At 45.5% G+C, this 144,179-nt stretch overlaps 1 protein-coding gene across 1 annotated transcript; it reads right to left on the reverse strand.

Annotated features, from left to right (window-relative positions):
* Window positions 1-1,387: 1,387 nt before the first annotated feature.
* GTF3C5 (general transcription factor IIIC subunit 5) lies at window positions 1,388-86,787 on the reverse strand. Its single transcript, XM_085613900.1, has 11 exons — window positions 86,507-86,787; window positions 75,828-76,062; window positions 55,009-55,207; window positions 37,868-38,063; window positions 29,403-29,507; window positions 27,022-27,136; window positions 20,563-20,649; window positions 4,761-4,855; window positions 4,367-4,449; window positions 3,952-4,094; window positions 1,388-3,366 (listed from the first exon to the last, which is right to left on the reverse strand). The coding sequence occupies exons 1-11, from the start codon at window positions 86,675-86,677 to the stop codon at window positions 3,200-3,202; spliced, it is 1,596 nt and encodes a 531-aa protein (XP_085470026.1). The 5' UTR covers window positions 86,678-86,787; the 3' UTR covers window positions 1,388-3,199.
* Window positions 86,788-144,179: the final 57,392 nt, after the last annotated feature.

Below are 144,179 nucleotides of genomic sequence, written 5' to 3' on the forward strand. Positions count from 1 at the left end.
CGAGCTGCTTGGATATTCTTCCCCTCTGCCTCCACCAGTGGTCTCCAAGCCACCGTTGATGGTGACAGCAGAACAGACTACGTGTGATCAACAACATGGGGAGCAGAAGCCGACCGTGCTGCCAAGGCGCAGGGCTCCTGGCATTCTGGGCAGGCCCTCTGCATAGTGATGCCCTGTTCAACAATGCTGACACTGTTTAAGAGAACAAAGAGCAACACACGCTGATTGGCCAAAGTCAAGTTTATTCCTACTCTGAACTGCGACTTCATAAATTGATCAATTTCATGATGGTACGAATCCAGGGGGCAAGATCGCGCATCAGTTTATGTTGAGGTAGATCTAACTATACATAAAGATTACAATGTTATTTGTAGGTGCATGTTTTTAATAAATCGATCCAAAATGCATAAACATTGACTGGGCTTCTTACGATCAACTTCTAATAAAACTGCGTTCACCCACAGCACTGAATCAAGCCACCGGTGGGCTTCCTATCCTCATACCGCTGCAGGATCGACATCATAAATTCAACTATACCAATGGGTGCCATCTCCGTAAGCACCCCAAAAAAGATGAGCACACCCAAGAGACATCAAACAATCTTGGCTCCTGACATCTCCTCCAAATGATTCACACTCAGACCTGTTCTGCTCTGTAGGGTTCACAGGTCCAAAGGGCCTCTTGCCTTGAGGATAGCCCCAGCCAGACGGATGTCGTTTGGGGATCTACCTGCAGAGGTCCTTAAGGGGGAGGCAGACAACTTCGAGTTGAACCCATGATCTGATCTATGACTCATCAGCTTCCTGGAGAGTGATAAGTAGATCTGGAAAGCTTTCTGGGTTAAGTTTGGGGCCAGGCAGTAAACCAACAATATTTGAACGCTGAGTACCACTGATTGGTTATGCACTTCTGCAGAAAATTTGAACGGATTGGCGTGAAACTGTGCAAAAGGTTCTGGTACTTACAATGGGGTTAATGTACTTTTAGATTGTCAAATACGTATCATGTTGTTCTAGATACTGTGTAAAAAGTGCTTAGAGTGTAAATTCTGTTGGTGCTAAAGAATTTTATATTTTGTTTGACGTTTATTACATTTACAGCAATAGTACTACCCTGCTGAATATTTGTTCAACACACAATTTGATCTTTCGTAAATGTTCTATTGACCGAGAGCTACTGGGGAGGAGGGTTGTTAGTTTCCAGGATGAGTGAGAGGGTTTCTTAGGACACTGCGGCAGAGAATTAAAAGTAGAGTTTCAATACTACTAGAACCAGGAAGCTCTGGGCCATGTGTGCTCTGCTCTTGCGAAGCATTTGACATAAACATTTACCTCACACACTATCCGAGCAACACAAATAAACAAGAACTATAAATAAGAGAACAATGTTTCTCATTAAAAAATACTTTATTGCATTTCTATTGAAAATGTCATAAAAAAATTAACAAAAGCAGTTTGTATCTTTATCACTTGTTGCACCGGAATGGTTTACACCCAGGAAGCAGCGCTTAGTGGTGATATGAAGCATCCAATGCGGGTTACTGTGGCTGGCCACGTCCAACCCTTGTCTGCCAATGGAAACAGGTCACCTGGACTCCCTCGACCTTAATCTAAAACATTCTTTGTCATCAGTCAGTAATCGGCAGCTCTACCTGTGACCTCACACTCTGATCTGGCTCATGGAGCAATGCCAGTGGCATCCATTCATAAAGAACGAAAGGGCGTTTGTTGACATGGCAAATGAATATGGCCACACATGAAAGAGCTATTTTTCCTGGCTCCAGAATCTTTCTAACCTAAAACCTATGACAACTCTTTGACAGTACTGCTAAGTGTGGAGAGACAAAGCCCATCACACACTGAATGTGGGGAAGTGTACCTGAAAAATAAAAAAGATTTTTCAAACTCAAGGAGAAAACCAGGTAGCAGTCCAAAAGCATGGACTCTGGAAATTCTATGGCAGATGGGATCCCTCTGTACTAATTGCACATCCTGGGCCACTTCTTTTAAGATATTTACTAAAAACAGTCTTGATGTAGACACCCAAGGAGCAGCAGTGCCTAAGGGAGATGTAGATATTAAGAGCAGCCAGTGAAACGGGCATCTAGTTGTCCACATTGGTCACAACGAGGCAATCTAATCTCTCACATTAAGTCTACGCAAAAACCTACACGCACTGCTTGCGTCATGACAAGTCACTATCAGACCACTGCCGCTGTTGCCTCACGTGATTTCAAAACAGGTAAACATAGCAGACAGCTACAGCTTACGCGATGGGAATTCAATGAAAGTCAAGCGGGATAGATTTACCTACTCTGCCTCTCGCGCTGTTTGAAGGCCGAGGCCCTGGTACTTCTGGCCTCAGGCCCCAGACTGCCACGTGAGCATGCGGCTCAGGGTACATCTATGAATCTCACTAGATCTTTCGTGAAAAGAACTTCTGGCTGCACTAACAGGTCAGCATTCTTGTGTCAACATGGCAGAAGTGTTGGACATTTCAACCAATCTTGAATGTGACATCCAATAGGCAACATTTTTCTTAAAGAGAACTTAACTAGTGGGAGTCAGGTCAGGGATGCACAAAGCGAATTCAGAGGATTTCGGGTAAGCATGCATCTAGATGTGTGTTTTGGACACACCTTTCAGTGATAGTCATAGAACACGCTGTCTGTAACGATCTGCACACGACACATGGAAGCACCCCAACAGTTGTGACAATTTCTAAAAATACCACAACACAGGGCAAAGAATCTTCTATTTTTTCCAGAAATATCTGAAAATGCACTCGCACAAGAGAATAAGTGTGATCTAGTTGACCCAGAATTCTTTCGTTTTTCTAGCACTTCTTGTGATAGGAACTCAAGAGGCCAGACATGCTCTTGGCTCTAGGAAGTGACCAAGAGGAAAGAACAAAAAGAGCTAAGACTAAGCAGGGGACATGCTGACCAGGAGACCAAAAGCGGTCTTAAATCAGCACAAACATTCACGAGGCCAAGGATGTGCGAACGGATTTCTTGCTGGATTGCTGAATGTATAGCCCGAGCCCTGTGCTCATTGCCCTGGGGCTGCCATCTGATCGTTTTCCGTCAGGCGCCATGGTTCTTGGGCTACTGCTGAGTAACTGTGGGCAGCAGCCGGAATGCCCCGTCGGCTGGCAGTCTGTTAAGGGGTTGCCGCAACCATGCCTGCTGTAGCACCCTTCACACATAGTCCAGGATCTCTGTTTCCATTTCATTGTCGCTGCCATCGGAGGGCTGGAATACAGCTTCTTCTTCCTCTTCGTCTTCACCGTCCTCATCCCCTGACTCGTATGCTTGCGGCTCCTTGCTGGCAGTGCCAGCAGGCTCAGGGGTGCTGGAAAACAGGGCTAGCCAAGAGAGAAGCAGGGTTAGAAAATGCACCAGAGGAAACCATTCCACAAAGGCAATCTCTAGAGGCATCTCAGAGTCTCAGCCTAGCACCAAACTTCTCACTGTGCCACCAGACTCTTTCTGAAGAACCCGGCCTGTTCTGCCAATCCAAGAAACCTGCCTCAGCCCAACCGCCCCTTGACACAACACATATGTAGCCCAGTACCATCGGATGATTATTACCAGCGCCCATGCCAATGCCAATGCCTTCATTCGGAATCTATGGGAGGAAGCCAATCTCTCCAGCCATCGGTGCAGCTTAGACTCAATGCTGTCAGAAGAGTCTAACGACGAATCTAACATCTCATCCTCGTACCAGCTTCCCCTGCAATAGTTTTTCTGTCTAGCTTGCCTGCATCCGCTACCCTCTGCTGCCTTCAGTTTGTGCCTCCTCTGCTGGTTTGTTTGCCTTCTTTTTCTGCTCTTTTTTTTTAGCCTTTTCAGCTGGTTTTCTGCTCACTTCTGACTTTTCTTTTGCCTCTTTCTCCTCATTTTATACTTTTATTTTGCCTCTTTCTGCTAGTTTCTGACGCTGTGCTTACCTGGCCGCTTGGATCGTATAATCTGTCTGATCATGGAGGACATGTTGTCTCTCAGCTCGTCACTGGTCTTCGGGAGACACCAGCCGTCGCGCTCGGAGCATTCGGCCTCCACGCCGTCGTTGCGATGGATGATATGCTTCAGGCTGCAAAAGGGTGAAAAAATCAGAAGCGCGCAGCAGCACTGGCACAAAGCAGTGTGGCTGGTACAGGTGGGCACAGGCTAAGAAGGTGAGGATGAGAACAGAAGTTAGTAATGAGGTCACATCCTATATTCATTTCTACCACCATGAAAAGTTCTAGATGCACACATCCAACAATCAGACTCAATTGAACAAAGCAGAGTATCTGCTGGAGGACAGAGAGAAAGAGGCTATGAGAGGGCTGTGGAGGCAGAGTGAAGAATTCCGCCTGTTACCTGTCCACGTCCAGGTCACAGAGTTGATAAAACATCTGTCGGTAAGGAGGCAACATTCCCTCTCTGAAGATGAATGAGGAATCCTAGACAGAGAGAGGGATGAACACCCATCACTTCACATAATATTTGAGCGAAAGTCCTGCAAGTTCCCGTCGCGAGAGGCATGCTGGGGCAATAGGTCAGATTTACAGTATTTAATGTATTGCTCTGTGTGACACTTCACAGTCTCCTCTTCACAAACACCATGTGGGTTTTAAGTGTGTGTGTGTGTGTGTGTGTGTGTCTCAGCATGCTTTCAAGCCAAGAGGCAGCATTCCGTGCTAAAGTGCATGTCCACCAGAGCCAGGCCCAGAAACATAAAGAGGTGCTCAATGCTTGGAATACATGTACTTACTTTTGGCTTCAGCTTGCTGGCTGGTGATTTCTTATCCGCAGAGGTGGACGTGCCAGGCCCATGCTTCAAGTCCTGCATACTTATCGACTGTGCAGCTGCAAGGGGCAGAGAGAAGATTTACAACCTACCAGTGCTGCATATAACAAACTTCTTTGGCTAGATCTAGGAATGTATACATATTGTGAGGCTGAACATTATATGAAGCAGAAGCACCCGGCAATATCAGGCAACTTCAGACATTCAGAGTGTGTCAGCTTTCAGAACTCAGACTAAGCAGCATCTGGAAGCTGCCCCTCAGACCCTGGGTTACCCTACACTGTACCCCTTAAACCACCAACCCAAGTCAGAACAACCCCGGGCCAAGACAATAGGTCTTGCCTTCTCTTTATAGTGAAAGTCTTCCGTGTGCTAACCACAAAAATGTGTTTAAAGATCAAGGGCTCATATGCACGAAGCAATTTACCATTTCTTAACGGACCGAATCGCAATTTCTGGCCGTTAAGAAATGCTAAATAGGCTTTCCTTATGTACAATAGGGGAAACGCAGTTGCAAAATTGGATTTCTACCAAGTAGAAATCGAACTGTGCGATTCCCAAAATAGGAAATTGAAAATAGGGATTAACTGTTCGCGATTTCCTAACCTCATGTACACAGCATTTCCTAAATACGAAATGGGCATTTAGTAAACGCTAATACCATTGGATTCAATGTGATGGTAACCGGGTGCAATTTGTAAAAATGCACATTAAAAGTATTTTTTACCAGTGCCACAGAGCGCCCACTTGCCTAGAAGGAATTTGAGCACTCTACACGAGCAACATTATTTTTTACCCTTTAAGAATGATTTTGACCAAGGCCCATAGATATAAATACTTTTGCATTTCCTAACTTGCGATTTCCTATTAAGAAATTACAAATTTGGAAATGCAAAACCATTTTTACCTTTTGGCCTTAGGCCCGTACGAACAAATGATTTTGCATTTCCTAAATTGCGATTTCCTAATGGTGATTGCAACTCTCTTGGAATCCCTATTACGAAATTGCTATTTTTGTACATTCCATTTTGCATTTCCTAAATAACGATTTCCTAGGTTTCGCTATTTAGGAAATGCAAAATGGAAGTTTCGTACATATGGGCCATAGCTGTGTACACTAGCTATCTATACAGAGCACTACTGTTAAAGAGCAGGCGCGTGCATGCACAGGCAGAGCATGTGCTTGCAGCTTGGTCCTAACGGGCCAACAGGCATTTTATAAAAGTCCAACTAAAAGACATAGTTTCTAAAGCAGTCACTGCATATTTAAAGCCCCCTTCCTTCAAACGTCTGCTCCCAAAGCCCACTGCCCTGCCTCTTACTCCCTCCAGTTGAAGCTGGTACACGGGCACAGACTGCACGTTCAGGGGAGGCCTGGTTGTGTGGGTTTCTACCCATCTGCTGCTACCACTTGTTCGATCAAACGCCAGGAGCCCAAAGAGCTAATTTTGATGCCCCAGGATGTCTCATCCCTCTCACGCTCTGCTCTCTGGGTAACTTCATATGATTTGGAGCATGAGATTAAAAAACCATGAGGGGCAGCATTAGGCAAAACAAGACTCGACAGGCGCGGGAATCCTGGTCTATTTAAATACGTATCAGCAGGGTTGGATTGGGATTCAAAATTGGTCCGGGCACGCTAAAAAAAGTGGCCCACGTTTGCATATTGCCTTTCCTCAAAACGCTGCTTCAGCAACATTTTATTAAAAAAAGGGGGGGGGGGGGGATACAAAAAAATGCACAGATTAGTTTACACTGGTGACTGAAAACACGTGAGGCCTCTTCTGCTCAGTCCCCCTGCCCCTCTAGGCAGGCATACATTAATGGGCCGGCCCTGCGAGAGAAAGAAAGTGACACTTCTGCCTGTTGCTAAACGTGAGGTAATGAGCGCCCATCTGCATCCAGAACGGCCACTCCCACTGGGCCGTTGGCTGTATCCGAACAACAGTGACACCGCCCAAATCTGAAACCCAGACTGCTCCAGAAAGCAGCCCACAGTTGCAACTCAGCACCGGCCCCTTGGGCATTGCCCGAGTGCCCGCGCTACCAATTCGATGCTGCGTATCAGAATACATGCATGCTGGAAACTTTCCAGTAGCTGTGAATCTGAGAAGCGTTTAAAGACGCCTTTGTACATGCACACTACACCCACAGCTGGGGTATGCACTCTGTACCTTCCCATCCAAAGCCAGATTGCAGTCAGCCTACACAAGGAACAATGCATTCTACTATCAGAGGCATAAATCACACATGACAACGGAACACCATGCAGAAAGAAAAATGGAGTAAAAAGCAGCTGGGTGGATCAAGCAAGAGAACACAAGATTAAAGTACATTTTCGGCCTACAGTGAAGAGGACAACATTTATGGTGTTGGTTGACGTAGCAGTAAATGATACACGCCAGGTACATTTGATAAGAAATAATTCTAACATCCTGGACAATGACAATCCAAAGAGTGAAAGGAGACAGAAAACATTTTAGAAAGATGCAATAGCACGATGGTCAGCCTCTATTTTTAAACTAGACATCCGCAATAAGGCAGGATCCCTGAACCTTGCAATGGTTTCAACAAGTGCTCAGACATGGCCAAGCACTGATATGCAGCACTTTATGCAGGATTATGAAGGCAACATGAACAGGTGCAATGGCAAGAAGGTGCAGGCACTTGCAAAAGTGAAGCGAGGATAAGGGTACACAGAACAGGGCCGGAGTGTGGCAGTATGTGGATGCAGGGAACTTTGGGTTTATTAAGCACGCGTTGGCCAAAGCTGGGGCAGGGAACAAGGCCTACAAGTTCCTCAGTGTTGCCACAGGTTTAAAAGACCATCATCTGTCCATCTTCACCCCTTTGGACTTCAAGCAAGGGTCTGACACTTCTGTAAATAACATCACTTTTGCCCAAGATATGGAACTTCATTCATAGTTAAGTTGCAACTTCCAAGGTGTGGTGGTCCACGTATGACAACCTACTGGCCAAAGTGTGCTGCTCTCCAGCTAGGGAGAGCGCGTCTCAGAAGAAAGAGAGTGGAAAGGGCAGTGGCTTACCAGCTAGAGAGAGTGTGTCTCATTGGTAGGATAGTGGAAAAGATTATGCTCTCCAGCTAGGAAGAGACGATTTCAGTGGAAGGAGAGTACAAAAACAAAAAAAAGCGCTCCTCCCCAGTTAAAAAGTGCGCAACTCGGGAGAAGAAGAGTGGGGAAAACTGCAGCTCTGCAGCGAGGAAGAGCGCACCTCAGTAGAAGGAGAGTGGAAAAGGCTGTGGCAGCCCAGCTAGAGAGAGGGTGCCTGTGGGAGGAGAGTGGAAAAGGCTGTGCTCCCCAGCTAGGGAGAGCGGATTTCAGCGGAAGGAGAGTAGAAAACAATCTCTGCCCCCAGTTGAGGAGCGCGTCTCAGTGGTAACAGAGTGGATAAGACTGTGGCTCCCAGCTGGAAATAACAGGCCTCAGCAAGAGTGGAAAAGGCTGCTGCTCTCCAGCTAGGGAGAGAGCGTCTCCGTGGAAGCAGAATGGAAAAGACTGTGGCTCCCCAGTTATGGAGAGAGCGTCTCAGAAGAAGTGAAAAAGACTGCAGCTCCCCAGCTAAGGACAGTGAGTCTCAGGAGGAGCAGAATGGAAAAAACAGCTGCTCCACAGCTATGGAGAGCGAATATCAGTGGAAGCGGAATGGAAAAGACTGTGACCTACCACCTGGAAAGAGCACGCCTCAGTATGGGAGAGGAAAAGACTGCGGCTCCCCAGCTACAGAGAGTGCGTCTCGGTGCTAGGAGAGTCGAAAAGACTGCGGCTCCCCAGCTACAGAGAGTGCGTCTCGGTGCTAAGAGAGTGGAAAAGACTGCGGCTCCCCAGCTACAGAGAGTGTGTCACGGTGCTAGGAGAGTCGAAAAGACTGCGGCTCCCCAGCTACAGAGAGTGCGTCTCGGTGCTAGGAGAGTCGAAAAGACTGCGGCTCCCCAGCTACAGAGAGTGCGTCTCGGTGCTAGGAGAGTCGAAAAGACTGCGGCTCCCCAGCTACAGAGAGTGCGTCTCGGTGCTAAGAGAGTGGAAAAGACTGCGGCTCCCCAGCTACAGAGAGTGTGTCACGGTGCTAAGAGAGTCGAAAAGACTGCGGCTCCCAGCTACAGAGAGTGCGTCTCGGTGCTAGGAGAGTCGAAAAGACTGCGGCTCCCCAGCTACAGAGAGTGCGTCTCGGTGCTAGGAGAGTCGAAAAGACTGCGGCTCCCCAGCTACAGAGAGTGCGTCTCGGTGCTAAGAGAGTGGAAAAGACTGCGGCTCCCCAGCTACAGAGAGTGTGTCACGGTGCTAAGAGAGTCGAAAAGACTGCGGCTCCCAGCTACAGAGAGTGCGTCTCGGTGCTAGGAGAGTCGAAAAGACTGCGGCTCCCCAGCTACAGAGAGTGCGTCTCGGTGCTAGGAGAGTCGAAAAGACTGCGGCTCCCCAGCTACAGAGAGTGCGTCTCGGTGCTAGGAGAGTCGAAAAGACTGCGGCTCCCCAGCTACAGAGAGTGCGTCTCGGTGCTAAGAGAGTGGAAAAGACTGCGGCTCCCCAGCTACAGAGAGTGCGTCACGGTGCTAAGAGAGTCGAAAAGACTGCGGCTCCCAGCTACAGAGAGTGCGTCTCGGTGCTAGGAGAGTCGAAAAGACTGCGGCTCCCAGCTACAGAGAGTGCGTCTCGGTGCTAAGAGAGTGGAAAAGACTGCGGCTCCCCAGCTACAGAGAGTGCATCTCGGTGCTAGGAGAGTCGAAAAGACTGCGTCTCCCCAGTTACAGAGAGTGCATCTCGGTGCTAGGAGAGTCGAAAAGACTGCGGTTCCCCAGCTATAGAGAGTGCATCTCGGTGCTAGGAGAGTCGAAAAGACTGCGTCTCCCCAGCTACAGAGAGTGCATCTCGGTGCTAGGAGAGTCGAAAAGACTGCGGCTCCCCAGCTACAGAGAGTGCATCTCGGTGCCAAGAGAGTCGAAAAGACTGCAGCTCCCCAGCTACAGAGAGTGCGTCTCGGTGCTAGGAAAGTGGAACAGACTGCGGTTCCTGAGCTAGGGATAGAGATTCCTAGGGGTAGGAGAGTGGAAAAGACTGCAGCTCCCCAGCTAGGGATAGAGATTCCTAGGGGTAGGAGAGTGGAAAAGACTGCAGCTCCTCAGCTAGGGATAGAGATTCCTAGGGGTAGGAGAGTGGAAAAGACTGCAGCTCCTCAGCTAGGGATAGAGATTCTTAGGGGTAGGAGAGTGGAAAAGACTGCAGCTCCCCAGCTAGGGATAGAGATTCCTAAGGGTAGGAGAGTGGAAAAGACTGCAGCTCCCCAGCTAGGGATAGAGATTCCTAGGGGTAGGAGAGTGGAAAAGACTGCAGCTCCCCAGCTAGGGAAAGCGGGTCTCTATGGTAGGAGAGCGGGAAAGACTGCGGCAGCCCAGCTAGGAACTGCCAGCAACAGCGGAGTCCTATCATTTTTTTAAAGAACACTATCAAACCATGGGGTGATATAGCATAGCACAAATGATCAAATGTAATGACACAAGCAAAAAAAAATGTCAAAAAAATACTCCACAAACTCTGAAACGCAAGAGGTTTAAATACCAAAACAGGATTTTTGGAGCACATGGGGCTATTGGTCAAGTAGGCACATTTCCCTGTGGAAAGTATCCAACAAGCAGGGATCGGCAGGAACTCAGTGGCTCATCAGACAATGGGCACAGATGAACCGGATGTCTCAAAGCGAGTGTCCTAAGAAATCCTTCAATGTGGTGTTCTATGTGTACTTGCATAGCAGGCGGCTGCCAGCAGCATTGGCTTGCACAGTGGTGGGTTGTCAGGGATGTATGCTCCAGAAAGACACAACTGCTAGTTGCTACGGGAAGATGTTCTTCAGGTTTTGAGCTCTGGTCCTCAACTAGCTTCTGTCCATGTTACTCCGCGACAGAGGAGGCGCAGATTCATTTGCAGGACGACCATGAATGGTAATGTTAGATTTTTGGGTGGAAGAGACGTATTCATAAATAAGACAGTTTGAAGAGGTAACCCATGCAAATTTAAAAAAAAAAAACAAGGGTGCCGGAGGATCTGTTCTTAAGAAATAGTAGTTATTCAGCTTTGCTTGATCTCCGTTTTCTGTGCACTTTCTCCTGCTTGTGTCTAGTTTTTCACTGCTATCACCATCCTTTCCCCCCCGTTTGTCTGAGTGCTTTCTCCTGCTTCTGCCTCGTTTTTTTATTGCTTTCTCCTTCCTTACCCCCGTTTTTAGGGCTCGCGTGCATTGCAGCGCTAAGCGCTGCTCGCTCGGCGAGAGATTTTGTGGATGAGGGGTTTTCAGAAAGGGACTCGAAGCCCCGTCCCTCATTTCCATTGGCTGGCGTCACCGTTTATGCTAAACGGTGGCCTGCCATTGGAAATGAGGGTTTTTGGTAGATGCCATTTCGCCTCCGATCCGGACTGGGCCGCCTGCTTTGCTGCTGTCGCAAAGCACTTTCTTATCTTTATGGGGCCATGTGTTTCTAATTAGAAACACATGGCCCCATAAAGACAAGAGATCTCCATGCTCCGGCTGCAGCGCGGTCCTCTTTCACTTTCGGGACCGCGCTTGTTATCTTACTGCAATTGTAGTTGGCAAACGCACACACCAACAATGTTTTTGTCACTGAATCTTTCTTTCAAACAACGCTTAAGTTAAAATCTGGAGGAGGAGGTGCGCCAAGATAGCACCAGAGTGAGGCCGACTCTCAGAGCTTTGCTATCCACTTGCTGTTCGGGGCAGAAGCCGACCTTTTCCGGGACACTCAACACTGGGAAATGTTCCTGAGCTACGCACTACCCATCCCACTTCTGTGCCTCTGGGGGACCAGAGAGGCACGGGACACCGCTTTGGAGCAGCTGGCTGGTGCTTTGATTCCAACATGGCTAAAGCTGCAGGGTGTGGACTCTTAAGGCCTGGGAGTGCGTCCTGCTGACCATTGCTCCTTGTCGCTTCCTGTCCTGTTAATAACGCCCCCCCACCCACTAGCAGCCTGGGCCCCAGTCACTACTCGCCCGCAGCAGTGCTTACATGCTGTTGCGGCCGGGTGACTGAGCGGTGAGTGGCGGTGGGGCACATGACGAGGGTCTGTCCTTAGTGGACCTTTTGCAGCTCGTTCGTTAGCTCAGGAGCCCTGTCCTACTACCCCATGCCTCTTCCTTTGATTAGGGCCTGGGGGCTGAATTGCCATGTACTGGGGGCCGCCCTGAACAGGGAAAGAGTGGGGAATGACAGTCTTGAAATAAGTTGGTAGGCCTCTACGCACCAGAGGCGCTGCAACACGGGAGCCCTCTGGGACGCTGCCCCCCCGCCCCCACCACCATTCAGGTAAGTGATGCCTCCCGAGTGGGGGAGCAGGGCCATCCGGATTTACCCATCCTCCATTCGCAGCATGGGTTATACCCCAGGGGCACTCCTCACTGCTGCTGGGCACCTTGTAATCCTGCTTCCCTTTGGGCCCGCAGTAGTTTTCGTGCCACGTTGTTGCTTTCTCACCCTACTTGCCGCCCCAACTCCGAGAAGTGGGTGCATAGATGCGGACCTGCCAGGATTAAGTGGGGACTGTGAGCAGCTCATCTGACATTCGTGCACAGGGGCTTTCACCAGCGCAGCACGAGGCATGGACCCTCTTTCATCCCAGGTGTTGCTCTTGGCCCCCACTGCTGGCACGCTCTCCTGCTGGACACGACCCTCTTGGTTCCTGAGTGCTGACATCATGGTCTAATACAGGGGTTGGTGCCCTGCATCACGTGTCTCTGCTGGTGCCGGGGCCTGCCAGCTGCACCACCATGACTACCCAACGCAACGTGAAAGATTTGTTTAACAAAACGCAAATAAAAAAGTCAGAGCAGGTTCAGGCGCACTCTTTAACCCTGCCGCGATCTGAGGACTCTGCGATGAGCGGTTCGCAGTGTAATGAAGCCCCCGTCACGAGGGTATTTCTGGAGCAACTGTTCAGGATCTTACGGGATGACTTCCCCACTCTAAAACAGGCCACAGAGACAAAGCTGAAGGATATAGAGACAGAGGTGCAGGACCTCAGACGAAACCTAGGCGATCTGGACAAGATCTGCAGAGAAGGCAGCAACCTTCAGAGAAATCGCAGTAGAACGTGGGCGGGAGAACAGGGGCTCACAGGACAGGCCCCACGAGACACCCTTCTCAATGTAAAGGCAGCTGCATGGGTTCTTTGTCTGTGCACAGTTGGGCAAAACATGCAGGCGAAAGTTTTAATGCAGCGTAACTCAGCCCTTTATCTTTGCGGGGTCGACATAAAGAGTACCGCATACTTAAAACTGTTTCGAGTTTTGTTATGTATAATTCCCGTGAAGTAAAAGTTTTCCCTTTGGACTTTCTCACATCAATAATAGAGGCACTACTCAGGTGTCATGTCAAAGAGGGATATAGCTTAAGAAAATGTCTACCGAAGCCAAACCAGTGGCCATATGGAGTACAGAACTCCCTAACAGTATACACAATAAAAGCCAATGAGTGAGTGGAAATCGGTCTTTCCGATAGAGTGTCGCAAGGGTGATCCAATACACAGCAATGCAATTAAACACAGGGCATACATATAGGAAATTTAGTTAGTCAATACATGTTTTATTAAAACAAATTACAAAAAAAAGGAGAAGCGCGCATCATATATACAATATTCGAATTTTGATCCATCGCAGCGACCTCCATCTCAGTTGGGCAGGTGTACTGTGTCCCCTGAGGTATGTAACGTGAATATGACTCTCTATCACGTTTACACTAATTAAGGATACTGGGCGATTTCCAATAAACCTTGTTTGAAAACGGCACTTTTTGATTACATATAGGACATCTACAAAAGCCCTGATGTCTATTTGGTTTCAGAGACTCTTATATATGATACCTGGCCAATCATCTAACTAGCGTTACATTGCCAATTAGTTTTTCCATCCTTATCGAGTACTTGGTACCGATTCCAACATGGCGCGATTTTTAGACGTACGTTCAGTACGCCTCTCCGCTATCGGGAAGATTTGTTGTCAGACTAACTAAAACTTGTGTATATAGTGGAACCTGTAACTAAATCAGTTCTGGACCTGGCCCCAATATATTATATATACTCCACTCACTGCGTGTATCAGTGAAATTAATTGTTTTGCTTTAATTTAATATTTCATCAAGTGCGAGCACTCGCCTACTTTAACAGTCGCACGGGGGGCCGAGATGGAGGACTCAACATCTTGATTAACGATAATAACACTCCAAGATGGCGCCCGTGTAGACCTAACAGAGTCATTCTATTCAAACATGGATGGTCCCATATAGATGACGCAGATGGAGCCGGAGCCGTGTACTTAAGGCACTCAAACCACGGCTTATGCGTTTACCCGCGAAAAACGAGGGGGCGAGACGAAGGCCGGATTTTGTAGAGCTATACAGGCAAGTGATGGGTAGTTCGATATGAATAAATATTTTTTTGACCCTTGATGAGATTAGACCAGGGCATCGACGGGCGCTTAGCAGTGTAGTATGTTTGTCAATTAGGTTTTTTACCGCAGTGTTGACCGTTGGGGATATGTGGATTTTGTTAGGCACCTCCCATGTTTTCATTTTTGTCTACACGACGTGCTAAAAATACGGACAGTTTGTATTTAAAAAAAAACAAAAAAAAACCTTTATGATAATTAGGAATTTACAAATTAGGGCACTATCTCCAACTTGAACCTACCAGTCTTGGGGATACTTACCGCTAACAGTACGATACTCAATAATGTAGTGGGGCACAACATACACCAATGTGTTGTTTGTATTATCTCTGGCTTCAATAATCGGGGGCATTGTTTCCCTCTATAGCCTACCAATATTAAACAGATGAAAGCCTATGCTGGCGAATTGTTTAACAAGCGGAGATAGAGTACCAACCACCATCTCCCATCTTCTTTCACTACCGCTTATCAATAAACGTGGTGCTGAGAGGTAAGCTAATGCTATCTTCCTAATATACGTGAGACTAACTCAATAATGTCTCATCCAAAACAAGGCTTATCTAGATGTTTTCTCATTTTAGATTGTAAAGCTTACAGTGTCTTCGTCGTAGTTACTCTATAAGAGGGTGAACTAATACGACCCGTCTACGATGTGAGTTATAAAAAAAATTAAAGTGAGTATGTACTACTTTTAACTGCCTAGGGTACATTTTAGTTAATTTAGTTAGTTTTGTGTTACTTAGTGTGGCTTGTTTCTTCTGCCATTGTACAGACACATCCACACCAATTCCTGTATTTCCCGTGAATAAGCTGAATTATTATGTGGATACGACGAGTGGTCAACTAACCATTACAGACTACAGACATCCCCCTTTATTCTCAATCTTGAGGTACATATTTGTATATGTTGATTTATGTCTATTTAGTCTTTATATATTTATTCAGGTCAGATTTATTAGCTTGAACCTTCAACACGCTGGCTGCTTGTTTAAAATAAAATACTAAACTACGCCTGATATTTAGATTCCACACTAGGCTTATTGATGGCCACTTTAATATATATGGTCTTCTTCAGTCCCCCCTTTTTTATTCTTTATTCTTTATTCTTTCTCAATAAGTTGGAAATGTGTCTTTCCTGGTCTGATCCTCCCACAGCAATGAGTAACATCATGAATGAATTTGTTGCCAAAAAGGGAATTTTGATACAAAGAAATGTTTTTTTTAAATCTGTAGACTTGAGGTCTTCAAAATGTTCGCTTATAATTTTTGAGTATAGATGCTGTTTTTATTTGATCATTTCTGTCATTTGACTATGTACTGTATGCATTTTTATTGTTAGGTATTGTTAGAAGTACGATTTACGGAAGGAAGGACCTCAATTACCTGTCCTGAAGAAGGTGGCTCTATAAACTTGTCCACCGAAACGCGTCGACGCTTGAAATTCGAGTTGTATTTGTCCGGGGACCAATTTCCAAACATTTGGGTTTAGTGAGCTTAGTGGTACTGGTCCTAAGGGAACACAAACCAACACTAGTGAAGCACAATTGGGGTGCTTTTATTACAAAATGTGTCCTTCCACCTAATTTGTGTGATTTAGATTTGTGAGGTATATTGCTGTTTTTTATAAAAATCTGTGTATATATTTTTATGAAGAAATTGGTTTTTATAAATAGAACTTTTTATGTATTGATTTATTTTGTCTGTATCTATGATGCGCGCTTCTCCTTTTTTTTGTAATTTGTTTTAATAAAACATGTATTGACTAACTAAATTTCCTATATGTATGCCCTGTGTTTAATTGCATTGCTGTGTATTGGATCACCCTTGCGACACTCTATCGGAAAGACCGATTTCCACTCACTCATTGGCTTTTATTGTGTATACTGTTAGGGAGTTCTGTACTCCATATGGCCACTGGTTTGGCTTCGGTAGACATTTTCTTAAGCTATATCCCTCTTTGACATGACACCTGAGTAGTGCCTCTATTATTGATGTGAGAAAGTCCAAAGGGAAAACTTTTACTTCATAGTATATTTTGGTGCTCTGTTCCTTTGGACGTAATTGAGCCCCTCTCCTTGTTTTTACGATGTATAATTCCCACCCATCCCTCTCTCACAGAGGTGCGGTTCCCATATCTGTGCGCTCTCACACACGGTGCGCCCTCCTCCCCCTCGTACTCCCAGCCTGTGCCCCCACCCCTCGGAGCCCTATTTGGACAGTCCGCTGTTGTCTCTGCACCAGACAATGGGGCTATGGGGGTGAGCAGTGTTTCGCTTCCTAGCACTGTGTAGCAGCTAGTGCCTAGGCACACCCAGAGGTCATTGCACTCTTCGAGCCCTCCGCTAGAAGAGGTAAAGCACTGCGAAGGGCTCTTGCGCAGGAGGGGAAGAGAGATTATAGAATGCAATAGAAAAATGCAAGGCCAAAGGACGCCCACATTCACAGCTGATACGAGAGACCTGGGGTCCGTGTGGATGCCTCAGACAGATGTACAGCTGCGCAGAGGGTGGCTGTGAGGTATCCAAAGGTTTCCCACAGGAGAGTGACAGCTCAGGCTGCCTTTCTCCTCATGGAAGCCGGGGCCTCTCAGACCTATCTCTGTAATATCTCCATACAAGGCCCGCTGCAGAGGCGCGTGAGTTAACACACTCTGGGGGGCGCTGCTGCAAGCTGGGCGGCGTGAAATACAGGACACTGCTCTCCCAGCCCCAGAAAAGTGCTGGGACTGTCCCAATAAACCCCCATCCGAGAAGTGCTAGTACTGCCCCTTCACAGCCCTTGGAGCAGTACTGACACTGCCCTGTCAGAAAGCGGCGCAGTCTTGTTGAGAATAGAAGTGCAGGCGCTATCCCAGTAACTCTCGCTACCCTACAAGTGGTGCTGGTGCCGATAATGTGTCGGTGTCCGTCCCACCTCGAACATTGTTACAGCCTCCTTGTGACTCCCGGCCTCGCTGACCTGAGCTGTCACACTGTTTACCTTGGGCAAATGGTGCGTGCTGCTCTTCGGATCCGGTAACTCTCACCACGGTGTGAACACTGCTCTGGCGGCAGCACTGGGCGACGTGAGTGACGAGAGGTCTGGCGCCGGGGTGTATCCTGTAGGAACAGGCAGTAGTGCCACTATCACTGCTGTGTATACCAAGTGTTGTGTCTGTGCTGCTCTTTTGTGTGCACATAGTGGGGGTTGGTGTCTCTGTGCTGCTATTCTGTATGCACCTAGTGTGTGTGTCTGTGCTGGTGCTGTTCTGTGTGCACCAAGTGCGTGTGTGTTTGTGCTGCTGTTCTGTGTGCACTTAGTGTGAGTTGATGTGTCTGTGCTGCTATTCTGGGTGTATCTAGTGTTGGTTTGTTTGTCAGTGCTGTTTCTTGTCGTGCGTGTGTGTGTGTGTGTGTGTGTGTTGCTTGTTCTGTGTGTACCCAGTATGTGTGTGTGCTGCTTCTTGTTCTGTGTGTGTATCTGTAGGGCGTGATTAACCTGCTGAATGTGATGCGAGTAGGTATGTTTGCCTGTGAAGCGTGCACTCCGTGACCGCATTATATCTAGGTTCTTTTATAGCTCGAGAGATCTGCAGTGAAAGGGTTATGAGGTGTTCATAATCTACAACATAAACCCCAGTGAGGGTAACAAGAAGACTGAAGACAAAGGTCCAGATGACCTTATCAAGGTAGAAGCGACATCATGTCCTCTGACAGGGTTCGAGATGTGTCCTGGGGTCAATGCAATGGAGGTCCAGAATTAGGCTCTGAAATTACGTCCATAACACGTGGGAAAATTAGAGGAAGCGCCAAAGCGAGGGTTACAATCCATAAAACTGGAGGATGCAAAAGCAGAAGAATCACGTGCTTAAATATGGGGTTTAAGTAGAGTAATAAGCAGGAAAACTGGAATAATGCAACAGGTACAAAAGGGTAGGACCAATTTATGTGGCAGGGTTGAGTTAATTATGTGGTAAGAAAAACCACATTAGGTGTGAAATGAGGCACATTTTGAAACATTAATATTTTACTAACTTGTCATTCTTACACACGTAAACCCTGTGTGGTCAGAAGTTATCATTTTTTGCCATGGATTAGAAAGACATTATCATCCTTATGCAGGCTGGCCAAGCACCTATAATCTCTCTGGTAGCAGTTTAGAAACCTATAATCTTTGTCAAAGTTGCCTATTATCACATAACCTATTTTAGTAGCTGTACCCGGTCCTGTACTATATTGGACGTGTGTATGAGACTAGAAAGCCTGGGTAGAACAAGCATTTGCTATGCAATAGGTCTCGCATTTATGCGAGTTTAAGTTATTGGCATTGTAAATGACAATGCGTTTTATTTATGTTTCAAAAACTAAAACAAATAAAAGGCATCGTCATTTACAATGCCAATAGCTCAAACTCAAGTAAATGCAAGACCTGTTGCATTTCAAGTGCTTGTTACTGAGTGCTTTCTCCTGCTTTTGCCTCGTTTTTTATTGCTTTTTCCTTCCTTACCAGTTTTTCTGAGTGCTTTCTCCTGCTTCTGCCTTATTTTTTACTGCTTTCTCCTTCCTTCCCCCCGTTTTTCTGAGTACTTTCTCTTGCTTGTGTCTAGTTTGTCCCTGCTTTCTCCTTCCTTTCCCCAGTTTTCTGAGTACTTTCTCCTGCTTTTGCCTCGTTTTTTACTGCTTTCTCATTCCTTCCCCCCATTTTTCTGAGTACTTTCTCCTGCTTGTGTCTAGTTTTTCACTGCTTTCTCCTTCTTTTACCCAGTTTTTAGGTCTCGCCTGGCGTGGGCTGCGCACATGCGCAGTCTCGCTGGCGAGATTTAATGTTTTGTGGTATTTTCTGTAAAGGGCTTTAAGCCCCGCCCCTCTTTTCCATTGGCTGGCGTCACCGTTTATGCTAGCCATTGGTGGCCAGCCATTGGAAAAGAGCTGTTCATGACGTTTTCGTTTGGCTTTTTGAGCCGTCCCATTTGGACGGGCTCGTTTGCCTTCCGTGCGTCGCAAAAGGTTTCTTATCTTTATGGGGCCATGTGTTTCAAACACATGGCCCCATAAAGACAAAAAAGCTTTCACAACGGACGAAAGTGAAAGCGGACCGAGCTTGCTGTTTTTGTTGATACGCTTGAGTTTCCGCTGAGAGGTGGGGGGTTAGTTTTCCTTCCCGGGTGTTTGTCACATGCGTTCTTCCTCTCCCTCCCAAAAGGGTAAGCGATCCCTGTCCTATTATGTAATATGTAGTGGAGGTGGGGTGGCTTCTGGGGGAGCTTTAGAACACACCTTCCCCTCGGGAAGGGGGCGGTCTGGGCTCTAGAGTTGCTTCCAGAATTGTTGAGATTCTCAAGTCACTGGTCTTCCTCAGGTGGAAGAGTTAATCGGTTTGTAGATAAACATGGTATATTTACAAATTCACTTTTATGTAGCATGCTCTGCCCGCCTCTTGGCACGCAAAATGTAGGCGTTTGGCAGGCGGGTGTTTTTACAACACCAATGTCATGTTGAGTATGTACTAGTGCATTTGGAAACATCCGAGGCATAAGCTTCCGTTCACGTTATGTCATCTGTGTTCCGGAATCGTAGCACTGTTGCAGCCCCTTTTCGCCCGCAAACCAGTTCCTTACACCGTGGGGAGGGGGCGCCTTTGGTAAAACAGATGAATAACCCTGGAAGTGTCCTCCAGGCAGTTCTGGCAGGGGAGTGGCAGAAACGTGACGGGAGACCACAGGGCCAGAGCGTGGAAGCTGGATAGGGAACCCCACCCCCCTTCCCAGCCTGTGTGGGACGGGCTGTTAATAGCTGGGAGGACCTCCAGCCAAGAATAGCACTCGAGTGCTTTTATGAATGGAAGGTGCCTCCCTGCGCGCCTCGGGCGGGGGCTGCAGCTGCACCTAACCCCTGGCCCAGGTAGAGCGGTTTATGCTGTGGCACTGGCACCGTGCCGGCCGGCCTGCCCCTCCCGAAAAAAGGGACCCACCTTCGCTTTACTGGCCACAACCATCCAGACTTCACTAAAGAAACACCCGGCCGGTACCGAGGCGGGGCTGTGGCGGGAGGCGCCCTCTGCATGCTCCACCTCCTTCAGTGTACCGCGTGCTCCTCCCGACACCTCCTGCGGTCCTGCTCTCGGCTGCCCCTGGGACAGCGTAAACCCATAGGGAGGAGGGAGTGTTTACCTCTGCGCTGGCCCCCCACCATGTGTCCCCCGGGGGAGTGGGGGGTCCCTGCGCGCTCATCGTTCACACTCTAGGGTCTCGAAATTTCTGAAGTATGGGGGACGTGTCACAAAGGGCATTCCCCCACCTCATCACAATACACATTAATTACCTTGCTTTTTGGCACTTAAAGTGACCGGGAAGCTGTAGTTGTAAGTGCTTCGCTTGGCTTTTACTGGCATCTCGTTTGGTGTGTACCCTGGAGGGCAGAAAACAGAATGCTTCACTAACTGGAAAAGAAATGTGGGAAAGTCAAATAAAAACAAATGAAACCACGGGCATTTTGTGAATCACAAATAGCACAACTGGAGAAAAGGTTCACTGCATAGAGAATCTGCCGACCATTGGATCACTGCGCTGGATCAGGTCTTCCAATGGAGAGCATGGGAAAAAAGAGTCTCAAATGGTTACTGCAAAGTATGTCTCTACAAAAAGTATTATCAAGCAGCTAAACCCACTATATCAAACAATTACCCCCAAATAAAGCGAAGAATGGAGACGATAACCAAATAAACTCAGTCTTACTGAAGGAGGGGACCACATTTGCTGTAATTTGCAATTTACACCAATTTAAATTTTTATACAGAGAGATTCGATTATGCTTGGTTTAGAATGTGTGCTTTCATCGAGCTGTAACTCGGCAAGTTCATGTCACCCACTTAGGTTTACATGAGAATTAGTGAAAGTCATAATACCGAATAGGCCCATTTTATTACAGAAGACTAAACCAAGAATGCCTCAGAACTCAATTTTGTATGTTATGGTTTACTCGTTTACGGTTAATTTTTGTGATGTTGTTTTACCTTTTTTTTTTTAAATGTTGTTTATTTATATTGAATTCAACCAACTCTCCATGTTGTTCAATCGCAGCCATTTTGTACTTTATATATGCTTACACTGTGCTCTCACGTCTCTGATGTACACTGTACTCGTCGTCTGACGTATACTGCCTCTTCTTTGTATTGGCACGCGCGAGGTGTATTCACAAATACCTAGTAGTTCAATGTCTGAAAAGTGTACATTATCAGTAAAATTTCTCTCAACCCTTCACTCGAGAAGGGCCTACATCTGCGGAGTCTCACACTGAGCTCTGTTTTAGGTCGCGTGTATCTCTCGATGTCTACGCGCCAGAATGCGTAAGAAGTGTTGCATTGTGGGAGGGTTCAGCATTCTGAGCTCATGTACTCACAGGAGGCGAGGTTCGGCCTCACTGACTGCTGGATTTTTTTCCTTCGTATGTTTTAGACTTCAAGGAGGCCTGAGGGAATTGCCTTTCGTTCACTGTAATGAGATTGAACGCCCTTAGTTTAGCATGGAAGATTTAACAAATAATGCTTTAGTGCTCAATCAATTTTGTTTCTTATTTTACAAATACAAATGACAAGCAAAACGTTTTATGGGCATCATTACTCCATCTTTGCACTGAAAACTGGTTAAAATGTTTTTAATGATGAAATACAGTTAAAAACTATTTAATGTAGCATTGATAAATATATAAATTGAGTTGCGTTTTTCTTTTTAAACGAAAGTGTTTTATAAAATTCAGAAAGATACCTAAGATTACCTGCATATGTCATGGTAGTAATAATGGGGATGACTTGTTTTTAGGTCTAGCCTAGACAGCGCTTGCGCTGTCTCTTTGAGACATGCTGTATTCAGGATATGTGCATTAAGCTCCACCCACTTTCCGCCCATTAATTGGCTCCTGTCCCTGTCCTTTGTAAATGGTGGCTTTTCATTGGTCAATAGGCTTAGAAGTGCCTCCTTAGTACCGCCTTGTCTCTTCTTGTAACCTCCCATGAGGACATTCCCTGTTACAGGTGTTGTTACTCCCTAGATCTTAATTACAGCCTCAAGGGGCTATTTTCTTAAAAGACTTCATGCAGGACACACACTTGGTCCTAAGCTAGGCTGGCAGTGATTACTTCAAGCACGAAAACATCTCATATTTATATGAAACAGTCTATAAATTTCCCTTTATCAGCTCGACACAGAGTACAACCTAATACAGAATTAATATAATAATTATTTTGTCACATTTCAAAGCTACTAATTTTATATATGGACAGCTATTTGAATGTACTAGTGGTACTGTTTTGGAAGAAATGCATTATGGGTAGGATGGATTTACCATATCTTCTGCAGGGTGCAGTACCATATGTGGCCAAAAGTGGGCCCATGGGACCTCTTTTGGCCACATATGGTACTGCACCCTGCAACATATCTAGGTAAAAAAATTACCATTTATAATGCCAATAACTCCAACTTTGCAGGGTGCAGTACTATATGTGGCCAAAAGAAGTCCCATGGGACCATTTTTGGCCACATATGGTACTGCACCCTGCAATATGTCTAGATAAAAAAAATGGAATTTATAATGCCAATAACTCCACCTCTGACAAATGCAAGACCAATTGGATTTCCAATGCAATAGGTCTCGCAATTGTTTAAGTTAGAACTGTTGGTGTTGAAAACGACAATGTTTTTTACTTTTGCTTTTTTATACCATTAACAATAGTGCTATGCAGATATAATAATGCCACTGCAAATAAAAACAAAACTATAACAATTCTTTTGCCACATTTTAAAGCTACTAATTTTATATATGGACATAGCTAGTTGAATGTACTTGTGGTACTGTCTTGCATGCAATGCATTATGGGCAGGGTGGATTTACCATATGTTCTGCAGGGTGCCGTACCATATGTGGCCAAAAGAGGAACGCTGGGACCTCTTTTGACCACATATGGTACTACACCCCGTAACACGGCTAGGTAAAAAACACTGGCATTTATAACGCCGAGTTTGCAGGGTGCAGCTCTATATGTGGTCAGGCCAAAAGAGGTCCCTTTTGGACACATATGGTACTGCACCCTGCAACATAGCCAGGCAAAACAAGCATTTGCAATGCAATAGGTGTCGCATTTACGCGAGTTTGAGCTATTGGCATTGTAAATGACAATGCCTTTTATTTATGTTTTGGTTTTTAAAACATAAATAAAAGGCACTGTCATTTACAATACTAATAGCTTAAACTCGTGTAAATGCGAGACCTATTGCATTGCAAATGCTTGTTAAATGTAGTGTTTCATACAACAGATTATACCATTTCTGTCTACCCTTGTGGAATATCCATCAGGTGGGACAGGAAATGTTAAGCTATTTATTTTGATCGCGAGTTCATGGCCTATTACACTGCTGAAACTTCCTGTGTCACAGATCAGACTGTTCTGCTTTATACATTTAGAAATCTTTATACACTAAACTTTAAAAATGAATCTACATTCCTAGTGGGAAAGGTTCATTATCAGGAGAATAGCTTTTAAAGACTGGACTTCACCTGAAATATTCCAGAGCTTGTTTTATAATTAAGCTTATTTTATCATTTATAGTTTGGAAATAGTGCTTTGTACTTGGGTCAGGTTTAATATTCTTGGATTGTGAACTGCATTATAAAGCTTCTCTGCTTGGCACAGCGCTTTTGGGTGTAATCTCAGCAGTGCGCCCAGAAAACAGAGATCCAAGATTTTCTTCGAAGGTTTGAGGGGCTGTTCTAGTCCTGTTGAACAAGTTACTTACCTTCGGTAATGCTTTATCTGGTAGACACTATCTAGCTGGAGATTTCTTACCTTAGATGTATCCCCAGGTCTCAGACTGGATCTAGAAATGTTTTGTGAGCAGTACCCCTGTGCGTCGGGTAGGTTGTGTCATTCAGCTCTGCATGGCGTCAACGGTGCCTGAAGTAACATGCATGGTGTCTATATAGGTGCCACCCCAGCACGCTAATATCGGTTTCTTTTGGCGACTTTAAACGCCAGGAGCGCTAAGCCACAAAGAACACGGACCACTGTTGTGGAAAACTAAGGCCCTGAAAGAGGAAAGCTATGTCCCTAGAAATCCATTTGCAGAGTGGGGAGGATGGGTGGGTCAGGAAAGAATCTGTGGCTAGATAGAGTCTCGAACAGATAAAGCATTACCGAAGGTAAATAACTTGTTCATCTGATAAAGACTTCTAGCCACAGATTTCTTACATTAAAATAAATACCCAAGCAATACCTTCCTGGAAGCGGGTCTGTGAACATGATTTAAACCAGAAAGTCCTGCAGGAAAGAACGGGCAAAATATCCATCCCGACGGACCAGACTGTACAAGCAATAGTGTTTGGTGAATATGAACAGCGAGGCCCACGCTGCTACCTGGCAGGTGTCCAGGAACGGAACTCAGCATGCTAATGCAGTGGTCGCAGCCTTTGCTGTGGTGAAATGAGCACCCAAACCTTCTAGGGGTTGCTTTTTGGCTAATGTGTAGCAGATTTTAATGCAGACCACGATTCTGCATGGCCTTCCCTTTCTTGGCCCCGACATACCCCACCAAGAGTTGATCGTCCACCTGGAACGATTTTGTGTGGTCAAGGTAGGACAACCACACTCTTTTCTTAGGTCCAGCCAGTGGACTATCTCCTCTTCTTTAGAGGGATGAGGCAGAACGTAAAAGGAAGACAAAGTGATGGACTGGCCTACATGGAAGCAAGTGACTACCTTCAGCAAGAAGGATGCTGGAGTCTGAAAGGCCAGTTTGTCGGGGAAAAGGGGGATGAAGGGAGGTTGAGAGGATGGTGCCTGTCGCTTACTGACCCTACAAGCAGATGGAATTGCCACCAGAAAGACAGTCTTGATGTTGAGAAGCCAAAGAGGACAAGAATGAAGTGGTTCAAAAAGAGTGGACATTAAGAAGGTAAGAACCAAATTACGGTCCCATTGAGGCATAGGAAACGGAGCTCAGGGAAACGTGTTGTTGACCTTTAAGGAGCCTATTTGCAATAGGGGAGTTGAAAGAAGGCTGATCTGGCAGCTGCAGAAAAGCGGAGATGGCAGCCCTGCAAGGTCCCCAATGCAGAGCCCTGCTGAGCTAGGGTAAGAGTAAATAAAGAACCTGCGACAGGGGAGCAGATAAGGGATCAATCTGTTTCTCGGCACACCATGCCACAAATGTATTCCAATGACCGGCGTATACAATCTTGGTGGAGGGACTCCGGGCTACCAAGATAGCATTGCAGATTTCAGACCAGACGGAAGGTCAAAAGCAGCCAACTGTCGCTGCTCAATCTCAACGCATGAAGGAAGAGCATTGACAGGTTCGGGGGGGGGGAGACCCCTTCCTTGCTGCTGCGACAGAATATACTCCAGAAGAGGCAGCCTGATCAGAAGACCAATGGCCATGGTCCACAGCTCAGGATACCATTCTCTCAGAGTCCAGTCTGGAGCCAAAAGGATTACTTGAGCCCGGTTGTTTCTGATCCTCTTGAGAACTGTGCAGGAATGGTATGGGTAGAAAGGCGTACAGGAGTCTTGAGCTCCACTTGAGACGAAAAGCGCCTCTGAGCAAGAGCCGCTTTAGAAACTCCAGGGCGCAAAACTGTTGACATTGCGAGTTTTCGGCAATGGCCTAGTCACAAGATTCTTTAGGAGTGGTCCACTGTGGTCCTAAACAAGAGCTTTAGGGGAAAGCTCGAAACATGTCGACAAAGTACTAGGGACACCATACTCATTTTAGTCAGGTCTTTCCCTAGTATTAGACCCCTGATTTTAAAACATACCGACTATGAGCAGGAATAAAATATTAGCTCACTAGCTAGGAATTTTTAACCTATTTATCCCACTCCACATCACTGCACCACACATATTTTCCAAAAACTAAGTGCTCCTACGCAGTTCGCAAGTCGCAGCACGCCTCAATCCGCAGCGGATTGAGAGGATCCCATTGATGAAGCATGTCACCTAGGGCTAACCCTGGTGGGTGAGGGGACTTTAGAAAATAATTTTTCTTTCTGCAAAGAGGGGTTTTCACACATGTTCAGTGGAATCCCTGTTCTTCCGATGGTTAGGTTTCTAATTCCGGTATTCCGGATGTTGTGGAACTGCATTCAGAATGGAGGGTGAACCTAACCTTAAACTCTACCTTCCTCGCGTTTTTTTGATTGTCTGCCAGTGACATTTACAGATGACAGGCGCTGCAGAGCTTGAATCCAGGCTTCCCCGTGGACATCCTTGCCAAACCAGAAGCCAAGACTCAAACATTTTTTGACAAAAAATCGAAAAAAGGTCAGTCAAAAAGTGATAGGCACTGCACACATTACTTCCGGAGGGGATGACGCCATACGGTGCTGAAGGATACCCCCTACAGGGCGCAGGGTTACTGCTCACAAAAAAATTACGGATCCATCTTGATGCCTCTGGATATTTCTAAGGTAAGGAATCTGCGGCTAGAAGTTTCTATCAGATGTTTTCTTTGCATGCTGACACCTGTGGGCATGCTCTTTGCAAAAGCAAATCTACAATGCCAAAGGTGCAAAGAGACAATCGGGGCTGGGTGTACAACTCACAGCGGAAATGATGCAGATTGAGGGCTCTGAAAAGCCCAAGCTGGTCTGGAGTATAGGCTTAGCTTTTCCAAATACACAGGTTTCCTCCTTCTGGACCCCAAATATCACTTTGGAAATATCAGCTGAATATTTGCATGAGCTGGGCATGACAATACCTAAGCTAGTCTGCAATGGAACTTTGAAGTTTACCGTATTTCATTCCGCAGCGTATCCGGAAGTCCAGGACCTGGTAAATCTTCGAGGAGGGGTCCTTTCTGGGGTCGTGCCCAAAGCGCACCCATAAACTCCTCCAGGGGCCGGTTAACTGGAGAGAAGAAGAAAGTGTCTTGAGTTACAGGGCAGCCAAGTCAGTGGGCGAACAGCCCTTAGCTAGGAGATAAAAGAGAAGTGAGGTGCAATGGGGTGTTCATTTCTTCCTCCATTGAGCAACGATCAATGAGAAAACCAGGTACAAATTGAAGGGCTTCATTGCTCAGTCTACAGTGAGGCTGTACCACAACATGAGCTGCACAGCTCCACAACTCTGAATGCAATGCAGACACAGCGTTTCATGCTAAAGGGGATCTTTTAATTGGGCATAGGCAATGCCGGTTATTTACGTAGCCCCAAAACACAGAATATGTGGCAGCAAGTGCTATAAAATAAAGTATATACTCTGCAGAACACCCTTGTATTTTGTTCCACTGCTTACCCTTTCTATCCTGATCAAATACTATATTACTGTGAAAATACTTTATAAACCAATGATCTTCAATCCTTTTAAAATTGGCCCTCCAACCCCGTGAAAAAATATTTAATCAGGCCTCCAAGAACGATAAACATTTTTCCTCTCAATAATTCTATAAAATCCACAATTCTGAATATATTTAACAATTCAAACATTGCAATTATGTATAGCTATCGCTTTCAAAGATGCAATCAAATACATACTACTGGCAGTCCAGTCTTCCTCCCTAAAAGTGTAGAAGCATCTTCAGCGTACGGGACTTTGGGGCACATGCATCAAGAAATGCTTTTGTGAGTCCTTAATTGCGATTATTAAGGAATCGCAATTAGGTACTCTCAAAAGACTATGAATGTAGAAATCGCCATTAAAATAGCGATTTCTAAACATTCCTTCATTGCGACTCGCAAATTGCGAGCCGCAATTAAGGAATGGCTTCTCATTCATTCCGATGGGCCTACAGGCCTATATGAATGAATAGGAAATTGCATGCGCAATTTGCGAGTACCAATATGTACTCGCAAATTGCCCATGCAATTTCAAGGGTGCAAAGGTGTCAAAAGGACACCCTGTTGCATTTTGCGATTCCTTAAATGCAATCGCAATTTAGGAACTCGCAAAAAATTGCGAATTATTAAATCGCGCTCCCCAAACACTTTCATGCATCGCAAAATGCCATTTTGCGATCACAAACACCCTATTTTTGCGAATCGCACCGTTTGCGATAACAAAAACCTTTGATGCATGTACCTGTTTGAGTGTTATTTCACCCCTTCCCCCCCACACTTTGACACCTACAGGACTTAAGTGGCCCACTGTGGAGTGCCTCACCGCCACTCTATTTCCTTTTTACTAAAAACACAGCGTTACTCATCCACACTCACTTTTTTACAGTCATGTACTTTATTAGTTAATGAAATAAGTGTGATGGTTTCTTCGCGCTCGGAGAAGCGCTGAGATGGAAAGTCAAAGAGCTCAATCATAGGTACCAAGGACTGCCTTTCCTCGCTCCATCAAAAAAGCAACTGAAGAAGCAATGGAAGGTGCAATCTAACACAAGCTCCTTCTTATAATGCCAACTACCTGATTTGGAGCCCTTCTAGGACTTTAGAAAAAACCTAGGTGACTCTAGACAGCAGCACGACTTGGCGACGCACTCGCCATATAATAAGGGGTCTTGCACAGAAAAACAAGCAATCACACCTCAACACCTATCAAGCAGACACTCACCGGATAACGTGGGTCCTGTATAAGCGCTCACCCCGCATCATCTATCTAGGCCTGCCTATCATTAACTCATCGTATACCAGAGTCTTGCACAGTAGCGCAAGCACTCACCCCGCACCACTTACCCAGCAGGCACTCACCTTTAATCACCTACCTAGCCTTAAGTAGCAGGTATGTGCAGTGTAATATGAGGTCCTGCATAGCAGCACAAGCATTCACCCCACACTGCATACCTAGCTTTTTCCAGCAAGCACTTGCCTTATAATATGGAGTCCTGCACAGCAGCACAACCACTCATCTTCCATCACTTACCTAGCCTTACGTAGCAGGTGCCCGCTGTATAATATAGGGTCCTGTATAGAGCACAAGCACTCACCCCGCATAACCTACAGAGTCCTACCTAGTAAAGACTCTATATAATATGGGTTCCCACACAAGCACTCACCCGCATCACCTTCTTAAGTCTACCTAGCAGACACTTGCCCTATAGCATGGGGTTATACACAGTAGCACAAGCACTTACTCTGCATCACCCACCTGGACGGAGCATCAACCACAAGCACGCGGTCTCATCCTACATGAGCACGTCTTGGGGCCGGGGACTTGCATATTCACTCACCATGTAATAGGCCACGCACGGCAGCATTAGCTTCAGCTTCTCGGGGTTGATTCCGATATAGGACTTCAGTGCGTTCCGGGACCAGATGGGACGGACCTCAAACAACTGCAAAATCAAAGCGTTCAGCAACTCTGTGCAATATCGGGCTTCGACCAAGACACTAGGTGAATCTGGATAATACCATTACAATGCATGTACGGCCAGGAATTCTAAACTTGTTAAAAAAAGCATGTATTCCTTGGAACACTTAAATAGAAGAGATATTAGAAAAGCTTTTCGTAAGAAGAGAAAACATATTTCAAGAGGAGAATTAGGTTTCGCCTAACAGACAGTGCAAGTTGTCTGGTTACAAAAGCACTATTGTGAACTTATAGCGGGCTTAGAGCCCGCCCATTCCTTCCCATTGTTTGGCATTATGGTCACTCATTTGCTGGTTTCTTATTTGATGACTTATCTCCTTCTTCTTGTGTTTCTTCCTCCCCTGGAGTACTTTTTTCTTGTTCACTCAGCACTCCAAAAGAGTGCACATGTTTTTTAGCTCTCCCCCCTCTTTTTCTGCCTACACCCCTCAAATATCTGCCCCATTGTTCCTAGCTTGTCTCTTAAAGCACAGCAATGGAGCTATTTTTGCTGGGGTGTGACTGAAGGGAAGAAGTTAAGGGCTGATTTTGCTTGCTCTCCTGCACTCCACATATTACATGGAAGCACAAACTTTTGCTCAAAAGGTTGTTATGCTGCCGGGGAAAGACCCATCAGCTGCACCCAATCAGCTGGTGTAGGAAAGTGGCTCTGTATATACTGTTCCCAAATAGGTACAGTGTGTACAGAGTCCACAGTCGCCAGAGGTTTGGCAGAGACTAAAGTTAGATATAACCTTCTTCTCTAAAGTGGTAGCTTGGTCGAGCAGTAAGGCAGTATCAGAGGACAGTGCAAAGCATTTGTTGTACCCACTCAGTCAGCAAATGGTCTCACACACTCAATAACTGAACTCTAGGCCAATGGTTTGTATATACAAATATATGGTTGTTTTATTTTAGAACCAACAATAGGTATCAAAATATACTTTCTCAGAATGAGATGCTTTAGTTATATACTTTGTAAAAGGCAATTGACTTTTGAATGCAATAGTTAAAGTTTATTGCAATAGGCAACACAATTTCAAACACAGTAATACATTGAGCTCAATGGGAATTTTAAGTTAAATGCAATTGATTACTTTCAGGATTACTTTTCTAACTCCAGGACTGGATCCTAGATTCAGTCCTGGGACAGTTCTTGGAAACAAGTGAGTAAATACGTTTTAGTTACTGTTGTGATTTTTAAGCAATATTTTGGATTTTAAAAGTTGACACTTAGAAACTCTTTCTAATCAAATTACCAATGTTATCCTATGGGAGGAAATTCACTTAGCAGGTAAGTGGGGTTATGGTTACTTTTTCGGGTTCAGGGCTGGATCCTGGATCCAGTACTAGTATACCACCTGTAAGCAGTTGATAGACTGCGTTTAGGTTATACAGGCGATTTTTAACGAATATTTGTAAGTTTGCAAAATCGACATTTAGAAGAAATTTCACAGAAAAACAGTCAATGGTTTCCTATGGGAGAAAGTTCAAGTTACCGGTAAAGTATGTTCTTGTTACGTTTGTAATCCAGTGCTGGGCTCCTAGGCTCAGTACTGGGACACCTATCTAAAACAGGTAAGTAATTACGTTTTCACAGTTGGTACGATTTTTAAAGAATATTTGTAGTTTGCAAAAATCGACACAGAAGAAATTTTACAGAAAAACAGTCAATGGATTCCTATGGAAGAAAATTGAGTTAGTGGTAAGTATGGTTTGTAATTACTTTTCAGGGTCAGTGCTGGGCACCAAGATCCAGCACTGGGATCTCTCCTAATAGCAGGTGAGTATTTCCGTTTTCGTTACTCGGTTGATTTTAGGTGAATATTTTAAAGTTTAGAAACTCCACACCTAGAAAATATTTCAAGTGAAACCAGTCAATGTTACCCTATGGAAGAAAAGTGAGCTATCGGCTTTTGGGTAAGTACTCGACTGGCAGAGTTAAGGTTCTGAGCATAGACTCAGGGGTCTCCCAGGGTCAGGTAAGTACAGTTGCTACACCCTCAGCGGCACAGGGGAAGCCGGGTGCAGAGTGAGTTAGGCCCAATGTTATCCTATGGAAGGCAGGGGGCCCTTGGTTGGTGGCTGCTGGCTAGCAGACCACGCGGGTGGGGGAGCTGGGCTCCTGGTCACTTGCTCAGGGCAAATGGGGAAGTAGGTTACAGTAGAAGTTGCACTGCCAGGGCCATTTGGGCGGCTGGGTGCAGGGTGCTTTTGAGCCATCGGGCGCTCAATGGCTTACAATGGAGAAGCTCAAGAACAAACAAAGGCTGCAGGCTCGGGAACGAAGATTCTTCAGGTGCGGCCACCACTTTGAGAGGTAAGTTGGGTAGTTGGAGGATAGGTAGGTACCCAGGAGTTGGGCACAGGGGGCCGCAGGGCGCAGGGTGCAGGGGTGCCTTTTGGTGTCGGGGAATCTTACCCCTCTGTTGATCGCAGTTGGGGGGGTCCCTGGTTCTGAGGCTGCAGGCGTCGTCAGGAGCGTCGAGGTGGGCCCTTGGGTGCCGGATTTGGGGTCACAGTTGCCGGGGGGACGTCCTCGTGGTCTTTGTCCACTCCAGCACAGGCCAGGCTTGGCGGGTGCAGAGTGCGCAGGGTTCGCAGTTCCTGGCTGATGCCAGGGGTCAGTTACTTGCTTTGAGCAGTGCCACTGCTCGTGTGAGTCCCAGATGCTCAGAGTCACAAGGTAGCCAGGTCCTCAGGGGTTTGTGAGGTTGCTGGCCACAGGAGATGCCGGGATTTAGCAGGAGCAGGTTCGAGGGTCGATAGGCCGGTAGGGCTGGGGCCAAAGCAATTTGTGTCTTCCTCTTGTTAGCAGCTGCACGGCAGGTCTTCTTTCTTCTTGATCTTTTTTGCTGTTTCGGAATCTGGATCTAAGGAAGGAAGGTTCAGGGTGCCCCTAAATACTAAATTTAGGGGCGTTACAGGTCCCTGTCCTGGGGTGGGTACACCCCCTATCCTGCCACTCTCCTGTGGGAGGGGGGCAGTGGCCTAGTCCTGATTGGACAGGGTTCCCCATCTTCAAGATGGCGAGAGCCCGGAGATGTGCTTCACCTCGCCTCCCCCACCTGAGGGGTGGGGTTGGCAGAGGCTGGCACACCCCCTGTCCTTCCTTGGGGTTTCCGGCCAGTCTTCCCGCCAGAGTGGGGGTTTAGAACCGGTAGGGGCCAGTTGCTGAGTACAGCAAGTGGCCTGGAGAAGCTCACAAAGGCGGCATGCCTTTGAAGCTTCCCCTGCCCATCCTGGGGAAGGAAACCTAGCACCTCGACCAGGATGTGCATTGTTGCAGGCCCAGGAGAGCGGATGGCTCTCTACCCAGGGGTCCAGCAACATGTCTGCTGTGTGGCAGCCTAGGCAGCCCCTCAGACCAGATGTGGATTGTAGGTTAGGTTCAGGGGGCATCTCTAAGATGCCCTCTGTCGTGCATTGTACATTAAATCCTGCACTGGCATCAGTGCAGGTTTAATGTGCTGAGAAGTTTGATACCAAACTGCTCAGTCTTCAGTGGAGCCATCATGGTGCTGTGGAGTTCGTGTTTGACGATCTCCTAGCACCATATACTCTTAAATGGCAGCACTGCACTTACAGTGCCCAGGAATAGACCTGGGTACTGTGGGGGCACAGGGCTCATTCTCCTGTACCCACACCACTGGCATAGGGCACCCAGCTAGAGGGGTGGCTGATGTATGTCAGGGCAGAGTATGTTGTGGGCATGGCACACAGGGATGTGTGCCATGTCGACTCTCTGTTTTGTCCTACACCCAGACACTCAGCCTGCAAGGGCAGTGTGTTTGTGTCAGGGTACAGGGCCTCTAAGGGTGGCACAATAAGTGCTGCAGCCCTTAGAGGCCTTCCCTGGTCATAAGGCCCTGGATACCTAGTGTACCATTTACCAGGGGCTGACATGTGGCCAGGGTTTGCCAATTTGGGTTTTAGGTTTCAGCACAGTTTTTAGGGAAGGAACATAGGGCCTGGGCACCTGATTGGCAGGAGCCCAGGGCACACTTAGTAAAAGTACATTCAGCAATTCAGCAAAAGGTGGGGGCATACCATGCAAGAAAGATGACACTTTCTCACAGCTGGTGTCTGAGGCAGAAGGTGTACTTAGCACGGAATGTCTTTTGGAGGCTCTGAAATCTACTCCCTGGGCTCCTGCAGAAGTCAAAATGGCTGAATCCTGTGGAAAGTACATTAGACTTTGGCTAGCGTTTCCTTGTATATTCTGAGGCCTCTTACTTTTAAATTCTGTTCAGAGTTTCCAGAGTGGAAAGTATTTGAAGAAACAAATCGTGTCATTTATAAGGATTAATGCATGTATAGTTTTGAGATAGCATTACATATGTATTGCTTTTCCTCCAGTATTTTCAAGTGTTTTTTCTTTAATATTTTTTTAAACAATACGTTACAGACAAAACATTGGCAAAGCCAGCAGTTCAGTACTTGCGTTATATAGACGAGATCTACTGGCTTTGCCAATGCTCATTTGTATATGCATATTGATTTTTGGTTTTTTACTTTGCTCCTATGACAGTGAAGAAGATTTTCAAAATGTCACATGTCCAGGGCCTAACGCACGCACAATGCTCCTGACAAATTCACTCCTTCCTGTCTAACCAGGTCCCGCCCTTAGGGTATGAAAGTTAATCTTGCAATTTGATGAAAGAGTCTTCCAGAGAAGGCTTTCAAAACGAGGGACCCATTTTCTTTTTGACAATGAGGCACAGTCCTGAATGTCAGTAGCACATTCACAAAGCAGAGCAGCGACGACAGAAGAGGCCAGCACAGACACAGAGAGTGACTACAATAAGGAGTAAGGACCTTCCGCAAGGTCCAAAGAGTTCCAGAGGCAGACAGACGGCACACAGACGAACAACATAACAATAATGCAGCTCATGCATCGCTCGCTGATGGAAGGGTGTGTGCAGATGTGGCCATGGGTTCACTGCTGGAGCGCGCCAAGAAAGTGCTCACCGCAAGACTGGCAGAAGGGTTATGAAGGAGATGAATTAGATACACTTGAAGTGCTGGTAGGGAACCTGCAAAAGGAGAGTAGCAACTTATGGGGAACCTCCAAGATGAGGAGTTCAATGGCGAGAAGAAACAGGCCCAGGAGCTGGAAACAGACAAGGTCAGCCCCTCGAAGGGCAGGGACACTGACTGAGCATTCTGTCAGAGCCTGGGGTACTGCGGTAAAAATCACACATCAGTCCCTTGGAGCATACTATAAGAAAGAGGAGCGTCAGATGAGATTAGGGTACTGTGGCGCATTGAACTGATGCTAAGAATACAGAGACGTGCTGGATGAAGGTGGGATAACTGGGGTAGTTGAGGGATACAGTGGCGCAACGAAGGTTGAGGGCCCCTCTGCAAACTACATGGAATGGTACCCTCCAGACTCACTCAGGAGCTCTCCGGCCAGGGTACTGCGCTGAGGGGCAGAATCTCGCATGGGGTTTCACGTAGTGCGGTATGCGATGGCGCCTCTGCGTGTGAACGTAGATTTAAACAAAATTCAATACGGTGCCACAGATAGGGGGATAACCCTAAACCCCATGAGCAGACCGAAGTCTAGTACAGAGAAACAGAAGATCTGTGCACACGTTTCAAGAGTCAGCAGTACAATTTAACTGTAAGTAATGAACAAGGAAAACAAACAAAACAGTGCTCCGATGAAGTATGTTCTTTCTTGTAGATTTAATCGGTGATCAAATGCCCAGCCAACACGTGTTTCGTCAGGGATTTAAACCCAGTGACTTCTTCAGGGCTAATGGACAAGTAGGGCAGCAATAAGAGATCACTCCGCCGGTGTTAATTCCGTCCCGGCTGAAAGGGAAGTAAATCCCAGAAGGAGCAGCGTGTGGAGATGGGTCAGTACCACAGTTCAGTACGTGTTGTCACAGTGTGGGGTGAGCCTAGCGAGTATGCCGTAACGAGGGAAAGCAGCAACTGCGCTGCAGGGGCCTCCTGGTGCTCCCCCGTACTGAAGGGGCTGCGGGGGCCTTTGTTACACCACTGGAGGGAGATGGATCAACTGTGGTGCTCACAAAGAACACACAAGCGTGTATTGGATATCTCTCTGACTGTATCTGCAGTACAATGAATTCCCATAGTACTCTCCAAAGATGTGGACTATTGGTGACTGAGATACTGTACAGGGTATAAACAGGATGAGAAGGATGGCTTGTGGGACTCTACTTAGAATACACTATAGTGGGCGGTATGGGCCAGGGTACTATATCTGGTATCAACTGGGAGGACATTAAAGGCCTCTGGTGATCTAGTAAAAGCCTAGAATGGCCTGGAGCACTGTGATGGGTATATAATGTGGCAAGATGAATGGCCTGTGCATCAAACTCTACTGAGTATACCGAGAAGTGGGGTGGGTGCTGCTGGGTAATGCACTAGGTGTAAACTGGGAAGAAATGTATGGCAATGAATCGAGCTCTACTGAGTATACAGAGCAGTGGGATGGGTGGTGCTGGGGTGATGCACTAGGTGTAAACTGGGAAGAAATGTATGGCAATGAATCGAGCTCTACTGAGTATACAGATAAGTGGGATGGGTGGTGCTGGGGTGATGCACTAGGTATAAACTGGGAAGAAATGAATGGCGATATATCGAGCTCTACCAAGTATACCGAGAAGTGGAGTGGGTGGTGCTGGGGTGATGCACTAGGTATAAACTAGGAAGAAATGAATGGCGATGAATCGAGCTCTACCATACCGAGAAGTGGGATGGGTGGTGCTGTGGAAACACACTAGGTATGACCTGGGGCAAGATGATTGGTGATGCATTGAACTCTACTTGAGTATAGGGAGAAGTAGAATGGTTGCTGCTTGGGAAACACACTAGGTATGACCTGGGGCAAGATGATTGGTGATGCATTGAACTCTACTTGAGTATAGGGAGAAGTAGAATGGTTGCTGCTCAGGAAACACACTAGGTATGACCTGGGGCAAGATGATTGGTGATGCATTGAACTGTACTTGAGTATACAGAGAAGTAGGATGGTTTCTGCTCGGGAAACACACTAGGTATGGCCTGGGGCAATATGAATGGTGATGCATTGAACTCTACTTGTATATATATAGAAGTAGGATGGTTTCTGCTCGGGAAACACACTAGGTATGACCGGGGGCAAGATGAATGGTGATGCATTGAACTCTACTTGAGTATACAGAGAAGTTGGGTGGGTGCTGCTGGGGAAATGCATTAGGTGTAAACTGGGGCAAAATGAATGGCCCGTGTATCAAACTCTACTGAGTATACCGAGAAGTGGGATGGGTGAGGCTGGGGTAATGCACTAGGTATGAACTGGGAAGAGGTGAACGGCTCTTGCATTGAACTCTACTGAGGATACCGAGAAGTAGAATAGATGCTGTTTGGGTAATGCACTAGGTATAAACTGGAAAGCGATGAATGGCGATGCACTGAACTCTACTGAGTATACTGAGACATAAGGTGGGTTCTGCTGGGGTAATGCACTAGTTATAAACTGGGAAGAGATGAATGGCCCGTCCATTGAACTCTACTGAGTATACTGCGAAGTGGGGTGGGTGCTGCTGGGGTAATGCACTACGTATAAACTGAGGCAAGATAAATGGCGACGCACTGAACTCTACTGAGTATACTGCGAAGTGGGGTGCGTGCTGCTGGGGTAATGCACTAGGTATAAACTGAGGCAAGATGAATGACGATGCATCGAACTCTAATGAGTATACCGTGAAGTAGTATTGGTGCTGCTGGGGTAATGCACTAGGTATAAACTGGGAAGAGATGAATGGCCCGTCCACTGAACTCTACTGACTATACTGCGAAGTAGGATGTGTGCTGCTGGGGTATTGCACTAGGTATAAACTGGAAAACGACGAATGACGATGCATCGAACTCTGCTGAGTATACAGAGAAGTAGGATGTGTGCTGCTGGGGTAATGCACTAGGTACTGACTGAGGCAAGATGGATGACGATGCATCGAACTCTACTGAGTATACCGGGAAGTGGGATGTGAGCTGCTGGGGTAATGCACTAGGTGTAAACTGACAAGAGCTTTAATGAGTATAACGATACGTGTGGTGGGTGCTGCTGGGCAACTGCACTAGGTGCAACTTGGGGCAGGATGAACAGCCAATGCATACTGCTTTACAAAGTATACTGAGACATGACAGAGTGCTTCTGGGATATCGCAATAGGTATGTACTGGATAAATTAGATGGCTACTAAGAATTCACGGATTTTGACTTGTTGGGCTCGGGTACAATCCTAGGAGTAATGCTGGGTGAGAGGGTGGCCTTGTAGAAGAGTACTGAGAATCGAGCCATCTGTGAGACAGACCCATGGTACCGTACCCGTTTCAGATCATCCTCCAGCCGTTTGTCGATGGGATTTGTACAAATTCTCTTCCAGTTTTGCAGCGCAGCTGCCAAGGGCTTGCTGGGAACGTCCTTGTCTTCAAAGTTGACAAAGATGGCATTGTGTGGGCGGCGGGCCCTGCTGAGTCCGATTAGGTTCTCACTGGACACTTGGGGCGGGTTGTAGCCTTCCCTAGAAAGTAAGGAAACAGGTCACCAACTTGTGCTTGTTATACCAAAATGTAAGGGTGGCATCCACCCACTAACACACAATGGTGCCACACCACGCAGAGTGGACAGCACATCTGACTGTCCAACACGCTAGTAGTGACATGCCCAAACATACCTGTCCTTCTAAGGCATCCGCATTAATTTTTCTACAGTTCTACATGTCACTAGAGTCACACGAATTCATAGAAGCCTGAATAAGGAGTCTCTCAGACAGAGAAATAAAACAATCACTAGCAGCACTATTAGGTCTGAATATGGATGAAGTTGCCTTTTTTTGTCATTGTTGGGTGTAGACGCACAATCAGTCATCCTACACTCCTGCTTCCATTCACCTATCCACTGACTCTTGCATTCATCCTCAAACACAATAAAACCACACTTAAACTCAACAACATACGCAAGATAAAAGAATACAAGTGGAAAAAAGAAAATATGCTGCCATCTAAACACACTGCTTACAATAACGAAACTAATATAAGAGAGGGCGTCCGTTTTGTAGTGTTTTGTGCATAGTCTATCATTGTTTTAAAGTTCAAACATGGCCGAAACTTTTAAAACCAACGTCTTGGAATAATACAACAATGATACTCACTGGACCAATAATGGTCGCCTGGTTTAGAGGTAGTTACCATGAGGGGCGTGGCCAGCTGCAGATGAAATGAGCAGCAAGCAACCTGTTTGCACTGTCAGGCAACCTGACGTATTCTCTTAAGAAACATTTCAATAAAAAGAGAAGAATCAAAGAAATAAAAGGGAAACAATAAAAGGAGAATAATGAAAACTAGAGAACTGGCCAACCAGCTCTGACACTTAGCGCACTCATTTTCCAGTAGATGTGCACGTGATCAGAAAATGCGATCATTCACCGGACAAGAGAGCCAACGACTGATGTGGGCTGAACTATTACCTTAAAAGTCATGGATGGAAGCAGAGTGTCAATGACACTCTGACAGAACGATGGCAGAAGAGCGCTGACCCAAAGGCCCTCTGTGTCTCTATATATCTATAAGACATATTTAATGATTTTTGATGATAAGATTCTGGTAGACAGCTAAGCCTGGCGGCATTCCGAAGAGATTCTAGCCAGGATTAGTACAGTCAGAGGGTGCAACCATCACCAAAATCCTACCGGACCAAGATAATTAGGGAGAATTCATGAAACAAAATATTCAGCTGCCAGCTGTAACATGGCACAAAAAGAACCCACTCTTGAAGGCCTCTTGGCTTTAACACAAGGGTTACAGGGTAAATAAATCAGGCCTGCTGCCTTTGCCGTGACCGTAACCGATCAGACCTACAGTACCGGAAGTACCTTTACCTAGTGAGCCAATAGGGTCCGTAAGTGTTATCACGGACCTGTTACCATACACACTTATAAAATCGCAAATATGCACAGACTTACAGTTGGCAAATGAACATACAACCACCCCCCTTTCAACAAGGAATATCACAATGAAAACCTTCTATCCCTGACAGGCAATGAAAAGCCCCAAAACTGTTGCCTCCTGTGGTAATCTGTGATATTTCATATAACAAAATACTTCTCGACAGCCTCTAACACAGTATAGGAATCCACTATTAAAAGGCTCATTGTTTTTTAAAAATGTCTTTCTCAATACATACACGGTAAACCCATGAATGTAGAGGGACCAGGGGTACGTAAAATATATATATATTGGAGACAATTTGGATATATGTATGAACATAAAAGTAATAGAACTCTGACCAAATTATTGTTGCATTGATTTTTAATATAAATTTTTGCTTAGCTAATTTGCACACAAAAAAATCGTTTTTTACAAAAAATTCTATTTATTAGTATGTTTATATGCTTTTAGAACATTTTTGGATCAATTGTCTTTGTTTGGTCATAGCATACAATGTATTTATCAATGTACAGGCATTTAAGCAGCAATCAGTAGTCACATGTTGAGAAAACAGACCCATTGCAACATTAACGCTTTGTAGTGTTTTTTCTATGTTTATGTACCACGTGGTGTCAACACTCCATTCACGGTAAAGCATTTAAAAATGATGACAAATGTGTTTCAAGCTGACTTGTGAGCAAGGGCTTCTGAAGCCCGAAACGCGTCAGGTTCGAGGTTCGGAAAAAATAATAAAACTCTATTCGACCTCATTTCGTTGGGTTCGCGTCTCTGTTCGTCATTGCCGTGGAGGTGCAGAGAAATCATCGTTTTTATATATATATATATATATATCTATCACGAGTATTCCTCCGCTACCTTCAGACAAGCGGCTCTCCCAAAGACATGGACACGGACCCAAAGTTTTGTGCAAATCGTAAATCTCCTTTATTCCTCTGTCGCCATTACGCGTTTCGGCTCTCCTGAGCCTTGATCACATGACAGTGAATTGAGAGAGATAGCTCATATTTAAAGTGAAAGTACGAGTGAAATTGTGACCACGTGATAAACATGACGTAATGGTATCATCCTAGACATAAACAACAAGAGCAGCATAATTTGTATAATGGAGGGTACCATTGATCTTCATTATTATATACTGTAATTGAGTAGTAAGGTGACACTTTTAAAATGCAATGTAAAATACATAAAATAAACGTTGCTGATGCTTTTGTGTATCGAGTCATCCTTTTCATTGTTGTTAAAAATCACATGAGTACACATTGCGTAAATGTCGGTTAAATACCGTGTGATAACTTTCATTGCCTGATGTTTCCATTTTCAGTCAATACATTTATTTATGTCATCGTGTCACAATTATTTAAAATCAAAAACAAAAAAACTTTTTTTGGACAATTGTTTTTGAAAAAGTGCAAAGTGTTAAGTGCAATGTGTGTGCAAAAGAGCCAAAAATGTGTGCCGAACTTTCATAATTCCAGAGTCAATTCAGTAGGGTCATATTAATTTTTAAATTCTTTGTCATCTTGAAATATTTCTTACTTAGTGATTTATAGTGTTCATGCATATATTGCTTTATTTAATCAGCACGAAAGGTTGGGATATGCCACGCCACGGGTTTTTACTTCATCTAACCAATTGTTATTAATATCTAGTTGTTGAATTTAATGACCTATAGCGTTGTTATAGTCACTTGCTGTGACTAAGGTCCATGGAATCTTGTATTTTGAGTTTAATACTCATAATACTTATACAGTCCTTAAAAAGTATTTTGTACTACACAGTAGATTGTGTGATCTGATATAAGGTTCATATCCGCCTAATAACATTAGACCACATGCACCTGTAAAGTGCATACGTGTCAGTGCAAACTGAATTGTGCAAAATGTCAATAAATAGATAAAAGGTATTATAGCCTTAAAAAATATATATATATATTTACCTATCCTGATAATGTGACGTGTGGATAGGTGCGGTTTAAGAACATATTCCAATAAATATAGTAAAAGAATCAAATTTCATGATCTTATAAAAACCCTATAAAACTACAATAGAAAAGACACATATCACAATATTGTGTTCACCATAGGCATAAAAGGAACTGTAGGTAAAAGTATAGTGATTAAAATTCAGTTAAAAACTAGATATTATGGTTATTATTGATAAATGAAATTAAAGGTTGTTACTATCTGATCATATAAGGCCATACCCCGCTCTGTTAGATTAAACATGTATATAGATCCTCTGTAGCATTTAGGCCTGCAGGATGCTTGGTATCTAATTGCAAGATGTACCGAGTTTCCAGCTTTCTTAGTTTGTTTTCTCGGTCACCTCCTCTCCTGCTTGGTGGAACAGTATCTATGACAAAATATTTTAATTCACGGTTGTCAGATTCATGTTGTTCCCTGAAATGTTGGGCAACGGGATAGGTATTGTCCTGATTTGTGATGGCCCTAAGATTCTGGAGGATACGTTTAAAAACAGGTAATTTAGTAATGCCGATATACCGCATATTGCAGGGGCATGAGAGTACATATACCGCATATTCTGTTTTGCAAGTTAATAGCTTAGAGATAGTGTGGTTTTGGTCACTAAAAGGGGTTTTGTATGTGTTGGTGTTAACTCCCTGAATGCAAGCCTTGCAAGTTTTGCATCTGAAAAATCCTTTCATGGATTGTATCCAGCTACTGTTGTCAATTACCTCAGGACTAGTTTTAACTAGTATGTCCCTCATCGAGGGCGCCCTACTGTAAGTGATGGACACCCTCTGCGATAGCAGGGGTCCTATCACGGGGTCGCTGCGTGCTAGTGGCCAATTACGCTGGAAAATTTTGTTCAGTGCTTTATGCTGTTGGCTGTATTGAACGATCAAGCGAAATTCATCATTTGTATTGATGTCATCACCCATAGTTTTTCTGGAGCCCATATTCTTAGGTGTATCAACAGATTTTTTATCCTTAATGGCTTCCTCCCTGCTCCAAGTCATGGATTTTTTGATAGCATTATCAATAACATGTGTTTGGTAGCCACGTTGTTGGAAGCGAATTTTACTTGCTTCTTGTGCTGCCATGAAATCATGATTATTGCTGCATATGCGTCTAATCCGTAGCATTTCCCCGTAGGGGATGCTATTAATAAGGTGTTTGGGATGTGCACTTGATGCATGGAGCGTGGAGTTACCTGCCGTCTTTTTTCTAAAGAGGCGGGTTTCAATTTTGTTGTTGTTTATGTAGACTTGGGTGTCTAAAAATTCAACTTGTGAATGACTGATTGTTGCAGTGAAATGTAAATTCATATTATTGACATTAATCTTTTCGATAAAATCATTTGCTTGTTGAAGTGTACCATTCCAGACTACAAAAAGATCGTCAATATATCTAAACCATGCTTTAACATTTTTACAGACATATTCACCATGTTCTTCCTTGAGGACCAGCTCCTCCCATCTGCCCATGTGCAGACATGCGTAACTTGGAGAGAAGCTGGCCCCCATGGCTACGCCTCTGATCTGCTGATAAAGTTGGCTGTTAAACATAAAAATGTTATTTTTCAAACAGAATTCAATCATTTCCACCAGCATGCGGTTATGTTCTAGATGTTGAGAAGGTCTTTGAGAAAGGTAATGTTGAATTGCTGTTAGACCTTCCGTATGTTCTATGCTAGTATATAAGGAAGTTACATCCAATGCCATAAGTAAATAGTTGTCCTGCCAAACAACGTTCAAAATTTTTCTGAGGAAGTCACTGGTGTCCTTTACATAGGAAGGCAAGTTTTGTACGAACTCCTGTAAGTAATAATCAATGTATTTGGTTGTGTGCTCCACCAAACGGTTTCTGGCACTGATTATTGGTCTCCCTGGAGGATCATTGTAATTTTTATGAATTTTAGGGATAAAGTAAATAGTTGGTGTTGTTGGACAGTCATTTTTAAGGTATTTGAATTCGTCATTGCTGATCAGTTTCGCATTTTTCCATTTGTTAAGCTTGAGATAGAACTCTTTGTGAGTAGCTTTCATGTTGCCCATGGTGGTCTGTATGTAACATGCGCGATCATTGAGTTGTTTATATGCTTCCTTGTTGTATAGACTAGTTGGCCAAATTACGATGTTTCCGCCTTTGTCACTGTTGCGGATTATGATTTCCTTGTTTTTTTGTAATTTGGATGTTAATAATCTATATTGGTGGTTCACTTTGTTGTATTGTTTGATTTTGGATTGTGTTTTTTTATTCAACTCTTTCATTTGCGTAGTTACAGCTTCATGGAAAATATCGATGGAGTCTCGGATCATAATCGGATTGAAGGAGGATTTGGGTTTAAATGGACTAGCTGTAGGGGTTTCATTAGCTTGGTTATTTTCGTTACTCAGATCTTGCATGATTTGTAGAAGAGATGCGTCCGATTGGGTCAATGTCGTTGCTCCATGTTGGGTGTCAGATGTAGGGAATTCACTGTTGGTTGCTTGATTAAGTGTGTTCATTAGAAAATGCTTTTTTACTTTTAGCTTGCGTATCCCTTTATATACATCGAGTCTGGTTGCTGCATAATCAAAATTGTTTTATATATATGAGCAACAGTCCCTCACAAAAAACAAACGAATACTAAAGGGGTTAATGATATCTATATATGTTGCCCAGTAAACCATTTATAAATCATTGATTTGCATCAACATCAGACCCTATTGTAACGCTGACAACAATGCACACACGGGCAGTGGTACTTATGAACTGTGGCTACACCTATTTAGTTATATTTGTTCCACACAAATGCCTGACTTTGAAGCCAGCTGTTTTTTTTCGTTTGCTTTTCCTTCCCACCCTATTGTTTGATATTGATGTCCACTTGTTCATCTTGCACTCATATGCATGTGTGCAGGGCACAGATGTACTCTGACCAGCTCACTCAGTCTACTGACATGTACAGTGGGATGCACGCATCTGTTTCTCCTTGTAGGTAGGTGTGATGTGCATTTGTGTACCCATACCAAACAGATCACTCTACATGGATGAGAATGACTTCAGCGCACTGACAGTGCTACCTCAGCTCGCCAGGTGCTCAAAACTGTACTATGTTCAAAGATCAGTCATGTGCAGGTGTGCCTGTGTGCTTGTGGGGCGTACTCATGCCTTCTGATCACGGAATGCATGCAGGCGTGCCTGAGTCCCTCACACCTGTACTATGGTCAGGGATCAGTCATGTGCAGATGTGTGTGCACACTTGTGGGGCGTACACATACCCATTGATCATAGAATGCCTACAGGGTTGGCGTTTTTTGTGAGGTGTACATAACCATACTTTAAAAAGAATGCTTGCTCTAGTAACATATATGTGTTTAATGGATATATGTACAATTTGGTGTTCGTGTTCCATCCATAGATTGGGTGTGAAAGGTACACACATGAATACTCTGACAAGACTGCCCACTTTGCAGGCGAGTAGGTGTTCATTTAGACCATGCCATGGCAGCAGTGACATACGTGTTATGGTCAGGCTGCCATATCTGCAGGCATGTGCAATCTGGATACTGTTCCCTTTGCATGTTAGGTGAACACAACAGAGTACTCAGTTGTTGCACATGTGTCTGCATGTATTGCTGACTGCTCGCTCTGTAGAAATGTGCGCAACACGCACACGTCTTGTGTTTACTCTGATGAAACACTGCTCTGTCTTCAAAAGCGTGCACTGGGGGTGCACTCAGACAATGCTCGAGGTGCAGAAGCATCCATGGTGTGTGAGGTGGACACACGTATATGTTGGTCAGGAGCCAGGCCATGCCTCACGAGGTGAAAAAGCATGTACTTGGGTGGGTCACAGAGGGTTGAGCACGTGCCAGGCACTGGTCTCCCCAGCTGTGCCAGGCACTGGTCTCCCCAGCTATGCCAAGCACGGGTCTCCCCAGCTATGCCATGCACTGGTCTCCCCAGCTATGCCAGGCACTGGTCACACCAGCTATGCCAGGCTCTGGTATCCCCAGCTATGCCAGGCTCTGGTCTCCCCAGCTATGCCAGGCTCTGGTCTCCCCAGCTATCCCAGGGTCTGGCCTCCGCGGCCATGCCAGGCTATGGTCTCCCCAGCTATGCCAGGCACTGGTCTCCCCAGCTATGCCAAGCATTGGTCTTCCCAGCTATGCCAAGCACTGGTCTCCGCAGCTATGCCTGGCTACGGTCTCCCCAGCTATGCCAGACTCTGGTATCCACAGCTATGATAGGCACTGGTCTCCCCAGCTATTCCAGGCACTGGTCTTCCCAGCTTTGCCAGGCACTGGTCTCCCCAGCTATGCCAGGCTATGGTATCCCCAGCTATGCCAGGCTATGGTATCCCCAGCTATGCCAGGCTCTGGTATCCCCAGCTATGCCAAGCACTGGTCTTCGCAGCTATGCCTGGCTACGGTCTCCCCAGCTATGCCAGGCTCTGGTATCCACAGCTATGCTAGGCACTGGTCTCCCCAGCTATTCCAGGCACTGGTCTCCTCAGCTATGCCAGGCACTGGTCTTCCCAGCTTTGCCAGGCACTGGTCTCCCCAGCTATGCCAGGCTATGGTATCCCCAGCTATGCCAGGCACTGGTCTCCCCAGCTATGCCAGGCACTGGTCTCCCCAGCTATGCCAGGCTCTGATCTCCCCAGCTATACCAGGATCTGGCCTCACCAGCTGTCCAGGCTCTGGCCTCCCCAGCTATGCCAGGCATTGGTCTCCCTATCTATGCCAGGCTCTGGCCTCCCCAGCGGCTGTGTTAAGCTAACTCTTCTACGATCCTGGGGCTCGCGCCTTGTTTACTTCTGCTCTAAACTCTACTCAAGGTTAATGGTGAGACGTCCACAGCTGGCACTGGCAGAGAGGGTCGATTTCACCTGTGCTAATCGGATGGTAAACATGATAACAGCTGTGCCTGGTGGTGGGGGCTTCCAAATGTACATCCCCCACTTGTGAGGCAAGGGGCCATAAGGGGATCTCTGCACTCGTGTAAGAACAAGTAAACTGACCCTGCTACCGTGGCATGTCCTGCCATGACTCTGCTATCGTGGCATGTCTTCGACATGACCCTGCTACCGTGGCACGTCCTGCCATGACTCTTCTACCGTGGCATGTCTTGCCATGACTCTGCTACCGAGGCACGTCCTGCCATGACTCTGCTACCGTGGCATGTCTTGCCATGACCCTGCTACCGAGGCATGTCCTGCCATGACCCTGCTACCGTGGCATGTCCTGCCATGACTCTGCTACCGTGGAATGTCTTGACATGACTCTGCTACCGTGGCACGTCCTGCCATGACCCTGCTACCGAGGCATGTCCTGCCATGACCCTGCTACCGAGGCACTTCCTGCCATGACTCTGCTACCGTGGCATGTCTTCGACATGATCCTGCTACCGTGGCACGTCCTGCCATGACTCTTCTACCGTGGCATGTCTTGCCAGGACTCTGATATCGTGGCACGTCCTGCCATGACCCTACTACGGAGGCATGTCCTCTCATGACCCTGCTACCGAGGCACGTCCTGCCATGACCCTGCTACTGTGGCATGTCCTGTCATGACCCTGCTACCGAGGCACGTCCTGCCATGACCCTGCTACTGTGGCATGTCTTGCCATGACCCTGCTACCGAGGCATCCCCATCATATGGCAGCAGTATCTACGCGGGACACAGCGCATAATTCATACATCGGAGATAAACTTTTTTCACGATTAAGCATTTCTCCCTGGAGCAATCGCCTACACTGGGATAAAGATGCACATCGAACATATGTACATTACCTGCACACCTTAGCTAGATATCGGTGGGGACTCCATCTTTGACAACCCTATGTCTATGCACCCAGACATCGTGATTCATAGATGCTTCTTAATGAAAGTATCACTTGTCACAGTCACAGCTATCCCCTAATACAATCGCGAACAGCTTGGGTGTGCCATCAGGATACCTTTGCTAGTTTGGTTGAGAGCAACTACCCTACTTCACTATGTGTCCAAACGAGCAATCTCTATATATTGTAATCACAACCCTTCTGTACAATAGAGTCTGACTCAGGCTCCACACCTCTCTCTTTATGCTCGTCAATCCAATAATATTGGGCAATACTTCTTTTTAACGCCACTATCTTCATTCTACAGGTTGGAGCAGCGGGTGCACCTCAGGCAAACAGCCTATTACAGATGTGTCACTCTACCCGACTTTTGTAGTTGAGTGACGCCATTCGTAGACATTTTGCTACAAGGTCACAGTATGGCTGAATACACCACACATCCTTTGTGAAATAAGAGACTTGTGATTATTTCTTTAACAATTGATGCTGATGAAAGATTAATGATTGCTACGTTTGCATACTTTGGAATGTCATTTTTGGGTTAAATGTATAGCACATTTTCAAACTGATGTAACTACGCGGCTTGTAGTTTATGTCTTATTCACAGGTGCAACCGGTGAATCCGTTCGTTCTTATTCCTTGGATAAGTGGTTTAGTATCTTAAATCCAACAAACCGATGTGTTGTAATTATTCAGATTTTTTGACTCACTTTTACTCAGCAGAAGCTGATGAAAGCCACGACACGTCCTAGGTCTTAGGCTGAAACATGTTGATCACTACTCAGTGCGACTACATCTAATGCCTGCAGTCGTACCTTTTGCTTTCTGTTTTTAACCCTGGCACAGGGTAGCAAGAATAAAGCTCATCAGGTTAACCCTGTAGCTAGTTTTACTCACCCACTTACTTGCACTGCACATTCCCAATCACCGCATCTGCTCACATTGGGTTTTAGGAATACCCCTTACATCTAAAAACATCCCTGAGCTCCTCCCTCGCAGCGAGGGTGTTATAGCCCGCATCATGACATGATGCAGGGAGGATTCCCCATGATGAAGCGTGCCACCTCTGGTGTGTGAAGGAAACCGTCCTTAAAAGGGAACCCTCTCCCCCTTTGAGTCACTTTGCTTCCCTTCTTTGACGTCACTTAGTCTCTCCGGACCCGAGGGCTCTGTGTGTATTGATTAACTGTTCCGATACACCAGTACTTCACAATGTCCTCAAGGGCTTTGATCCAAACAGTAGTATACCTGCTGATACCACATCCCTGTACTTGCATGTTTTACCACCGTCTTTCGGTTAAACAGAATTTACACAAGGCTGAGCACGGCAGAACAAAGTCGCGATGACGTCAGTCCCCAGGGGTATGAGGACACCACTTCCTGCTGAAATGCAGGTGGAGATTAATGGGTGGCTCTCTGTATGATGCCTGCTTTCAAGAGGTGTGAGAAAGATCCCCCTTTCTGCATGGTTGCCCCCACTTTTTGCTGAACTGCTGATGTACTTTGACTGAGTGTGCCATGGGCTCCTGCTAATCAGGTACCCAGGGCCTATGTTTTTTCCCTAAAACTGCATTGAAGACCAAACCCAATTGGCACTCTTTGGCCACAGGGCAGTCCCTGGTAAATGGTACCATAGGTACCCAGGGCACTGTGACCAGGGAAGGCTTCTAAGGGCTGCAGCACTTATTGTGCCACCTTTAGGGGCCCTGTACCTTTACACCCACACACTGCCTTCGCAGGCTGCATGTTTTGGTACAGAACAAAGTGAAGAGTTGACATGGCACAACCCACAGCCCTGGCACAGATGAGCCACCCCTCTAGCTGGGTGCACTATACCAGTGGTGAGGGTAAAGGTGCATGAGCCCTGTACCCCTACAGTGTCTAAGCCAATTCTTAGACATTTTAAGTGCAGTACTGCCATTTGGAGTATATGGTGCTGGAAGTTTGCAATTACAAACTCCACAGTACCATAATGGCTTTACTGAAAGTTTAAGTTTGGTATTAAAAGTCTCAGCACATTAAACTCACACCGATGTCAGTGTGGGATTTAAGGAAAACTGCACATAGAGGGCATCTTAGAGATACCCCCTGAAAAATGACCTACCACTAGTGTCCAGGCTGAGTGGCTGCTCCCCAGCTGCCACCACCAGACAGGTTTCTGGAACCCTGGGTCGAGAGCCTGCTGCTCTCGGCGGTCTGAAACAATGCACATCCTGACACCAGGTGGCAAGCCTCCCCCCCCAGGATGGACCACGAAGGGGAAGCTTTAAAGACTTGCCACCTTTGTGCGCTTCCCCAGGCCTTTTGCTGCTCACAGCAACTGGTCCCCACCAGTTCAAGCCCCCTCTTTGGGCGGGAGAACCAGCAGGAAAACCAAGTGAGGAAGGGAGGTGTGCCCACCTTTGCCAACCGCACCCCTCAGGTGGGGGAGGCGAGGTAAAGCACAACTCTCAGTCCCTGCCATCTTGCAGATTGGGGTGACCCATCCAACCAGAGTGAGGCATATGCCCCCCTTCCACTGGAGGGTGGCATAATTAGGGGTGTACCCACCCAAAGGAAGGGACCCATTGGTCCCAACCTTTCACTTACCTGTAACGCCCCTAAATCTAGTATTTAGGGGCACCCCCCAACCGTGCCTCCTCAGACAAGCAACGACCAAAACGATTAGAAGAAGAAGGACCGGACAGTCCTGCTCAAGCTAATAAGAGGAGGACGCCCACTGACTTGGCCCCAGCCCTACCGGCCTGTCCCCACCTCGAACCTGCAGAAGTGAAACTCCAGTGTGTCCTGCAGCCAGCAACCTCAAGAACCCCGAGGAACTGCCCTGCCTTCCAAGGATAAGACTGTGCCCCCCTGAACACTGGATGTGTTCACCCACAGACTCCAGCTGCGGCAAAATCCGCAAGTCTGTATCAGTCTGCACGCGTCGCCCACGGCCTGAGTTTGAGTGGCTCAACACCACGAGGAGGTCTCACCGGCGATCCTGACCCGATATCCAGTGATCCCTGACCTGCCTCAAGCCTCCAGCAGACGCCTGCAGCCTCAATCCGGAGGGTCCCCCCAACTGCGACCAGGAGCTGGCACCCTAAAAGACACCCCTGGACCCAACAACCCGCGGCCCAACCGAGGGTGTCTAGCCAACCCCCAGCATCCCATCTTACCTCTCCAAGTGATGGTCGCTCCCAGAAGACCTTTGTCCCCGAGCCTTCAGTGTATTTGCAAACCGGAGTATCCCCATTGAAAGTTCCAGGGCACCCGACGACAAACCTGCACCCAGTGGCCCTAGTGCCGTTGAGGGTGTACCTTTGGTGCTAACTTGAACCCCCATTTGCCCTGAGCTAAAGTCCAGGAGCTTTGCTCCCATAACCTTGTGGCCTGCCACCAACTAGAGGCCCCATATACCCCATCGGATAAATTTGGGCCTCAGTGCTCTGCACCCGGTCGCCCTAGTGCCGCTGAGGGTGCTTTGAGAGTGCATCCTCAACCCTGTGGAACCCTGAGTCTAACCCCAGAAACCCAACTCCCACAACAAAGTACTTACCTGTTAACGGATAACCCTATTTCTCCCATAGGATAACATTGACTGTTTTCTATGAAAAAGTGTGGAGTTGGAAAATTTATCAAAGTCTATATTACTGTGTACAAATAACCAAAACGCATTTACTTACCTGTTTACAGGAAATGTCCCAGTGAGGTATCCAGGTTTGCTACACTGTGTAGGAAAAGTAATCTGCAAAGTAACTTATGTGACAACCTACTGAAAAGTAATTACAAATTTGATGTACAGTATTTGAAGGTATTGCAATTCCAGTTAGAAAATATTGAAAGCACATAAAATTATCAACCAATTCAAGGAACCAATAAACGCCCAAGAATGCGAGGAGTGGTCGACCGCATTTCAACCTGTAATTCAGGTCATCATCTGGACAGAAAATTCAGTAGGTGCTGTAGTGGAGAGAGAAAAGGTCCATGAGGTAGGTTATACTCAGGAGGGTGCCCGCTTTCTTTTTTTTTTTTTTTTTTTTTTTTTGAAAAACCTTTATTGACATTTCGATCATTGACAAGTATGGGCCTACAACCCCCCAGGGCCGGCCGCTAAGCAATCAGAGCAATAAGGTCAAATATAAGCACATGCGGCACCTCGGTAGCAAAATCTTCATACTAAGATAGTGCGGCCCGGGAGCCGCGCAGGTAGGACACCAGGAGAAAAGGGGTTTTTCATTTTATAATGAAACAAAACAGTAGGATCAGGTGCCAAACAATTTCCCAACAGCGATAAAGGGCAGGCCGCATGATAGACGTTAGCAATAAACAGCAATCAATTGAATCCATGGCGCAAACACAGAAAATGATGGGGAAGAATATCAAAAACAGTTGCGCCTGCAGGCCCCCATACCTAACGCCCAGAGAACCCCCGGAAACTGTGGCACACACGGAGAGGCGAACGGTTCACAGCAAAGGAGGCGTACCACGCTGATCCCAGAAAAGAAACAAAAAAAAACGGAGAAGAAAAAGGAGGCCATGGAAAAGGAGAGGAAGACTGAGAAAGAAAAGAGTCCCCCCCCCAACCCCCCACCCTGCACCTCTGCAAATGAGTATGGCCCCTCCCCCCAGCAGTGTGCCTGTCGCCCTGGAACTAGACCCGAAATATAGAAGAAGCAGGGAAAAAGGAATAAGAAAGAACCCCACCAGGCGGGGGGGTGGAGAAAATATAATAGACTGGAGGAGGGCCTTCAGAACATACCCCCGGCTTCTCCCTCCCGCACCGTAAGGTATCCCAGCAGCAAACAATAAGTAGCACCAAATCGACCATAACAAAAGGGGGAATGGGGAGCATTGCGCACCGAATATGCTAGTAGCTATGTCCTGGGAGTACACAACCATGAGTCCGCCCGTCTACCAGATGACCACCCCGAGGGATCAGCCTCATCCCTGACCACTCCTGGCGATGCTGCCCATGCCTACCCCTCGACCCAGCGCCATGTCCGATGTTCCAAGGTGAAGGGATGTCCCAAAACAACCGGGAAGCGACGCACACAGGTGGGGTGGAGGTCTCAGAACGCCAACACAGTCCGCATCTCGGAGGGACGTCTTTCCCAGTGCTGCCCCAGGATCTGTACTGCACACAAGGTCCGGGAAGGCTGAATCATCCAAAGTAGACAGACATTGCTGGTAAAGTCCCTGGGTCACCGGAGGTCGTACACGGGACGAGGCCACCACCTTCCACTCGGAACCACTACCTCCGGAACAGATCAAACCCTCAGTCAGCCGATCATACGGTAGCATACTGTCCGGAGTGTCCGGCTGCGCACTAATCGCAGGGATGGCCGCGACATTATCCTCCTGTGTGCAGTGTAAGAAGTCCCTGTGCAACTGTGGACTAGCATGCCGCCATTGTCCCCACGCTGATGCCACACCGTCGATCTTACTCCCCAAGACCTCGATGCCACGAGCCAAGGAGAAATGAAGGGCACCAAGGGCCTCAAGGAGATCGCCGTACCCCAGCACTGCTCCCCGCGGTCGCTCTGCCACACTCCCAAAAGTCACACACTCCCAATCCTGCTGCGACCCGGTGGACAGGATAGTAGGCTGCATCGCAACAAGATGGCCGCCGGGAGAGGCCCGGCTCGTATGGGGGCCGGGACCCAGGGACAAGCACCTCGGGGTCCACGTTGCTGGAGACAGGGGTACGGGGGCAGGTACAAATTCAGCCGTTGCGTGGACTCGGGCAACAGTCGTCTCCACCAAGGACCAGCGGCCGCGAAAATCCGGGAGCAGTCTGCAAGGATCAGGGCGAGCTAGGGGCGGCGCCCGGGCAGCTCACCGTCAAAGGCAGGGGCAAACACCGAAGAGTCTGAGAACTGCACCCCCGGGCATGCCCTCGATCCATTACGCCTCGGCAACGAGAGCGGCCGTGGCGAAATGCAGGCCGGAAGCAGCACCGCTCCGGTGGACCGACTCCACCCAGTCACCACAGGCCGTTGTTGTTAAACTGCCACCCGGCCAAGGCGTCCACTCGAGGTCCCGGCTCCGGGGCCGCACGGGCCGCAAAGTTCATCCGCAAATTTCTCAGGCGGTACAGTAGCCAGAAACCCCGGAGTCACACGATCGGTTGCCACTCTCCTTCACAAACACGATCCCATGGCGCAAGCTGAGGATCTAGTACAGGATATCCGTGCGGGATGCGGAGGTTCACGGAGCCGGGAATCTACGCTGCCGTCTCGATCGCCATCTTGGCTCCTCCTCGGGTGCCCGCTTTCTTGACAAGCCCTGATGCCTCCAGACTCACGCTGGATCCGCATTAAAGTCGTCAGCCTTGAACAATTGAGGAACTGTGATCTGGATGCCATCTTTTTTCCGACACCGGACTTGCTATTCTTTTTACAAACCATACTTCCTTCAGATTTATCTACAACGACCTGTACTCTCCTCTTGCGATACTGGCTTTGCCTGGACACAACACAATTTTCCATGTGTATACCAAAACGAGAGTGCTACCCTAAGATACCGTTCTGTTTGAAAATTGCTTTTGAGGGCATTAATTGAAGTAACCTACTTTGTGGACTTTCTCCACTAAAGCACCTACTGAATTTTCTGTGAGCCACATGCAGGACCCTGCAATGGAAGGCATGCAAGACCTCATTACATTCAGTAGCCTGCAATGGGAGGCGTGTGATACCAGATGACATGCAGGAGCCAGCAGAGGGAGGCATGTGAGACCTCTTCACATGCAGGTTAGTGGAAGTTGTGATACCAGACCACATGCAGGAGCATACAATGGGAGGTGTGTGAGACATAAAGACATACAGGATAATGGGAGGCATGTGAAATAAAGATCACATGCAGGAGCCTGCAATGGGAGTCCTGTGAGACCAGACCACATGCAGAATCGTGCAATGGGAGTCGTGTGAGACCAGACCACATGCAGGATAATGGGAGGCATGTGAGACAAGAGCACATGCAGGAGCCTGCAATGGAAGGCGTGTGAGACCAGGTCACATGTAGGACCATGCAATGGGAGGCATGTGAGACAAGGACACATGCAGGTGCGTGCAATGGGAGGCGTGTGAGACCAGACCACATGTAGCTGCATGCAATGGGAGGCGTAAGACACCAGACCACATGCAGGAGCATGCAATGGGAGGCGTGTGTCACCAGACCACATGCAGGAGCATCCAATGGGATGCGTGTGAGACCAGATGACATGCAGGATATTGGGAGGCGTGCGAGTCCAGACCACAAACAGGACTCTGGAATGGGAGGCATGTGAGACCAGACCAGACCACATGCAGGTGCGTGCAACGGGAGGCGTGTGAGACCAGGTAACATGCAGGATAATGGGAGGCATGTGAGACGAGACCAAATACAGGAGCCTGCAATGGGAGGCGTGGGAGACCAGACTACATGCAGGTGCGTGCAATTGGAGGTGTGCAAGACCAGGTGGCATGCAGGATAATGGGAGGCATGCGAGACCAGACCACATGCAGGAGCCTGCAATGGGAGGCGTGTGAGATCAGGTCACATGCAGGATAATGGGAGGCGTGTGAGACCAGACCACATGCAAGAACCTGCAATGGGAGGTGTGTGGCCAGATCATATGGAGGTATGTGCAATGGCTCTTAAAGGAAATACTATCCCTAAAGGCCTCGTCAATCAAATGCTGTATGTGGGCACCAGAAGCACACACATGTGCACGCACACTCCCCATACACACAGCGATGCAGACCTGTGAGTCACGTCCGGTCGGTAGTAATAGTCCACGGGGTTGTCGAGGCGTGAGAAGATGGGAGGCGGGACATACAGTGGGACATCCTGGGTGAAGAAGTCCTCCCTCTGAGGCTTCCGCATCAGCAGCTTGTCGTACATGGAGACGGCCTTCCCGTCAGAGTCTGTGTGCACCGCCAGGTACTGGAAATCACACATGCCTGGGAGGGAAGGAAGGAAGGAGAGGGGGTAAAAACCACGACATGCATGTGCGGCATGTTAGCTTCATTCACCAAAGCATCTTTCTGAGGACGTGAGCTGTCTCTGTCAGACGGGTTCAAATGTGTGCTGCTACCTCAGTCTGCTCTGCCTTAGTCTGTGCGGCTGCCTCACGTGCGGTCTTGTTGAGTGCTACCTCACTCTATTCTGCCTCAGCCTGTGCTGTCTACATGTGTGCTGCTACCTCAGTCTGCGCCGCCTAAGTGTGTGCTGCTACCTCACATGCTGTCTCGTTGTATGCTACCTCATTCTATTCTGTTTCAGCGTGTTTTGCTACCTCACAGACTGTCTTGTTGTGTGCCACCTCATACTACCTTGCCTCATTTTGCCGTCACCTCACTTGGTGGTTCTATTTGCACTCATACGTCCTTCTATTCTGCCTCAGTATGTGCTGTCTCAATGTGTGCTTCTATCTCATTCCATTCTGAGTCAGCGTGTTTTGCTACCTCACGTGTTGTCTGGTTGTGTGCTCCTACCTCATGCTATTCTGCCTTAGCCTCTGCTGCTACCTTACGTGATGTCTCCATGTGTGCTGCTACCTCAGTCGGCTTTCCCTCAGCATGTGCTGCCACCCCAGTCTACTCTGCCTCGGTGTGCTGCCTCCATGTGTGCTCCTACCTCATTCTAATCTTCCTCAGTGTGTACTTCCATCTCACATATTGTATTGTATTGTAATTGCATTTATATATCGCTTTCTACCCCGGACGAGGCACTGAAGCGCTTTTACGGCTAGTAGCACACTACTCCGGAACCCATAAAGTATTAGTGGTGAATTAGTATAGAGAAATATCAAAGTAATTTGAGTGGTGCATATGTTAGTCAGTTATTTGGATTGAGAACGACAGTCGAGGGATAGAAAAGGGAAAAAAGGTTCGCATTTATATAGCGCTTGTTACCCCTAATGGGGTGTTGAAGCGCTTTTTTGGCGAGGACTATGCTACTACGGGACGCATAAAGCATTAGTATAGTAAAATATGAAAGTAATTTGAGCGGTGGATATGTTAGCCTGTGGAGGGATAAAAGAGGGAAGGATTTAGAAATATATATATATATATATATATATATATATATATATATATATATATATATATATATATATATATATATATATATATATATATATATTTTGTTTGTTTTGGAGCTGATAGCAGTAGGAGGAGGCTTGAGATGAGTAAAAGGGAGGTGGAGGGGGAAGGGTTTAGAAACGCTTGTTTTGGGAGATCGGATTAGTAAAACAGGTATGAGATGAATCAAGGAGGGGTAGAGTAGGGAAGAGTCTAGAAAGGGTAAATTTGGGGATCATAGTAGTGGTATCAGGTTTGGAATGAAAGAGAGTGGAGGTAGAGGATATATTGATAGAGGTATAGGGTGAGACATAGAGTAGTGCATTGGCAAGATGTAGGAAGGTGGATATCTGACTATGGTTACCCCCAAATTTTTGCCTAGTGTCTAGCTGGTTTTTCGACTTAGTTGGCCTGAGATCCTGCCATTCAGGCTCTCAGGCTATCTGCTCTCTCTGTAAAATGGACTCCATGTACCCTAGGTACATACCCAATTGGTTGGATCACCCTGTCAGCCCCTGTACCAGTGTACACTAGGTACCCAGGGCATTGGTGTATCCAAGGCCTGCCAGGGGCTGAAGCATGTATTATGCCACCCCAGGCTTGGCCTAACAATCTGACACAACTGGCTGATCACTCAGCTGGGGTAAGTTGGTGTAATCACCTCTTACTTAGGTGTAGTATACCTATACCTAACCTTAAATGGGACACCTGGTAACCTATGAGTCACTCCTATGGCAGGCCTTAACAATCCTGAAGGCAGAGTGCTTGGTTCCATGTGAGATGGTGCTCTGGCATGAGCTGAGCCTGTCTGCAGTGGTCGGAACAACTTCCTTCTACTGTTTCCAGATATCGTCATACCATATACTCTTAAGTGCATTATGAACCTCGCGGTTAAATGCTATCTTTGGTTTGGCTTTATCAAAACATGTCGAGTAAGGTGTCATACGAATTGGAATACTAACCCCTCGCCAATTCTGGCGACGGGGTTAGCATTCCACCCTTCTAGAGGGACACGACATGTACAGTGCCTGAAACCCGGGTAAAATCAGACATAGCCTCAGCTCCACAAAATGGATGCTGCCACCACAGACACAAGTCTGCCCTCCTGCTGCTGGGAGTCCTTCCAGCTTGGGAGGTGTGGACAAAGGGTTTCCTGCCAGGGGAGGTGCATGCACCACCCCAGACAGGATTTTGTGTATTGGTCAGGTAGGGCTTGAAAGAAACCAGACATGCCTGTGGCTCACAAGGAGCCTCGGTGCATATGCCAGTTCAAACCGGTCCTGGGGCACACCAGTCCCGGGCCTGGGGCGAGCTGGACAAAGGATTGGGGGTGTAACCACCCCCCTTCCTGGTCCCACCCATAGGGAGGGACCTAGCAGGTAGTCCGGCCCCTAGAATCCGAATAAAGGTAGGAGCTGTGTCCTAAGACTTTAGACATCCTGGAATCAACTTGAAACTAAGAAGAAGACGGGAACTTCGACATTCTGCTGCACAGAAGACTGAAGAAAATCTCCCCTGTGGTCAGGGAGTGACCACCTTGCTAACGCAAGCACCATCCAGCGAATCACCGTCTGCTTTGCCGCCGCCTCCCGCCGGAGCCCGAGCCCAGAGACTGACAAGACCTGGACCTCCAGACCTCTCACCGCCCGATCCACAGTCCCTGAAAAGAGGAGACCCGTGGAGGCACCGAGACACGTGGAGCCAGCCATCTTGAAACGACTACGACAAGCTGACCGGTGCAACAACCGAGGCTCCCTCCAAGTTGTGCTTTGGGTCCTGAGAAGCCCAACCCTCGAGCAGCATCTGCACCAAAGGTGAGCCCTCCAGCATCTCCACGATCTGCGTGGGGCCCTTCTGCATTTTGCCACTCGACGCGCCTAACCGGTTGCTGGCCCGCTGGCTAGTGGCCATCTTGGCGACGAAATCTACGACAAACACCGCTGGTCTGGTTGCTCCAGACTGGCCCTTGCTCCCCTCCAAAGGAGCAATCCCTCTGACCTTGCTGGTCAGAACCAACAGCTGATTTCCGAATCCTCCTGCAATTGCTTTTGCCAAGGCTTGTTTGCTTCGATCAAGTCGCCGACACCGCCGACAGCGAGAGCCTGCGTGGGACAGCTCGTGAGCCGACTCCTGGACGTCGTCGACCTTCAGGGACCACGTGGCTGCGGAGACAAGCTACCCCTCATCACCTGTTTGCACCCGACATCGCCTGGTACCCACCTGGTGCCACGCTGGTCACTGGCTAGTGACTGTGAACACTGTCCCCTCTGCTTACAGGTCTTCAACATCTCCGATCCACTCTTGGATCCACTGCATCTCTTCCCGACCGACCGCCTGCAGCATCTTTGTCCCAGGCTCAACGGAACAGATAGAAGAAACCCGACGCACTTTGAGGCCTATGCACCCGCTTCCTGTGGGTGAGGTAAAGCTGGTACTCCGGTGCCCATGTGTAGTAATACATCTCTAGTGCCTGTGTTCCAAATCTTAAGTTCCTAGGTCATCCGGAAGATTCCTTTTGCAGTAACTTTGTACTTTTTACGCACCCATTGAAACCTATGGGAGCCCGCGTGTGACTATTTGCTCTGCACACGCCACCCGTGGACCTCCTGGTCACTAACTGACGTTAGCTCCTTGTAGGCCCAGCGATTCTAGAGGCCCTAGGCCTTTTCCCTTTTCTGTTCGTGGTACTTATACCACTATTTTAGTATATGGTTTGAGTGGCCACCAGGGCCTATCCATATAAAGTGCAACTTCTGTGTATTCTACTGTAATCTTGTTTGACGATTTGTGCTCCTGTGCTCATAAAGAGACTAGGGGTTACTTTGAGAAATAAATACATATATATTTTGAATATATATCTGTGTGGTGTCCTTTCATTGGTATAAAAGGGGGTTACTATTGGTAAAACAGCTTGCTTAACACGCTTCACGAGTTTAGCCTCAAAGACTGCTTAGCCTACGCTACCACTAGGGCAGCTGGTCCGAAAAGGTTGACTTACAACCACACCATAAGGGTTGCTTGGCATGGTACAAGGTGATCACTTTAACTAGTGAGCATCATATACCAGGCCAACTTCTCACATTGGTGAGCAGCGGTTGGATTTGAGCTTGCTGTGTTTTACCATTGTAATCTCTTGGTTACCAATTGAAAGATCACATAGGTACCTGTAGGTACATATAAAACAAGATTAGATATACTTAAGTTCTACTGAACTTAGTTGTTGTAGAGCAAAGGGAGTAGCACACCCTGACTACAACTACTAGATAGGTTTAGTAGGTAAACCCAAGTGTAGGTAGATTGCAACACATCCACCCACACTTAAGAGCAATGGCCGGGGCAGAGGGGTCCACTGTACCCATCTCTGTCGAGAGTGACCCCCAGAGGGCACCAACCAGCTTTGCTACCCTTAATCAGAATGAGCTCAGGCATTTGGCAACTCTTAGAGGCCTTAAACAGCCCAAGAACCCAAACTCTGCTGAGCTCAGAGAGCTCTTACAGAATGATGAGAATCAGAGAGCACTCAAGAAAGCTTCCCAGTTAGCCCCCTTAGGGACAGGAACAGGAGGCCCCCCTTCTAAAGATGCCACTGAAGTACCCCTTCCCAATAGTCACCCCTTAGATGGGATGCCTACCACAGAGGATGAGAGTGAAAAGGATACTGACAGTAGTGAGGATGAAGGGAGAACTAGCCCAGTGCCAAGTATTATACTTGGCCCAGCTAAACCAAGGCTATTGGGGACTGACAGTGGGTTCACCCCACTGGATCTCCCCAGTGGACTTAACACAGGGCTTGGAAGGCAAAGGAATCGCTCAGGTGACTCCAATGCTTCCCATGGCTCTAGAGGCTCTCAAGGTCACTCCAGGAGAAGGATGACCACCCCTCAGAGGAGGGAACATGAGGCCAAGATGCAAGAAGCCCAGCTGAGGATCAGGAAGCAGGAGCTAGAAGTAGCCCTGATGGAAGAAAAACTGAGCAAGGCTAGGCAGCATAGAGAGAGTGGGTCTATACCCACTGGTGGCAGCAATGTCCCTAGGGACAAAGATAGGGTCTTTGACAATAGGAACCTGTCCAAGATTGTGCCCCCCTACAAAAGTGGGGATGACATCCACAAATGGATGACTGCTCTTGAGAGAGCCTGCAAAGTGCAGCAGGTTCCTGAAGACCAGTGGGCAGCAATCTTATGGCTCTCCTTTGAGGGGAGAGGCAGAGATAGACTCCTCACTGTTAGAGAAGAGGATGTCAGAAATTACAGAGTCCTGAAGAGTGTCCTAGTTGATGGGTTAGGCTTAACCACTGAACAGTACAGGTTAATGTTCAGAGACACCCAGAAGACACAGACTCAGGACTGGTCTGAATATGTGGAATGTGCCACTAAGGCTTTGGAGGGTTGGTTGCTGGGAAGTAAGGTGTCTGATTATACAGGATTGTACAATTTGATGATGAGAGAGCAGATTTTAAGTAATTGTCAAAACCAGCTTCTCCATCAACACCTGGTAGACTCAGATTTGACCTCTCCCCAAGAATTGGGAAAGAGGGCAGATAAATGGGTCAGGACCAGGATCAGGCCTAAAAACCAGGGTGGTGACCAAAAGAAAGATACCACCAAGCCTCAAGAGAAGGGTGGGGATAAAGAAAAAGAGAAACCTTCCTCAGGGCCCCAAAACTCCACACAGGGTGGTGGGTCCCAAGCTCCCTCCTCTACCACAGCCAAAAAGCCCTACTGCCATGAGTGTAAAACTCCTGGGCATTGGAAAACTGACAGCGGTTGCCCAAGGGCTAAAAACAAAACTGTTCCTCCAATTACTCCTGTCACACCACCTATTACTGTCAGCAGTAATCCCCCAGGTGGTGGGAGTGCCCCCAGAAATCTGGGTGGGTTTACTTGGGGAACACAGGGGGACCCTGGCTTAGCCAATTCCCCTGCAGCAGATACTCTTGTCTGTGATGGTGGCATGGGGTTTGCCAACTTCACTGCCTGTCCCAACACTTTGGGTAGGTACAGACAGGAGCCCTACATCAATGGTACAAAAGCTGAGGCCTACAGAGACACTGGAGCTAGCATCACAATGGTGGCCCATTGGCTAGTTCCCTCTGAGCAGCTTTTGCCTGGTTTCTCCTACCAGGTGACCAACATTGATGGCAAACAGAACAGTCATCCCATGGCAGAGGTATGTCTCAGCTGGGGAGGTGTCACTGGCCCTAAAAGGGTGGCAGTGTCCCCAACCTTGCCTGTAGACTGCTTACTGGGGAATGACTTAGAACTCTCAGCTTGGGCTGGAGTTGAACAAGACACCCATTCTAAAATGGTAGGCCTTTCACAAAAGGGTAGGGGGGTTGTGCCATTCACAACCCCTGTCCAAATAGATTTCCTCCCTGAAAAGGTTGGAAGGGCAGTGGTAGCCACAGCCCAGGCACAGACAGACTTCCCTGTAGGGACTGGCAGAGCTGTGACAGTCACAGCTCAAACACAAACTGAGTGCCCCCCTGAAAAGGTTGGCAAGGCTGTAATGGTCTCAGCCTATACTCAGACTGACATAGGTGTAGTGAAGCCTGAAACAATGGATCACTCCACACAAACTGAGAGTAGTGGGGAGGAAGAAAAGTCTCCCTCTCCCCAGACATTAGGAAAAGGTCAGCCTCCTCAGGGATCTGACCTCACCCCTTGTGAAGGAACTGCCCCAGAGGTAGCCAGGCCTGGCCTGGCAGAGCCTCTGATGTCAGTGGCCCCTTCCAAGGTGGGATCCAGTCTGGTGCAGGTAGCCTGCCTCTCTCTACCCTGCCTCAGTCAGCCCAGGGCTGCAGAGGTCAGGGAGGCCAGTGGACCCCCAGAGGGCCCCTGTCCACAAGAACCCCCCCATCAAAAGAATGAGGATTGCCTGGCTAGTAGCCCTAGTCAGGTGATGGGTAAAAACATTCCTGAGGGATCTCCTTTACAGGTAGTTAGGGACCTCCCCCAGGGGGATTCTGTTGGGCACAGGCAAACATGGGACCTTAGGGCCCCAAACCTGACCTGTCCCTCCAGTAAGCCCACAAAAGGGACCCAGCCTCCAGCTTTAGGTAGCCAGAGGCTGACCCTGAGAGCACAGTGCAACTCAGTTAAAGAAAGAAAGGCATCCATGGTGGAGGATGATTGGAGGAAGCTGAGGCCTCACTTTGAGGACACTCACTTCAGTACTCCATCTCAACACCAGCCTTTTACTTTGCCAAGACACACCACAGGTAGAGATTCCCTATGGTGGAGACCCTCTGATACCCTTAGGGTGAGGGATTGCTTAGTGGACCATGAGACAGGGGGTAACCATGCCAGTGCTGGTTCCTCCTTATATGGCCACTTGGGCAATATAGGCTTACCTGGTCAAGGTCAGCCTTATCTCCCTTCGTTTGGGGGGGGGTTGTGTAGGAAGGTGGATATCTGACTATGGTTACCCCCAAATTTTTGCCTAGTGTCTAGCTGGTTTTTCGACTTAGTTGGCCTGAGATCCTGCCATTCAGGCTCTCAGGCTATCTGCTCTCTCTGTAAAATGGACTCCATGTACCCTAGGTACATACCCAATTGGTTGGATCACCCTGTCAGCCCCTGTACCAGTGTACACTAGGTACCCAGGGCATTGGTGTATCCAAGGCCTGCCAGGGGCTGAAGCATGTATTATGCCACCCCAGGCTTGGCCTAACAATCTGACACAACTGGCTGATCACTCAGCTGGGGTAAGTTGGTGTAATCACCTCTTACTTAGGTGTAGTATACCTATACCTAACCTTAAATGGGACACCTGGTAACCTATGAGTCACTCCTATGGCAGGCCTTAACAATCCTGAAGGCAGAGTGCTTGGTTCCATGTGAGATGGTGCTCTGGCATGAGCTGAGCCTGTCTGCAGTGGTCGGAACAACTTCCTTCTACTGTTTCCAGATATCGTCATACCATATACTCTTAAGTGCATTATGAACCTCGCGGTTAAATGCTATCTTTGGTTTGGCTTTATCAAAACATGTCGAGTAAGGTGTCATACGAATTGGAATACTAACCCCTCGCCAATTCTGGCGACGGGGTTAGCATTCCACCCTTCTAGAGGGACACGACATGTACAGTGCCTGAAACCCGGGTAAAATCAGACATAGCCTCAGCTCCACAAAATGGATGCTGCCACCACAGACACAAGTCTGCCCTCCTGCTGCTGGGAGTCCTTCCAGCTTGGGAGGTGTGGACAAAGGGTTTCCTGCCAGGGGAGGTGCATGCACCACCCCAGACAGGATTTTGTGTATTGGTCAGGTAGGGCTTGAAAGAAACCAGACATGCCTGTGGCTCACAAGGAGCCTCGGTGCATATGCCAGTTCAAACCGGTCCTGGGGCACACCAGTCCCGGGCCTGGGGCGAGCTGGACAAAGGATTGGGGGTGTAACCACCCCCCTTCCTGGTCCCACCCATAGGGAGGGACCTAGCAGGTAGTCCGGCCCCTAGAATCCGAATAAAGGTAGGAGCTGTGTCCTAAGACTTTAGACATCCTGGAATCAACTTGAAACTAAGAAGAAGACGGGAACTTCGACATTCTGCTGCACAGAAGACTGAAGAAAATCTCCCCTGTGGTCAGGGAGTGACCACCTTGCTAACGCAAGCACCATCCAGCGAATCACCGTCTGCTTTGCCGCCGCCTCCCGCCGGAGCCCGAGCCCAGAGACTGACAAGACCTGGACCTCCAGACCTCTCACCGCCCGATCCACAGTCCCTGAAAAGAGGAGACCCGTGGAGGCACCGAGACACGTGGAGCCAGCCATCTTGAAACGACTACGACAAGCTGACCGGTGCAACAACCGAGGCTCCCTCCAAGTTGTGCTTTGGGTCCTGAGAAGCCCAACCCTCGAGCAGCATCTGCACCAAAGGTGAGCCCTCCAGCATCTCCACGATCTGCGTGGGGCCCTTCTGCATTTTGCCACTCGACGCGCCTAACCGGTTGCTGGCCCGCTGGCTAGTGGCCATCTTGGCGACGAAATCTACGACAAACACCGCTGGTCTGGTTGCTCCAGACTGGCCCTTGCTCCCCTCCAAAGGAGCAATCCCTCTGACCTTGCTGGTCAGAACCAACAGCTGATTTCCGAATCCTCCTGCAATTGCTTTTGCCAAGGCTTGTTTGCTTCGATCAAGTCGCCGACACCGCCGACAGCGAGAGCCTGCGTGGGACAGCTCGTGAGCCGACTCCTGGACGTCGTCGACCTTCAGGGACCACGTGGCTGCGGAGACAAGCTACCCCTCATCACCTGTTTGCACCCGACATCGCCTGGTACCCACCTGGTGCCACGCTGGTCACTGGCTAGTGACTGTGAACACTGTCCCCTCTGCTTACAGGTCTTCAACATCTCCGATCCACTCTTGGATCCACTGCATCTCTTCCCGACCGACCGCCTGCAGCATCTTTGTCCCAGGCTCAACGGAACAGATAGAAGAAACCCGACGCACTTTGAGGCCTATGCACCCGCTTCCTGTGGGTGAGGTAAAGCTGGTACTCCGGTGCCCATGTGTAGTAATACATCTCTAGTGCCTGTGTTCCAAATCTTAAGTTCCTAGGTCATCCGGAAGATTCCTTTTGCAGTAACTTTGTACTTTTTACGCACCCATTGAAACCTATGGGAGCCCGCGTGTGACTATTTGCTCTGCACACGCCACCCGTGGACCTCCTGGTCACTAACTGACGTTAGCTCCTTGTAGGCCCAGCGATTCTAGAGGCCCTAGGCCTTTTCCCTTTTCTGTTCGTGGTACTTATACCACTATTTTAGTATATGGTTTGAGTGGCCACCAGGGCCTATCCATATAAAGTGCAACTTCTGTGTATTCTACTGTAATCTTGTTTGACGATTTGTGCTCCTGTGCTCATAAAGAGACTAGGGGTTACTTTGAGAAATAAATACATATATATTTTGAATATATATCTGTGTGGTGTCCTTTCATTGGTATAAAAGGGGGTTACTATTGGTAAAACAGCTTGCTTAACACGCTTCACGAGTTTAGCCTCAAAGACTGCTTAGCCTACGCTACCACTAGGGCAGCTGGTCCGAAAAGGTTGACTTACAACCACACCATAAGGGTTGCTTGGCATGGTACAAGGTGATCACTTTAACTAGTGAGCATCATATACCAGGCCAACTTCTCACACAAGAGTAGTAGAAAGAGGTTTAAGATGACTCAGAGAGTTGAGGTAGAGGATATATTGAAAGTTGAAAAATAGGGCAGGGCATTGGATATGCTGAATTAGAATAAAAGTAATAAATATATAGATCAATAAGTTCATGTAAGGTAAATAGATGCATAAAGGAAGGTATAATATATGTAGATTAAAGATGCATTGAATAAACTCTAGCTTTCAGGTGTTGTACTTAAAATTATATGTATCTATATGTGTGTATATATATATATATATATACACACATACACACACATATATATGTATATATACATATATATATTTTTTAAAACAATTATAGGTACGTATCTATAGTACAAATAAATGCTCATATACAGAGAGATATGCTGTATATTTCTATCTGTGTATGGTGGTTATGTGGGGAAGAGCCAATTCTTGAGTAGTTTTCTGAAGATAAGGTGAATGTCTATGGATCTTATGTTGGGGGGTAAAGAGTTCCATAGTTCGGGTGCTTGAACAGAGAAGGATGTGCCACCCATGGTTTTTTCTTGTATCTTGGGATTTTGAGGCGTGGTGCCACTCTAGAGCAGAGGTTACTTTGTTGAATGTGTTTGGTGATTTTATTCCTGAGGAAGAGCGGTCCCGTTCCATGCATCACTTTGTGGGTAATACAAAGCAGCTTGAACGTGGATCTTCTGGCAATCGGTAACCAATGCAGGGATTTCAAGGCAGGGGAGATGTGGTCCTGCGGTTTTATATGTAAGAGTAGTCGGGCAGCCGAGTTCGGAACCTGTTGTAGTCTTCTCATGGTCGTTAAAGGTGATCTGTGGTAGAGGCTATTGGCGTAATCGAGTTTGGACAGAACAAGCAAGATTATAGCCTGGACCTTATGTGGAAATCCCAAATGGGGGAAGATTTGTCGCAGAGTTTTTATAATTACAAAGCTTGATCTTGCTAGTTTGTCCACTTGGGCATTCATCGATAGCTTGGAGCCCATGGTAATTTCGAGGTTTCTTACTTCCTTCGATACTTTAGGCAGTGTTCCCAGATCATCAGGGTTCGTGATGAGCAGGTCATAATGTTTCCTATTGCCATATGTGAGTATTTCCATTTTAGAAGCATTCAATTTGAGATGGCTCCACGTCGTCTATTGATCCACCACTCTGAGACAACTGAAAATTAGTGAGTTTCCAATGTCTTTGGGGTATTCCAGTTGAAACAGTATTTGCGTGTCATCTGCATACTTACAGCATGTGAGGTGGAATTGCTTGATCAGTGCTGATAATGACTTCACGTACATGTTGAAAAGCATAGGCGAAAAAATAGAGCCTTGAGGGACCTCTGCTTTTGTGAAGTACGGTTACCACAAGAAAGGTGGGGTATGGATGACATTAGTTCTGTTCCGAAGGTACAATGTGATCCAGTCTAGAGCAGTCCCAACCATGTCGGCTTCATAGAGTCTTTGTATCAGAGTGTCTTAGTCAACTGTGCCAAAGGCAGCCAAGAGGTCCAAGAGAAGTAGTGCAGCAACCCCGCTGCAGTCAACTGTTTTCTTCAAGTCATCCCAGATGGCAAGGAGGGCAGATTCTGTGCTCTACCTGGACGGAATACCATTTGGAAGCCTGAAAGTATGGCATTATCTTCAATGAACTGTGACATCTGGGCGAATGCTGCTCTTTCCATCAGTTTGCCTTCGAAAAGACTGTTTGTAATCGCCCTGTAGTTGTCAGGGTTCAGCAGGTCCAAGTTTGTTTTCTTCAGTAATGGGCGTATGTATGACTTTTTGAGTTGTGCTGGAAATATTCCGGTAGTTACGGAGTTGAGGATTTGGAGACCTTGAGGGGGAGCTCACCGAGGTGCTGGGGTGGGAGATTCCTCACGATCCGAAGCATGCGATCTTGGGCATCACAGATGGGTTGGATGGGTCCAGACATGAAAAATAGTTTTACACTACAGCAATGGCGTGTAACACTACAGCAATGGAAATGTCCTGACCCTCTCACTGTGGGTAAGTGGCGGGCAGGGGAAAAACAATGTAAGCAGCACGTGGTTGCCCCAATAAGTCTCGTAGGGTTTGGGGGAAGTGGTTGGGTGGCTTTGTTTAGTTGTGTAGGGGATTCTCCAGATGCTGTCCTCTTGATTTGTATGTACTTGACCTTTGAAATGCCCAGACCATTGTATGAATTCTTTTGTTATCATGGAACCTTGATGATTGGCTGGTATTTTTTGTTAAAATCAATAAAATGTGTTTATCAAAAAAAAGGAGTTGAGGATTTTTCTTACTGGAGTGGCAGCAGAGGTTGTTAGAAGAATTGTCTTGAAGGTTTGCGGTGGACATGGGTCAGAAGGGCTGGTCCATAAATTCGTCGTGTGAAATGTGTTGGAAGGAAAGGAGAGGATGGGTTACAGTATTCTTGGATTGTCGTTTTGTAAAAGGGCGCCGATACTTTGTCTTTGTTTTAAGCATGAGTCCAACGTGTCTGCTTTGTCCGTGCAATGATTGGTTGGTTTGTCTGTGAAATCTTGAGCAACCTGATGAGCTCCTTCTAGGCAATTTGGTTTATAAAAAAATCATTGAGAATTTTATAGACTTCTTTATTTGCAAATTTAGCATTTTGAATTCTGTCTGAATAGTATCTTTTCTTTGATTTTTTGATAGCTGACTTGTATAATCTGTTAATTTTCTGTAGCCGCAGTCTGTCTTGATTGGTGTGTGTTTTGAGTCAGGCACATTGCAGCTTTCTAATTTGTTGTTTTATCTCTGTATTTCTCCAAGGTGTTTGTTTTCTTTTTTTCTTTTGTGTGATTTTTAGTGGTATCAGGACATCAAAAGCTTCTTGTAGCAACTCAGTTTCTTTAAACAGAATTTATTGTTTCTAGATCCGTACTGGATGTTAGTTTTGTTTCGAAGTGTTCCAAATTGAGTTTGTTCCATGGTCAGTAGGTGGATGCAAGTAAGGTGGTTTTACGTGCGTCGCTTAGTGTTGTTTTGAGTTGGAAGGCAAGCAAATGGTGGTCTGACCATGTGACTGGAGTCATCATTTGTAAGGTAACTAGTTCTGTATTAGCAAAAATGACATCTGGGATGTGTGTCTAGCGAGGTGCGCGGGTTTGTGGACGATCTGATGTAGGCTCAGTGAGTCTAGGCCAGCGGAGATTGTTTTGGGATGGGGCATATTGGGTTGTGGAAACCAAATGTTGAGGTCATCCAGAACGCATAAGTCGGAGTGTAGTGTTATCAGGTTTGAAACTGTGTCTGCAAGTGTGTCTGGGAATGTCGCATTACTAGGTGAAGGTCTGTAAAAGAGCAGGAAGTTACTGGAAGAAGACGGTGTAGGATTGCATTTGGTGAAAAGGGCCTCACAATTTGTTATGTAGATGTCGTCAACTTTAGTGATATGCAATGTTTGGCTGAACACAACAGCTAGGCCACCTCCTTTTTTGCCTACACGAGTTTGGGTGATAGTTTGATAGCCTAGAGGAACTGCTTCATGCAGGACTGAAGCCATATCATCTCCTAACTATGATTCAGTTATGAATAGTATGTCTGGTTTTGCATCAGTAAGAAGGCTGTAGATGTGATGCTGTTTTTAGAGTGCAATCAAGAATGTATTACTAGACAGTTTAGAGAATGTGCTTGATAATAGTGTAACTTTGTTTTGCAGAGAAATTAGCAGTATTTTGGGTAGAGGTGTGGCGCAGCGGCCAGGGCAGCTGACTCCGGAACACAGGGCTCACGGTTCGATCCCCGGCACCGGCGGCATGTTAGCCCAGCACCATGTGGACTCTGGGAAATAGCTGGCTTAATCTTCCCGACAGCCCCCAGCACCTCGAGACTCTTAGGTGTGATTAGTTCATGCTTTACAAATACTGGGTTTATTTTGTGGGCTTGCAGCAGCTGTGTCCTTAGTGTTCGTATAAGATATATGAGGATAGCAATTGTGTATCTTTTCTGTAACGTGTTCCTCGTCCAATGGGCTAAGAAGGCATTTTGATAGGTCTGGGGTGCAGGAGGTGGAGACGGTGTTTGAGATCTGTATTGTTTTTTGGTGTAACCTTGTCGTGCAGTAGATGGCACGTGGTGCCTTCATGTGTGCAGCTAACCCAGTATATTCTGCCTCAGCCTGTGCTTCTACCTCATCTGCTGCCTCCACATGTGCTGCTATCTCCGTTTGTTGCAACTCAGCACATGTTTCTATTTCAGGCTGTATTATTGCTGCGGCCTAACAATAAGGAGCCAAAGGGGAAATGAAAAGACTGGGTCGTCCCCCACTCAAAACAGTTTTCCAACAAAAAAGGACCCAATCCATTCAGTACAGGACTATTTTATACACTGTGTAACAAAAGGAATCGAGAGGTATCAGATTAACCTCTTCAAAACCAACCCCTGTTTAGCTGAAACTATGGGGTGGATTCCCAATTTACCAGGCACTGTACTAATTTAAAAAAAAGGTTTCGCAGGAACCCTAAATCAATGTAGCAGTCACTGTGTTCAAAAGCAATTTTTTAATATATTTTTTATATATATAAACATGTGTGATGAAAACAGTTCATTCACAGGGATACAACACCCCACACCGTGAAAAAACAGTGAAAAAACAGTGAGAAAAAATATGTGCCGAGCAAGGAGGCACCTCACGTGCGCAACACCTTAGCGGGCTGACACTGGTTAGATCATCACCAGTACTGCCATGTTTCTCATCATAGGTTGCCACCTTGCTCAAAGAAAATTGAAAAATTCGACCAACAACAAAAAGGTGAAAGTATGTGAACAACACACACCGTAGTCCTGAATTAAAATTGATAGAGAACCATGGCCATCATAATTTTATTCTTTTGCTCATGGGTCAATTCAAAAGTAAAAAGTGCTGTATTATAACAGACAGGAAGTCAAAAAGCCGACATGTTTCATTGCCTTACTGTTACGGCAATTTCTTCAGGGCAACAGGACTCCATTCACCTTATCAGCACATTTGCAATGAACTACTTGTGACCGTTGTCAGCTCAGGTTTTTCATACCAGCTCGACAGCGTGTCAGACAGGAACCATAAATTTTGCGGTGATCCTGTACTTCTACTGTGGGCATTCGCACAGTTTTCACGTCCCGAGCTCAAGCTCACTGTGTGTTGGATCAGGATGAGGCGGCAGCAGCACACTATGTGTTAGATTAGGATGAGGCAGCAGCAGGAAACTGTGTTGGATCAGGATGAGGCGATAACGTTGGATCAGGATGAGGCAATAACATGTTGGATCATGATGAGGCGATGACATGTTGGATCAGAATGAGGCGATGACATGTTGGATCAGGATGAGGCAATGACATGTTGGATAAGGATGAGGTGGTAACAGCACACTGTTGGATCAGGATGAAGAGGTAGCAGTACACTGCGTGTTGGATCAGGATGAGGCGGCAGCAGAAAACTGTGTGTTGGATCAGGATGAGGCGATAACGTTGGATCAGGATGAGGCGATAACATGTTGGATACGGATGAAGCGATAAAGGCACACTGTGTTGGATCAGGATGAGGCGGCAGCAGCATACTGTGCTGGATCAGAATGAGACGGTAGCAGCATACTGAGTGCTGTATCAGGTTGAGGCAGTAGCAGCACAATGTGTTGGATTAGGATGAGGCGGTAACAGCACATTGTGTTGGATCATGATGAGGCAGCAGCAGTACAGTGTGTGTTGGATCAGGATGAGGCTGTAGCAGCGCACACAGGAGACTCACTGAGATAGCAGCACTCTGTGTGTTGGATCAGGAGGAGCTGAAAACATGTTGAATCAGGAGGAGGCAGTAACAGATCATTGTGTTGGATCAAGATGAGGCTCGGGACGTGAAAACTGTGCGAATGCCCACAGTAGAAGTACAGGATCACCGCAAAATTTATGGTTCCTGTCTGACACGCTGTCGAGCTGGTATGAAAAACCTGAGCTGACAACGGTCACAAGTAGTTCATTGCAAATGTGCTGATAAGGTGAATGGAGTCCTGTTGCCCTGAAGAAATTGCCGTAACAGTAAGGCAATGAAACATGTCGGCTTTTTGACTTCCTGTCTGTTATAATACAGCACTTTTTACTTTTGAATTGACCCATGAGCAAAAGAATAAAATTATGATGGCCATGGTTCTCTATCAATTTTAATTCAGGACTACGGTGTGTGTTGTTCACATACTTTCACCTTTTTGTTGTTGGTCGAATTTTTCAATTTTCTTTGAGCAAGGTGGCAACCTATGATGAGAAACATGGCAGTACTGGTGATGATCTAACCAGTGTCAGCCCGCTAAGGTGTTGCGCACGTGAGGTGCCTCCTTGCTCGGCACATATTTTTTCTCACTGTTTTTTCACTGATTTTTCATGGTGTGGGGTGTTGTATCCCTGTGAATGAACTGTTTTCATCACACATGTTTATATATATAAAAAATATATTAAAAAATTGCTTTTGAACACAGTGACTGCTACATTGATTTAGGGTTCCTGCGAAACCTTTTTTTAAAATTAGTACAGTGCCTGGTAAATTGGGAATCCACCCCATAGTTTCAGCTAAACAGGGGTTGGTTTTGAAGAGGTTAATCCGATACCTCTCGATTCCTTTTGTTACACAGTGTATAAAATAGTCCTGTACTGAATGGATTGGGTCCTTTTTTGTTGGAAAACTGTATTATTGCTGCTTCAGATAATATGACCACAGAGCCTGTTCTGCCTCATCCTGATCCAACATGCTACCACCTCATTCTGATCCAACACACTGTGCTGCTACCGCCTCATGCTGATAACGCCTCATCCTGACTCAACACAATGTGCTGTTACTGCCTCCTCCTGAATCCAATATGTTTTCAGCTCATCCTGATCCAACACACAGAGTGCTGTTATCTCAGTGAGTCTCCTGTGTGCGCTGCTACAGCCTCATCCTGATCCAACACACTGTGCTGCTGCCGCCTCATCATGGTCCAACACAATGATCTGTTACCGCCTCCTCCTGATCCAACATGTTATCTCCTCATCCTGATCCAACAGTGTGCCAATACGGGCTCCTTCTGATCCAACATACAGTATGCTGCTACCGCCTCATCCTGATCCAACACATTGTGCTGCTACTGCCTCAACCTGATACAGCACTCAGTGCGCTGCTACCGTCTCATCCTTACCCAGCACAGTATGCTGCTGCCGCCTCATCCTGATCCAACCCAGCGTGCAGTTACCGCCTCATCCGTATCCAACATGTTATCGCCTCATCCTGATCCAACACAGTTTTCTGCTGCCGCCTCATCCTAATCGAACACAGTGTGCTGCTGCCGCCTCGTCCTGATCCAACACACAGTGTGCTGCTACCACCCCATCCTGATCCAACACGCAGTGTACTGCTACCACTTCATACTGATCCAACACAGTGTGCTGTTACCACCTCATCCTTATCCAACATGTTATCGCCTCATCCTGATCCAACATGTTATTGCCTCATCCTGATCCAACATGTTATCGCCTCATCCTGATCCAACATGTTATCGCCTCATCCTGATCCAACATACAGTGTGCTGCTACAGCCTCATCAGGATCCAACACACAGTATGCTGCTGCCGCCTCATTCTGATCAAACAGACACTGTGCTGCTGCCGCCTCATCTTGATCCAACACAATGATCTGTTACTGCCTCCTCCTGATTCAACATGTTTTCAGCTCATCCTGATCCAACACACAGAGTGCTGCTATCTCAGTGAGTCTCCTGTGTGCGCTGCTACAGCCTCATCCTGATCCAACACACACTGTGCTGCTGCTGCCTCATCATGATACAACACAATGTGCTGTTACCGCCTCATCCTGATCCAACACATTGTGCTGCTACTGCCTCAACCTGATACAGCACTCAGTATGCTGCTATCGTATCATTCTGATACAGCACTCAGTGCGCTGCTACCGTCTCATTCTGATCCAGCACAGTATGCTGCTGCCGCCTCATCCTGATCCAATACAGTGTGCCTTTATCGCTTCATCCGTATCCAACATGTTATCGCCTCATCCTGATCCAACGTTATCGCCTCATCCTGATCCAACACACAGTTTTCTGCTGCCGCCTCATCCTGATCCAACACGCAGTGTACTGCTACCACTTCATCCTGATCCAACAGTGTGCTGTTACCACCTCATCCTTATCCAACATGTCATTGCCTCATCCTGATCCAACATGTCATCGCCTCATTCTGATCCAACATGTCATCGCCTCATCATGATCCAACATGTTATTGCCTCATCCTGATCCAACGTTATCGCCTCATCCTGATCCAACACAGTTTCCTGCTGCTGCCTCATCCTAATCTAACACATAGTGTGCTGCTGCCGCCTCATCCTGATCCAACAAACAGTGTGCTGCTGCCACCTCATCCTGATCCAACAGGCAGTATACTGCTACCACTTCATTCTGATCCAACAGTGTGCTATTACTACCTCATCCTTATCCAACATGTCATCGCCTCATCCTGATCCAACATGTCATCGCCTCATCATGATCCAACATGTTATTGCCTCATCCTGATCCAACATGTTATCGCCTCATCCTGATCCAACATGTTATCGCCTCATCCTGATCCAACGTTATCGCCTCATCCTGATCCAACACAGTGTGCTGCTGCCGCCTCATCCTGATCCAACACACAGTGTACTGCTACCACTTCATCCTGATCCAACACAGTGTGCTGTTACCACCTCATCCTTACCAACATGTTATCACCTCATCCTGATCCAACATGTCATCGCCTCATCATGAGCCAACATGTTATTGCCTCATCCTGATCCAACGTTATCGCCTCATCCTGATCAACACAGTTTTCTGCTGCTGCCTCATCCTAATCGAACACACAGTGTGCTGCTGCCGCCTCATCCTGATCCAACACAGTCTGCTGTTACCACCTCATCCTGATCCAACATGTTATCGCCTCCTCCTGATCCAACATCTCATCGCCTCATCATGATCCAACATGTTATCGCCTCATCCTGATCCAACATGGTATCGCCTCATCCTGATCCAACATACAGTGTGCTGCTGCCGTCTCATCCTGATCAAACACAGTGTGTGCTGCTGCCACCTCATCCTGATCCAACACTCAGGGTGCTGCTATCTCAGTCAGTCCTGTGTGCGCTGCTGCCGCCTCATTCTGATCCAACACTCAGGGTGCTGCTATCTCAGTCAGTCCTGTGTGCGCTGCTGCCGCCTCATTCTGATCTGCTGCTATGCGTGTTGCTGCCCCAGCCCTTCCTTTCAAGTCTGCTGCCGCCTCAGCCTATGCTGCCTCATTCCATGTTACCTTGATGAAGGCTGCAGTCTGCTCCTGCCGCCTCGGTCTCCCGTCTGCTCCTGCCTCAGTCTGCTAGGCCTCATGTCCAGCTAGCTTTCTGCTCGTTCTTTTCTGCTACATTTCTACCTCTGTTTGCGGCTGTTGACTACGACTATAGTGCCTCATCCCATGTCATCATGCTGTGGCTGCTGCCCCAGTCTGTCCTGTCCTGCTGTCTGCTGCTGCGCATCTCTCAGCATGTGCTGTGACCCCCGTCTCTTCGGCCTCAGGTGTCCTACTAACTTAGGTCCTGGTTTAGATCTCAGCGGACGGGTTACTCCGTCACAACGGTGACAGACATTCCCTCCGCCGAAACACAGATCCAAAAGAATATAATGGGATTTATTTTTCGGCGGACGGATATCCGTAACCATTGTGACGGAGTGACCCGTCCGCCGAGATCTAATTCAGGCCATTCGTCTGCTCTACTTTATTCTGTTCTGCGTCCATTCCACCTCTTTTCGTGGGAGTTGGTTCAGTCCATCATGCCTCAATCCAACCTGCCTCTCTGTGTTGCAACGCACCTCAGTTCCACCTCATATGCTGCTGAATCTGTGTGCCCTGCCTCACTCCCCCTGGCTCCCTCAGTTGGTACAGCCTGCAGTGTATCTCCTTACTTCAGCATGTACTGCTCCTGCACTGTACATGTTCCGCTTGGGCGGGAAGGAGTGCAGGCTTGTTGCAACAGCGCCTGGATACCCTCACGGGTGACAAGCAGAGCTATACAAACCCACCTTACATTACAACTTAAAAGGTACACAACTACATTCTGCACACAAACCACAGCAATGCATTCTGGTTATATTGCATAAGATCCTTCAACAAACTGCTCAGGAGCGAATTCCTTAAAAACGAGGGTATTTATTTACTCTGATTCTTGCCCCACCTCGGAGAGGATTGAACCCTACACCACAGCAGCCATCAAAGGCAGAATCAAGCTTCAGAACACAAGTGCCCTGCACTGTCCTCAAACAGCAAGGCGAAGACCCGTGCAATGAAACCGGTCAGCACGGAGTAAAGAGAGACATGGAAGCTCACCTTGAAACTTGTAGACCGTGCTGATGATGCCCAGGACGTCCATCTTCAGCTTCTGCTTGGGGTCGGGCCCACGAGGTGTGGGGACCCCCTCGGCGGGGCGCCTCCGCCGCCCAGTCTTCCGCCTCACCCGCAGTAACATGCTGGTGGTCGGGAAGCGGTTGGCACACACAGGATGGCAATAGGGGTCTTTAGGCCGGAAGTACAACTCGAGTCTCTTGGACGGGTCAGCATGAACCTATTGGAGAAAGGGGAAAAGAGTAGAGAAGTGAGGAGCCTCACATATACATACACACACATGTTTACATATATGTATATATACACACACACATGTATACATTTAAACATATATATATATATACATATACATACACACACATGTATACATATATATATACACACACATGTATACATTTAAACATATATATACACACACATACATACACACACATATTATCTACTGGCGGTCGCCAGTAGATAGTTATAGTTAGGACCGTGTTTCCATAGGAAATCCGCAACATTCTATTTGGAATAACTTTTGCGTCGATTGACGAATCCTCGCGAAATTTTCAAAATAGGTGGGGCGCTCCGCTCCGCTCCTTCCCTGAAAGTCTCGGGGGGATTCGTCAAGCGGGGGCTGAGAAAAAGGGGGGGTCCCAAAACGCGTTTTCCCCATGCATTTTCCCATAGGACCTTTAGTCCGCGCTACAGCCCGAACGGCTGAACAGAAAACCTTGACATTTGGCAGAGAGGTAGTCCTCAGGTCAGGGATGTGCCTTTTGCAGGTCTGGTGTAAATCTGTTCAGTATTTTCTGAGAAAATAGCATTTAAAAGCATATATATATCTATAGGCGCGCACCGTGCGCGTACGGTAAGCGCACCCTGCCGTGCACGAGCGCAATTCTGATTGGTTGTTAGATCTTAGTAAACATTCGAATCGGTCGAAACCAGGAAGTGTCGGCCGCCATTTTGTCTCTCGCAGTCCGAGGGAGGTGAAAAATAAAGGTGGAGAACATGAAAAGGGGGCAGGGTGGACAGTTCCTGACCCCCTAGCCATTGTCAGGGGGTCCCCAAAGGCCCCCCAAGGGCCATAAATGTTTTTAATATTTTTACGAAAAATCGCGGAGTGCGCTTACCGTGCGCGCACGGTAGAAACGTGAAAATTACGCGAACGGCCACACACGCCCACGGTACGCGCACGGTGAAAAACCTTAAAAAAAAAAAAAAATTTAAATAATAAATACATAACTTAGCATTTAAAAAACTGTACAAATTCACTGAAAAAACCATAGGTTTCACACACGTTATAGTTAGGAATTAGCATTTAAAAAACCTTGCAAATTCACTTAAAAAACCATAGGTTTCACACATGTTATAGTTAGCTGGACATTTCCCTCGTAAAAAACCAATGAAATTCCCCCGTTATAGTTAGTAAAGGGAACTATAACTCACGCGACCGCAATCCACTGCTGATGACGTCAGATATTACATCACTGATGACATATGTGTCTTTCTGTAAAATAAATATTTATTAAATATGTATAGCTAAAGGTTAAAGGAAAGACAAATGGGTAAATAAGTGAATAAATACAGTGATGTAATATCTGACGTCATCAGCAGTGGATTGCGGTCGCGTGAGTTATAGTTCCCTTTACTAACTATAACGGGGGAATTTCATTGGTTTTTTACGAGGGAAATGTCCAGCTAACTATAACATGTGTGAAACCTATGGTTTTTTAAGTGAATATATATACACACACAGGTATACATATATATACACACACACATACACATATATACACACACACAAATATATATATACACATATATATACACACACACACACACACACAGGTATACATATATATACACACACACGCACACACACATATACATACATATTAGGTTACGCACTGAGAAAAACACACTCTTTGCATCTTAAGTTTTGATGCAAAATTCTTTAATTTTCGTCCGTCTTTGTTCAGACACGAAACAGGTTGTCTTCAACTTTGGTATAAGTAACATTTGAAGTACATCATATGCTTGAGCACAAAATTCTCTTCACATAGTAGTGGTACAGAACAGCCAAGCCAACACGTGTTTCACGAAATTAATTCGCTTCTTCAGGGCTTCAGAATTTCATTTCCATCATACTAATAGTCTTCTCAACTCTTGATAAAGGAATCCCAGATTCATCCTGGTAATATGCACTGTATAGTATGGACTTCCAATATCAGGAAAAACGTCTGTTGCCTCCCATCGATACGAACACCAATCAGTTATTCAATATTATATAAATACACACACACACATATGCATACATATTATATATATATATATATATATATATATATATACGAAGTATTCATCAGTTTCTCCACAAACAAGAATACACGAACTCCTCTTCGTCGGTGAACACTCTTTATTTGAAAAAGTATAAGACTCTCCCTTCTGTCATGACGCGTTTCGCCACCGGAGTGGCTTGGTCACAAATAAAACGAGAATCGTTTTGGAGGACGCAGGAATCGAGTACCAAGGAGCAAGATAGGCAGCTTGGGAGAAATATTCGGTTTAGGAGGTGTGCATTTACAAGAGCGCAGGGATTACACCGCTTGCTTTTGTTTACACAATCAAAATATTCAGCTCAACCACCATGACCGCTGATGCGCTACGAAACGTGAAGCAGCGGCTGAGTCAATGTTTGATGATGCCCCCAGTTTATCGCAACCAGTAGCGGGACCAAGTGGTTCTTCACAGGAAGGCAATGCGAACATTAGAAACGTGTTTAAACAATTGAAAAAACGTATGCGCATGGAACAGGCTAAGTGGTGGGAACACAAGTCATTGAGTAGATACTTGGAGGTGAGTCGTATTCTGAGAGGACTGCACATAATGATTGCCCCCAGTTACGAAAACCCAGATCCATCAATGTTACGTGACTGGGCGGATTGCAATCTTGAATCCTCACAACGATATTGGTCAAATATGCGGAGAGTGACCGAACTAAATTACAAGAACAGATTGATGATTTAAATCAAGAAATCAACAAAGTAGACGTCACTCCAACTATTACCAAATGTCAGGAAGAATTGTTGTTCAGATTATCCAAAGAAGAGGAAATAATTAAAAAAGAAAAACGTATAAATTCCAAAGAGATAAACATGACTATGAGCAGGGTCAAGTGTTTACATTTGCCAAGAGGTACGAAGCTTTGAAAATCAACAAGCAAATCCCTCAACGTGACAATATACAATCCAATGACAGAGAGATAACAGTTCTATCAACCTCGGCCTCTGATTTAAGCTCTGCAGTCGATAACGAAGCCGAAAACGACCACACAACAATGTCTTCTCGTTTGGGGTTTCGCAAGTTCACCTTGGCAGAAGAGGTCAACTGCCTTCGACAATACAGGAATCAAATGCTACGACCACACAAGCAGGCATTTCAACAAAACAAAAACGAAACGCCATGCGCTGAGAAAGGCGCAAATGCAAACGGAGGAATTATACACAAGAAAACTAAGTACAAAAAGAAAGTACAACGGAAATAGGAGGAAGATCGAATACTGTGGTCAACCTGACATCTATGGATTTAACAAAAGCTGAAGTACTATTACTGGAACTGGGATTATTATATAGTCCAGAAAGTAATTTTGACTACACAAGGACAAGAGTTGACATATATCAATTTATTCGAAAATTAAAACTGAAAAAATATTTTGTGACTAATGATTGCAACAATAAAAAAACATCCATACTTCCCGAATCGTCGCAAGTGAAATCTGACAGTGCACTAACAGTAGCGGATGCAGAACTGTTAGCCAATCTTCATTCACTGGCAGATGAAAGTACAGCTAGCGGCACTACTGTTGGTAGTCCCAGTGGCAATACGTATGGGACAGTTAAAACTAATTTCAAACCAAAGTCCAATTTTCAACCTATGCCTGCAAGAGACTCTGTGGACATCTTTGGAGAATTGTTGACAGTAGAAATAAAAAACCTCAAAAATAAAGTAACAAGAGCGCAAAAGAAGTACAAATATCAACAAAATGAATACAATAAATTGATGATTAAATTACAAAAAAATGAACAAATCATTATTCGAAACTCAGACAAGGGAGGCAACATTGTTATCTGGTCACGCCAAGAATATATGAAAGATGCAGCACTACAATTGGATGACAACAACTGCTATAAAAGATGTAACATGCAGACGGTTAGAATGTCATGGAATGAATTTTACTCCAAGTTGAATGTGTGGCGCAATGCGGGGCTGTTGAGTATGCAGGAACTAAAATTCTTGAAAAATGATTATCCTATAATGCTAGTTTTATATCTGATCCCTAAACTGCATAAAAATATCTCAAGGCCTCCTGGCAGACCAATCATTTCAGCAAGAGGAGGTCTTCTAGAAAACACTTCAAAGTATATAGACTTTTTCTTGCAAGACTATGTTAAGGAATTGTCTTCCTTTGTTCAAGATTCTGGGGACTTCTTAAGAATTTTGAAGTCATTTGAATGGGACTCTGAATATCTTTTAATGTGTCTTGGTGTAACTTCACTATACACATGTATCCATCACAAAGACGGCATCCGAGCCATAGAACATTATTTAAGTCCCAGACCACTACACCTGTGTAATCACAACAAAATGTTGATAACAATGATTACTTATTGTCTTAACAACAACTATTTCATGTTCTAAAACCAGGTTTTTCAACAAATAAGGGGAGTAGCTATGGGGGCATGTTTTTCCCCCAGCTACTCCTTCCTTTTAATGGGCTGGTGGGAGGAACTGATTTTAAATAGAGAACATAAAACAAGTGTAGATGGTCATGTTAAACTATGGCTTCGCTATATTGACGATTTATTTGTCATATGGCATGGCACTGAAGATTCAGCCCACATTTTTGTAAACGAGATTAATCGAAACAACATTAATCTTCAGTTCACGGCCAACATCAGCAGTACTAATGTGTATTTTCTAGATGTAGAAGTTTACATTAAAGATGAAAAAATTGAGACAAGATTGTACCGTAAACCAACAGCTGGTAACAGTTTACTACATGCAACTAGCCACCATCCTCAGCATCTAATCCAAAGCATACCGTATGGTGAGATGCTGAGGATTCGACATGCATGTTGTGATATTGACGACCTTGCACAGGCACAACTTGCAAGCAAAATAAGATTTCTTGAACAGGGCTATAAAGAAAAAATCATTGATATGGCAATAAAGAAAGCCAATGCCTTGGATCGAAACAAACTATTACACAATTATTCAAAACAACGGCTTATACCTGACCCAAATGAGTCTGAAACCAGGCTCATTCTCACATACAGTCGTCAACATAATTCTCTCCGAAAAATCATCAACAAAAACTGGCCAGTTGTTAAAACCGATCCAGTATTAGGTAAAATGTTACCCAAAAATCCCTGCATTACATTTAGAAAATCAAAATCAATGCGGGCTTCACTGGTTAAAAGTAGTCCGAAACTTTTAACACCGACAAATTGGCTGACCGCACGTAAAGGATTTATAAAATGCAAAAGTTGTCGTGCTTGTCAGTTTGCTGCAAATAAAACTTCTTATAAAACACAATTTTCTGAGGAAGAAGTCAAAATTACCAAGTTTCTGACTTGTCGCACGGAGTTTGTTGTGTATGTGTTGGTTTGCTCTTGTGGGCTGCAGTAGGTGGACAGTACCAAGTTACAGGCAAACAAGCGAATACTGCAACACATGAGAGCAATCACCAACTCTGACCCCACATACCCTATAGCCCGCCGTTTCAATGACATTCACAACAATGATTTGAAACATTTAAAATATTTCCTGATTGATTCCATTTTCAAGGCGAGGGGGTAACAGAGAGGCTAAACTGAGACGTTTAGAAACTCAATATATAGTGGAACGTGACACTAAAACCCCGAACGGACACAATTCAAGTGAAGATCTGTACACATGGCTATAATTCACTTGATCGTAACATTTATGATGTCCTAGAAAAATGAAGCTCTCAAAACTAACAATATGATTTTTTACATTTAAAATATTTTTTTAAAAATGATGTTATTGGGAGCAACGGGAATTAAATATGACAACTTAATTGTTTCCTTAATTTGACATGTTCTCCTTACAGTTATATTCAAGATAAATTACTCTAGTCGCTGCTAAATTCAGTCTTATCAGTATTTTTAAACAGAGTTTTTAGAAAAAATTCATAGCTGTTTTCACAAAAAACTCATGTATACATTGTCACTAATATATGTTTTTTATCATCAATCTTAGCACAGGGATCTGTACTTAGGTAAGCACTCTTTTCACTATTAGTACGGTAACACATTTAGATATATTTACATACATAAACCCTTCCTTTTTTTTTTAGACATGAATTATAGGTTGCAGATTTAATTTAATATCTACGTGACTGTAAAATACACATCTACCAGATGATTGAGGGCTGCAATTGTGCAAAGAAATAGGTATTCTACCTTAAAATTTCCATCAATTACAATGTTTCGCATCAATTCTCTTTTGTTTTTAAAAAAAGCACATGAAATTCTATAGATAAGATGGGTTTCTTTCATGCTTTTATGTTTTGATTCAACATTGTAAACAATTTTAAGATAATTTTACAGTATTTTACTCTAAGATGTGGTCTTATGTATTTAAACAATTATTTATGAGATGGATCTCCCCCCCTATTTTTAACATTTTACATCTATTTATACATTTTTCTGAATACAACAGTGATTTTACTGATGTGTGAATTATATATATTTATGGCAGATGTTTTGCACAATTACAATTGATTGTAGCACAAAAGACACGTAGAGTTCAACCAACAAATGGTATTTCTTCCATGTCAATTTATGTACTTATCACGTGTTTTGCACTTGCACTTTAAATGTTGTATCTTGGCTTCAGTACCACGTCATGTGATCAAGGCCGTCTCAGGCCAAAACGCGTCAGGGCGAGCGTGGTGTTTTGAGCTAAAATAATACTTCACGCACGAAGCTGGGTTTGTGCTCTGTCCTTTTTCCACAAAAGGATGTTACGAAGAGCGGCATCTGATATATATATATATATATATATATACACACACACACACACACACACACACACACCTATGCATAGACATATATTCACATGTATGCATATACACACACATATACACATGTATAAATACATATACACATGTATACATATATACCCACATGTATACATACACACACGTATACATAAATACATATATACACACACGTGTACATACATATATACGCATACACACACGTTTACATACATATTTATATATACACACGTGTACATATATATACAAACACGTATACATACAAATATATATATATATTCACACACACGTATACATACATATACACACATATACATACATATACACACACACGTATACATACACACATGTATACATACATATATACACACGTATACATACATATTTACACACATGTATGTATACATATATACACACACATGTATACATATACAGACACACGTATACATACATATATATACACACATGTATACATATATGCACACACATGTATACATATACACACACACATATATATATATATATATATATATATATATACACACAAATATACATATATATATATATATACACACACATATATACACACACACACACACACCCCTCTTCAGGTGAATATTAAGAATACTAGAAGTCACACAAGTGTCCCTCTTGCATCACCATGCTGAATATGACAGAACGTCTTGGTGACCAATAAGGTGCTTGTGATGTACAGTTTGGGATGCTCTTCTCTATATGTAAATAGAACAGAGCATCCCAAACCGTACTCTACAAGTGTTCTGGTCACACACCTTACATTGCACCCTCCTCCATGTGGTCTGGTCACACAACACCCATTGCACGCACATGCCTGAGGTCTTGTCTCATGCTTCCCACTGAAAGCACCTGGCTGTGGTCTGGTTGCCCACATCTCCCACTGCACACACCTGCCTGTGGTCTGGTCACACTCTTGAATGTGGTCTGGTCACACTCCTGCATGTGGTCTGGCCACACGCCTGCATGTGGTCTGGTAATACACCTCACATTGCACACACCTGCATGTGGTCTGGTCATATACCTCACATTGCACAACCTGCATGTGGTCTGGTCATACACCTGCTATTGCACATGCCTCCATGTGGTTTGTCACGCACCTCCATGTTGTCCGGTCACATGGTCCCCATGCTGACAATTCTAGCTTCACCTCATCTAGAGGCGATCTGAATATTCAGAATAGAGCGTCGACAACTTTACATTGCAAGCGCATTATAGGTCACCAAGAAGTTCTATGGCATATTCAGCATGATGCAAGAGTGTGACTTATAGAATCCTTAACACTCACCTGAACGGGGCACATTACTCCATATAACACCACTATCATGAGAATGGCATTCCACCTTTGAATTACGAGTTTCTTTGAAGTGTTTGAAAATAGTATTTTCTGCATTTAGAAGTGCGGCTTTCTACAAATTAATATGCATCCATGTTATTTTTAATTGGAGTGGATGGTCATAATCTATTTTCTTCAGGTCGGGACTGCGTCAGCTAGCACATGAGCTCTCACTTGTGAGGCTTTTGCATTCAATAATGGGCTTGGTACCCAACCATTGCTTACCATTGGTTGGCATCATTGCCACTCTTCTTTGCTGCCTTCTCATCAGTGGCATAGCAAGGTCAGGTGGAATCCGGTACCGAAAATTTCTTGTCACCCCCAGCTTGACAAAATGGCAAAAATGTGTGTTTAGAATACATATTTTTGGCATTTTGTCATCCCCCTCAGTGAAGACACCCGGGGCAGCCCGCACCCACCACACCCCCCTTCCTACACCACTGCTTCTAATTGGACAGCTCTTGCCATGCTGATATCTGGACGGTTGTTTTCAGATTATTTTTGCTAGTTTGTATCTGCATGAAGGTTTGACCTGGCCCACTCTGCAGGGTCATCCCCAAACTTTTTGCCTTCACCCCTCCTGTTTTGCTCAATTCGTTTTTTTGGCTTTAGGACTCTGCACACTATATCATGGCTATCCAGTGCTAAAGTGCTTGTAACTGCTCCTTTAAACATGTTAAAATTGGTACATTTTATTTACGTATAAGTTCCTAGTAAAGTGGTACTACATGTCCCCAGGGCCTTTAAATTAAATGCTACTAGTAGGCCTGCTGAACGAGAAAATGGGCAACCCAATAAATCCTTGGAGGCTTGGGTATTATAAACTCAATGTCAGGTAACAGTGTCTACAAGGGATTCTTTTTAGTTTTAAAAACTAGTGGGCCTGCAGCACCGATTGTGCCACTTAAGTCTCCGCACTGTCATTCCAGCAACAATCGTCCACGACATCCGACAGGATCTTCGCACTATAAAAACATCTGTCTGTGACACCCGGTCTGCTCTTTGCTCTACAGCGACGACCATCCAAGACGCTCTTCCTGATTCTCGAGGCCTCCTCCATCACGGATGGAAATCATATCTCTGGACCTTAAAAGGTAAGTTTTTCTGTGGGACTAGTTATAACTACACAGAGGTGACTGTTTAACATATATATAACCCAGTGGCAGTTCCCACTGGGTAGTTATAATTAGGATAATTTTTCCATAGGAAATACCTTTTTGTGCTGCTAATAACTTTGGTGCCGTTTGATAAATCTTAACAAAAAGTGCTACTTTGTGACTAGCTTCCACATGGAAAGTTTTGGGGTGATCTGTCAAACGGAGGCCGATATAAACGGGCGGTGGGGTCCCAAACCACATTTTTTCCATTAATTTTCCTGCAGGTATTTTAGACACAGGTACAGCCCAAACCACTGAACGGATTTACACCAAGTATGGCAGAAAACTAGATCTTGGATTCTTTGGTTTCCCCATTGAAGTGATCGCAATTTTAAACGGGATGGTAGCTAAACTAAAGCGTTATTTGTGTTAAAAATAGGGAGTCTCTCGTCTGGACCAGGTGTGCGGTATGTATGCCCCACCCCCGACATAACCACACTGTCAGCCACATAGCCCCCTTCCCCCATCACCAGAAACCCTCAACCACACCCCAGACTCAATTTTGCAAGAAGGTAAAATTGTTAAAAAAAATTGGTTTATGTGGGTGATTCCAAGGTTCAGGTGAGTAAGTCATGTTGACCAGCTATCATTTTTTACCTTTGTATTTTGTGATGCAGTCCTACTTCTCATAATCAAAAACACAATTGCAAGTTGCAGCACGCACAGCTAAAACATGGTGTGACTAAGCTACTCACTATGGAACCTCTGATGTGATCTAGTGCTTTAAATTAGCAGGTACTGTCCGGTCCTGTGTGCCAGTACTTCTGCTGCAATACATGTAATGGAAGAGTAGCTGCACTTCTCAGCACTGTTGCAATACATTTAATGGAAGAGTAGCTGCACGTCTCATGAGCAAACAGGTACTCTGGACAGCGAGAGCCAGCACTGCTATTTTTCAATTTAAACTACTGATGTGAGGCAAATAATGTGGATGGTCAATAAATGATTTTAGGAGGGTGAAACAGGTCTACAAAAATAATGCTTACCCCCACTGAAGTGTATAGAAGCGTTCTATATCTTTAGGGGAGTAAACTGGCTGCGACCGCCAGTTGACAGGCATGCTTACCCGGCTGACCCCTTCCTCGCCCCCCAGGGTCTCCAGCATGTTGACAACGCTCCGCAGCACTCCCGGGTACTCTACGCAGACCATGGGTCGCTGCCGGTTCAGGGTCAGCACTGCTGAGCCGGACTCTGGAGGTCCCGGGGAGGGTACCCCCGTATCCTCAGCCTTCTCCATCAGCCTGGGCTAGCCTGACTCCCTGTAGCAGGCATGGATGCTGCGGACGGATTAGAGGGGGGGAGATCCGCGGCACCTGCGCACCCCACTAAGCCGCCATCTTAGAAAGTGGCAAGAGCAGTGAGGGGCGCGGATGTTTTAAAATAATAACAATTGTATTTGCATAATGTCATGAGAAAAGATAAATCCGTTCTAAGAGTATCCTTGTACTAAAAACAGCGAAGCGATTATTATATAATCAGAAGTTTAATAATTTATTGATTAGAGTTACATTTCTTTAACTAATTAACGGTATTTACTTCACTGAATGAAGCATTATGCAAACTTTTTACTTTTTTCGGGAATCTCGGATTTGTTTTAAAACAGCTGGGATGCTTGGTCCCATACAGTGAAGAATACAATATGGCCGCCACATTCTTCTTAATGTGGGCGATGCTGTCAATCGTTGTAAACACTTCATTGGGTGTCCGTTCTTTACCTCGATTACGCTCCCTTTGGCTTTTGCTTTTTAAACGCTATGCTTTGATCTAATAGAACGGGTTAATTTATTGGCTTTCATGGAAGCCGACAAAGGACTTAGTCCAGTACCAATTAGCTTCCGACAGGCAGCAAGACCACGATTGGAACGTTCCTGGGCAGTACCGTTCCGACTTCTAGGGTGCGCTAGACTTTGTCATCCTCCCACACATTTATTTTTATTTTTGCAGATTTATATAGCGCAAACTCGACCCTAAGGTATTGGCGCTTGTTACGTTACACAAGGACACATTCATATTTTTGGTAAGCACGGGGAGATTAAAGTGATTTGCCCAGAATCACAGGATGTGGTTTCGTCCCCAAGGCTCGAACCTTGGTTTCTTAGCTCCAAAGGCAGCAATCTAGCCGTGAGACTACATTCTCTCCCCACATTGAGGCGTTCTGTCAGTGACAGGGAGGCCGAGGGATTAAATATTTAAGATGCTCGTTTTGACACGTTGTTATCTATATTAGTTGTATTTTAAAGTTATAGCAATTTATTTTTAAAGACGTTCTTATGTTTTATGTCTTGAATTTGAAATACGTTATTATAATTTATGTCGCTTTTTTTACTGAGTAATCTGTACGTGCTTGTAACATATTTTCGCGTTTCAAAGCAATTTACAACAAGCATTGGCATAGCCAATAGGTTTTGCCTTTGGGACCTTATAAGTGTTTAGCCATGCAACAGTTAATGTTGTTGCAGTAAGGATATTGTGCTGCTTAACTTAATACTTATAAGGTCCGAAAGGTGAGACCTATTGGCTATGCCAATGCTTGTTAGCTGGTAGTGCTGCAGATCGGCGCATATAAATTCTCCCTACTTCCACGGACAGAGTAATTCTACAGTCACACGCACATACACTCATCATACGCTAGGGCCCATCACACTGAAATTCATACTATTACTCTATCCACACTGAATATATGAGAGAAACCTAAACCAATCTGCATCTACAATGAGGTCAATGCGACCATAAAGACATTGTCCTGAGTCATGATTTTAAACATAGGAAATACATTTGAAAACTCAATAAATGACAAGAAATAAACACCCAACACTGTAATTCAAACAAATGCTTATTTATCTAAATTAGTTCAAGATGAAAGTCAATCATTAGCAAAATCATTATTCTCATAGTTACCTATTCTAGCTAAAAGGGTCAGGACAGGTCTCTCGGTAAAGTCTCTCGAGCTGCCGTCCTCAGCATAGGTTCAGGAAGAAGTCCAAACGCAAGTGAACGCAATGAACGCGATGGACGCAATGGGAACCCAATGAACACAGACCTTCTCTAGTCTAACATATTTATAGAGAAAATATCAAAATAAAAGTTACAAACAAATGTTGAATATCCGTTGAACCGCTGAGCAGAGCGAGCAGGAAAGGATGCCAGTCGGTTACATTTAGAAAACCTCCGCTTAGGAAAAATCACAAAAATAAAAATACGGAAGAAGGAAACTCGAGTTTGCAAATGTATCTTTCGTAAATGTTCTTCCTTGATATCTTAGCAGAGCCACCGCAGACTAGTCATTGTTCATTGTGGCTTTATCCTTTTCCAAGGACAGTTGGAACCATTCCCAGTGCTGCTGTCCTCACGGAAAACTTTCTACCCAGGCAAAGACTGTGGTCAGGTGACTCTCGACCATGTTCAGCAAGGCCTCTCGTCAAAATTCAATCACTCGAGTGCAGGCCGTAAAAGGCAGCCATCTTATTTTAGGCCAAAACGGACCATCTTAATTAAAAGAAACACAAAACAACGTTACCACAGCATAATGATTAAACAGTGTTAGTCCCCACTAATACCCATATGTGTATGTAATTATCTAGCCTTCTACAACGCAATAAAGCATTAGTACACGTTATTTTAAAAGCATAAACATGAAACAAATAGCACTTTTACAACACCCATTTAGCAAAACTGCACGTTATTATTAAGCAAAATATATGCATCCCACGTGTAGTTTCTCTCATTAGTAATGTTGGTTATTCCGGACTTTTAACAAAACAAACTATTAATTAGTGTTTTCAAATTAGTAGTTTAAATCATAACATATAGACAAAACTGGAGCTTAAAACACGTTAAATTTTCAACAGAAAACTCTGCTCCAGCAATCCCCCCTTTGGTGATATCTTATCACCACAAAAACCAACCCCAAAAAAAAATGTTAGTCCCAATTTTAGGAGAAATTGAAAATGTCTTTCATAACACAACATTAAACACCAGACTCCCTCACATCATCCCTCTTTGACTCCAAATAAACACTCTCCCTCAATTCTTCTAATTCTATTTCTTGCTGATCTCTCCTTGATCTCTTTTGTTTCTTGTCAATATTTCCTCTAATTATTCTCTTTTTCCCTCCCCTGTTTTTACAACACAAACACCCCAATCTTAGTATCAGTAAAGCAACAATTACACATGTCAAAGGAAATAATATTTTACCAATAAAGGTACTACCTATCTTAGCAATAAAACTCTTAACAGCAACTATCTTATTAGATATTTTAGTCCAGACACTTTCAGCTTCCAGGGGTACTAATTCTTCATGCAAATCAGTAATATTTTTGATATAGACCTTTAGGTCTTTGCTTTCGTCAGGAATGTAAGTACAACAATGTTGAACTTTCAGCATTCCGCAGACTCCACCCTCCTTGGCCAATAGAATATCAAGGGCAAGTCGATTTTGCATAGACATGGCACGTACGGCAATCATCTCCGTATTTATCAAAAGAAACCCTCCAGCGGTACTTTTCGATAAGCGATCCACCACTGTTGACAGTTTTCGAATCCCATATGCATTTAAAGAAATTCCCACTGCTGGAATTAAAGCACCAAAAATATCACCCACTATCTCCGACCAAGTTTCTCTCTTAAAACGTGTTAGAAAATTAATGTGTTCTACATCTTCTATCCTATCTATATGAAAAATCTTTGGAAAGACCAGGCCCACATAACATGTGCCATACCAATGGTCAGGCAACTTGTAATAAGCCTTGTTCCCACAAACATAATACACTCCTGGGAAAACTGGATCTTCTCCACCTTTAAAACCCCATCCTGTTGCAATGAAGTATGTATCATGACACTCACTAGTCCCAACAAAATATGTATCATATTGAGACTTCTTTCTGGTAATGCATAATTTACCCTTCTGTGGTGCATCTAAAGCTAAAGTTGGACTAGCCCCATTCCTCCATTCCTTTCCCATTTCAATGTCCCAAATTGTCTCACTCACTTTATATTTCCCTGCCTTTTCATGCATGCTCACTCTCCTTTCCTCTACCATGTTTAGGAAAGCCTTCTCCTCTTCTTTCAAACTGCAAGTTAAATTGTTTCTAAAAATGTAATCTAATGTTAATTCTTCTTTCTCAATAAAAATCTCACCAAAAATGTTAGCTTCTTTAGCTGGATTCAGCTTTCTATTCATAGGCAATTGCCCAAAAATATTATCTTTGTTAGACATCTCATAATTTATTTTCCCTAACAAATACAAAACACTACTTAACACACTACATGAAATTCCATACGTAGCTGGTAAATGGTGATAAGTAACACCTTCTGAAACGGATGCAGGTAATTGCATGCAGACGTAGCAATCCCTAACTTCCATTGTTTTTACGTATTCGTATAACAATTTTGAAAAAACATTGCTAGAAAAATCATTAATTGACCTATCTTTATGTATGTAAATGTTACTAATTCTTGTTGGAACTACTTTTTGTGAACTTTTCTCTACATTGGTCACATTCTCAGTATGTATTCCAAACTGGTCTATTGTAACTCTAAAAGTAACTAGTAAAGCTAGTACACCCCATAATAGCATTAATAATCCAGTACAGCAGCAGCACATTCTACACCATATTTTCAAAAAGGCACATCTACTTCGATTATTCTCGGTGTTAGCCATTTTACTACTTTGGCAGTGTCTTTTGACTTAGCCTCTTCTACTCCACTACTGAATTTTAGAACTCTAAATTATTTCACACAACTAATTCAGATTTTCTCTTTTCACTTTTCTCCAAGTGACTCCTTTAGTTCACTCAATTTGGATTTTCATCACTTTTCACTTCTTCAGCAACATCAAATTGTATCAGATCATCAACAACATCCTGTGCATCTGACTCTTCTCCAATGTCAGTCAAGATTACTTTCAGGATTCCAACAGTCTTCTCCTCAACCACTTCTCGTATGGTCCCCTCTGGATTTCCTCGACTCTCTGCCTCTTCACCTTCAGACAGTGCCACATACGTCCATTCCGGTGACCTATACTTCTGGTTAGGTTTTCTTATTCTCTTGATCTCCTCCGGTTCCTTTCTGATCTTTTGTTTTTCACCTTTTGCTTGATTCTGACTCGACACTTCGTTCACCTGTTCAGCTTTCGATGAATTTGCTCGTGTCAGTCTGTACCTCAGCCTCTTTATCCTGTTAGGCCAAAGATCTCCTCTTACAACCCTCTTTGGTCTCACTTCTTTATTATTTCTTTCTCCAATCCAACTTCTCTTTCTCAGAACTCGACCCTCTGATTTCTCATTCTCACTTTCATCTGATTCTGTTTCATTTGCCTCTTGTTCTTCAGCAGTTTTCTTTCGCTCCACAGTCTTTACCACCACTGATTGAGATTTCCCTATTTCTGTCCCTCCTCGGGTCTCCAACACGCAATCTTCTTGCTGTCTACTTGTCCCTTCACCTAGCTTATCAGGAATATTCCCTACACCTCCTCGGGGGTCTTCCGCAAACTGTTCCTCTCTATCTACTTCTGACCCTGCTTCTTCAGGTGTAATCTCAAGTGGATTTTCAACCTCCTCATCTGATTCAGGAGTAGTCTCTGTGGAATTGCTCTTTTCTCTTCTTTCTTCTCCACTGCTTGTTGGAACTTCAGGCACTCTTACAGAATCTGATCTTCCCTCTGAAACTCTCAATGTTTCTCTTGAAGCCTCTCTTGGAAAGAAAGAATCACCTGACTCTCTTTCTCCTTCAGCTCTTTCAGGATTCTTTCTCCTTCTTACTGGCTCAGTTTCTTCATCATCACTCGAATCTGACTCTTCAAAATACTCTTTACCAGTCCCATCTTTTGGATTTGGAACTCTCAGAGTATGACTTGCATGCACCCAGTTTTTCACACCAGCACACTTTACTGCAGTCGTTGTAGTCAGAATAACTTGTCTTGGCCTTCTCCACCTTGGAACCAAGCAATTTCTTCTTCTGTGCACCTTAATCCTCACCCAGTCCCCTGGACTCAGATCATGGGCTTGCTTCTTCTCAAGTGTGGTAGCGTCTTCTCCAACCTGGTGAAACACAGGATGAACTGCGTCAGCCAGGCCTTTACAGTAATCCAAAATCATGTCATCAGTTATTGTCATCAACTTGTTGACAGGCACAAATGCATGTCTCATCGCACGTCCCATTAAGATTTCGTGCAGACTCAAACCTGTGGTTCTATCTGGAGTAGACCTAATAGTCATCAGCACTAGAGGCAAGACATCAGGCCATTTCATTCCAGTGGCTAAACACATCTTACCAATCCGGTTTTTGATTTTGCCGTTCATCTGCTCAACAACGCCAGAAGCCTCTGGCCTGTATGCACAATGTAGCTTCTGCTGTATGCTCAATGCTTCACAAATTAAACCCATGAGCTCATTGTAGAAGTGTCCACCTCTATCAGACTCAATTGTCACTGGGAACCCGTACCTAGGAATCAACTCTCTCAACAGTAATTTTGCAACTGTTATTCCATCATTTCTCCTAGTTGGATAGGCCTCCACCCATCTTGAGAAAAAACAGACTACCACTAGAACATACCTCAATTTGTTCACTTGGGGCATTTCAATGAAATCTATTTGCATTCTGGTAAAAGGACCTCCTTCTCTGCCTATTGTTCCTAGACTCACCACTGTCTTTTTCCCAGTATTGAACTGCTGACAAATCAAACATCTCTGACAGATGCTTTCTGCAATCAACCTGAACTTTGCATTGTACCAGGTCTGCTTGAATGACCTAATCATTGCGTCCCTCCCCAGATGTCCCTGACCATGATACATTCTTGCCATTGTCGACAACATAGAGTTAGGCATGACTGGTCTACCATCTCTATAGATCCAAACATGATCTGTCTCTCTTGGGGCACAACCTGCCTTGATCCAATCTCTCATTTCCTCATCTCCTGCCTCATCCTGCAACTGTTTCACTTCATCCCACGTTTCTAGGACATTAGTAAACATCACAGAACAAAAAGACATTTCCTTTTCTCGTGCCCTATTAATCGAATGATTATTTTTCGCACAATACTGCGCTATGTCATTGGCAAAACGATTACCAAGAGTAACAAAATCATCTCCTTGTCCATGAGCAGCACATTTTACAACCGCTAGTTCTTTAGGCAGCTGTATCACCTCAAGCAATTTTCCAATCACTTCAGCATTCTTTATTGGCGTCCCACTCGACGTCAAGAAACCTCTCTGTAGCCAAAGCTGACCAAAGTCATGAACGACTCCAAATCCGTACTGACTATCAGTCATCACAGTCACTCTCAAATTCTTCCCAATCTTGCAAGCTTTTGTCAATGCCACCAATTCAGCCACTTGAGCAGATCTACTCCTTTCAAAGACGAAGCTTCCATAACTTCTGAAACATTGCACACTGCATATGCTGCACTCAGCACACCATCATCAGTCCTCAGACATGATCCATCCACAAACAACACATGATCACTCTCAGGCAACGGTAAATCTCTTATGTCTGGTCTGGGTTTTGTGCAGTAATCAAGCACATCCAAACAATCATGATCAACATCATCTCCCACATTCACATTTTCAGCATCTGGTAACAATGTTGCTGGATTCACATTCACACATCTCTCAAGAGTCACACTTGATGCTCCCAGAATGATTTTCTCATATTTAGTCAGCCGACTATGTGACATGTACTGAGTCCTGCTTCTTGTCAAAAGAATAGCCACATCATGAGGTACGAATACCCTTACAGGATATCCCATTATTATACCCTCACTCTGTTCCAAGCTTCTGCATGTAGCAGCTACTGCTTTCAGACAACCTGGCAAACCCACAGCTACAGGGTCAAGTGTCGATGAGAAGTACGCAATCGGCCTTCTCAGTTGTCCATGCTTCTGGATTAACACTGAAAGTGCACACCCATTTCTCTCACTGCAGTACAACTCAAACTCTTTCTCATAGTCTGGCATTCCCAAAGCAGGAGCTTCACACATTCTACTCTTCAACTCTTCAAATGCTGCCATTTGTTCTCCATCCAGTTCCAATGGGTCTCTCACTTCACTTTTTGTCAGCTTAATCAGTGGCTTTGCTATCAGGGAGAAATTACTTATCCACTGACGACAATAACCCACCATCCCCAGAAACATCCTCACTTCTCTCTGGGTCATTGGGGCTCTCATTCCTCTGATAATTTTGATCCTGTCATCGGTCACCTTTCTCAGACCCTTTTCAATATTGTGTCCAAGATAATGCACCTCTTTCTTGCGAAACTGCAATTTGGCTGGAGATACCTTTAACCCTCCATCCGCCAGATGATTCAGTAAAGCTATGGTATCTACTTCACAAGCTTCACGTGTCTTCGATGCCACAAGTAAGTCATCGATATACTGCACTAGTACTGAGCTTTCAGGCATGATCAAACTCTCCAATGATTTTTTCAATAACTGATTGAATATCGAAGGACTCTCTTTATACCCCTGTGGGATACGACACCATGCTAAAATACGCTGACCAAACCGAAATGCAAAAATCGGCTGGCTGTCATGATGCAATGGAATTGAAAAGAAAGCATGACACAAATCAATCACCGTGTACCACTCAGCATCATGAGGAATCTGATACAAAATCACTGAAGGATTTGGCACAATGGGACAACATGCCACCACAATCTTGTTAACTTTTCTCAAATCTTGTACAATCCTGAACTTTCCATTAGGTTTCTTGAGCCCCATTATTGGTGAATTACACGGGCTACTCAGTATTTCTCTCAAAACACCCTGTTGAATCATCTTGTCAATTATAGGAGTTATTCCCTCAATTATTTCTGGCGTCAATCTGTACTGAGGAATATTAGGATAAACAATACCCTCTTTCACTGAAATCTTTACTGGATCTACATTATTCATCAAACCCACATCTTCTCCAGTAAAATCCCAAACTGCTGTTTTCACTGTGTGTCTCAACTCCTGAGGCAAATCATCTGGATTAAACACAGCATATGTACCAACAATCTCACTCTCTCTATTATCTAGAGTCATCCGGTACAAAACATCATCATCTGGTGTCTCAAAAGCTATTCCATCAGGAGTACAGAAAATTGTACAATTCATCTTGCACAATAGGTCCCTACCTAACAAGTTCACTGGACTAGTGTCACAGACAACAAATCTGTGCATGTCTGAAAATTTCCCTATTCTCACCCTTACTGGTTCAGTAAGACGAGTCTTAATCTGTGTATTGGCTACACCAACCATTTGGATTGCTTCGTCCGAGAGAGGAAGATTTCTAATATCTGCTGACCTGACAGTTGATCTCGTCGCTCCTGTGTCTACCAAAAAAGTAACACTCTCCCCATTTATTTTCCCATCTACAAATGGTCCTGCCTGGTCTATTTCTAGAGTTGCACCAAGTATGCACTCTTCCTCCTCTCTTCGGCACCGTCAGTAGTCCCCTTCAGACTCACTCCCCTCATTCTTTAACCAGTACTGCTGTACCAGGTTAGAACATCTCGGTTTGTTTACCTGCTCATCATTGTAGAATCCTGAGTTATACTTTTGGGACCCTCTATTCTGCGGCAAGGGCGGTTTTGGCTCTTGACTCTGCTGTCTGACAACCTTCTGTTGTTGCTGCTGTTGATTACACCCCTCGTTCTGCACCTGTTGATTTAAGGGTTTATTTTCATTACTCACTAATGGTGGATTGGTACACTCCGATCTCCAATGCCCCAATTGTCCACAATTGTGACAAGGGAACTTCTTCTTGGCCTCCTCTAAATTCCCCTTTCCTTTCCCCGCATATCTGGGTCTAATTCCTGGCCTATTTGCCTGTTCCATCAACTGTGCTTCTTGTCTCTCAGCAACTTTCACCAGTGCCCACATTGCCTTTTCTTTCAGCTTTCTCTGTTTTGCTTCAATCTCATCACTGAAGTATTTTGCATGTCTCAAGATTTCATCAATCTTTTTACTCTGCCAATCAACTGTATGTTCACGAATTCTTTCACTGATTTCAGGTCTCAGGCCATATACAAATCTGTATACAAAATGACTCAAATCCTTGTCACCCAGGTGTTCATCTCCACTAAACTGTTTAAAAGCCAGTATCAGCCTTTCGTAAAAAGCATGAACTGATTCTTTCGCTTCTTGATGTGTTCGATCTATCTTAACCCAGTCTGTCTCTTTCGGGGGTATTTTATTTTTCAGGAACACAATAACCTGCTCATATTTCTTCATAACCTCTGGATCTGGTGCTCCTGTTTTCTGATCTCTTGGATACTCCTTTGCAGGCCAATCTATAACTATCTTACACTCAGCCCACAAGTCTGCTGGAACAATTATATCAAACAGACTATTCAGGTCAATCCACAGCACTTTTGACAATTTCACAAACCTGTCTACCTGCCTATACCACTCGACCGGCTTTTCTCTCAGTCGAGGGAAATCATTCGTAAATGATAAAATATCCTGTCTAGTCCATGGGACATGTACATATCCTCCTCCAGGAATCTCTCTCATAGGATAAGCATCCACTGTTTTCTCTTTTTCTCTCACAGGGAAAGCTGAATAAGTCCTGTCCACTGAATTTTCCCTTTTCTTGTACCATCTATCCTTCCACTTTTCTACATCACCCCATTTTCGCAATAAGGCAACCATTTCCTTAATCTGTCCTGTTCTGCCAGCACCATTTAGATTTTCAATATCTTTGTCAGTGAAATCCATCCTGTAAGACTTCTGCAAAGCTTTCACCTTATCCATGTCAACTCCTTGTTCACTCGCTATTGCTCTTAACCTGTCATGTGTACTCTTTGCCCTCCAGGTGATACTCTTACACATAAATAACAACTCTCCATCATGATGGTTTTTGAGTATATCTGTAGGAATTGTCCCTGCAATAAGCTCCTCCAATTCTATGCGCAACCTGGCTACATCAATTGCCTGCGAATCTTTATCCTTCTTTTGAAGAACTTTCAACCAATCATTCAAATCTTCAGCTGTTATTTCAGTAGACTTTTTCACTACACCCACTTGTTCTGTCACCCTCTGTGGTTCCAAAATTGTTCCCCCCAAACAACCAGTATTCAATCCTGAATTAAGCTGCACATCTAATCCTCCACTACAGGTGTCATGTCTCAACTGACTCAAATTATTTCCTCCCGTCCTCATTCCTGATTCCTCCAAAGAACAAGTACCAATCAAACCATTTCCAATATAAGGAACTGTCAAACCATTTTCACCCATTCTTTGCTTATCAAAAATAGGCACAACCGGACCAATAGTTACAGGCACCGTAACTGCTTCAAGATTTTTCGTTAGCTCTCTAATTTTCTCAGTCAGTTCAGATGTCGTTCTGGCTAATTCTCTTGTTTTCTCGTCACTGGCTCGATTCTCTCTCTCTCGCTCTCTCTCTCTTTCCCTTTCCGTGAAAGAGCTATCACTTTTCAGATCAGGTGTCACAACCTCAGTTTTAATAATTCGCAAAGTATCTCTTATTGGAGTAGCAACTGGCGTGCTCTCTTCTGGTTCTGGTCTATATGGAGGTGGTCTCTTGTAAATCATGTCATCCAAGACCTCATCCTCATAATCATTAACTCCATACTTTCTCACCTCTGCATCTGGCACCTTCGCTGCACCTTTCCTCCCTTCCGCTTCTTCAACTGTCCTCATAGGATATAATCCCTCTGACATACTAGCATCTCGCCATCTCCTCATTCGATCATGATGAGTTTCACGATCATATTTCCTCCCAAAAAAGTACCTATAATTGCCTCCCCTCCTCTGCTTTTCTCGCTCATGCACCTCATCTTCCCATTCCACCAACGCCTCGAACTGTGTCGGCCTTGGTCTAGGCTCTAGACACATCATCTTTTCCCGTAAATTTCTCAACACGGCCAAATTAAATGAACCATGTTCCGGGAACGCTAAGACACCATCTTCCTTAGTATACTTAGCCCAGTTATCTAACCAAATACAGGTATGATACCCATATTTCGCAACCATGAAGGATGCAGGAGTTCTCGTTGGAGGTAGCAATTCACCCTCTCTGGTTATTATGTTCTTATCCTTGTCGAACCACCTCTTTATTTTACCGAACAAGGATTTCTTCTTCTTTTCCTCCGGTTGGTAATACATTTTAATGTTTACCAATATTCTCTAGTCCCTTCCGCAACTGTACGATCTTTTGTCCAATAACAGCGCGACTCACACCAACGCACCAATCCTGGAGCGTCTACGTCACCCTGTATTCCTTCCAATCCCTGCGCGGCTCACACTAACGCACCAATCCTAGCGCGAGCACTATTCTGATCCACTATCCAATCAGAGCGCGGTCTGTATGACGTCAGCAGTCATTGCAGTCGCTTCTGCTCTGTCTCCTGTCACTCGTCTACCCCTCCTTTACAAAGCCTTTTCAGTAGACTTCATTCAGATTCCACAAAATCTATTAGTTACAACATATAAACATCTCCATTGTCTGTTTCGCTAACCACAGAATAGTAAAGAAATCTTTTTCACAAGAATCCCGCTTCTCTCTAGAACAGCGCTTACCTCTGCTCCACTACGGAATTATTACTCTCGTTGACACAGTAAAACATCCTCTACTCTGCCTTTCTAACATGCATCCATTAACTGTTTCCTCAAGGACTGCTCCAAAGAGTCTTACAATCAATTAAATGCTCATACATTCACGCACTTTCACACCAGAAAATGTAGCACATGCACACAGAATCCTGCCTTTCCCGAGAACAGCGAACAGTCTGTCCCACTACAGAATTATAACACACGTTAACCAAGCAGTGCTTACCTCTGCCCAGTCCTTCAAACAAGTTCAGAGAATACCTATTACTCCTCCCGCGATAAGCTTTAACGGCGAACCTTACGGATCCCTGGGACTTAAGACCAGAGTTTCACAGATAACCTTCACTACCATACGCACTCCTTTTATACTGGAAACATATCTAATAGTAACACCCGACGATGTCACTGATTCCGAACCCAGACAATGTGACGCGCAACTTCAACTGTCACACGTTTTTCCTGCATACGTACAGGTAATTCCAACAATCCCGTCTTTCCCGAGAGCAGCACACTTCCCTCTGCCCTACTACGGAACCGTCACCAGCTCCCAAGTTCCAGAAGCACTACATAAAACTCAACACGACGACTTCAACATATAGTATTAGTACATATACCCACATCAATCAATAATCAATGAATCAAAAGCCAATGTACAAGCAATCTAATCAGATCAAGACAATAATCTAACCATCATACTGCTACCAGGAAACTGCTGCAGATCGACGCATATAAATTCTCCCTACTTCCACGGACAGAGTAATTCTACAGTCACACGCACATACACTCATCATACGCTAGGGCCCATCACACTGAAATTCATACTATTACTCTATCCACACTGAATATATGAGAGAAACCTAAACCGCATCTACAATGAGGTCAATGCGACCATAAAGACATTGTCCTGAGTCATGATTTTAAACATAGGAAATACATTTGAAAACTCAATAAATGACAAGAAATAAACACCCAACACTGTAATTCAAACAAATGCTTATTTATCTAAATTAGTTCAAGATGAAAGTCAATCATTAGCAAAATCATTATTCTCATAGTTACCTATTCTAGCTAAAAGGGTCAGGACAGGTCTCTCGGTAAAGTCTCTCGAGCTGCCGTCCTCAGCATAGGTTCAGGAAGAAGTCCAAACGCAAGTGAACGCAATGAACGCGATGGACGCAATGGGAACCCAATGAACACAGACCTTCTCTAGTCTAACATATTTATAGAGAAAATATCAAAATAAAAGTTACAAACAAATGTTGAATATCCGTTGAACCGCTGAGCAGAGCGAGCAGGAAAGGATGCCAGTCGGTTACATTTAGAAAACCTCCGCTCAGGAAAAATCACAAAAATAAAAATACGGAAGAAGGAAACTCGAGTTTGCAAATGTATCTTTCGTAAATGTTCTTCCTTGATATCTTAGCAGAGCCACCGCAGACTAGTCATTGTTCATTGTGGCTTTATCCTTTTCCAAGGACAGTTGGAACCATTCCCAGTGCTGCTGTCCTCACGGAAAACTTTCTACCCAGGCAAAGACTGTGGTCAGGTGACTCTCGACCAGGTTCAGCAAGGCCTCTCGTCAAAATTCAATCACTCGAGTGCAGGCCGTAAAAGGCAGCCATCTTATTTTAGGCCAAAACGGACCATCTTAATTAAAAGAAACACAAAACAACGTTACCACAGCATAATGATTAAACAGTGTTAGTCCCCACTAATACCCATATGTGTATGTAATTATCTAGCCTTCTACAACGCAATAAAGCATTAGTATACATTATTTTAAAAGCATAAACATGAAACAAATAGCACTTTTACAACACCCATTTAGCAAAACTGCACATTATTATTAAGCAACATATATGCATCCCACGTGTAGTTTCTCTCATTAGTAATGTTGGTTATTCCGGACTTTTAACAAAACAAACTATTAATTAGTGTTTTCAAATTAGTAGTTTAAATCATAACATATAGACAAAACTGGAGCTTAAAACACGTTAAATTTTCAACAGAAAACTCTGCTCCAGCAGTAGCAGCTGGGCAGAGCACGCACATGTGGTATAAATGGCCGATCGTTGCCGTAGTAACCTATGCCGTCACACGCATGGCTGCCGGAGACATGGCGCACCTAAACGGACTACAGAGTCAGACACAGAATTAACCCCTACGATGATAGTGGTATTCAAGCGGGTACCCTCTGAGTCTATGACATAGGATGCAGACTCCGCATTTGATGTGCACTCGCGAGCCTTGGTAGCGACCTGACGCGCAGCCCATCAACGGGCCAGACTTACAAACAAACAAGCACATTCTAACCAAGCTCAAACACATTCTGTAATTAAACCGTTTCATCAAAAAATAAAAATCTATTCATAATGACAAAATAGGGAAACACGTCTCTCTGCACTCACCAAGAGATATGAACTCTGAGGGCAATCAGCGACGCCTGATTAACCAGCAGCGGCAGCATGAACGTACAGTTGCCAGCAGGGGGCGGGAGCAAGAGAGAGAGAGAAAGAGAGAGAGAAAGGGTAAGAGTGAGAAAGAGAGAGAGGGGGAGAGAGAGAGAGAGAAAGAGAGAGCGGGAGAGACGGAGAGAAAGAGATAGAAAGCGAGAGGAGAGAGAGAGAGAGCCCGGGAGTGGTGCGTTCGCACGCACGCAGTCTGCTCATTTTCAAGCACTGCACTCGTGCTTGTGGCACGCCCCTGCTCGCTCCCGCAAGGTGGATGCCGCCACAAGCACGAGTGTGTGCTTGAAAATGAGCAGAGCGACGGCTAAAGGCCCTCCTACGCAGCGCATGTGCGCTGCATAGGCGAGACCTAAAAAGGGGTACAAAAAGGTAGAGGTGACATGATTTGCAAATGCCTAACTACAGAGGCTGGAGGCTATGCAATTCCAGGTCAGTATTGCACAGTAATCACACTCAAATTCAAGGCCTGGCTCTTTTACAGAGAATGGGGCCTGATATAGAGGTGGGCTTTATGGAGTGAACACACAAAAAAGCCTCCAGTGACTCTTACTCCCAACCCTGTAAACATCTTCTGATGGCTTGGTGCTTGCATTGTATTTCTATGAATGGAGTCCTGCGAGTAGGTAATGGAAAGTTTGGCCACCCTAGTTTCACAGATCTCCAGGAATGTGAAGGCTGCAAAAGACCATCACCTTACACTACAGATTTTGTACAGATTAGCGAAACAAAAATGACTGACTCAGGCCACTATACAATTAACAATCAATAACGGACCTTATACAAAGTAAACCATAGGAGACTAATACAGTAAAATAGTTTAATTTTTTTTTTATTATTCCAAAGGGGATAGGTAATAAACAAGCGTATAACCATGTAGAATAATTACAATTGAATATAGACAAAAAAGTGCGAGAGGGGGAGGAGGGTTGCAGACAGGAAATAAACTATCCTAGTTAGCCGGGCATTCACCTCGGTTTGCAGAGCCCACGATTCCCTGCCTGGGGGGCGCAGGAGCATTTTTTGCGCGGGAGGCCGTTAGCCTCAGCAACGACAGCCAGTCCAGAGCAGTGTAAAGGGGATGGTGCCTTTCCACATGCATTGAAAGAACTTCCTGTTTACCCAAGCATTTGAGCCAGGCAACCTCCTCTCGCCGCTGAAATCTGCTATTGATCAGTATATAAATGCATATTTCACTGCTTCTTCCATGCCCATGGTCACTGCTTTTTACACAATAACCTATCGCCCACAAGATCCCTTGGAAGCAACGGGTATGTGCAAATTCCGAACGTCTACTTACCCCTGCAAGTTTCTTTAAGCAGGCAACAGCAAGGTTAGCTGGCCTCGAGAAAACTAGACACAATGTGATCGGTAACCTGCTCCGTGAGAGCTGGGCTTCGTCTAATCAAAAACGTGTTTTATTTTTTTCATTTTTTAACTGTGCACCAGAATAAGAAATGCTCAATTATTTTGTTAAGTTAAAGGGAGAGCGAAAGAAACAAACTGGAATGCCCCAATCAAAATGGCGAAACATTATTACACCGTGGCTAAATGGACTATAGAAGGTTTTCACCACTGGCAGCTGCCACCGGATGTGTGCATTGAAGTAGTTTGCGTGTGGGTGTGAAATCATCAATGTGAGGTTAACCTGTCAGACATATATTGTCACACACATCACGAAGGAGTTCTACTGCATAACTTTGCATTTTACATCAAATCACGCTCAATCAAAGCAAAGTTTGTCAAAGAATGCCAATGCAGTAAGCATTAAAATATACAACGCGATTCCATCCCTTCGCGCACGCACGCACGTACGTACACGTTAGCCAGCACTGAAACTGTGAGCACCATAAATACAGCGTATCTCCCTCTAGGACTTAGTTGTAGCTTTGCTTTGTGCAGTCCAGTCTCGTGGGGAGAGGGGGGTTTAATCACTTTACAGAGACTCTGTCACAATACGGACACATGCAGCACTAGTGCAGGCAGGAATATCAATGCATGCAATATTTTTTGTTTTCTGCATAACACAAACACGGAAGTGAAAAGTATATAAAATACTGTGAGTTGTAGCACAGCGATCGACAGAGCACAATATTCAGTATGTCCGGCGAAATACTAAGGCAGTTCAAATCGCCCAAGCAGGAGATGTTTCCGAAGAGGTTTTTACATCATGTTTTCAAAGTCTTCTGAGGAGCGCATATCTGGAGTAAGGAGGAGAGGAAACTGCTAAACGTTGGGGGCGAGCACTGAGAATTGTACCACGTTGCTGTGACTCTTCAAACATGGCATTTACTGTTGAATCTCTGGGCGCCAGAGAAGAGTTTTTCTCGAGATGCTCGTGTACTCAGGAGATCCAGTAAGCAATAGTTGATGCACCAAGCAGACTATTTAGTATATGTACCTCGCTTCAAAAGATGGCCATAGAAATGTGTCCGGACTTGGTCGATATAAAGACAGCTGTGACGATGCACTTTAAGTACCATCAAGTAGGGATGTGTCATATTTTGAGATTTTATCACTGACAGAGGCCCAAGTTAGAGACTAAAGTTCTTAGCCTTGGGATTAACGTGGCTGTGGAGCTTACACTTCGTGTCCAGGATAAACAAACATGCATTTAGTGTTTTTGCTAACACCAGGCTTGCAATCAAAAATGGCAAGAGATTCTAGCAATGCCCATAAAGGGTGGTTCGGCGGTGGGGGGGGGGGGGGGGGGGAGAGACATAGAGAAAGAGAGAGAGAAAGTGAGAGGAGACAGAGTGAAAGAGAGAGAGAGAAAGAGAGAGAGAAAGCGAGAGGAGACAGAGCGAGAGAGAGAGAGCGAGCCCGGGAGTGGTGCGTGCGTGCGCGCGCAGTCTGCTAATTTTCAAGCACTGCACTCGTGCTTGTGGCGTGCCCCTGCGCGCTCCCGCAAGGTGGATGCCGCCAAAAGCACAAGATTGTGCTTGAAAATGAGCAGAGCGACGGCTAAAGGCCCTCCTATACAGCGCATGCGCGCTCCGTAGGCGAGACCTAAAAAAAGAGTAGTGCATAGATTTCCTAGCCCAGTCCCGCCAAGTAACACACATCAGGCATTAGACTAATGCATTTCAGTGTGGTAATCCGCATTACCGCACTGAAATGCAGTGTCACGCATGTGTTCTGTCTCAGCTGTCACTTAAAGCACCAACACAGCATGCCACCCGTGGCGTGCACTGCACGCGTTGTACTACTGCAGCAGGCTTTGGCTCTGGCACTGTGAACTAAATCAGTGCTGGTAGGCTCACACTCACAGTGACAAGGGACTTGCAGTGCTAGACATTTCATGTGATCAGATTCCTCGCTAAGCGGCTGACTGACAGCCTGCAGCCTGCAGCCTGACGTCATGACCCCATGATCCAAGTAGGTAATGACCAGTCAGGTGCCGAGGGGGACGTCACTCACATCCTGCTGCCGGAGAGTGGGAAGTTTTGAGGAATGGCTGGTGCGGCTCCGCGCTGGCTGGTTTGCGGGCAGCTTCATATTAACCCCTTCCATGCGGGGCGGATTCCCCCGCGGTGCTGACTGCTGCTTGCGCGGGCGGGCTCATGACGGAACGGTTCCGTCATGAGCACAGCTCAACCGACGCTCATGACGGAACCGTTCCGTCATGAGCGTCGAAGGGGTTAACAGAAACAAGCCTGTTTGCAAGAGTTTCTTTTGCATGAAGGAAAACGTCATAACTCAGGCAGTTACTAACTGGAAAAGTTGATATCTGTTCAGAGAGCACGTACAGAGGCGGAGTCTTGACAGCATGGGCAGGAAGATATACTCTGCAGCAGGAAGAGAGGCTCAACTGAAGGGTGAACCGGCAAAGCATATATGCTCTAAATGAGCCTGTGTTTTTAAAATGGCATAAACCGTTTATGTTTGCTACAGAGTGCTGTTCTCTTAGTTTATTAACATGTGCAAGTAAGTGTTAACTGAACTCGCAGTAGTAGCAGGTGGCTTCGGACCGCGGGCCGCACACTTAATTATACTGGTATGACATTTTTGAACTAATAGTCAGCCTGCCTGTGACCTCTATGTGTGTCTCACTGGCTCTCCTGAGTCCTCACCAGCAATCATGGTATCACACACATGCAGCAGACTACAGCGGCCGGAATCAGCTGATTAATTAATTTATGGCATAGGCCTGAGGCAGCTTTATATTCTGGGCCCAGGTCCCACGTGGGACAGAGAGAGCGGCACGGAGTTTAGTTCTGCTCCTCGCCTGGTTAATTATTTGAGCTTTCTCCAAACAGCCGCAGTGCCATCAGTTCACAGACAGGTAATCTCATCAGCATGCGTTGTGACTGTCTCTCGAGACAGACTACTTTTACACTTACCTTTGTGTATCTGAATCTGAAGGCGAGGTGTTGGATTCAGGGGTCTTTTGACACTTACTGTTCTTCAAGCTTCAAACAGCAATACAGGGTTGACAGAATACCCAACTTCAGAGCATGCTGTTTACATGTTTTCACTTCTTGCCCATGGACGGAAAACACATGTCAATCTTTGCCAGAAGTGTCATCTGGTGTTTTTATGCTTAGTGTGTAACTTATCACTCGCTGGATCTCACAGACACACTGTGTGACACTAGTGATATTTATGCCAGGGCATCAGGGCAGGCTCTGGTGATGCTCAGACCCACCACCCCTCTAAATGCCTCATGTGCACCCATCAATATCCCTTCTACGTTGGGGCGTGTTGCAGTAAAGATCTGTGTTCTCTACTAAACTGTTGTCTTGTATTGTCAGTGGCACTTATTGCACAGCTTCACCCCAGTGGTTCTACAGTCTAAACACAGGTGTTAATACTTAGGATAGCCATGTGACCTGCTTTCTAGATGTCCATAGCTGCCAAGGTTTCAAATTGCTATGTGTAACATTTTCATAATTTCATTTTAATTATGAGTCTGCGTCACAAGTATTTGCAGTAGTTTTCAGTAGTTCTAAGATCTTCTTAGTTTCTCCTTGCGCAAATCGGTATAATTTCTGATATTTATATGTTTCCCTAGTCTTCATAGCTTGATTTTTTGCTCACAAGAAAGTGTTACTCATAGTCATTGAAATGTCAATCATAATTACACTGAAACTATGAAAATGTCAAACAGCAATTTGGAACCCTGGCAGCTATGCTAGCCTGCTACTGTCTTTCAAAAGACAGATTAAGCCACCCGAGCCCTTTACTCTTTGCAGCTACCTGATTGTTCACCATCATCGTGTATTGCTTATATAACGCTTTCTTATTACTTTGCGGTCCAAAGAGCACATTAAAAGCACGAATCGGCCAGACCGACAGTGAGGCTTGGAGTAAACCAATGCCCACTCACTTGCTCCTTTTCAGATTCGAGGTTTAAAGAGAGATTCTGCCACTAGATGACGTTGTTCCATCTTTAATGCGGCCTCGTGATTTTTAACATTATGAATTCTAAGGTGCAAAGACGTTGAGTATCTGGAGAACTGCTTTCACAACTCATTTCAACGGCACCGAGCAAAGCCGGGCGCCCTTCTGGCTTCTATATCGAGCGAACACCAGTGGTGTCTGTGACGGGGGCCACATAAAGAGCAGATATTCGTTTGAACGGAAAGCTGTATTGTCACAAAGTTTGATTCAGTGTGGTCCAGATCTCCAAAGTCAGAAGCCACAAAAACTTGTCTCGATGCGAGGATTCAGTAGTTTCCGGTTATTTTTGTTTTTTCTCCAGCACACACAACTGTAATGTTTGGGCCTCAGGCTCACATACTGGTGAACAGCTGACACGGACACAAGGTAGTCTGGTGTAATAACTGGCCCAGGGCATGCGCGCCCGGCCCCTTTTATTAACAGGGTTACCTGACTGGTGACGCCTGTGGTGGGTGGGTGTAGAGCAGAGGTCTTCAAACTTTTGGATGCCGAGACCCCCCTGTCAACATTTTGAGGCGTAAGGACCCCCTCTTGACAAAAATGTCTAAACCTGTTGACTAAATTGCGTGGGATGAAAATGTAAATAAGGTTATGTGATGCCGCGTATTTTGGGATAGCATTGCTTCATTATTTTGATATTTGTTACACACAGTAACGCTGAGGAAAGATTTCACCCAATCAGTACCCATTTATAACCCAAATAGAAGCAATTATCATCAGAAATATTTCAAGTCAACCTTTGTGAAGGGCCTTCCACTCTGCAGCAATACGTGCTGCCACATTAGAAGCTCACCTGGCCCTGACCGGAAGAAGCAGGGGTCCCTTAAAACCCTGGCGGTTTTGTGTAGAGTTAAGCCTTTTACCCATGCAGCTTTCCTCTCACCACCTCCCTTCCATCCCTCTCTCCTCTCCTAACCCCGGATCCCTCTCTCACTTTGCAGGTCATTTTCTTTCACCCCTTTTTACAACTTCTGAACTCTCCCCATTCAACCTCTCACTTCACCTTTAATCACCTCTTGCCATTCTGTCCTTTCACTGCCCTCATCTCTAACAGTCTCTCACATTTATCGCATGGCCTCTCTGGCCCTGTCACCTCCCGTGCCCCTCAGCACTTCTCATTCACCTCGTCCCTTCATTCAAATTTTTGTCTATTTGTATCTTACACCTCTCCAGTCCCCCCATTCCTCTTTCACATCTCCCCTTTGTTCTAACAGAAGCCCTCACCTTTGGATCACACTCACTTCTTGCGTGTCCACACTTCTCTTCGGCAATTCACATTTCTCCTCATCCCTGACCTCTTCAATCAAATTCTCTCACTCCCTTGCTGTCCTCTCTCATTTTGGGTGCGGATGCAAGTTCAGAATGGGATGAATGAATGAATGATTACTGATGGGCTTGTTTGAGTGAGTTGCATATTGAGTAATGAGGGGGACAGGTGAGTGAAGTGTCACATGAGTGCAGGATGAGTAGTGTACTTGTGTGACTGCAGGTTGAGGTATAGTGTGAGCAGGACAAGTGCATTGTGAGTGCAGAGTGATCACTGTGAGTGCAAGGTGAGCGGGTGAATGGTGCAAGTGCATGGTGATCAGTGTGAGTGCATTGTGATCGCTGTGAGTGCAAGGTGAGCGGGTGAATGGTGCAAGTGCATGGTGATCAGTGTGAGTGCATTGTGATCACTGTGAGTGCAAGGTGAGCGGGTGAATGGTGCAAGTGCATGGTGATCAGTGTGAGTGCATTGTGATCGCTGTGAGTGCAGGGTGAGCGGGTGAATGGTGCAAGTGCATGGTGATCAGTGTGAGTGCATTGTGATCGCTGTGAGTGCAAGGTGAGCGGGTGAATGGTGCAAGTGCATGGTGATCAGTGTGAGTGCATTGTGATCACTGTGAGTGCAAGGTGAGCGGGTGAATGGTGCAAGTGTATGGGGATCAGTGTGAGTGCATTGTGATCGCTGTGAGTGCAGGGTGAGCGGGTGAATGGTGCAAGTGCATGGTGATCAGTGTGAGTGCATTGTGATCGTTGTGAGTGCAGGGTGAGCGGGTGAATGGTGTGAGTGCATGGTGATCAGTGTGAGTGCATTGTGATCACTGTGAGTGCAGGGTGAGCGTGACAATGAAGGGCGAGAATGAGGAATGAGTTGTCTGAATGCAGGGTGCATTCCCAGACCCATGAAGTAACTTAGCATGTTATTGACGGGGGCGTAGACTTTAATATCTAAGTTAAACTATTGCGGCATTAATCGGGGATCGAGGGTGAAAGAAATAAATAATGTGCTGATCCTGCAACAAACTTCCAGTCCTATGGTTAGGGTTGCCAGCAGATTATTTTGGTGGCCCAGTTGGTACAAAAAAAAGCAGTCACCTAAAGCGGTATTTTCAGCGCTTATCTGTGCATACTTCCCAGGGCCGGCTTTAGTGCTGGTGGTGCCCTGTGCGACAATGTTTGTTGGTGCCCCCCACAATGACCACCCCCACCACGGATTCTCTCACTAGCACCCTTTAACAGTGACCAAGTCTCCATAACCCCACACTCTCAGATGCATTGAATTAGTTATATAGTGCCACTCATACCAGTGTAGGGTGTCCGAGCACTTTGCATCACACACACATTACACAGAGACAATCAATCATAAGTGTGTAAATCAGTGTATAGGAAATGTTACATAAGCCAAAGGACTAAAAGTATAGGAGTCAAATGTCATCCATACTGGTTGGCAGTATAGTTCAAGAGTGCTTGGTGTGGAGAAGCACAAACTCCGAGCCGAAAAAGAAACAGCAAAGTTGGGAGTTTCCTTTAATAATAAGAATTGATTTCTAGCCAAATTAACCCTTTTTGCAACATTAATCAATGGTCTAATAATGTATTCTTTGTAGTGTGCATGCTGTTCTAGGATGAAAGTTAATAGCTCACTATTCTATATCAGGACTTTAAGTTATACATTGCAAGTAACAAAAGGATGTCTCTTTGAAAGCAGTAATCTGCTGATCTGTTTACATCATATGCACTCTGTAATCTACTTGGTACATGTTCTTTGCAGCAGGCATATTAACCCTCTGCACTAACATCACCCAAGTCAAAACCTCAACTCAACATTCTGATCTCTCTCCAGGAAGATAATTAATCACACGTTATCTTGACATTTATGTGAGGCCTGGTGATTGCCGGGGAAAGAAATGCTGCAGCAGGTGCTTCAAAAGCACAATAAACTTTCACACACGGCGCCCCCAGGAAGCCAACTTTGTATTCCTTTCCATGAAATGCATTCTCACACTACGGCAGTGAATGGAAAATCCAAATGTAAGGAATAGGCACAGTGGGGACCCAGGGGGTACTGGAACCAGGGATAAAACCTAAGCCTCTGTAACCAGTTTACAAAGGCATGTTAAATGGTCTTTAAAGACCTGTGAAAAACACGGGGGTGCCGGAGATAGGACTCCAGACACTGCCCAGCTGAGCCACCAGCAGCTCAAGTTTCACTGCAGCAGCCGGGCTGAGACACAGGACGGGGGAAGGGGGGGGGGGGGCTGAAGCCCTTGGGCCTGGGCAGAAGTGTGACTGGGAAGGCGCGACCCCCTTTGCATCACTCCACGGCCCCCCTGGGGGTCGCGCCCCACAGTTTGAAGACCCCTGGTGTAGAGTGTCTTACATCACAGGCTAAACACTAGAATGTATCCAGCCGGATACTACATCCCTCCCAAACTTTAATGAAAAACAAACAAGAGTCCAACCTGTAATGAAGACAGATAAATCACACATAGCACCAAATGAGTCTGTTCAGGCCGTCAGCCAGGCAGCGCTGGAGCCTCGGATCGCATGGTCGGGATGCCTTCAGTCGCCTTGGCGATATTCTTTAGACCGGCCTGGTCCCGCGGTGTTGAAGTCTATTTATAAAAGTTCAGTGTCAATGCATCTGGAGCTGTGGTGAAATCCACTTTGGTGCCGGAGACGATCTCTGTGAGTGAGGCCTCCCAGTGGGGGCGTCGTGCTCGGTGACTCTCCGTACTCCTGACTGCTGAGCGACGTTCGACTTGCCTCTCTCGCCTGGACTCCTCTGCCACTGGAGCCTCTTGGAGGGCTTTCCTGCTGGCTGCCATGGCACCGCGTGGACCATGCGGGGCTTCGTGTGGACCGCGCGAAGGCATCGCTGGGGAACTGCCAACAGACTCACAGCCAAGTTGCTCATGTAGCCTCCGAGGGTGGTGTCATTGTCTGGGCATCCTCGTCGTCTGGACTCAAGTTCTGCGCCTTCCTCTGGCGATCTTGTGGGTGACCAGTCTTCAGCCGTGACCTTCATGTTTCCTGCGCCTGTCGTGGAGCTGCGGCCAACACATCTCTCCTACTCGGACTCCCTTCGCACGGGAACTCCGTCGAGGCCCTTGTCCCCTGGACTGCCACGTGACCACGTGGGCTGTGCGGGCCGTTGCGTAGGCAACACTTAGGGGTCGCTGCAGAACTCCCAACAGGGCCACGGCCAAGTCTTATGTAGTTCCGAAGGGCGGATCTTCCAATGGCCGGGTGTACTCGACTTCGGCAGGCTGTAGGTTGACTGGCGTGCACAGACTGTTCCTGGGTGATTCGCCTCCTTGCGCTCCAGTTGTTTGGGGCGTGTGTAGATTCACTAGGGTGGTGCGATGCTCTTTGTTGATGATGCACCTGGGAGGTGGTAACAGGATGTTAGTTTTCTTCAGTGGGCAGACAGGCGGTGATCTTCTGTCGGGGTGACCTTAGGGGGTGAGAAGGACTTGATGGACTTCGTGGCACCTCTCCGTTGACTTCAGGCAGGTGCACTGCGAGGTGTGGTGCTATCGATACCAAGCAGCCGGTGACAGGTGAGAGGATGGTCGAACTGCGAAGCGTGGGGCCAGGATGCAGATCGCGCTTGCTAGCGGCTTACGGTAGGTCCTCCCACGAAGCTGTCTCCAGTGACGTCTCTGCACCCCGGTGGCTGGCTTGTGTGGATGAAAACCTTCCTCAGTGCTGGTGCGAGTCCTTGGTCCTGTCACTCTTCTCTGTTCCATCTTGCGTGCCTGTGGTGGTTGTCTGCCCTGTGGCTTCATGCCACTGTTCTTTCCTCCTTTGTGGAGTGGCGTCATGCCACGCTTTTCTCCTTCTTCCGACCAGATTTTTCCTTGGATGTGGCGTCCTGCCACCTGTCTCATGTTTGCTCCACATGGACGTCTCACTGGTCGCGTCGCTCCTGGGACGGTCTTTCCCTTCCTTTTGCGGACCTGTAGCAGGTCTGTCCTGTCCGTAGGACTTGCATGTGCTACTTGGGGATTTCCATTGGCACCATCCCCTCCTCAGGGATTTCGCGGTGTCCATCTCCTCTTCGCTTGAGTGCGTCGTGCTTGCGCCTCGAGGCTGCACCGTTGTGGTGCCTGCTTCTTCCTCTCATCTGGTGCGCTTGTCCAGACTGGTCACTTTGTGTGATGGGCTCATTCGCTGCACAACGTGACGTCCGGTCAACATTGGCACACTGTCCTCGGTCCTATGCACGGACCTCTTCTCCATTCCTCTTGCTGGACCTCTGGTAAGGTCTCCTCTCTCTGACCTCTTGTAGGTCACCTCCTTTGCAACCCTCTGATGGGTCGGCTTCCTCCTTGCAACCATGCGGCAGGTCGGCTTCTTCTTTGCGACCGTCTGGCAGGTCGGCTTCACCCTTGCGACTGTCTGGCAGGTTGGCTTCTTTCAGGGTATACGTGCTTCTGGTAGTCTGCGCAAGCACTTCTTTGACCTCTCTCTGGTCGCCTCTCTTTTGGTGCGCTACCAATTGCGCCCTTCGTTTGCTCCACTGGATGCGCTTACTGCGCACTCTCTTCAGTCTTTCACTCCTGGAACTGTAGCAGCTGTTCCTGTGCTGCTGTGAGCTTGCCTGGCGCTGTGTACTCCTTTACAACCTCAGTGTAGTAGGGATGTGGTCGCTCTCGGTACTGCGTTCAGCAGTGCTTCTCTCTGGAGACGTCTCTATCTTTCGGGCGCCTGTCCGTGTAGTCACACTTCCGGTTGCATGTGTTGTGCACCTCTGACTTTGCGCTCTTCTACCTTCTTCGGGGCGCCGTCTTCCGGAGCTTGTTGTGCCTACTTTTCTGGCTTGCGGTGACACCTGTTCTCCACTGGGGGCGTGTGTAGCAGTTTCCTCTTTAGTGGTGGTGTGAGGCGGCCACTGGGGGGAGCATGCACGCCACGTACATTCTGCGTGCACCTTTTGTGGGCCTGCTGTCTTGGAGTTTGACTGCTTCTCTTGTCAGGGGCAGCTCTTGGCGACGTCTTTGGGTGCTCTGCGCTGAGCACAGGATGTGTTGGGGAAGCGGTGAGCATCTCATGGCTTCTCGTGGGGCTATTGCTTTCTCCCCCTCCCGGCGTTGCATCGTACTCCCTCTGTCCTAGTAGTAGCAGCTGTCGCAGTGCCGCAGTGTGATTCCTTTTCTATTGTGTCCTACGAGTTGCATTTGTAGATTGTGAACATGGCAGTTCGGGTTGCACTTGCATATCCTGCTGGCACTCAGTCACAGACCCTTCTACTTCTCTCTGTGCACAACAAAGTCTTGGGGTTTGTCTGACCTCTTTAGTCACCCTGTTGGGCTTGCCCTGTCTCATATGCAATACTGTCTTTTGCAATATCTGTTTGCTGTCCTATGCGCAGTACTGTTGAACGGCCACACGGTGGCAGTGTCCCTTTAGTTCTGCCGCTAACCGCGGGCCCCACAGGGGGCCACTAGAACGGTCGGCGCCCTAGTGTCGCCTGGGCACCAGTCACCCCTCCCCACCTCCCCCTCCTGGGGGGCAGGGACTCCGGCCGGTGTCCCCCTTCTCTTTCCTGCCCGGAAGTGACGTGAGGGGCGTCACTTCCAGGGCTCCTCTGGGCGTGGGGGGAGGCTATATAGCCCTCCCCCACCATGCCGGTGACCTCTTGTTCGCCTCGCACGCTGCACCCCTCCTCGCACACCGGAGGGTCGCTCGTCGTCGTTGCCTCCATTTAGAATGGTGAGTCCTGCTTGCTACCGCTCCCCCGCCCCGGCCCTGTCCCTGGGCAGCACCAGGTTGTATGGGGCCTTGTGGTATGGACTGCCACGGGCAGGGGAGGCGCGAGCCTCGCGCGTGACCCCAGAAGCTAAGCAGGGTCGGGCCTGGGTAGTTCTTGGATGGGAGACCGCTTGGGAATGTGAAGGTAAACACGGTGCCCATGTTCAGCGCTCCAATACCTTCGGGTCTAGATCGCACTATATTTAAATATGCAGGGCTTGTAACCAGGGTGCGAGCTTCGAGGTCGCGTCCACGTCCTCAATTCTGGGCAAATCATTTAATCCCTCCGTGTTTACCTGAATGTGAAGGTAAACATGGTGCTCATGCAAGCGCTCAACACCTTCGGGCGAGATCACGCCATATAAATATGCAGGGCTTGTAACCAGGGTGCGAGCCACGAGGTCGCGTCCACGTTCTTGATTCTGGGCAAACCATTTAATCCTTCCGTGTTTAGACGAATGTGAACACAGTGCTCATGCACAGCGCTCCAATGCCTGCGGGTCGAGACCGCGCTACATAAATATGCAGGGCTTGTAACCAGGGTGCGAGCCTCGAGGTCGCATCCACGTCCTCGATTTTGGGCAAATCATTTATTCCTTCCGTGTTTACCCAAATGTGAAAGTAACCACGGTGCTCACGTTAAGCTCTCCAATACCTTTGGTTGGAGTTAGCGCTATATAAATATACAACAATGGAAAAATCTTGCTGTTTCATCGCACGGGTCATTTCATCCCTCCGTGTTTACCCGATCTCCCCTTCTGAATGGGAATGCAAACACGGTGCGCATGTTATGCGCTCCAATACCTTCAGGTCGAAATCGCGCTATATAAATATGCAGGGCATGTACAGTCCTGTTTGCTTTCGCTCCAATACCTTCGGTTCGAGTTCGTGCTATATAAATATGCAAAAAAATAAATAAAATATCTTGCTGTCTTTCGAGTCGCGCGATAGGAACCTGGGGGGGGGGGGTTGCTGTTGGCAAGGCAAGGGTGGCGGTTTCCGCAAAGCAACCGTGGGCCACATGAGGTGAAGGGGCGGGCATAATTGGTGCGCGCTATATCCCTTTCCCGGGGGAGGCTGGGCTAATTGTGCAAGCTCCGGGTGCCTGTAGGATCAGAACATCGGAGCGGACGTATGGTCAGAGGCAGTTTTCCCCAGGCCAGTCACAGCAAAGGTCCACTTCTCTGTGACGGCAGCACGACCCGCGGGATAGTTTAGGGTGTTATTTCAGGCTGCAGGGCAGAGGCTAAGGCTTGCTGTGTACAAAATAACAAGTGACCCGGTTGGAGTGGGACCGCAGCCCGACGTCCCAATTGGCACATAAGTTTCATAGTGCGAAGGTAGCCAACTCCTCCCTGGGCAGCATACCCCTGCGCGAGCAGAGGCGGCCAATTGATCTCCACCAGAGTGTCTTCCTGCAGTCACGGTGCCATTTGCGCTTTGGAGACTGAAAATAGGAGCTGGGTTGTGGGCACGTCATGACGCGGCTGGCAGGGCCCCTGGGGGGTTTGCTTCGTGCACTATCTTCCCTGAGGCTACGCGGTGCATGCTGACGATAGAGCTGCCTCCTCACTAGGCAGAACACAGCACGATGCATCCTAATTAATATCTGCCACTCCATTGCCATGGTTTTCTGCGCTGCAGGAAACTACAAGGTTAGAGAGGCCGCCTGTAGCTGGCCTCGTGCTTTAGGGCATAGGACACAGCCATGCTGGGCCCCCCCTTGGTAGAGGCAACCTTTTCACAAGGGGGAGAACATTGCCGACTTGGAATCGAATTTGTTTGGCAGTAGCACCAAAGGGTTTTGGCGCACCTTGGTGGCACGGTTGTTTACGTGACTGATCATGGATTAGGGTTGTTTTGTTCACTTTATCGATCGAGTGGGTTGCTGTCCCATCCGTGGGATGGGTTTTTCTGCCACATAACTATTTTGCTGGTGCGGAGTGGTTGTTAGAGATCAATGCGCAAGCATGGGCAGCGACCGGTTTGGCCTGGCCAGCAGGGAGGGGCACAGGCCTTGAGTAGGGGGACCGGCATACGGCACTGGCAGGGGTCCCTTTCTCTCACTTTACATCAGTGATGCCCTTGGACCTGGGAGGTGTCAGTTTGCGTCAGAGTGGTGCTTTTGTGGAACGTAGATGCCGTGGGAAATATTTGATGGATTCTTTCATGACCCCTACGTAGGTACCACATTCACAGTGAATTGTTGGTCATCTTGCCCTGCTGCACAGGGACATCCAGACAACTCCGTACTAAACAAAGCAGTGAGCAGGAGGATTGAGAAGTAGCTACTTGGATTCCTGGTTGCACTGCGTCGAGCCGTTACTTTGTACTAGCAGGAGGACCATGCGAATGGTGCGTGTTATCCATTCTTTGTCTAGGCAGCCTCAGTGAAGAGGGGACGATGGCTAATAGTGTATACACTTAGCACGAGTCCCTTGGCTTAGTGTTGGTTAACGACTCATCTCGCAAAGGCAAGGGATGTGTTGCCTAACAATTGATATGGCCTCCGTAGTACACTTTGAGTTACACTCGGTCTCACCCACACCGAAAAAAAAAAAAAGAAAACAGTCATAGGTCTTTAAATGTCCCTCATAGTTGCACTGATATGATGAAAAGGTCACACATAGCAAACTGAGACCTTGGCAGCTATGGATGGGGGCGGCTAGCTCTTTGTTGGCTACGCAAATGAGCCAGATTTGTGGCTTATTTATCTGATGCAAATCGAAGCATTGACTAAGCCACAAGATGAACTTGTAGGTGGAGTGCCAATATTGTATTGATCACAGGGATGCAATGACATAGCGGCCAATACATAGCGGCAAATTACACAGCGGCCACTAGGCTAAATTACAGCACAAAGTTACTGTGTAATTTGACTAAGTGGGTGCTGGTGCGCTGCCCGTGACTTAATTGCTCACTGGCGCTTGGGACAGCTGCCACGAGTTGGCACTGTCTGTCTATTGTAGAGATGACCCCGAAGGCATGGATTAATGCAATTAGCATTAAAATCACTGTTGCCAGCTGTCCAAGCCATCCTTTCAGTTTTGAGGGCTTGAAATAGGCTGAATTTTCAAGTTTGCAGGAGTTAGCAAGGTGTGGTGCATAAGAAAGTGGCCACCGGACAGAGGTCCTGGCTTATGTGGCACAATTGTCAGATGTTCCTTAGAACTGCCTTGCGGTATGTAGCGCGCGCGTATGCCGATTCCAGTTTTGCGCAATACTGGGCGTCACGATGTATGTGTCGCCGCCAACAGCCCTAGGTCAGAAATTGTGTTTTACTCTGCCTTCAGTTGGCATTGCGGTACGTCTGCCTTGGTGGTTACCGGACAGGGTGCCCTGGGTGGGGCAAAGCAGCATACCAGTTTGGGGTTAATTATTGGTGCCATAACCAATTTGCACTGCCAGGGGGCCATTAAACGGAAAGACCCCTCGGGGGGCAGTCTATCACAATTTGGCTGTATGAATAAATTCTTCATTCACTATTCCGATAATGGGCATCGCTCCACCCTTCCCAGCAAGGTAGAGGTAAGCGGGTAGTTGTGTCATTTGACGTTGAGGAGCGATTATTTCAATGCTTTTCTCCATAAAATTAGTCCCGCCAACTTGGTTTCAGTAGTTTGGATGGTGCCTGTGTCTCAAAATCCATCAATATTTAACTGAGTATTGGTTGACTCGCTGTCCACTGGACAGGCTCTGGTATCCTATACGTGTTGTGTTCCATGACTCCAGCTTTGCGAGTATAAGCTCCTGTGGAGTACCTCGGTCTCTGGTCTTCAGTTAGTTAGCTTTCGTGGCTTCAGCTCCAGAGTTTTCATTTCCTGTTAGGTACTCTTCTCCAGCCAAGGTCTCATTGGGATTCCTTTGGAATCGGGTTGTTCGGTGAAAACCTCGGTGTCCTGCCGGCGCCTGGGTGGCGTGCGCCGTGAGAAGACTGTTTCGTATTATTCCATTTAGTGATGTTTCGCTGCTTGGCCTACTAGGTCCTTTGGACATCAGGAGTTAGGCATGTGCCCCTTATCAATGTTTTATTGATGCATGTGCTGCTGTTGACAAAGGGTAAAAGGGTTGTCGGTTTTGACCGGGAACCGGCAAGCATGGTTTCAGCTTTCTCCACGAACAAGGGTGCATTATCGGCCTAGAACCCATGTATACTTCTCGGGGCTCTGCCCACACCTAGGAGGGCCATATCACACAAAGCACAGGGAGAGAGGTCATATATGACATCACAGACTTGATCAGTGATATTACCAGGGTCTTCCCTTGTCCCAATTTAGACAAAAGTTACGGTCTGGCTCAGTGTTGGCAAAGGATAGTTATGTTGTCTCTGCATGCACCGATCTCGCAGTACAACAAGGTAAAACATTTTGTCTCCAATGCGTGGATTGTGCGCCACCATTCCGTTTCCAAAGGGCTCCCGCTTCCCGCACCTTAATCACGTGTAGGTGACCTGTCTGGCTGTTGCGGAAGTTGATTAGTGTGTTCGTTCATTTGCGGTTGAGCTCGCTATTCATCGAAGGGAGACAGTTAAGGAATGTTCAACACGTTAAGTTAACAGACCCCGGCTATTCAGCAACATCGTGCCATGGGGACATGCACGCTGCGTAAACACAGAGCTCCAACCATAAGGCTGCTGAGTAGCAAAAACAGTAAATAGGTTTAAGAGGTGTGTCTCTGGCCTTAAAGCTGTGTGAAACCACCATCATTTAGAGGTACGCCCAGGTTAGAATGGGGCGCTTCTTAAGGTTCGGATGACCATTGCGGTTTGTGGTATCTCCCAGCGGAACCACTGGTAGTGTACTGGAGCTAGCAGGAAACTGGGAGCGTGGGATACCGACACTTGTACCTCGCTTGGTGGGGTTGCGGTCAGCCAACATAGTGTGCTGCTGTCCCACACAATGGGACACTATGTCAATAGAACATTTGGCACGCCCAGTGTGTAACTAGAACTAAACTTCTACGGAGCAGGTAATTTGTCACCACTGGGGATGCTCCGGGCTGGGGGTGGGTACCCCCCCGGCCACCCTCCTATCTGGGAGCATTCTAGGATGGGTTAAAGCAGGACTTAGCCAATCCGTAATGCTTGGACCATGCCGCAGACAGTGCACACTGCTTAAATCAGACAGATTCTCTAAGCTAGTGCTGGAGCAGAGTTTTCTGTTAGAAAATTCTGGGGCTTTTGAAGCTCTGGCATGTCTATGTGTTTTATTAATTTATTAATAATCAACAACTAATTATTTGTCTTGTGCAAGTGCGTTCTATTAATCAACTTGTTTGTCCTAATACAAGAGAAGGTTACACGAGGGTTAGCATACGTGTGCTGTTTTTGTATTCACAATAACGTGCAAGTTTTCATGTTTAAACGTTGCTGTGTGCTATTTATTTTGAGCACAAAACGCTGTCTGAATTAATGCTTTATATGTCGCAAAGCTAGATAAATGCATACACATAAGGGTGTTAGTAGGGTTAACACTGTCTAATCATTATGATGTAGTAATCTTTATTTTGTCTCTTTAATTAAAGATGGTCTATTGTGGCCTATGGAGGCCTTCATGAAATAACTGAGAATAATTTGAAGCCTGGCTGAGCTGTGGTGCCGGCAAAATCTGTGATGTGACAAGGGAGACCCCTGTTGGAGTTCAGTTAACAGAAAAACTGACGGTAGTCCTTATATGGAAATTTCCGGGAGGACATCAGCAAGCTTGGAGGATCTCCAAAAGAAATGATGTGTCCTTGGTGAACAATGAGCCTCAGAAAGAACATTGTGCTAAAGCCGGTTTGCCGAGGGAAATGAGCGAGATGGATACTTTAATAGTTTCTAGTTCTTGGTTCCTGTTCCGTGATTTGCGTATTATGACTTTTCCTGAGCGGAGATTTCAAGATGTTGCAAAGTTACATCCCTTCCTTCTCGTTCTGCTCAGTGATACAGTTTTACTTGTAAAATTCATGTGTGTTTTCATTGTATTTTGTATTATAAAATGTTAGCTTAGGGAGGGCTCTCCCCACACTTTCTTTCGTCGCCTTGCTGCGTGAACTTGCGTTGCTGAGGACTGATGCTAAGGACCTTATCCTGAAAAGACTTTTCTGAGAGACTGGTCCTGACCCGTTCTGACACTAGTTAGAATAGGTAACTATGAGAAATGATTTATTCTGATTTTATTCTGACTAATTTAGATAAAGCAATATAACTTTTAAACATGGTGTTGGTTGTTTCTTTCCTTGTCGTTTATTGAATATTTTTTGATATTGTTTATAGATTGTTTATATCATGTTAGGCAACCACTAAACTGGTCCTATCGCCTAGATATAGATGCAGGGTGCTTTAGGAGTTTTCTTCCCACAGGTTCGCTGCTGGTAGAGTATTGGAGCGTATGTTAGTGAAATGGGCCCTAGCGTATGATGAATGTATGTGCGTGTAACTGTGAAATTACTCTATCAGTGGTAGTGGGCATATTTCTGATACCCTGATCTGTATCAATTTCTCTGGTAGCAGAGGATGGTTTAGATGGTTGTCTTGATCTGATAAGATAAGATTGCTTGTAAATTAGCTTATTGATTATTGATCTATTTTGATGTTTTTGGTATATGTACTAATACTAAATGTTGGAGTCGTAATGTTGAGTTTTATGTAGTGCTTCTGGAACTTGGAAGCTGTGGAAGCAGTTCCGTAGTAGGGCAGAGTAAGGTGTATATGCTGCTCTCGGGAAAGACGGGATTGTAAGGAATTACGTGTGACAATGGAAGTTGCGCGTTCACATTGTCTGGGTTCGGAATCAGTGACATTGTCGTATGTTACTATTAGACATTTCTGGTATACAAGGAGTGTGAATCATAGTAAAGGTTATCTGTGAAACTCTGGTCTTAAGTCCCAGGGGTCCGTAAGGATTTCCGTTAAAGCTTATTGCGGGAGGAGTAATAGGTATTCTCTGAGCTTGTTTGAGGAACTGGGCAGAGGTAAGCTGCTTAGTTGTTGAGTTATAATTCTGTACAGAGACAGGTTGTGCTGTTCTCGAGAAGCAGGATTCTGTGTGCATGTACTATATTTTTCTCGTATGAATGTGCGTGGATGCATATACATTTATTGATTGTAAGACTCTTTTGGATACGTCCTAGAGGAAACAGTTATGAGATGTATGTAAAATTGTTGACTCTTGAGAAATAGACTCTCTTTTACTATTCTGTGGTTAGCGAAGCAGACAATGGAGATGTTTTCATGTTGTAACTAATAGATTTTGTAGAAATTTTGACACACGAAGTCTACTGAGAGTTTTTGTAAAGGAGGGGTAGACGAGTGACAGAGACAGGAGACAGAGACTGCAGCGGTTACTGACGTCAGAAGGTTCGCGCACTGATTGGATAGTGACTCAGAATAGGGTTCGCGCTAGGATTGGTGCGTTAGTGTGAGTCGCGCAGGGATTGGAAGAGCTGCTTAGTGACGTAGACGCTCCAGGACTGGTGCGTTAGCGAGAATTGAGTCTTCAACCTAGAAAAATAGAGAGTTTAATAAGTGCTTGTTAAAATGTATTATCAAGAAGAGAAAAAGAAAAAGACGTTCTTTGGAAAGGTTAAGAAGTGGTTTAGCAAGGATAAAGAGGTTAAGACAAGAGAGGGTGAGCTGCTACCTCCAGCGAAAACACCTGCATCCTTCATGGTTGCGAAATATGGATTACATACCTGTATATGGTTGCAGAATTGGGTTGGCTATACTAAAGAAGATGGTGTTTTAGCATTCCCAGAACATGGTTCATTTAATCTGGCCGTGTTGAGAAATTTACGGGAAAAGATGGCACATCTGGACCCGAAGCCGAGACCTACACAGTTCGAGGCTTTAGTGGAATGGGAAGAAGAAGTATTAAATCGAGAAAGACAGAGAACTGGAGGTCAGTACAGGTACATGTTTGGGAGGAGACATGATCGTGAGACACATCAAGATAGAATGAAAAGATGGCGTGATGCTACCATGTCAGATGGATTATATCCTATGAGAACAGTTGAAGCTTCGGCTCCTTCAGAAGAAGGGGTTTCTGAGACAGATAGGAGAAGATATGGAGAGTTTGAAGATGAGGTCTTGAATGATATGATGTACAAGAGACCACCTCCATATAGATCAGAATCGGAAGAGAGTACACCAGTTGTTTCTCCGATAAGAGATACAGTTGAGAAAGAAAAAATGACATCTGAATCAAGAAATAATAGTTCTTTCAGAGAGGAAAATGCCAGGAATGCCAGACAATTAGCAAAGACGACAACAGAACTGACTGAGAAAATTAGAGAGTTAACGATGAATATGGAAGCTGTTACAGTGCCTGTTACTATAGGTCCGGTAATTCCTATGTTTGATGGACAGAGAGTAAGTGAAAATGGGCTGGTAGTTCCATATATTGCAAATAATTCAGCTGGTCCTTCAGGAGATTCAGGTAAAGGAACAGGGAGAAATGACCTGAGACAAACAAGACATGACACAGGTAATGAATTCATGAATGTTAGTGATTCTAGTAGTTTAGGGATGCCAATTTTAGAACCGCAGAGAAAAATAGTTTCAGCGAGGAAAACTGCGGAAATAACAGTTGACGACCTAAATGACTGGATGAAAGTACTTCAGAAAAAGGATAAAGATTCACAAGTTGTTGATGTGGTTAAATTACGTATAGAATTAGAAGAGCTTGTGACAGGAACGGTTCCGACAGAAATCCTGAAAAGTCATCATGATGGTGAATTATTGTTCATGTGCAAGAGCATAACATGGAGGGCAAGAAGTACACATGATAGACTGAGAGTGATAGCAAATGAGCAAGGAGTTGACATTGATAAAGTAAAGGCTTTACAGAAAACGTACAGGATGGATTTCACAGAGAAGGACATAGAGAATTTGAATAATTCTGGTAGAACAGGACAGATTAAAGAAATGGTGGCATTATTGCGTAGATGGGGTGATGTGGAAAAGTGGAAGGATAGGTGGTATAAGAAAAGGGATGAATCTGAAGATAGAACAACTTACTCAGCATTTCCAGTGAGAGAAAAAGAGAAACCAGTGGAGCAGTTTCCTATGAGAGAAATACCTGGCGGAGGATACGTACATGTTCCATGGACCAGACAGGATATTTTATCATTTACGAATGATTTCCCTAGATTGAGAGAAAAGCCCGTCGAGTGGTATAGGCAGGTAGATAGGTTTGTGAAATTGTCAAAAGTGCTGTGGGTTGACCTGAATAGTCTGTTTGATATAATTGTTCCAGCAGACTTGTGGACTGAGTGTAAAATAGTTGTGAGTTGGCCTAGTGAGGAATATCCAAGAGATCCGAGAACAGGGGCACCAGATCCAGAAGTGATGAGGAAGTACGATCAGGTGATGGTATACCTGAAGAGTAAAGTTCCTCCAAAAGAGACAGACTGGGTTAAAATAGATCGAACACAACAGGAAGCAAAAGAATCAGTTCATGCTTTTTACGAAAGGCTGATACTGGCTTTTAAACAATTCAGTGGAGATGAACACCTGGGTGACAAGGATTTGAGTCATTTTGTATACAGATTTGTATATGGTCTTAGACCTGAAATTGGTGAGAGAATTCGTGAACACACAGTGGATTGGCAGAGTAAAAAAGTAGATGAGATTCTGAGACATGCAAAATATGTCAGTGATGAAATTGAAGCAAAACAAAGAAAGCTAAAAGAAAAAGCAATGTGGGCACAGGTGAAAGTTGCAGAAAGACAAGAAGCACAGTTAGTGGAACAGGCAAATAATCCAGGAAATAATACAGGAAATAGACCAAGATTTGCAGGTAAAGGAAGGGGAAGTCTTGAGGAAGCAAAGAAAAAGTTCCCGTGTCACAACTGTGGCCAACTGGGACACTGGAGGTCGGAATGTCCTAATCCACCATTAAATGAGGGTAAATCCTTAAATCAACAGGTGCAGAATGAAGGGAATAACCAGCAGCAACAGCAACAACAGCAGAAAGTTGTGAGACAGCAGCAGAGTCAAGAGCCAAAACCACCTTTACCGCAGAATAGAGGGGTACAAAAGTACAGTCAGGATTCGGGATTCTTCAATGATGAGCAGGTAAACAAACCAAGACGTACTAACAAGGTACAACAGTACTTGTTAAAGAGTGAAGGGAGTGAGTCTGAAGGTGATTATTGACGGTGCCGAGGAGAGGAAGAAGAGTGCATACTTGGTGCAACTCTAGAAATAGACCAGGCAGGACCATTTGTGGATGGGAAAATAAATGAAGAGAGTGTTACTTTTTTAGTAGACACAGGTGCGACAAGATCAACTGTCAGGTCAACAGATGTTAGAAATCTTCCTCTCTCGGATGAAGCAATCCAAGTAGTTGGTGTAGCCAATACACAAATCAGAACACGTCTTACTGAACCAGTGAAAGTACAGATAGGGAAATTTTCAGACATGCACAGATTTATTGTCTGTGACACAAGCCCAGTGAACCTGTTAGGTAGGGATTTATTATGCAAGATGAACTGCACAATTTTCTGTACACCAGATGGAATAGCTTTTGAGACGCCAGATGATGATGTTTTCTACCGCATGACTCTAGAAAATAGAGAAAATGAATTAATTGGTGCATTTCCAGTGTTCAATCCGGAGGATCTGCCTCAAGTGCTGAGAGACACAGTGAAAGGAGCAGTTTGGGGTTTTACAGGAGAGGATGTGGGATTGATGAATAATGTAGATCCAGTGAAAATTGCAGTGAAAGAGGGAATTGCATATCCTAACATTTCTCAGTACAAAATGACACCAGAGATAATTGAAGGGATAACTCCTATAATTGAGAAAATGATTCAGCAAGGAGTCCTAAGAGAACTACTGAGTAGTCCATGTAATTCACCGATAATGGGACTGAAAAAGCCTAATGGCAAGTTCAGGATTGTACAGGACCTGAGAAAAGTTAATCAGATTGTGGTGGCATGTTGTCCCATCGTGCCAAATCCATCAGTGATTCTGTATCAAATTCCACATGATGCTGAGTGGTATACAGTGATTGATTTGTGTCATGCATTCTTTTCAATTCCATTGCATCATGACAGCCAGCCAATTTTTGCATTTAGGTTTGGCCAGCGTATTTTAGCATGGTGTCGTATCCCACAGGGGTATACGGAGAGTCCTTCGATATTCAATCAGTTATTGAAAAGATCGTTGGAAAGTCTGATCATGCCTGAAAGCTCAGTGCTAGTGCAATACATTGATGATCTGCTTGTGGCATCAAAGACACGTGAAGCTTGTGAAGTGGATACCATAGCTTTACTGAATCATCTGGCAGATGGAGGGTTAAAGGTATCCCCGGCGAAATTACAATTTTGCAAGAAAGAGGTGCATTATCTTGGACATAATATTGAGAAAGGTCTGAGAAAAGTGACTACTGACAGGATCAAAATAATCAGAGAAATGAAAGCTCCAAGAACCCAGAGAGAAGTGAGAATGTTCCTGGGTATGGTGGGATATTGTCGTCAGTGGATAATTAATTTTTCCCTGATAGCAAAGCCATTGATTAAATTGACAAAAAGTGACATGACAGATCCATTGGATCTAGATGCCGAACAATTGGCAGCATTTGAAGAGCTCAAAACAAAAATGTGTGAAGCTCCAGCTCTGGGTATGCCAGACTATGAAAAAGAGTTTGAACTGTACTGCAGTGAGAGAAATGGATGTGCACTTTCAGTGTTAATCCAGAAACATGGACAATTGAGAAGGCCTATTGCGTACTTCTCATCGACACTTGATCCTGTAGCTGTGGGTTTACCAGGTTGTCTAAAATCTGTGGCTGCAACATGCAGAAGCCTGGAACAGAGTGAGGGAATAATAATGGGGTATCCTGTAAGGGTATTCGTACCTCACAATGTGGCGATTCTTTTGACAAGAAGCAGAACTCAGCATATGTCAAATAGTCGGTTGACTAAGTATGAGAAAGTGATTTTGGGAGCATCAAATGTGACTCTTGAAAGATGTACGAATGTGAATCCAGCGACACTTTTACCGGATATTGAGAATGTGGGTATAAAGATGGAAGATGATCATGATTGTTTGGATGTGCTTGAGTACTGTACGAAACCAAGACCAGATATCAAGGATGTTCCCTTGCCTGAGAATGATCATGTGCTGTTTGTGGATGTATCATGCCTGAGAAATGATAATGGTGTGCTATGTGCAGCATATGCAGTGTGCAAAGTTTCAGAGGTTATGGAAGCATCGCCATTGAAAGGAGTAAAATCTGCGCAAGTTGCTGAATTAGTGGCATTGACGAGAGCTTGTGAGATTGGGAAAGATTTGAGAACAACTGTGTTGACTGATAGTCAGTATGGGTTTGGAGTGGTGCATGATTTTGGCCAACTGTGGCTACAAAGAGGTTTCTTGACATCGGGTGGAACTCCGATAAAGAATGCTGAGCTGATTGGAAAATTGCTTGAGGCGATACAGCTGCCTAAGGAGTTAGCAGTTGTAAAATGTGCAGCACATGTTTCAGGAGAGGATTTTATCACTGTTGGCAATAGATATGCTAACGATGTGGCACAGTATTGTGCGAAGCTAAATCAGTCAATTAACAGGGAAAGAGAAAAAAGAGAAATGTCTTTCCCTTCTGTGATGTTTACTAATGTCCTAGAAACGTGGGATGAAGTGAAACAGTTACAGGATGAGGCAGGAGAAGAAGAGAAACGAGATTGGGTTAAGGCAGGATGTGCCCCAAGAGAAACGGACCATGTTTGGGTCTACAGAGATGGCAGACCAGTGATGCCAAACTCAATTTTGTCGTCAATGGCAAGGATGTATCATGGCCAGGGACATCTGGGGAGGGACGCGATGATTAGGTCCTTTAAACAGACCTGGTACAATGCAAAGTTTAGGACAATTGCGGAAAGCATCTGTCAAAGGTGTTTAATTTGTCAGCAGTTTAACACTGGGAAAAAGACAGTGGTGAGTTTAGGGACGATTGGCAGAGAAGGAGGTCCTTTCACAAGAATGCAAATTGATTTCATTGAAATGCCCCAAGTGAACAGACTGAGGTATGTCCTAGTGGTGGTCTGTTTGTTTTCAAGGTGGGTGGAAGCTTACCCGACAAGGAGGAATGATGGATTAACAGTGGCAAAATTATTGTTGAGGGAGTTGATTCCTAGGTTTGGATTTCCAGTCACAGTTGAATCTGACAGAGGTAGACACTTTCAAAATGAACTCATTGGTTTGATTTGTGAAGCATTAAAAATACAGCAGAAGCTACATTGTGCATACCGACCAGAGGCTTCTGGTGTGGTTGAGCAGATTAATGGCACAATAAAAAACAGAATTGGAAAGATGTGCTTAGCCACTGGCATGAAATGGCCAGATGTTCTGCCTCTAGTCTTGATGACTATGAGATCTACTCCAGACAGAACTACAGGATTGAGTCCGCATGAAATCATTATGGGACGTGCAATGCGCCATGCATTTGTGCCTGTGAATAAGTTGATGACAATAACTGATGACATGATTTTGGATTACTGTAAAGGCCTGGCTGACGCAGTTCATTCTGTGTTTCACCAGGTTGGAGAAGAAGCTACCACACTTGAGAAGAAGCAAGCCCATGATCTGAGTCCAGGTGACTGGGTGAGGATTAAGGTGCACAGAAGAAGAAATTGCTTGATTCCAAGGTGGGGAAGGCCAAGACAAGTTATTCTGACTACAACGACTGCAGTAAAGTGTGCTGGAGTGAGACACTGGGTACATGCAAGTCATACTCTGAGAATTCCAAGCCCGAGAGAGGGAACTGGTGAAGAGTATTATGGAGAGTCAGATTCCAGTGATGGTGAAGATCCTGAAGATACAGAATCAGTGAGAAAAGAAGCAGAGAAAGCTTCAAGAGATTCACTGCGAGTATCAGAGGGAAGATCAGATTCTGATTCTGTGAAAGAGCCTGAAGTTTCGAATAGCAGTGGAGGAAAAAGAAAAGAAAAGAGAAAACACATTGAGACAACTCCTGAATCAGAAGAGGAGGAGATTGAAGAGCCACTTGAGATTATTCTTGAAGAAACAGGGTCAGAAGAAGATAGAGAGGGACAGATTGCGGAAGACCCCCGAGGAGGTGTAGGGAACATTGATGAGGAGCTAGGTAAAGGGACAAATAGACAGCAAGAAGATTGCGTGTCGGAGACCCGAGGAGGGACAGAAGTAGGGAAGTCTCAAATAGTGGTGAAAGAATCTGTGAAAGAAAAGAAAACTGCTAAGAAACGAAAGCAAAAGGCAATTGGAACAGAATCGGATGATGAGAATGAACAAACAGAAGGTCGAGTTCTGAGAAAGAGAACTTCGATTGGAGAAAGGAGTGTTAAAGAAAAGCCGAAAAAGGTTGTGAAAGGAGATCGTTGGCCTAACAACAGAGTGAAAAGACTGAGATACAAGATAATAAAAGCAAATACATCGGAAGCTGAACAAGTGAATGAGGTATCCAGTCAAACTTCAAAGGCTGAAGAAGAAGAATCAAAGAGAACAAAAGAACCAGTAGAAATAAAAAGAGTTAAGAGACCCAACCAAAAGTACAGATCACCGGAATGGTCTTATGTGACACTGTCTGAAGAAGGAAAAGAAAAAACAGTGACTCAAGATAATCCGGAAGTGGTCTTGAGAAAAGTGGTTGAGGAAGATACTGGTGAAATTCTGAAAGTACTCTTGACTGACATTGGAGAAGAGTTGAGTACTGAGGATTCCGATGTTGGAGATCTGATACAATTTGATGTTGAAGAAATTGGAGTGAAAAATGATGAGTATCCAAACTGAGTAAAAAAGGATTCACTTGGACTAAGTGAACGGAAGGATCTTTGAAGAAGCTGAAGAGTTTGGAACAAACGTTGGAGATTTGAAGTTCTAATTACTGTAGTGGAGTAGAAGTTAAAGCAGAATGGCTAACATAGAAAATAACTCAAATAGATGTGCCTTCTTTAGAAGGTGGTGCAAGATGTGCTGCTGTTGTACTGGAATATTAATGCTTCTATGGGGTGTTTTAGTTTTATTAGTTACATTTAAGGTTGAATTTGGGATGGATACAGAAAACATGACTAATATAGAGAAGAATTCACAAAAAGTAGTTCCAATTAGAAATAGTTACATACACAAGGATAGGTCAATTAATAATTTTTCTAGTAATGTTTTTTCTAAACTGTTATATGAATATGTGAAGACAATGGAAGTAAGGGATTGCTATGTCTGCATGCAGTTACCTGCATCCGTTTCAGAGGGTGTTACTTATCATCATTTACCAGCTACATATGGTATTTCTTGTAGTATTTTAAGTAGTGTTTTTTATTTGTTAGGGAAAATAGATTATAAGATGTCTAACAGAGATAGTATTTTTGGGCATTTGCCAATGAACAAAGAGCTGAATCCAGCTAAAGAAGCTAACACTTTTGGTGAGATTTTTATTGAAGAAAAAGGACTAACATTAGATTACATTTTTAAGAATAATTTAACTTGCAGTTTGAAAGAAGAGGAGAAAGCTTTCCTGGATATGGTAGAGGAAAGGAGAGTGAACATGCATGAGAAAGCAGGGAAATATGAAGTGAGTGAGACAATTTGGGACATTGAAATGGGAAAAGAGTTGAGAAATGGGGCTAGTCCAACTTTAGCTCTAGATGCACCGCAGAAGGGTAAACTATGCATTACCAGAAGGAAATCCCAATATGATACATACTTTGTAGGGACTAGTGAGTGCCATGATACATACTTCGTTGCGACTGGTTGGGGTTTCAGAGGTGGAGAAGATACTATTTTTCCAGGAGTGTACTATGTGTGTGGGAACAAGGCTTATTACAGGTTGCCTGACCATTGGTATGGCACATGTTATGTGGGTTTAGTTTTTCCTAAAATTTTTCATACAGATAAAATAAGTGATGTAGAAGATATTAACCTATTAAAACGTTTTAAGAGAGAAACTTGGTCTGAAATTGTGGGTGATATTTTTGGGGTTTTGATTCCAGCAGTGGGAATTTCTTTAAATGCTTATGGAATTCGGAAATTGTCCACAGTGGTTGATCGTTTATCGACAAATACCGCAGGAGGATTTCTTTTGGTAAATACGGAGTTAAGTGCCGTACGTGCCATGTCTATGCAAAATCGACTTGCCCTTGATATTCTTTTGGCTAAGGAGGGTGGAGTTTGTGGAATTTTGAAAGTTCAACATTGTTGCACTTACATTCCTGATGAAAGTAGAGACCTGAAGGTCTATATCAAAAATATTACTGATTTGCATGAAGATTTAGTACCACTTGAAACTGGGAGTTTATGGACTAAACTAGCTAATAAGATGATAGCTGTTAAGGATTTTATTGCAAAAATAGGTAGTACTATCGTAGGTAGAATATTGTTTCCCTTGTCTTGTATAATTGTTGCTTTGCTGATACTGAGATTAGTGTGTGTGTGTTATAAAAACAGGAGAGGGAAAGAGAAAATTTTAAAAAATAAGAACTCGAAAAATTCGAAAAGAGAACCAGAAGAGATTGAATTAGAAGAATTGAGGGAGAGTGTTTATTTAGAGACTAAGAGAGATGATGAAAGAGTGACTGGTGTTTAATGTTGTGTAAGGGGAAAAGACATTTCTGATTTCTCCCAAAATGGGACTAAAATTTCACTAATTTTTTTTTTTGGGGTTTATTTGGTGATAAAATCACCAAAGGGGGGATTGCTGGAGCAGAGTTTTCTGTTAGAAAATTCTGGGGCTTTTGAAGCTCTGGCATGTCTATGTGTTTTATTAATTTATTAATAATCAACAACTAATTATTTGTCTTGTGCAAGTGCGTTCTATTAATCAACTTGTTTGTCCTAATACAAGAGAAGGTTACACGAGGGTTAGCATACGTGTGCTGTTTTTGTATTCACAATAACGTGCAAGTTTTCATGTTTAAACGTTGCTGTGTGCTATTTATTTTGAGCACAAAACGCTGTCTGAATTAATGCTTTATATGTCGCAAAGCTAGATAAATGCATACACATAAGGGTGTTAGTAGGGTTAACACTGTCTAATCATTATGATGTAGTAATCTTTATTTTGTCTCTTTAATTAAAGATGGTCTATTGTGGCCTATGGAGGCCTTCATGAAATAACTGAGAATAATTTGAAGCCTGGCTGAGCTGTGGTGCCGGCAAAATCTGTGATGTGACAAGGGAGACCCCTGTTGGAGTTCAGTTAACAGAAAAACTGACGGTAGTCCTTATATGGAAATTTCCGGGAGGACATCAGCAAGCTTGGAGGATCTCCGAAAGAAATGATGTGTCCTTGGTGAACAATGAGCCTCAGAAAGAACATTGTGCTAAAGCCGGTTTGCCGAGGGAAATGAGCGAGATGGATACTTTAATAGTTTCTAGTTCTTGGTTCCTGTTCCGTGATTTGCGTATTATGACTTTTCCTGAGCGGAGATTTCAAGATGTTGCAAAGTTACATCCCTTCCTTCTCGTTCTGCTCAGTGATACAGTTTTACTTGTAAAATTCATGTGTGTTTTCATTGTATTTTGTATTATAAAATGTTAGCTTAGGGAGGGCTCTCCCCACACTTTCTTTCGTCGCCTTGCTGCGTGAACTTGCGTTGCTGAGGACTGATGCTAAGGACCTTATCCTGAAAAGACTTTTCTGAGAGACTGGTCCTGACCCGTTCTGACACTAGTTAGAATAGGTAACTATGAGAAATGATTTATTCTGATTTTATTCTGACTAATTTAGATAAAGCAATATAACTTTTAAACATGGTGTTGGTTGTTTCTTTCCTTGTCGTTTATTGAATATTTTTTGATATTGTTTATAGATTGTTTATATCATGTTAGGCAACCACTAAACTGGTCCTATCGCCTAGATATAGATGCAGGGTGCTTTAGGAGTTTTCTTCCCACAGGTTCGCTGCTGGTAGAGTATTGGAGCGTATGTTAGTGAAATGGGCCCTAGCGTATGATGAATGTATGTGCGTGTAACTGTGAAATTACTCTATCAGTGGTAGTGGGCATATTTCTGATACCCTGATCTGTATCACTAGTATGCCTGGGGAGTTTCACCACAGAGGGAGCTGAACGGGTATAATTCCCATAAGGAATAAGGGATACATGGCAAGGGCAAGAGGGTCCCTTGCCCATGGCCACACACTTTCAGTTATGAACACTCCTGTGCGTCAGGATTTAGCAAACAAAGGGACAGTTCAAAGGTTAAATAAAATCCCTCTCGCCAGAATAGCCAGAGCAGGCAGGCGGGTGGGGGAGTGGTCACCTAGCAAGCGGGCTGCTGTCCCATAGACGGGCACGCAGGTTTTCAGGCACACGAGGGGCGTCACTTCCGGGGCTCCTCTGGGCGTGGGGGGAGGCTATATAGCCCTCCCCCACCATGCCGGCGACCTCTTGTTCGCCTCGCACGCCGCATCCCTCCCTACCGCTTACCCGGCGTGGTGATGGCAGGTGGGGGTGAGAATATTGTAATGTTTCCTTTTTTTTCATTGCAGGCGGAGTTACAGGGCGATCTGAAAGCAGGCCGGTACCAAGGGTACCTCTGCACGGCAACATAGGGGGTGCCAGAGCCAAATCCGAGGAGCCTCATGGGAGGGTCCCGGAAGCCGTGTCGGCGCCCCGCTAGTCCTGCGGGCGGTTGTGGGCCTGAACAACCGGGGGTTTGCTATGCTACGCTCCGCCCCGGGAAGGGGCGTGAGTAGCAGTTACCAACGGTCACGTGATCCTGTAAGAGAATCACATGGACGGCAGCAAAGGCGGGGTTCGCCCCAGTGCTGCCCGGCTCATCAGGCGGGCAGGCGGGCCAGTTGGTTGCCTGCCCTTGGATCGCCTGTAAGATAACCCACCTATTACATAACGGTGTATGTAATAAACCTGCAGCATTTTGTACCCAATCAAACAGTCTGTGTGTGTGTTATTATTGGGTAATGTATTTTGTTGGAGGGGGGACTGAGGGGTGCCAATGGCGATACTTAGAAACCTGTCATCTTCCACACGCTGCGGGCCTCGCTCTAATGTCTAATTTCTCTTGCGCCCGATGCTATGTTTGCCCGCTGGGAGGGGATGTACAGCACCCTTGCAGCCCACTTCAGTGAGAGCCTCAGCAGCTCTGCCTGCACCTGCTGCGGACCTCGCCTGGTAGATTCTTTAGTTACGCGGCCGCTCCTGCTGCTCTCCTGCCTGCTCTTGCTTCCTGACCAGGCTTCGTCGGCGTCTCTCCACCGCTGGTAAGCTTCCATTTCATTCCGTGGGAGGAGGGAGGGTAACACACTGCACCTTCAGTGCATAGGGGAGGGCACCTCTTTTTTCCTCCAGACTGCTCAGTTCAGTGTGTCGGCGGCATTGGCTGCACACAGACTCTCTCATAGCTCGGTCCTTCCCTTGCCTCTTCTTAACCGGTGCGTCTCTCCACTTATAGGTGGCGTGGGGGGGGAGGTGAGGCACACGGGCTTCCTCAGATTCTTGGTTTGGGCTGCTGGCCTGCAGATGGGGTCTTCCGCGGGACTCCATCACCCCAGTGAATGCGGCCTACAAGCTAGGGCGGCCCTTCCTCATAATCGCTGCTCACCTCTTGCTTGACAATAGACGGGGCATTGCTGACGCGAGGTGGGCACCCGCTGCGCTTCCCTTTTTTTATTTGTGGGGCCTCGGCAGGTCGATGGCATGGGTCACGCCACGGCTTCGCACCCTTCTTCTACCTTTGCCCGCACATGGGGTATTCACCGCAGCCTGTCTCGCTTCCCTCGCTGTACCAGGGGCTTGAGCTTGCGCCAGAGACTGCTGGCTCTATAATGGGCACGGTTGATTTTCGCCACGGGGTGGAGGAGTGGGTGGCTACTCCACTCTCCTTCCTCCCACATTCGGTTCTCTGCACTGCCCCTATTGCTCAATCGGCTCACCTTCTGCCGGCAGATCATTGCGACCGATTCGGGCCTCAGTAGGCTGGTGACAGGAGCATGCCGCCGGCTCCCGGACTCGCCACGTGGTTTCTCACCTGCACCACGCAGTCCCTGCTGTAGGCGGATGCAAGACATACCCACACATGCACATCAGGTGCGGGGTGGGGGCCCGATCACCTCTTCCTGCCCTGGGACTCTTCACATGCCCCGTGGCTATCGGGCGCGTCCGGCGCCTCCTCCGGCACCTCCTCGCAGGGGTGTCCCAGACACGTGCAACACTCTCCCCCTTTTCCGAAGCTGCTGGGCGGCTGCACGCACAGGCACAGCCCCTCGTCGCCAGTGTAATGTTTGGGCCTCAGGCCCACATACTGGTGAACAGCTGACATGAACACAAGGTAGTCTGGTGTAATAACTGGCCCTGGGCACGTGCGCCCGACTCCTTTTATTAACAGGGTCACCTGATTGGTGACGCCTGTGGTGGCTGGGTGTAGAGTGTCTTACATCACAGGCTAAACACTAGAATGTATCCAGCCGGATACTACAACAACGATGAGACGCGTACTTTAAAGGGCCTTTCTAGTAACAGATTGAGACCCAGGGCGGGGCTCTTTGGCCAGTGGGGGTACACTATGTGCACCCCTCTTTTTCTGATCCTGATTATCCTCATCTTACCAGGCTTTGCATTCATTATTCATCACAACGTACTTACCTAGAAGAGTCTAGGGGGAGCTTAAAGTTAGTAGAATCTAAGTCCCCATCCCAGTGATTTCCTCCAGGTTAATTGTTTACATTATTTTTGCTCTCTGCCTTTCATGTGTGGTATTTACCTTGGTGTCACGATTAAATCACTTTTTCTTTTCAAGTAAACTTATTGGGTGAGCAATCAGTTAGTAACAGTTATTATTTGCATGAATGAGTGCTGAGTCTCTAACACTCTCCGCCTCCCAGACGTAGGCCTTAGGATACTTGCCCGCTTTACCACAGTTCTTTGAGGGTGAGGTGCTGGAGGGGTGTGTTTGATCTTAATCCATGGAGTGTTGGGGTTTTCATGGATGGGGACTGTTGTGGTTTCCAAGGGGATAGACTCTCCTGCGGAAGGATCAGTTGGAGATGGTCAGTGGTAGTTGCTGTTTCTGATTCGTCCTGCTATGTACATTTAATCTTAATAAAGTTTTACCTGGACAGACGGTGTCCTTTTTGTGGCGATGAGGAAAAGCTTGGCAGGACGAAGTCACCACGCGTATTGAAGTGTTGAGCTGTGGCTTCCCTGAAGCCTGGTGCGTCCTGTCCTGCACCATTGAGTTCCGTTCAGCATCCAGCGTTTCCGAAACTAGTTGAAACCATCGTGTGGAGGTCACTGGAGGCTGTTAACTGCTCTGCGCCATTCCTGTGTGCCGCATTTTGAAAGATGGCGTGTCAGCATCTGCGTATGGAGCAACTTCGGTGATCAGCCATGCATGCACGCTGGAGCTATCGGCTGCAGCAACTCCAGTGAACTACCACGTATGTGCACTTAAACTGTCGGCCGCATGGGTTTACTGCTGTGGCCCTTATAAGTCTACACACTTGCATGCAGTTCCGGGCTTGCACGTCAAGCTGAAGAAGTTCCAGTTGCAGCCACGTACCATTTCAAGCGCATCTATGAATGCACGCGGCACCTACACAATGGACACCATTTTGGATCAGCAGTTGACGGCTGAGGAAGCAGTCAACGCCTATAAGCGTTAACGCAAAGGAGCATTTCTCATTCACCTTCATTCTTCATCGCACCAGCTGCATTAGATCTAGGTCCCTCTGTAGGTCAGTCTTGGTGTATGGATCACTACATTTGCTTTTCTATCACTTTACATTATGCGCTGCCTGAGCTCGTTGTTAGAGCTGTCTTTGAGGTGGGTCATCTCATCATTACATTGCTTCTTTATCTGTGTAGTTGCACAGATGAACAACTGTTCTTTAGTGTGGTCTTACTGTTTACAGACATAACTTGTCATGGTAAGTCATTTCATCCGCTAGTCATGCAGCAATCTGTTTTCCCTAATCCCGCAGCTCCGAAGTCAGACTGGGATCAATGGAAAAAAGGCTTCGAAGCATATCAGGATGCCTTACATGGAGAGTGTTTTGCATTTGCCATACTGCTTGAACTGTTTGGGCTCTGAAGGTCTTAACATTTTAAAACACATTCCAAGAGAAGTCGTTTTACTGGATGATGCCGAGGGAAAAGGTGGAAGCGTTGATGAGTAGGCCTCGGCTATTAAATCTTTAGATGCAAGGTTTAAGGTGCACAAAAATGTTACCATGGAAAGGCACAAGTTTTGCAAAAGAGTTCAAATTGCTGGATAATCTGTAGCAAGCTGTGCGGGGGCGCTAAGCATTCACCGTGTGAATACAAGTCCTTTGAAAAAGAGATGATCAGAGATCAACTAGTCAAGAAAACTAATAACAAAAAGGTCCAATAGGGCTTGTTATCTACTCCTAATTTAACTCTAGAAAAAGCCATGGAAATAGCAATCAGAATTGAGAGTGCAACTTTGTTGATGGAACAGATGATTATAACAGATGTTAAGTCTCATGCTCAAAATGTTCTATCAGTCAACTGTAAGCAGAACAAAGAGGCTGGGAAATTGACTGAGAAATGTAACAAAAAGAAGCCTCCAAAACAGCTAGAGTGTCAAAGGTGTAGGAGCATATCACACTTGGGAAACGCTAGTCTGTGCCCCGCCGTCGATCGTGCCTGTGCCAAATGTATAACCAGGATCTGCAGATCCTCAGGTGTAATGAACATAAGCAAAATGCACCAGGTCAAGGTAAGCAAGTTGAGTGAAAATGATGTTTCTACAAGCGACCAGAGTGAATCTTTGACTGTTAAAACATTTTCCAATTATGTTGACGAGACAGTGTGGAGAGTGTCTTTGAATATGATAAAAAGGCCTTTTTGCATTTTGAGCATATATGGGGTGGAAGTAAGGGTCAGGGCAGACTCAGGTTCTCATTTTGCCTTGCTGAGTGCAAAAGTATGTGAAGAGTCCTTTGGTAAGTGCCAGCTGAAAGATTTAGAGATTCGCCCTGTTGGTGGGTAAACCTTATTGAAGTTGCGGGCGAATTTGTGGTAACATTTAATTTTAAGAACAGTTTTACGGAAGGCAAAGTATATGTGGCAAGGGATGATGCCTGTTTTTTGGGATGGTATGATCAAAAGAACTTGGGAACACTATTGGATCCCAATAACTCTGCTCAAGTCATACTGAAGAAAGAACATGTCCATGTTCTTTCTATTGAGAAAATACATGCAAGAGTGCTTATCCTGAAGTGTTCAGAAAGAATCTTTGCTTATATGAGGGTTTTGTACATAAAGTATGAGTGGTTGACAATGCACATCCTGTTGTACATAAGGTTCGGAGAGTTCCCTTAGTTCCGAGTTAAGGAAGGATTTAGATGAGCTGTGTGCGCAGGACGTAATTGAACCTATAGAGAGTTCCGACTGGGCTGCCCCGATTGTCTTGCTCACTAGGCGAATAGATCCATACGTATGTGTGTGGATTTATGCGACTTGAACAACCAGATATGGATAGATAGTCATCCCCTTCCCAATATCACAGAAATGGCATCCACACTTGATAGGGGGAAAGTGTTCAGTCTGCTAGACATGACCTTTGCATACCATCAAATCAACCTGCATCTATATTCTAGGCTTTTCACATCTTTTATAACTGCTGAGGGATTGTATCAATTTAAACGCATCACTTTTGGGATTGCGTCTGCATCTGCAGTCGTCCAAAGAGTGATAGAGGGCTTATTCAAGTGTCTGGATGGCGTCGTAGCAGTTCCGGATGATGTGTTGGTCTATGGTGGCAAAAATCAAAAACATAATTTAGTTGACAGAATAAAAATGTACTGATTAAAATTGCATCAAAAGAGCAAAAATGTATCAAGGCGATCAAGAGTTATGAATTTTGGTGAAATAGTCAAAAGCCTCCAGTAGGAAACAATGGACGTCTAAACCTGAATTAGCTTTAAACCTCTCTGCCTTACACATTATGGGGAACAGGGAGGGGTTGCAGGGACATTCCCCTTACAGACTGGTGCACCAAAGTCTCCCAAACTGTAAGAGCACTTGTGAGGGACCAATGTCATGGACTGAAAGGGAGAGGCAGACATCTATACCCCACTACTTCAGGGCACCTGCCATCTCCAGATGTACAATACTAACTTTTCTAAAACTTGAACCTTTTCTCGTCGGATGTTCCAATGCCCCATATGTCTTGGAACACTTCTGGTGGATTCAAGCCACAGATCTCTGGGACTTAGACTCCTCTACTATACGTCTTTAGATCAACACTCAATGGTTCACCTCCAGAACTTCGGTACAAAAGAGAGCAGTATCCAGGCAGAGTGGAAGTCCTCTCCTTTTGTTGACTCATCCAAGGTGGTAAAGTTCTGAGTCCCAGGTGGAGGGATACAGGTATAGCAGTAACTCAGGCCTGGCAGGTATTTAACAACCTCCTACTGCCCATACTCAAAATATGTCATCAAATCCAGCCCCATCAAAGCAGACATACCTGGGGAGAGTGGAGAGAAATTCATGTTTTGACTACAGTCACATATCTGTATTTGCTAATACTTGGAAAGGCAGCCGGGTTGTCGAGGATTGGACTGCCAGGACTAGTCACAAAGGTATCAAAATTTTGCCCACCTCATATGGTCAGCTGCCACTTGACCACAACATTAAACATTCATTCAAAGGGTATGAGAGGCAATATATATACAAGGTAAATCATATAGTATGCACAAAAAGCGGAAAAAAAGTCCACGTTGCTGTATGTAGCCTTAAGGTGTCTTTATTATAGATGTGCTTGGTTTTCATAAGTGGACAGCCAACGCGTTTTGCCCAGTCATGGGCTTCTCCAGGGCGATTTCAAATGCGGTAATCTCGCCAGGGGAGTTTAGTTAGGTCCGCATCTTATTCAAATCCACGTCAGGACATAGGGTGAAAGAGGAATTAACCTCATTTGAATGAAGCACTAATAGTCCAATTAGTCTTGGAAAATTCCTCTTTCACCCTATGTCCTGACGCGGATTTGAATAAGATACGGACCTATCCAAACTCCCCTGGCGAGATTACCACATTTGAAATTGCCCTGAAGAAGCCCATGTCTGGGCGAAACGCGTTGGCTGTGGCTGTTCACTCATGAAAACCAAGCACAATTATAATAAAGACACCTTAAGGCTACATACAGCAACGTGGACTTCTTTTTTTCGCTTTTTGTGCATACCATATGATTTACCTTGTATAAATATTGCCTCTCATACCCTTTGAATGAACATATCTGTATTTCAAGAAGTTTTATTTAGGGCTACTGGCATTATGTGGCAGTGGAGAAACAAATGATGCAGCATGGTTGAGTACAATTATGTGGCAAAAAGGCAACTTCTGGAACATAGCAATGTGGAAATTTTGGCACACATTGAGGTAAAAAAAAATCCTGTTGCTTGATTAAAATCCATAGGTATTGCAAAAACAAAAATTGTACAAATCGTCTTCAACCTGCTAATCACCTAAATTGATTTCATCTTGTGTGAAAGTGCATGAATGCCATTTTATTTATAATTTATTCATGAATGTGAGCATGTGTAAAAACGACAGCTTTAATGCTACATTGGTCCTTTCCATCATAAAATAGACTATGTCAGACATATACAGTGCTGCGTCCAGCACATGAGCACAAACGTGCGCAGTTACATACTTCGTGCCTCAAGTATTGGCTCCTCTTAAAATGCGTAAAAGCTGAAGGTAACCAGGTAAGTTTTACAAAGTGTAAGGCATAGCATTGCTCCTAGTGTGCAACACTTTCAATAACTTTTGATCTGTTTGAGCTAGAAATATATATTTTAATAAAGTCTGTAAATTATGTTCCAGATAAAAGATTGTGTGCTAAGTGTAGCAATTTCATATTATGTAGAAAAAGCTACAGGTGTGGAATTTTTATTTTCATTCGGCGTAAATACAGAATTAAAATATACATTTAAAAAACAGCTGTGTTAAATATATATTTGTTATAGAATGTAATTATAATATTTTTGATGGTGTTTTAAAACTGTTTTATACACCATAACTTGGTAGCATGCATTTTTTAATCCATTTTAACTTTAATATGTGATCTCTTTTATTTAATTAATTCATTTAATTATGGTTTGTTAGATTTTTGGCATGCCACAATAGCTTATAATGATGATTAATGCACATTGATGATAGAATTGTGTGCAAAACGCAATTTATATGTGGTATTATTTTCCACCTTTATTTAAAAAGTCTGCCTTTTAATGATAAACGGCTGAGTCAGACCTGCTAAGATTTACAATTGCATTCTGCAGGTCCCTGGGCAGGCACCTAGTTCTTTGAGCAATCTTAACTGACATTGCACTTTTGTGTTATGGTCTATACCACATCAAATAATATATTGCTTCGCCTGTCCCCTCGCCTGTGACCCTGTGCGGCAGGAAGAGTCCACTGACGTTGTGTAGAAAACCTGTGTAATCGACCATAGGAGGAACCCTTCACTTTCCCATTAGAATGTTTTTGGTGCTGGGCTGTGAGTCTGTGTGTCCCTGCACACTGGGGTGCTTTTTGTAGGGATACCGCGAATGTAGCAAACATTGGTGGTTGAATATGATTTCCTTGGATGTTCTTCTGTAGCCCCCATCCTTGTCTCTGCTTCACCTTTCCCATGCCTATAGGCCCCCCTTTAGGTTTGAGAGCTGTTTTTCTCAATGCCTGGAATACAAACAGGAAGAGCCTAAGAACAAAGTGTGTTTATCATTGTAAAACAGATGTTGGTGGCTTCTGTTCTTCCACTTTCATGGAGCCTCGGAGTAGCTTTACAGGTAGTTTGTGGGTGGGTTTCTGCTCTATTTCTCTTGGTGAGCATCAGTCTTTGCCACAGTTTAAACCAAATCTCCCTTTCTTCCTCTTTTCTTTTCTGCCTACTGTAAGGCAGTAGAGACTCTCTGTCTATTGGCAGATGGTCTGAACAAAAGTGGGTATCATGTCTTACTTACGCCCAGTGTACATCTTGTGACCTCTTTGTACCCGTGGTACCCTGGAAACAATGCTGTGGAGACAGTGGGAAAGGCAGGAAATCTGCTTTACAGTGAGCATAGCTCTGAAATGACCCAGGGAGCTGCAGGCAGATGTGCATTCAATGGAGAGAGTGGCATGCTGGGAAGCTGTGGGGAGGGTGCAGTATGTTTTCTCAATTAAGAGGGCTGTGGCACAGTCTAGTCCATGTCTTTAGTCGTTCTCATGTGCTTGGTTGGTGGACTGCGACGGTTGCACATTGCTCTATCTCAACTCAAGCATCACATGTGCTGGGCTCACACCTCACTCACAAGCCACCTGAATCCCTTAGAGGGGCGTGTTTCACATGACTAACAAGAACACTGGTGAGCACATAGGGTCTGGCTGAGTTTGAGGAGGACAGTCGGTGAAAGTGCTGGCTAAAGGGACTCTGCGTATTTTGAAGATGGTGAGTTACTGCTAGCTCTTTCATCAAGGCAGGAGATAGAGTGTGACACTTGAAGCAGCAGGTCAATCGGGACTTACCTCTCCGGTGTGAGTTAGGCAGCACTGGACGAAGAGAGGATGGTCTTTCGGGACATAGCAGCGCCCCCTGCACGTGAGAGAGCCTCACCTGTGTCTTGGATTCCAGGCCTGGATGTTGGAGCACAGCTACTGGCTGTGTAGACTTTGACGTCATGAAGAAGGGTAGTAAGCAGATGTTTGACTGGAACAGCTCTGCGACAGTGAAAATAGACTACCCAAGACCAAATGGTTAATTTAGAAAGAGAAGTAGGACTATCTCTAAGAACATTTAAGGTAGAAATAAGACTATTGTTTGAGCGTAAACTGTGCCCTGCAGCCACGTGACGTCAAGATATCACCTGTCTTGCATTGATTCCATTGCAGTGTAAAATATGACATTCAGTTCATTAATTAGCGGGGTTGTTTGACAATCGTAGAGTTCATATTATTCTATGTACTATCTGTGAAATTCATTAGGTTGTGGAACAGGTTGGTGGGAGATTCTGGTATACTGACATAGGCTCAGGTTTGTAAGTTTCTGTGTAAGTTGACTTCTGTTGTTTGGGAATTGTAGTTCGTGTTGATGGTTGAGGAGTGCTGAATTCTTTATGCTGCAAGACAGATTGGGATATTTTAGTTATCCGCCTCTGCGTTTTTTGGGAGTACTGTGTGAGCATTGTCTTTCTCCTCCTTAGCAAGTCTAGATAGCAGTTTGGAGAAGAAAGGTGAAGTGTCCATCTGCGAGTTGTTGTGTACATCTGTACTGGGTGCGCTTTTTCAAGTGTCGTGGATGCGGGGAAGAATAGTACCCTATTACTAGAGATACAAGTGTTGTACGTATCCCAGTCTTTGGCCCTTCTCTGCTTCTCTACATCAGATTCACAGGCCCCTCTAGGCCTAGCTGCTCATTTAGGTTTTCTAGTTTCATTGCTCAATACATGTGTGTCACCTTGTGTCAGCAGGAGCCTAGCTACAACACAGCCGCCAGAGTTTTCTTAGTTGTAGGGGTAGCGGGAAATGTATGTATGTATAAAATATTTGTAAAGCGCACTGCAACCCTTCGGGCATCCTGGCGCTAATGACATAATGAAGGGGAAATAAAAGAGAGGGGTTAGGAGTTAAACACTGGGGAACAGCCAGGTCTTAAGCTGCCCACAGAAAAGTGTCAGATCCTGAACCTGTCGTAGCTCCGAGGGGAGACTATTCCACAGTCACGCAGCCGCAGAGCTAAAGGCTCGGCCTCCCAAGGTAGCTCTCTTCGTCTTGGGAATCAAGGCCTGCCTAGCTGATGAAGAGCGCAGAGTGCGCGTGGGAATATACCATCTAAAAAGATCTTGCAACGGTTTGGGGCCAAGGCCATGAAGAGCTTTAAAGGTTACACACAGGGATTTAAACAAAATTCTCTGTTGCACAGGCAGCCAGTGGAGCTCGGACAGAGCCTTAGTGCTGGATGAAAAGCGCGGTCTCAGAAGAGCAAGTTTTGCGGCAGCTGCCTGGATACGTTAAAGTCTCCGGATCAGGTAAACTGGGGAAGCAAGCAGCAAGGCGTTACAATAGTCCATGCGACTAAGGATGGTGCATCGGACTACTGTACCTCGCACATGGAGGGGAAGTAGGGGTAAGATCCTGCGTAAGCCTCTCATAATCGTATAACAGTTCGAGGCCACCTTGTTAACATGCGACTCCAGACTTAGCTTCTCATTGAAAATCCAGTGCAGACTTTCCTCGCAGTCTCGGCCCATTTGGCATTGTGTAGAAAGCTGTATTAGTCTATTTAGTTCAATGAAAACAAAACAGGACTGCAACACTCAGAATGCATTAGGCTATCACACAACAGTCTGGAGTACAATCTGTGTCCACAATGACATGGAGGGAAGGGAGGTGGTCAACCAAAGTGGGAGATGGTCTCTCAGGAAAGAAGATGCTCTCCAAATCCACCAAGCTAGGAGCTGAGCCTAGTCTTTTCTGCATAAAACGAGAGCTGAGGCCTGTAGACGTTCTTTTGAGTCTAAAGTTCTCGATGCCTCCAAACCGAGAGGAGGGCACTTGGTGCCTTTGGAGTACAACTCTGTCTGACTGAAAAGAGAGTAGGCAACATATAACTTGGCACTGGGTTTGAAATATGTAAACAGTATTCCTGTAGCCACTGGACAGACTGGTCTGAGTGTGTTGTGGTCCAGATGTTCTGAGAAGGAGCAAAACACGCCTCCTTCCATATCACTTATGAAGCAGCTGGAGTGAGAATGGAAGTATGGACAGTCACCGAGGAATATGTCAGTGCCAGCTGCTATCCCCCCCCCCTCCAACCACATTAGTGGTATCTTCTCCACTCTAGCATAAGGTCTGCGCCATTGACCAGTCCTCCCTTTGTTTTGTTTTCTCCTTGCCACCAGTGCTGGAAAGTAGGGGGATCCCGTCAGATCCCAGTTCCAGCAGCTATTTCTGAGGAAGCATGCTGAATTTGTCCTAGTGTTATTTTCTGACATGGGACATAATTCATCAGTGCCCACATGTCTGCATTTTGTTCGTAGCAGCAAATGGCAGATGGCAAGGGGGGGGGGTGTTCCTATATTCAGTTCCAGCTGGGCACAAAACTAAGGCTTTATTTAAAGGGCCATCAGCCCTCCATTTTTTTAAAGTATCAAACTGGCTGGGAGCCATTTGGAGTCTAACACTTATAGGCCAATGGAATGGAAGAACACAAAGGCTCAAAGCTTGTTATCAGTTCATAAATACTTCAGAGAAACTATTGGGAACAGGCATTTAACTGTGTTCAACTCCTTGCCCCCTGTAAGAGTTGTGCTTGCACTGTTAGTCTAAAATTCAACTGTCTGTATGAGTAATTACACAAATAGTGAGATACATGGAAGCT

The sequence above is a fragment of the Triturus cristatus genome, chromosome 1_2, assembly GCF_964204655.1.
Source record: "Triturus cristatus chromosome 1_2, aTriCri1.1, whole genome shotgun sequence".
Lineage (NCBI taxonomy): Eukaryota > Metazoa > Chordata > Amphibia > Caudata > Salamandridae > Triturus > Triturus cristatus.

Excerpts from the sequence above, each read along its gene's own strand:
- GTF3C5 (XM_085613900.1), bottom strand. The coding sequence starts at position 86,677 with ATGGAGAAGGCTGAGGATACGGGGGTACCCTCCCCGGGACCTCCAGAG. Across the intron at positions 29,508-37,867 it reads TGGAGGATGATCTGAAACGG|TTGTTTGAGGTCCGTCCCAT; the intron begins GTACGGTACCAT and ends TTGATTTTGCAG. Across the intron at positions 4,095-4,366 it reads TGTGACCTGGACGTGGACAG|CCTGAAGCATATCATCCATC; the intron begins GTAACAGGCGGA and ends ACCCTTTTGCAG.